Consider the following 144,179-nt stretch of genomic DNA (forward strand, 5'->3'; position numbering starts at 1 on the left):
TCTCTCAAAACCCAAGGAGCTCAGTATCCCGGTAGACCAGTGTAACGGTTTCCACTGTGTCCCATGATTCTCCCTCCACTCCAAAAGTGAGGGGATTCCACTCCACCCACATTGGATTTTTGCCATTCACCTAAATGGAGGAAATAAGCTGGGCCCATTAATCTAACTGTTTTATGTTCATAGTGGACTAAAAATCTAATCCATGAGGGGTGGTTTCCTGTAGCCCAAGGCGCAAAATGAAATACAGGAAATCTGGAATTGGAAGTGAAAGATTAGTTGCTTTTTTTTGTAAAATAATGTAAAAAATTTGGTGCCCCAAATGCTCTGTGTCCCAATTTCCTCATCTGTAAAGGGGAGTTGGAAATTTTAACATTTCCAGAAAAAATAGGAGAAAATGTCTTTTTAAAAATGTTTTGTTTTTTCAACCAGTTCTACTAATTAATGGGACTATTCATGTGCTTAAATTTAGGCACATGCTTAAGAACCTTATTGAATCTGGGCTTAAGAATGAGAAGTGCTCTTATGCTCAATATTAGTGTTATTCCTGAACTCAATTTCTGTTGGCTTATTTTAAAAACTTGTTTATTGGTTTGTAAATATCAGCGATATGTCAGCAAATGCTACTAATAGGTACTGTTTTTTCTTCTATGGGTTGAAAGTGGCTCTGAAGGGAATCAATTTCTAACTATTTGAAAACAAAATATACTCTGTACATATGGCAAGAGTCATGAAGCAAAGCTGAGGATATAATTGGCAATAGACTTGACAGCCAGCATAGTCTCCTTACAAGTTGACTTTATCTTAGATTCAGGGAGGAGAAAACCATAACTGCCCTTGTCACGGAGCTCAAAGACGAAGGAGTATTTGATGCCCTGATCATAAGCCCAGTCCACAGAGCTACCAGAAGTAGGGTCTGTAAAACATACAATATTAGCATAATTAGTTGGTACTACAGAAACATAGTGACAGGAGAAAAGGGGCAAGAAACCCTTTTAAATAGGAGGGTATGTGTGTCAGAGGGATGGGGAGGTCATTGAGATTATTGTTATAGTGTATATAGCACCAATAATGTGCTAGGTGCTTAGTAGTCAAGCATGAGGACAAGGTCCCTGCCCAGAAGAGCTTGCAGGAGTATGTATTAGACTAGTATGTAAAAGGACTGAACTATACTAGGGGAGGATCTGGCTCAGAGATTTTACTTCATTTCCTGTGTTGTTCTTTTAATCTAAAATAAAGGTACTTTTGACCAAAAGCATATGGCCATTCATTGAATATGGGAAGTGTAACAACAGGATGATATCTAAACAAAGACAAATTCATTCGGCGATAGTGAAGAAGTCCTTCTGGCTAAAAAGAATTTAAAACAAAAATGAAAAGGTATAGTGGCTACTTATGGGAAAGTGGGAGGCTACTCTTCTAATAATGACAAGAGGAAGAATTCGGGTCACAATTTTTATGGAAATACTATTGAAGATAGTGGCAGGAAAAGGTCCTATTTTTCTAACACTGGTGGAATGAGTGACAGCTGCCGTGTTTACTGTGTTGTTTTCTACTGGAACTGGGCAAGAAGAAGTACAAGGACTTAACAGATAGATGCTTAAAAAGCATCATGTATCAAAACAAGCTTTCTGTTTGAAAGATATAATCTCTAGAGCAAAATCATAAGTCACATAATTCAATGTACCAACCTTTTTGTTTTCATGCAAGACCATGTAATATTTTGATTCACCAGTCAGAATGAGGAGCCTATTAATAATGAGCCCTATTCCCAAAACCATGATGACACTCTTCATCACAAGTTTGCTAATGCTGATGACAAGAATAAACACTTAGCAAACTATGGTAGGTTGGTTTACATGCTGTAAGAAAACAAAATCAGCATTTGCCAAATAAAAAGGATAAAACTAATGTTGATTTCAAGTTTCCAAACTTTTTTACAAACAGTGGAAAGTTACATAAAAAAGAAAACCTATTTGGATACTTGACAGTGTCTCTCTAATATGATCCATGTTCTTCATGGTATCTGGGCTTGCAAAATGGACATTTTAATTCCAGTCATTACCACAGTAAATGTAAATAATAAAACAAGTAAACAGTCCACAGGAACTGTTGGTCTCTGCTGTTATAGCCTATAAGTTTTTTTAATTTTGTTTTTTTTTAAAAAAAAGCTTTTGCTCAGTGAATTTATTTGCCAAGGCTGTTTGGGTTCTCTTATTTACTATGCTTTAATTTGCAAACTTAAATGCTAGCATCATATAGTGAAATGTCTTTCCTGGACCAAATACATTTTGGATCCTGAATCTTGCTGTAAAATTATATTTGGCTACCTCACATCTTTGCATGACAATTGTGCACTAAACCTGCTCCTTTTTGGGTGATCAAAATATTGATGAGTTTGCATTCTTTATTATAATTTTTGATGTAATTTTCTACTCTTCTTCTCTGGTAGAGACAAACATGGCAAAACCTGGGCTTCATGCTGTATTTCTTCCATCAGATCCAATTATAGATCTCACAAACTCTGTGCACAATTGTGTATGAGAGAGCTGGACCAGAGGAACATACTGTCCTTTACATGGGTCTCTCCCATGTAGGAGAGAAGAAAATCTTTATCTTCCAGTGGGTGGGGCAGCAGGGTAAGGCAAATTAAGTGTGTGTGTGTGTGTGTGCGCGTGTGCGCGTGTGCATTGGCTCCTTTTGATCCCTTCTGCCTCCTTGGCTACCAGAGAGTTTACCTTGCTCCAGAAAATCTTCCTCTGGAGGGATTACTATGAAAGCAGGAAAGTTCATTTAATTAAAGTTAAACCTGATGGGGTTAATACTAATGTCCTACAGGTTTGATTGGACAGAGAGTAGCCACCCCACACTTCCTGACCATCCCCTCCCCAGCTACAGATTTAGTATCTCCCACGGGGTCAGGGAAGGGAGTGAGGAATGGTATGCAGAGGCAACACTCCTCACTGCCCTGTCCTTGCCAGCGCCCAGTTGGGGGTCTGCCAGGTTTCAGTCCTTCTCTCTTTGGAGGTGGAAGGGGCAGCAAGTCCCTGTATTACTAAATAACTGTGGTATGAGTGGTTTGAGTTTAAAAGAAAATGGATTCAGATACCTACAGATTAGAGTGGCCGATGCACCATATTCGTATTTTGTACCATACAGGCTGGATAAAGCTTCCACGGCTGCCTTTGCAACTTCGGTCTGGTTTTCAAAAGGAAGAATGAGAGAGAGTGAAAAGGAGAGCTAGTTGTTTGGAGATTTAAATACTTTGAGCAAATGCCATGAAAGCATATTTGTTTGTTGAACAAAGTCTGTCTTCTTAACAATTAGAACGTGCCTGCCTCTTTCTGCCTGTACTCTCGGAGAACATTACATCATAACTATGGAAAGATACATTGGCTCTTATGTGTAAAAGTTGTTATTGGTAACTAGGGGCTCAGTCCTGCACCTAGTGAAATCAACAAGAGTTTTGCTATTGATTTCAGCAGAGCGGGATTGAGTCTCGTCTCCACACATGGCATCTGGCAGGTGATAGTGTAAGAAAGGGGATAGATTACATTATTCTTAAATTACAAATTAAGTTCAAAGCAAAAGTGGCCAAGGAAATGGTCATCAAGGAATCTTATTATTATTCTTATTATTCTGTGGCCTCATTCAGTAGCTTTTGGAAGAAGGATTACAAAGATTGAGGGGCTCGGTAATTGGATGGGGATCCTTTTGAACCAGTTCACCATTGTATTACTCCAGTTCTGCACTGGTGTTACTCCTTTGGAGTTAACTTGGAATAAAACTGCAGTACTGCCCCAGACCTAAATCACTGGTCTGAATGTGGCACAAATTGGTAGGGTAGTGAATGATTAGACATTTGTTGTTGTTTAGTGGCCAGTTTTATTTTTCATTTGGTGGATTTAGGATATTTCCTATTGTGTCCAAACCACAAATGCCATTGTAGCAGTCTTACTTGAGTGGGTAAGGACTCAGCAAGCAGACCTCTATCCCTACAGATGGGCTTGCTCTAGATCAGCCAGTCACCTTTCTAAATTCACTTAAGGAACAATTACGATAAAATCTGATATTTAACAGGAGATGATCACCTGCAGCTGGCAAACAGAGAAATGGGGCAACAAGCAGCTAATAAAAAGGTCCAGCCAATCTAATAACCATGGCTTTGTTGTTGGATTGCCTAGCTAAGCAAGCAGCTGGAGGAGACACTTATATTGGAGGGTTTGGTATTGTGTCAAAGTTCCTCCTCTGCCTTGGTGGGTCCTGTGCTTATTGGCGGATTTGCTCGCCTCAGAGATTCACAGCAGCCCACAGTTTGGCCACTTTCGTGGCTCAAATCTGCCGTTCACTCAGTTAGCCTCATCACTGGCCAGCATGGGGAAAAGGAAGAAGAACAATTCCCCATAGTCTCTGCTGATCCACCTAGTGGATCGGGGAACAGGCCAGAGACCTTCCCCTCTGGTGGAACCCACAGTCCAGTTCAACTCCTCCGGTATCAAGTAGGGAGTTGGAGGAATGGAGGGTTCCAGGGTTCCAGCCCAGGGCCCTGTAGATTGCAGCTGTCTACAGTGGCTCCTGTAACAGATATGTGACAGCTACAACTCCCTGGGCCACTTCCCCATGGCCTCCTCCCAACACCTTCTTTATTCTCACCACAGGACCTTCCTTCTGATGTCTGATAATGCTTGTACTTCTCAGTCTTCCAGTAGTACGCCTTCTCACTCTCAGCTTCTTGCGCCTCTTGCTCCCAGCTCCTCACACGCACACCACAAATTGAAGTGAGCTCCTTTTTAAAACCCAGGTGCCCTGATTAGCCTGCCTGTCTTAATTGATTCTAGCAGCTTCTTGATTGGCTGCAGGTGTTCTAATCAGCCCGTCTGCCTTAATTGTTTCCAGAAAGTTCCTGATTGTTCTGGAACCTTCCCTGTTACCTTACCCAGGGAAAAGGGACCTACTTAACCTGGGGCTAATATATCTGCCTTCTATCACTTTCCTGTAGCCCCCTTTTGTGGCGTGAGGGAAACCCTGGAACACATATATTTGGAGTGTGCCAGGCTGCAGCCCCTATTCCGGCTCCTCACGAATATTTTAGTATGCTTTTGATTGCAGTTTTCCCCTCACCTTCTTATTTATACACTCCCTATCCGTGGCCCCACAAAGTCACGGGATCTCTTGGTTAACCTCCTCCTGGCCCTAGCTAAAATGGCCATCTATAAAACCAGAGTGAGGAGGTTGGCCGACGGAGTCTCCTGTGACTGTGGGGCCTACTTCCGATCCTCGGTCCATTCACGTATCCGGGCAGAGTTCCTCTGGGTGGCGTCCACTGACTCCCTTGATGCCTTTGAGGAGCAGTGGGCGCTGTCCGGGGTTCTCTGCTCGGTGTCCCCGTCCGGTTCCCTTTGTTTGACCCTTTGACCACACTCCTGTCCCTGTTATTTCATTAGTTGTCCCCCGTATTTATTTGGTGTCCAGGTCCTATGGATCCCCCTCTTAGGCTGATGGGGGGGGGATCCTTTAGCAGTGAGAGGGCTTTGCCCGACCACTTCCCGGATCCCAATAGGATCACTCTCCTGTAGCCATCTGGCCTGACCCTGTCACAGTATATATATATTTTTTCTTTATTGGGTGGACATTTAGAGAGAGTGCAGTTTGGAGCTTGTTAAATTTGACAGTGATCCGGTAAGAAAAGGTTGAGTTTGGCTGAAAATGTAGAGAGGGGTATGATCTCCTCCTCTGAGGTGCTAATGGATTTTTGTGTAGATAATGGGAGCAGAGCTGGATTGATAATGGGGAGGGGGGAAATCACAAATAACTTGAAGTCATGTTTATTCCATGTGTTTTGAAAAGAAATGTTTCTGATTATTTGAAATATTTCACAATATTTATTGAAAACAGAATATGGAAAAAACTAAGTATCTTATTTTCCCCATTTCTCCCTCTTTCCTCTTTCCACCTTCATTTCCTTCTACTATTTTGCCTCTAAAAAAGAAAAAATACTAAATTGAAAAGAAAATGAGAAAGAAAATCTGACTAAACGTTTCATTTTCCAGTTCCATAAAAAATATAAGCAACACAAAGTTGTGAAAATTTCACATTTTAAAAAAAACATTTTTTGATTTTTTAGAAAGTTTCGGTCGAAAAATTTTCACCAGCTCTAAATGGGAATTGAAGGTACACAAGAACCCATGTGAAGGTCTCAGTATCTCAGAGTACTGGATTCATAGTTTCCAAAAGTTTACATGAGTACGCTACCCAAGCTGATTCTGATTTCATTTTTCCTGGTGTAAATCATGAATAGCTCTGCTGAAGTCAGTGATGTGTGAGATCAAATTCAGCCCTTACAAACTCATCATGGGTCTATTTTTCTCTACATACCAGTTCATCGTGATTAGGTGCTTTATGGAAAGTATAGCCATAAGGGAACATCAACATCTGAGAATAAGCATGGATGGTCAGGTAAGCCTTGATGGAAGAGAGGTGGTTACGAATGAAGGTGGCAACAGCTTTAGTCTCATCCTCCGACTCTGGTGCAGATCCATAGTAGGTTTCATTGCATGGGTCATCTGAGATGTAACCAGTAGCTGCAAATAAGATTCGTATTCACAGTTTATCATTATTTGAATTACAGCCTAAATTCAGTTAAGTGTTAATTGGAATATTAAACTTCTTCATTTTCATTGACAGACCAATTTACCCACATCATCAACCAACTCCTGCTGATTAGTTTTAATATCTTCTTTATTTTAGTTAAATTACTTACTGCCCCACGCAGCAGCGAAGTTCCTGTTCAGGTCAGTGCCAATGCATTTGGTGCTGGAGTTTTTGGAACGGTTTTTTCTCCACATACGATCCTGCAAGACAAAATGATTGAAGTATTTAAACCTCATCTTCCTTATTTTCTCAGATTGGGCACATTGTGAAAGGTAAAAATTGATTCAGAACTTGTCTAAAATCCACATGGTTAACAGGAGGACTTTCATCTTTAAAATAAAAGACAATACCAGTCAAAGGAAAAGCAGTCCACAGGGAATGCACATCTAATGAATTTTTCCTGTGTCAGTCTGAGTCTCCAAAGCATGAACTGAACCTCAAGTCTACAATGTGTTAGCAAAGAACTGAACAATTAGAACAGGCATTTTTCTTCCCATTTGCTTGGATTTCAGTTCCCAGCTGGCTATATATGATGCTTTCAAGTAACTATAAACACAGGGCCTGATGTGACTGCAGATAAAGTACTGAGAACCGCAGAGAATACAAAGAGAAAGCGTCCTGTTCTGATCCTTAGAACAATCTATCATATTTGAGAAGCAATGGAGTAATTATTAATGGGTGAAATTCATATATACTCCCTGATCCATATAACCCATGTAATCAAGCTTTGTATAGGGGCAGGGGATAGAATCTACCCCTCACAGCCAGTCCATGGACTGCAACACAGCCCCTCCACCAATGTTCTCTGAATAAGGGGCACAGCTTTTGGTGTCCCCTATGCATGGGGTTGGGGCAATTGGATTGGTGTAAGTGTGGATCCACGTATCGTCATCCCATTCCAACTTAAATAGTCTTCTCTGCACCAGCCTGTTTAGGGCCAGTGTAGAGCCCCACTATGGTTAGCAGAAGATGCAAAAGACTGGCTGTGTAACCTCTTCATCCATTTCCCCATCTCCACAAAAGGTCAATGAGGGACTTATATGGTATCAAGGACTTTGATCAAGCCCTCCTATTTTACCTGGGTTAATTTTATCCTAAGATTTTGATAGTGACATGAACTAAAAATAAAAAACCTATGATCCTCTACATGGAAAATGATGTGATTCTCAGTCTTGAACAAGAACTTAGAAAAGCCATATTGGCTCAGAGCAATGATCCGTGTAGCCCTGTAGCCTGTCTTCTGACAGTGGCCAGTGCCAGATGCTTCAAAGGGAATGAACGGAACAGGACTATTTTGAATGATTCAGTTCCTTCGTCCAGGCCAAGTTTCTGGCAGTTGGAGGTTTAGGGACCTCCGGAGCATGGGGTTGCATCCCTGACCATTTTGGCTAGTAGCCATTGATGGACCTATCCACCATGAACTTACCTAATTCCTTTTTTGAACCCAGTTATACTTTTGGCCTTCACAATATCCCCTGGCAATTAGTTCCACAGATTGACTGTGCATTGTGTAGAAGTACTTCCTTTTGTTTGTTTTTAAAGCTGCTGCCTATTAATTTCATCAGGTGACTCCTAGTTCCTGTGTTATGTGAAGGGGTAAATAACACTTCCTTATTTAATTTCTCCACAGCATTCATAATTTTATAGACATCTATTATATCCCCCCTTAGTTGGTCTCTTTTCTAAGCTGAACAGCCCCAGTCTTTTTAATTGCTCCCCATATGGAAGCTGTTCCATCCCCCTACTCATTTTTGTTGCCCTTCTGTGTACTTTTTCCAATTTTAATATATCTTTTTTGAGATGGGTTGACCAGAACTGCACACTGTATTTAGGGTGTGTGTGTACCTTGGATTTATATAGTGGCATTATTATATTTTCAGTCTTATTATCTATCCCTTTCCTAATGGTTTCTAATATCCTAATAACAACTAGATCTTTCTTGGGTGGTAACAGTTAACTTAGACCCCATCATTTTGTATGTATAGTTGTGTTAATTTTTTCCAATGTGCATTACTTTGCACTAGAGGGAAGTAGTGGCAATCTGAGGGAATCCCTGGTCTATTAAATAGTTGGTTACAGTATTGTTCTAAGTTGTACTCTCAGGAATAATAACTTCAAGGTCATAGAGAGATGTTTTTATTTTAAGTGGGGATGTAAAATCTTAATGACTCTCAGACACTAAAATAGGTGAACGATAGAAAATAACTAAATGTGGATAGTACTTGAGTCCAGCTCCAGATATAGCCATCAATGTTGAACACCGGGAGAACATAGAAGTTCAAACTGTCCAATAGATGTGTCATGATCTTGTCCTTCTTATAGGTGCTGGCTGCCTGTAAGAGAGAGACATGTACACAGAAGTATGGTTTAGTTCAGTGGTTTTCAAACTGACGGTCACGACCCAGTACTAGGTCGTGGAATGTAAAGCACTGGGTTGTGGTGGTTCTGGTCAGCAATGCCGACCGGGCCGTTAAAAGTCCTGTCGGTGGTGCTAGGCTAAGGCAGGCTAGTTCCTACCTGTTCGGACACCACGCTGCGCCCCAGAAGCGGCCAGCAACAGGTCCGGTTCCTAGGTTGGGGAGCCACGGGACTCTGCATACTGCCCCTGCCTTGAGCACGGGCTCCGGACTCCCATTGGCCTGGAACCAGCCAATGGGAACTGGGGGAGGGGTTGATGCCTGCAGGCAAGAGCCGCATGGAGCTGCTTGTGCGTCTCCACCTAGGAGCCAGACCTGCTGCTGGCCGCTTCTGGGGTGCAGCGCAGTCTGCGGTGCCCGGATAGGCAGGAAGCCTGCCTTAGCATCCCCACTGCATCTCTGACTGGGAGCTGCCCGAGGTGAGCCCCCCCAAACCTGGAGCCCCTTCCTGCACCCCCAACTCCTTCAACCCTGACCCCACCCCAAGCCTGCACCCCCAGCCCAGAGCCCTGACCCCCTCCCACACCCCAACCCCCTCCCCTGCCCTGAGCCCCCCCAACCCAGAGCTCCCTCCTGCACCCCAAGCCCCTCATCCCAGTCCCACCCGAGAGCCTGCACCCCCAGCCCAGAGTCCTGACCCCCTCCTGCACCCCAACCCCCTGCCCTAGCCCAGAGCGCCCTCCCACACCCCAAACCCCTCATCCCCAGTTCCGTTGCATTGTGAGCATCACCAATTTTCTTCAACTGGGTCGCCAGAAAAGAAGTTTTAGAACCACTGGTTTAGTGCAGCTCTGTCCCAGCATTACATTGCTGAAGACTCCAATTATGTAATAAAAAATGACTTCACAAATACAGATGAGTTTCAGTAAACAAGTACTTTAACACAGAATATGCCAAGAGATCAAAAAGATCTTTTTCAGTATAAATTTGCCTTTTAATTTAGGCCAAAACCCCACCCAGAGGGGTCTTTTTCAGATCCTGCTTCCCTTACTCCACCCCCACAACAGCCACATCTGAGAAAAGGGGCAAGTCTCCAATTTGGCTTTCTTCCCCTCTCCTACAGAACAGTTATTACAGTCTATGAGGTATCTTTCACATTCCATTTAATTGCTGGGGAAAGGATATTTGGCTACTCTTGGTGGAGCGCCCACTATAGGATAGGAGTAGTACTCTGTGGTAACTGAGCATGGCTAGGCTACATAGCTCCATACAGCAAAGGAAGTAGGCCAGGATGTAACCCCTAGCAAAATTCTGGATGTGGAGTATCTGAATGAGATCATGTTTGCTCACCTGCTTCACAAACCACTGGCAGAATGCAGGTGAGATCCATTCTCGTGCATGGATCCCACAGTCCATGAAGATGGCCTTCTTCCTGCCGCTCTCCTTCCCAACCTGCTCAAAGACAAAGATGTTACTCTTCTTCGTTGTGGAGCTGTTCCTCTATTAACTGGGCCTTGTAGAGCCCACACTGACCCTTCTACAAGATAAAACATGCCCGTCTTAGCCTGTGGCCCTTTGAGAGAACTTTACAGGAAAAAAAAAGGATCCAGAGTAGTGAATGCTACACTTTATATGTAGAACATTCAGATCTGATATGAATAGTGATGTCATGAAACCTGCCCCTCTCTTCTGTATGGTAGAAGGAAAATGTCAGTGTAGTTACCTATGGTGCTTGCAGCTATATAACTACTATGATTTTGTTTTCTTTTATGGTTGCTTTAAATGTCACATAGGCTATTGTCTGAAGAAGCAGCTGCCATTTCGTGAGACACGAAACACGCTGCTGTCTCATGAAGACTTTACTATTTTTTGTTCTGATTGTTTTCTCTTAACCTACAGAAAGTCATTCACCCTGAAAGTATATAGTTTTTGTGTGCAGAAAACTTATCAAGTGTTAAAAATGCGGTCAGCAAACTCATTTATTTTGCCCCTAGTCTGAATGGGGTAACTGAGAGTCAAGAATACTGGGCTTTTAAACCGTGGGTATTTTGTGTATGGCTAGAACCCAGTTCACTTTTATACTGGCTGCAGCATTTTTTTATGCCTTTCTCCTCTGACACAGAATTGAAAAGTCTTGATGGGAAATGTTATTTCAAGCAGGATTAATTCCTTATTGGATATCTATGGCCTCAGTATGAGACAGTGTCACAGAAAGTGGCTGGGCCTCTCTTCCACCTCTCTTTCTGTCAGCCACAGAGTCCCTGTGCACGAGAGGAGTTTCTCCATGGTCCCAAAAGAGGAGGGAAATGCTATGAGAGCAGCACTCCATCCTCACCCCATGGGTGCGATCCATGAGATTTGAGTCCTTCTCACAGAAGTCTTGCCTAAGTAAGGCTTACAGGATTTGGCTCTAAATGAAGACCCGCTGATCTGTGTATTTTCATAGATCTTTTGTTAGGTATTCAGCATCTAGACCATATTTAAGGGACCATAGCTAATGTACTCAGTATTGGCTTATATCTGTCTGTCCGGGTCCTTTTACCACATACATCACTGCAGTATCCTATCTGTCTCTGCAAACCCTGTATCTCCATTGCTGTTTCCCAGCTGCAGTGTCAGTGTTAAATCTGGTCACTTTCTCAGGCAATATGTCATCTAAATGTATTTCTTCATATTAGCGTTGGAAATGTAATAGACTGGAGCAGTATTATTTATGTATGATGCTGTTTTCACCTCTACTTAATTAATTTGTAATATATTTGAATATCTGAACCACTCTTCATGTGCGTAATCTCACCGGAAAGAAATGCATACCTTAAGGAGGTACATAGGTCGCTTTTCAAAAGTACTTCCAATCTGGATGCGGGAGACCAGTTTTGGATAAATTTTAGTAATTCTAGCAGTCCAGGCAGCAATCTAGATTAACAAATCATGGGCAGTTACGGAACAAGTTTTGGATTAAATATGATTCAGAATCAAAGGGAGGCTGTCTCTGATTACAGTACTTATTGAGGAAAGCATCCTCATTCAGGGTAGCACGTAATCACATGCTTAAATTTAAGCCAGTAGGACTTAAGCACATGCTTTCTTGTTTTCTTGATTCAGGGCTCCATTTGTCTCAAAGCGTTAAATATCCTTTCCCCAACCTGAGTAATTTGATTGGCTGCTTGGGTTATATACAGGGGAGAATCGGAGCAATCTCATTTCCCCCTTCCCTCTTCCAGGCTTCAGGGGAGCTGCACAGATGCTCCTTGGTGGCTACTTGGAAGCTGGAATGGCCTCTCAGTAATTTCTCCCCCTCCTCCCACTCCCTTTGTGCAGAGGGCAGGACTAGAAGATTTGTATGGTGGCAGATTGTCTGATCCCACTTCTCCCCCACAATGTCCCGTTCCCAAACCCCATTGCTAACCCACAGGGATGGGGCCCCATGCTGTGCAAAAGGTGTACACTTTCTCTGTGGCCTTTTCAAATTCTGCTGGAGAGGCCTCTACAAATCCTGCCAAAGAGACCTCTGCAGCTGTGAAGGGGAGGCCAGGATTTGCCCGTAAATCCATAAGCTTTGTACCGTACCTTGTACCAGTCATTGTACTTTGTGTAACTGTGTCTGCTAGTAAAATTCCTTTTGCCATCAAACTGTTTTTCAATCTCTTCTTGCAGGTTATGCAATAAAATTCTACAATACAAAATAATATATATGCTGGCTGGTAAAGAAAATATTAATCACATTCAATAAGTCCGTCTAAGACAGCGGTTTTCAATCTTTTTTCATTTGTGGACCCCTAAAAATTTCAAGTGAAGGAGCAGACCCCTTTGGAAATCTTAGACATAGTCTGCGGGCCCCCAGGGGTCTGCGGACCACAGGTTGAAAACCACTGATCTAAGGTAATTATAGGGCCCATTGGCATAGCCTGTGAGCACCTCACAGACTTCAATCAGTTTATTCTTACAACACCTCTGTAAGATAGAGAAGAACTATCCCTATTTTATAGATGAGGATCTAAGGCACAGAAATACTTTTGCCTACTCTATACTAGAAAATTAGGTTAGTTTAACTACACTGATGAGGGGTATGAAAAATCCACGCCCCCATGCAGTGATGCTAATCCAACCTAAGTCCCTGTGTAGATAGCATTAGAAGAATTCTTCTGTCGACCTAGCTGCCACCTCTGTACCAAACAACATCCAAGAACCATACAACGTCCGTGCAGTCATTCCTTTCATGCAACCCCCACCAACACTGATTCTAACAACAGATGCCTCTCTAATAGGCTGGGAAGCCCACCTAAATGACCGCAAAATCCAGGGCAAGTGGTCTCTCATGGAATTGTTTCTCCATAACAACCTTTTGGAACTAAGAGTTGTCATAAATGCCTGCGCACACTTTCTCCTTCTCATCAGAGATACACAAAGGTTATGACAGACAATATAGAATGCATGTGTTACATATATTGCCAATAGAGTGCCACATAGCTCTGGGGATGATCTGCGTCCTGGAGAGGACGTAGGACTGGGTCAGATGCTGGTTTAAGAGTGCCCTCCATGAGGAGGAATTTCAGCTTTAGCTCCCAGTTCTTTCGGGACCTAGCTTTCAGCTGTTGGCAGAAGGTGCACTTCTGCAGGATTTTTTTTTAGAATTGAAGAACGGAAATTTTTAAGTACTACAAAAAAGAATGGAAACTCTAAGAAGAACTATAAACTAACACTATTAAATATAACGTAAGTAAGTAAACTGGACTGCTACTCATTCCGTCTCAGACCAAGGGTGGCTGAGAAGGAACTAAGGGCAGTTGGCCTGTGCAGCGCTAGATAGCCTTATGGCAGAGCATGAGGGAGGGAGGGCGCATGTGTGGGCCAAATGGACTCTGCTACCAAAATTCTCCGATTAGAGGCACAGGTGCACCTACAGTGGAGCACCAATACTAGATCTAAGGGCACTAAGCATACTGTAGAGTTTTAAGTGTAGACAAGCCCTAAGAGACTTGCCCAAGGTCACACACAAATTATGTGGCAGAGCAAGGAATTGAGCTTGTGGGTTTCCTGATTCTGAGGCTAGCACTCTAACTACTGGACCATCCTTCCTCTCTGATCAGGTATATTTAATAACATAGTATTATCAAGCCAAAGAAAAACGCCGTACAGACTAACTGTAGTAAAGTCCTTGTACTTGGTTCAGAAAGATAATAAACTTCCAGGACATTATTTTTAGTATAGTTGAGTTTACTTCAGACGATGGCTTAAAAGCGGTGACGAAAGTTTTAGGTCTCTAGGTACTCAATCATTCTCTCTCTGCTGAGCCCACTATATTAATAGCGTGTGCTATTTCTCTAGGGTCTTTTATCTGAGGATGTCAAAGCACTTGCAGACACTTACAAATTAAGTCTCGCTGTGATGTAATTATTATCCTCATTTTACAGATGGTGACAAGCAGGTTAACACCCAGATTTCCCTTTTTTGGGGGTATCCATCTGAGGACACATTGGGCTTGATTTTCAGCAGTACTGCACATCCACAATGCTCATCAAAGTCAGTGGGACTCCATGTATGTGTAAGGGTTGGCCCCATGCATCCTTTACAAGACTAGGGACCTTGGTTGTGTTGTTGGGATTCTGTAGCACTAAAACAAATCAGAGAAGTGGTTTAGGAAAAATGCAAAAATCTTAGCACTCGGAACCAAAGTAAAATCTAAATCCTTGGACATTTCACAACCCTAAACAATGGTATTCCTGTGTAAAGATTTTCTTGTTTGAGTGGAATGCAACAGATATGGGATTAATTGAAAGGCAGAGGGATGGGAGCTCCTTAGACACTTAGGTGTTTCTGAAAACCTCCTCACTGGTCTCCAGACAACTTCCTTCTGCAAATTCTGCATTGGGCTAGAATAATTAAGTAAAACTTACTCATATTGTATTTCATTCTGTTCCATGAGGGTCTGGACAGATCTAGACTGATGTGTACTGACATGGAAATCCACCTGCATCTGAGTGACTATATGAGGGGCTGAATCTGGGTGCCAGAAGTCAAGCTGCACAGGGAGAAATTCAAATTGTCTCATTTTAGTATGTAGTCAAGTCAAGCATGCACTTGTGAATGGTGAGTAGTTTAATGCTCAGGAGAATCATTATAGGTCAGTGTTTTGTTTTCTCTTTGAAATAAAGCCCTATTTCTATATATTTCTGAGAATGGAACCATCTCAGAAGTTCGAGTCTGCTATGAAGGACTGTTTTTCAACTGCTCTGGGATTGATCATTCAACAATAACTGTGCTAAATCATAACTGGTGTCATTTTAGATTATGATTTTAAAAGAATATTTTTTCCTAAAATACTCCCTTGAATGCAAACAGGAGAAAAGAACTGCAATCATTGCTCCAGTCGCACAAAACATGTTTCAGCATATCAACAAACCCAAAGAAACTGAAACTGGGGCCCCAATGAAAAGGTATTACATGTCTGCTCAAACTCCCATTGGTTTCAATTGGAGCTCGATCAGGAGGGCCCTTCATTTAAAACATGTAAGCATGAATCTAAAATTCATCCCATGCTTTTATGAAAAGGTGATGCTCCAGTTCTGCTGCTGTTTAGATGTTAGCAGAACTTCTTTTCATATTATAGTAGAAGTCACAATGCTTCTGTTATTGTAGCCAATGGCAAAATTCCCATTACAAAAAGAGAATGTTGACATTGACTTCAATGGGAGAAAGACCAGGCACTCAAGAGGATATTATGTAAATGCACAGCGTTTCATTTTCATCGGTATAGTTAATAATGTGTTAGGCATTCCAAGATCAACACCTCTTTTTGGAGATGTAGACTGCATACAATTTACATTGCATCATGCTGAAAATTATGGAAACTTTCAAACAATATGTTTTTTTATTCTCCTAAAATATGGTCCAATTTTGTTCAGTATTTTTAAGTGACTTTAGATGTTTTCTTGATGGGGGAGGAAAAATATGTTTAATTTGAAAAATTTTCGTAGCCCTTCAATGTTGTTTTGATTATAAACTAGTGCTTCTTTTTGCTTTTATTTATTTGGATTAATTATAGTAACATAGTTTTTGAAAAGTCCTTAGGCTACAGTGTGGAAAAGTCAGCTTGTCATGCTGCCACTGAAGTCATAACAGTTCCATTAAAATGTCAATGGAACCCCTGCATGGTTTTCAAAAACTGTTTTACAGTCTTGCTTTATAAACATCTTGAACATACATAAACCCAAAGGTTGATATGGAAAGGTAAGTGTGCTGAAAGCAGCTGAATTTGCCATATATCTATTTTAGTGCCCTCTTTTCTGAACAGAAACCTTTTTATGCTAAGGTTCACATGAGAGCAACATTTTGTGACTGATTTATAAACTTCTGATAGACCCCTAAGTAAAATAGACCTGGAGTTGCTGTAATATTGAAATGCTAGGTACAGTACTTTCTAAAAGGCTCTGTATGTAGAAAACCCTTATGTTAACATAAAGGCCACATAGCAGCTAGAAAATATTTTCCTCTGGTTCATTCCATCTGGGAAGAGAAATGGGTTTTCCTCAGAATTGGCATGGGTTTTTTTTCCCATTAAATCATTAGATCCCTCAAGATCTCTGCATCTTTGTCCAATCAGCAGAAACTTCCAGCTGGAAATCTGTCTAGTTTGCAAAGAGAAAGAGCTTTTGAATAGTCTAGGACTATGGGGAAGAATTCAGCAGAGCTGCAGCTCTGACCACCTCTGTGGGAGTAGGGGATTTTTGGGGTGCATTATTTTACCCTGTGTAGCACAGAGCAGAGGATAGAGTGTAGAGTCCTCTGTCTTCAGAAACTTGACTGCAACCTCCATTGAGTTCAATGGCAGCTGTGCATATATATGTTAGTACAGAATTTGTGATGTCTTAACTGCTTTATCTGTCTCTAAACTAGATTGGAAGCCCCTGAGGATAAGGGCTGTGTCTTGTTTAATGTCTGTACAGTCCCAAGCACGTTGTCAGAACTCAATAAAAATATGACATTGTCTTGTAATATAGTCAAGTATCAGAGGGGTAGCCATGTTAGTCTGGATCTTTAAAAGCGTCAAAGAGTCCTGTGGCATCTTATAGACTAACAGACTAACAGCTTATGCTCAATACGTCTGTTAGTCTATAAGGTGCCACAGGACACTTTGCAGTTGTAATATAGTGTTATTTAAAAATTTCCACACCACAACATACCAGGTATTGAATAACCAGAACCCAAATCCCCCATAAAATTTCTCACCTGTTTAATGCTGGCCAGGTACTTCAAGAAGTTCACTTGTTTTTCATTCTGAGGCTTCACACGGTATACCTTTGCACTTCAAAACATAGAGGAAAGAAGTGAGTAACAGATCTGAGCATCAAAAATGTTTCTATCCAGGTTCAGTTAAAGTGAGAAAGCTCTACCTGTCAAAACAGCGAGAAGAAGTAAGAGCAAAAGTAGCTACAATCAAGCCCAAAGGCACCATAGACTTCATGTTTCTTGTTTCTCTAGAGCAAATACTGTCTGTCAGCTCAGTTCTACTCTTCTTCTTATTGCTCTGTGAGCAACTGACTTCCTCTTGGGGTTTTATTGGACAGCATGAGGTGGTTTTGTGGGGTTTTGTGACTTAACCTACATGCATATTTAATGTAATTAAGATTCATATTAATTATTCCAGGCTAGATGGGAGAAGAACACTATGCCTACTTTGTGTGATCATCTACATTTAACATCTGAAAAAAAACCAACCCCACAAGTGAAGGTTGGCTTGTGAATAAAAGTCTCAGTGATTAGTAACGTACTCCACAGGAAGTCTCATTTGTTTCAGTTAGTTGTGTAAGCAAGGTACTCTTCATTGTGAGTAAGGTCAGTCTGGCTAAAAGGTACAATAAGAAACAGTTTCTTGAATGAAGATGTGATTTGTATAAATTAGAACCCAGCCAGCAACAGGCTACCCATGCCCTTTCACCTACAAATCTCCCATTGAAGTCAATGGGAGCTTATGTTTAAAAGGACTGTGGGAAATGGGCAAGTTAAATAAGACACACTTATTTAGATTTTTTTTCAGGGGATGTCTGTGGTTTCCCCTCCTTTTTTACTGCGCAGATGCATATGGGAGTGGAGTCACAGAGTTATCCCAGCTTGTGTCTAGATTAACTTGCTCATTTAAATAACTCATTTATTTCTGCTTGTGGCCTTTTCTAGACTTGAGTCAAATCCTGGCTAATTGAAGTCAAAGGGAGTTTTGCCATTGATTTCAACGGGAACAGGATTTGGCACTACGTCTTTAGATGGCTGACACTTTTTCTTTAGACAAGTGTTATGTATGTGTCAGCCACTCCTCAGAAATCTAAACTGCCATCAGAAAATGTCAAAAATGATGGTTAAGACCGGCTTGATTTTTATCCCCATGTCCTTTATCACATATACACATACTGTTTCTTATCTGGATCTAGTACTTTTTGTCAATAGTAGTCTTTCATATCCATTTCCTTTGTTACATGTGTACTATCTAACTCTTCTGCAAAAGTGCTTACCAATGCATTGACTTCCTCACGTTCTCTGCTATCAACTGTGAGCTAAATTCTGCTCTCGGTTACACCCCTGTAACTTTAGAGAAAGATTGTAAAGTCTTTGGAGCAGGGATTGTCTTTTCATTATTATATGTGTGCAGTGTCTAGCATAATGAGTCCCTGTCTCTTGCTGGGGACTCTAGGAGCTACTGCTACACAAATAATAAAATCAATATCTCACATTTACACAGGTATAGTTGAGAGAAATCTTTTCCCCATTTTTTCAAATTCAGCCCTTATATAAGCAGGTAGTGCTTAACGGATTTCAATGGAGTTTTGCCTGTTTACACCAGGGCTGAATTTGACCCACTTTCTCATTTTTACCTTTCATGTACTACAGATATGTTTGCTAAATGTATTGTTTGAATATTCTTTCCAGTTTGACCAGTTTGATGTTGTTTTAATGATCTATTTTAATACTTATTTTTATAGGTTTCAGAATCTTCCTCTCTACTAGATTTGTTATTTAAAAGTATTTACTTATCTATTCAAAAGTTTTATACCATGTAAATCTCATTTTTCCTTGTTCAACCATATCTCTGCTATTTTAATGTTTACCAGGGAAAAAGTATTCAGCAGTCATATGCATACAGTATTTCTAGATTCGGTATAAAAGAATTAACATTTCTGTAGCACTTTCCCTTCTTACCTCCCCTTTATTCACCCTTTCTCTATCCTTGGGCCTTGATCCTACAAATACTTATTGTGCTTAACTGTGAACAGTCCAACTCACTTCAGTGCGGTGACTCATGATAGTAAATTTAAGCACATGTGTAAGTATTTGGGGTCTTAATTAGGGATCCATGAACTTCCCTTTAAATTCTTCTTCCTGTCTCTCTTTCATTGATCTAAAATGCTAGCCAGATTACTTTCCATACTAGTAGTCAGACTTGTTTTGGTAAGGATGAAGTCCATTTCTCTGATAAAATGTTGCTTTTCAATTCAAAAGAATCCTGGGTTTTGCATTATTGTGTACATAATTCTCTCTGCTGATGGCTGAAAGAATTAAGTTCAGAGCAACATTGAGCCTTTGGCCACAAATACAATGTAGTTATAGCTATGTCTGATAATGCCATTAGCTCTTACTATTGCTCGGATTATCATCCTCCAAATGTAGAATCTGTGGACATTCTAGGAGGTGCATAAATAGATTGGGAACTGTGTTAATTGCCTTGCTTTCAGTATATCAGTCTCTTTTTAGTTCTCAGCTTCTGTTAGTGTTTTTCAGGCATTAGAGTTAAGTTCCAAGTCCCAGTCATTCAAATGTAGTTATACAGCCTATGAAAATGGGTAATATTTTGTCATTTATGGGTATAAACAGCTGCTGAGTTTATCTACTCTGACCTATTTCTTCCTAGCAGTTCCTCACATGAACTGTAGATGAAACAGTCTCTCTTCTCTCTCAGGAAGAAAGAACAGCATGAGAGGTACAGCACGGACTGTAGAGGAACCTTATGCTATGTTCTCTCTTATCTCCCCCCACCAAAAAAACTTGTTAAGCTCTTTTAAGTCTTTCTCATACAAAGGAATACTGAATCCCCATTTTTCTTTACATTTATAAACAGATGGAGGCTCCATAGCAACCAAAGAATATTTCTGATGAGCATCATGCAGTAGTATTCCATGCATATGATGCACACTTTTACATTCCTTACATTCAACTGCCTGAGGAATTCTCTCACCTGACATAACCAGGAGAAGACCTACTGTGAATTACACAAGATTTGCTAGTGTTTAGCAGCAGTTCTGGAAATAAATCTTCAAGACTCCAAGATTTCTTAGGGATGTTGGAGATGAGAAAGTGAACCAGACCTTGTAATAATTAATCCAGGCTCTGACAGTATTCTGAGGATTTGGCTGCAGCTAACACATTGGGGAAATTCTTTGGTGCGTGTGACATAGATCCCTGGCTCCTGAATTGTGTCCCATAGAGGTGAGGCAGGGAGGCTGAGGAAAATAAACTTAGGAAAAAGTAATTGAGGTTTTTTATTGGGAGGGAATCAATATCCCTCTGGGGGGAAATGTCAAAGATAAGCTGTTAGGAACAGTATAAGTCACAACAAAAAGTCACTAGGGCTGAATGTTGCTCAGTGAGGTTTTACTTTAGGAGAGGGCAGGCAGAATGAAGGAATATGCCTGCCCACTGCTAATCCAGACTCTGGATGAAAATGGTCATCAATGAGGACTTTCATAGAACATTACTGGAAGGGTCTTAACAATTCCTGGTAATAGTGGGTCTGAATCTGCTCTCACATCTCCACTGAAACAAAAGGTATAAAATTGGTGTGAGATCAGAATCAGCAACATTGTGTTTCTTCCTTATGAACGTGGATACGTATGAATTAGTCATTCTATTTTTCATCATCTGTGTGAATAGTGACATATCCTTTTTCCAGCTGCACTCGAAGCGACTTACACTTTGGAGCATTCTGTGTGAGAAGTACACATTTGACACTAAAACACACTGAGATTGACTGGTATCTGGTGTTAGAGACATGGCAATGGATACAGATAACTTGACTGTTAGTTTTAGTCTTTGTTTTTTAGAAGAAAGTCTGCCAGGGCTCCAGGATTTAAAAGTAAATAAATCATTTCCAGTACCCAGAGCCACTCGGAAGGGAGTGAAGGTGCCCCACATGAGTGGTGATAGCTGGAGGCTTTATGCATGGGGATGCCAGGAGCATATCAGGGCATCAGATATCATAGTAATTAACCACGTATAACTAAAAAGAAAAGGAGTACTTGTGGCACCTTAGAGACTAATCAATTTATTTGTTAGTCTCTAAGGCGCCACAAGTACTCCTTTTCTTTTTGCAAATACAGACTGACACGGCTGCTACTCTGAAACCTGTCACGTATAACTAGTGGACTTTGCTATATTTTTACAAAAAGTGTAGCTTGTGCATTTGCAGCCACTAGTCATCCCCTTCGGCAGCTGGAGGGGACAACAGTCACCTGTGTTGCATCCTCTAGGGTACTCATCAGTGCTAGCGATAGTAGAGGCCTCAGACTTCCATTCAGAGAATGCAGGTAGTTCTGTTGTGGCTGACTCCTGTGTACAAGTGCTAGGAGAAGGACTGGCTCCTGAGTGCTTTGCTCACTGCACACCCATACTGAGTCAGCTGTCACTTGGCCCATAATAATTTTTAAAAAGGCTTTGATTAGTACTTTGAGTCTGTTTAGTACAAATGACTGGAAAACTATTAAGAAAGTATCTGACCCAAAGAATTTGATATGTTGCACAGGTATATAGATAGAGCTCCACTGATTTACTCTAGACTAACGTCAGTGCGAGGGAGGTCAGAATCTAGCTCTTTAACTATTTAACTGTCTCAGTGTGAATTTTCTTTAATGTTTGACTTATTTGAAAGAAATGTGATGTAAGTTCACTTTGTGTGGACTTACAAAAAATTGGTAAGAAAAATTGAACATACTGATTATTTTAAAAGAAGTTTTTTATTGCAGAGTGTATTGTCACCACCACGATTGTCCATGACAGCACAACTTACAACTGGAAAGTGCGAAAGGAATAATGGTGACCAAAGCTAAACATAAAACATTTTTCTATCCAGTCTTCCTTTTAAACTACATAAAGCTACATTTCATTTATAAGGATTATATTGTAAATCTTCAAACATGATTGAGAGAAGCGCATTCAAAGAAGCAGAGCAAAGTATAAAACATCTTTGTCATTAGAAAGTCTAGCTCTATTAGAATTGGAAATGTTCTGTTTAGGATTTTTAAAGGCAACTTTCAGCTCCATGAACAGTATTTCCATTTTTAGGAGAATAAACATAAGAATAGCTGTTTGAAATCGGTATAAAATAGCACGGTTACTATTCAGACAATTTACGTAATCATTTAATGGTCACATTTTAAAAAATACTGAAGAATTGGCAGAAGCAGCATGAAAACAAAAAGGGAAAAGAAAATACAATTAAATGTTATAACTTATTACTATTTTTAATTTCCTCTGTTTCTAGTTTGGGTTTGGAGTGGGGTCTGCCTCCCACCTCAGTACACTAGGACAAATCAAGAGTAACTTTACAATGGGATTAAGCTGTTATAAAACTGATCAGAGAAGAGAAGCAGACCCAGAACGTATAGAAAAGCTGGTGTCGAGTGTTATGTACATGAATATTTTAAAAGAAAAAATGATAGCATAAATGCCTCAGATTTCTGATTTGAGATGTACTGGAACTGGAATATATGAAGCACTAAACTTTCAGCACTTGATATGCACTCTCTAGTTATCTCTTTCTGCTGGTATAAAATGTAAAAGAAGCCATAAAAATCAAGTAAAGGATACTGTTTTTTAACCTGCTATTGTATTTGAGATACAGTAGTTTCAGAAAGAAAGAAAATTTTAATGGCAAGAAAAGCAAATATCTTTAGTATATTTCATTAATTCATAATAATAGAAAGCTTTCATAAAACATAGCTAAGGATATAATTGGCAATATACTTGTCTGCCTGCATAGTTTCTTTACAGGTTGACTTTATTTGAGATTCAAGGATGAGAAAACCATATTTCCCCTTGCCATGGAACTCAAAGGCATAGGCATACTTAATGCTCTGATCATAAGACTAGTCTACAGATGAACCAGCAGCAGGATCCGTAAAATAGAGATAGCAAAGATTATGTGAAAGAGAAATATCACAAAGCAAATGATTAGAGAGGAAGTTCTGATGGTTAAGCCCAGGACTAGGAGTCAGGAAATCTGGGTTCTCTTTCCATCTGTTCCACAAATTCATTGTGTGACCTTGGGGAAGCCACTTAATCTTTTGTGTTTCGTTTCCACCATTTTAAAATGGGGGTAATAACATTCACCTACTTCACAGTGGTTTTCAGAGGATTATTTCATTAATGTTTGTAAAGTCTGAGATCGTCAGAAGTGCAGGTGTAATAGGTGTCTTGTGTACATACTGGGGAAAAAACTTTTGACAGAAAATGAAACTATAATAATTTACAAGGGACTTTGTGGGTAGAGCCACGAATTAGAGGAAGAATGTCTGGGCAAGGAGGCTGGGAGTTGGTGCAGCGATACTTTGACTGCAAATTGGGAGGGTAGACTGGGACTACTTGCAGGGAGGGATAGCTCAGTGGTTTGAGCATTGGCCTGCTAAACCCAGGGTTTTGAGTTCAGTCCTTGAGGGGACCATTTAGGGATCTGGGGCAAAAATTGAGAATTGGTCCTGCTTTGAGCAGGGGGTTGGACAAGATGATCTCCTGAGGTCCCTTCCAACTCTCATATTCTATGGTTCTATGATTCTATGACTGAGTCAAGGTTCCTAGAGAGCTGAGAGTAGGACTGGACTGGGAAGCCTAAGGTGTGGTGATTCGGACTGGCTAGGTGAGGAGAATGGGATGAGGATACAGGGGAGGGGAAAAGACAAGTCTATGACCAAGACAAGTTGGAGGAGATGAGGCAGATGGGGGTCAAACTTTAGAGTAATGGGCAGAAAGGTTCATGCCCACTAGAACACACTGCCTTCCAGAGACTGGAATGGACCTCAAGATTCCTGAGTTTCACCTTTGCTCTGCTGTTAGCAAATATCTGTGAAACTCACTGAGTCTCATTCGCTTCTAGTGATTAGTTCACATAAAAGAAGACAACCTGCAACTGCTATCAGTTACTCTATTAGCTCAAGAGGCAGAGATATGTGCTATGGATCTAAAGGTTTCAACCCGGCTGAGGATCTCGTGGTTTCCATAGGATGGCACATGATTGAATATCTGTTTGTTTGCTTTTTTAAAAACCTAGGAAATAACACATGAACTATATTAAAAATATTAATGAGGTTTCAAAGTCAAGCATTCAGAATTTAGGAGATGCAGAATTAGGTTGCACAGACAATTCCTATTTTTTGAGTGCTTGACTTTGCAACCTTCAGAATGCTCTTGAAGCTCATTAGTGACATCGACAGTTTTAAACTCTGTTGAACAAACCTTCAAACGCCTGTATAAATGGGTACATGCTACTGGGGCTGCATGTACAACTATCTGGTTTGTGTGTACAATAACCTAGAATTTGTGCAGCACACCATTGTTCAGGCCTCTGAAAACTGTATCTGGCATTTCTATTATAAGCACTCTGACATCACATGGACTATGAAATCTGGCATGTATAGGGTAAATTGTCTTAAAAAACATGTCGGCTCTTAATCCACACTGGGTTTTGGAGATCTGAAATGAATAACATTTCAGCATTTGACCACTTCTAGCTACACAATAGCTTAATGTTTTAAAGGTAACATATTTTTCACGAACTTTTCAGTTACAGGTATGAAATGCTCCTTGGTCATTACTTTTATTTAAAAAAACAGTGAAATTCAAGTATAAAAAGTTGAGATGTGCATCTAACTCTTCATTAGTATGGGTCAGGAGATATGGACATATATTTATTGGGGAATAAAATTCTAGCTACATGATGTCAAGAAGTAAATACTCAGGCAAAATTCCCAATATCTTCAGCTTTGCATGAGTAAGTGCCATGTCAGGGCTACAGGATTTAGCCCTCCACCTTGCCTTTATTTGGGGCCTCTAATACTTTATTCCACGAGTAGCATATTTCACACTGATTTCAATGGGACTGCTTGTGGAAGAAGGCACTATTCAACTAGAATAAGGGTGACCCTGATCCAGCAAACACTTAGTGGACACAGTTAACTTTATACATATAAGTTATTCCATTGATTTTAGTGGGATTGTTCACATGCACAGAGTTCTTCAAGTGTTAGCAGAATTAGGGCATTGGTTTGGAAGCTCTCAGGCTAGGGACTGTCATTTACTAGCTTGAGGGGGACCTCAGGATGTTGCCTTAATACAAATGAATGACAATAACATACAGTAAAGATTCATCTCACTATATTGTGAGATTTGCTGATGGATAAATTTATACTGTAAGTAGATATTTAGGGTGTAAGTTTGTTATTTGAAGTAAAATCTCAATTTAGTACTGTACAACTAAAGAAAAATAGAAAACAACATACAGATTATCTGGGCTATTTGTCCATATTTATATTTTGTGCCATAGAGACTTGATAAAGCATCCGCTGCTTCCTTTGCAACTTCATTCTGAGTTTAGAAAGAGAGAGAGGGAAAGATTCATTTTAGAAAAATTAAATGCTTTCACTTTGAGTCACTGAAAAGATCTGAGCTTTATTAAGCCAGCAAAATGTGCCTCCATAACTTTTGGAACAACTTCTTGTTTTCTTGATCTCATTAATCATATAAGCCCTAGTTTAGTTGAAAAGGGGAGAGCAGTGGTAAATGCCTCAGAGAAGATCCATCATTTGCAGGCTCTGTTTCACCCCTATGACAAAGAACAAATGGATTAATCATGTGTTTCAGGTCTAGCCTAATTTGACTGCCACTGGGTTAATGGAAGTTGGCCAATGACTTTCTTTTTCTTTTTTATATACAAATTATAGTGGGGTTTTGAATTGCACCTGTTCATCTCTTTTAAACATGAATTATGTGGCCAATTTCATCCCTGTGTCTTAAACCAGAGGTATACAGTATGTTTAATTGTTGCGTTTTGCTCATCATTGTTCTATCTGAGAGCATAAGGCCACATAAGAAAGTAGTTTTGTACTCAGGGCTCCATGCACTTGGAGTATTGGTTTGTGTGAGAAATAAAACCATAAGAGGTTTGATTTTTTTTTAAAGAAAGAAGTATCATTCTGTTTTACACTGAGTGGGAGCTGGGTGTGATGTACAAGGTACTTCAGAACATCAGTGTGTTCTCTGCTGGGAAGCTGAACAAATGTCTTAGGAGTCTTTCTTCAGACAGAGAAGATTAGATTTCATTTTGAAGTTGATTACAGGGACACAAATAGATGGCTGGAGCCTTGCTCCTTTGGGTCCTTCATTATTTCCATCTCTGTACTTCACAATATACGAGATACTGTAATGCACAAAATGTGGTTTCAGGTTAAAGAAAAATTAATGTTGAGGTATTGACTTTACACATATGGCCCCTATGTTTCCCTCCCTGGGGCAAAGGCAAAAGAGAGGAACATTTACTTCAAAACCTCTGCAAAGTTTGGAGAGCTAGATCTCCCTTGAATGCTGCTGACAGAAATGTGATGCAGGAAGGGATCATGGCCTGTCTTTATTGCATTGGCTGTTGATCCATGGGAAACACCCCTTGTAACATGGATTGTCAGGACATTGGGTGGAGGAAGTCTCACTTGAGTACCCCCAGGAATTGCAGGCTAGCCGGCCCAGTCTCTGTATTGCCTTTAGGCTCCGCTCCATTCCTCACAGCACCACTTTTGTCGCCCATCGCTGGAACCCTGAGGAGGGCCCCCTCCGGAGTTTGTCATCTGTCACTGGAACCTTGCAGGGCCCCCCCCCCCCTCACCTGTTGCTGCTGTGGCCTGTTGCTGGAACCCTGCCAGGGCCCCGCTGGCTGCCAGCTCCAGAGTCCAGTAGCCCCTGGGGCTGAAGCAGAGAATGTCAGGCAGGTCTCTGGAAGTCAGGGATTCCGTGACATCAACGTAGCCGTACTCATGGGTCTTAGTGCCACTCTCTCAAATTTGGCCTGGTTGGCCCTCCCTAAAGCCACAACACCTCAAATGGGTAGTTGAGCCCAGCCAATCCCGTGGGACAGGAGCCAGGAGGTAACAGTTGGCGTCATGTTCTTGGGTAAGTATCAAATGGCAGCCCAATATACCTCCCATCCCACAGCTGGGTGACATCCTGGTATCCATATCCTCTCATACCCCCACCCTGGCCTCCATCCGCTTCTGCCCCCAAACTCCATCTCCACCACTGCTTTATTCTCTGCCCCCCATGGGCCTGTGTGGGGGGCTATGTGTTTTCTGGGTTGTGTCTCAGCTCACTGCCCCTCTCCCTCAGTTGCCAGTTGGAGGTGGGGGGTTTCTCCAGTTGTTCACATCTGACCAGAGAGTCTGGACTTTTAGCTCCAAGCCCTCCCTGCATGGTGTGTTTGATGTGTATAAGTAAATGTTACACTCATTAAAATTTGAGAGAGGGGCCCACAATAAAAACCTGCACTGTGGCCCATCTTCCTGTTCTCGTGACACTGGCCCTGCTAACACACAATACTCTTTATGAGCAGTAAAGTAATTCCATGCACTCTGTGCTCTTTTATATTTACAGACTGTACAAAAACACTCCAATTAATTCATTTGAAACATGTTAATTTTTCTAAGAAGCCTCCTATAGATAGTAATGTTAGAACTTATAGTAAAGTATTTTTTGGTCCAACATGCAAATTCAGCTCCGTGAAAAGGCTATAACCACTCAATTCTAGGTATAGCTGTAAAATACTTTAAAGGAGGTTTTGGGTTCCAGGACCTGGTCAGATTTGTCCATTAACTTTGAAGGGGGGAAAGAGGGAAATGCTTCATGTTCCTGTCCCCGCCATTTTCTCTCAACTTCACTCCTTCACTGTCATATGTCCAAGCTATCATTCCTCCAGCTCAGAAATACTTTGGAGTAGCATGGCATCATCTAATGGTTGGTTGAGTGAAAAAAATTGGCTTTTATTTACCTTTTCATTCAGTTAGTGACATGTGTCTCAACACAAAAGCTATTATAAAAGTGTTTTAAATCAGACAAAGCCTCTATACCCTGAGAAGGTACATAGGGCGCTGTTCAAAAGCTGTTCCAACATGGATGCGAGAGGCCAGTTTAGGATGATGCTTAGCCATATTAGCAGTCTGTGCAGAAATTATCAGACACTGAAATGTATTTAAATAAAGGTAAAGAGCAGAGATAAGTTTTAATATTATCCCTGTGCAGTGAGGCAAATCCCCACCCCCGTCAAGGTGTTGCAGTGCTTCTCTGGCATAATCAGCCCCAGCCCAGTGCACCCGTGAGACCTGTCAAGCCTGGAGATGGGTGAGTCCTTAAAAGGGAGGATCCCTGCTCAGTCCAGTGTAGCACTCTGAAGGAATAGCAGTGTAACTCTTGGAGATTAGGGAACAGAATTTGTTTTGACAGAAAAAATATATTTGTTGGTTAAAGGAAACTGTCATATCTACCGCTTGTTTACAGAAACATGGCAACAGAGGGATATTGTGCCAGAGAAGAAAGTCAGAGAGCACATGCATGTCTCCATTCATCCCCCAAGTAGGTGAGTAGCTTTATAGGCATTATGTACATTCTGGCGCTCAGTTTTATTAATTTTGTATAACTAAGGCATGATGAATACTAAAACCGTGCTGTAGAACAGTACTAGCATGACCAGGATACATGCTACAGGAATTCATGTAAGGCTGGAGATGATGGAGAAATTAGTGTTTCTGTGATACACTGCCCAGATGTAATTTTACCTAATTATCCTCTATAGCAAATGACTTGTCTGTTTTGCAGGATTCCCATTGATATCAATAGGGGTACTTTGGATAGACTAACCTAATATGGCCCTTAGTGAGCAGAATCCAGCTAGGCAGAGAGGCACCACACGTTATCAGTCACAGAGGCCTAATTTTTCAAGAATGCATTCAAAGTGAACAGTGAACCGTAATGGAATGTGCACGGATCAGAGGAGCAAATTGAGCATCTCATGTAATTGGGAATAGGAATGTTTATACATTTGGTTAGGTGATGGGGGCCTTAAACCCAAGTCAATTGCAGGTGCATGTCAAATTTTTATAAAGATCATTGAGAAGTTTTGATAAGAGGTAGGGCTGCTCAAAAAATTTCTATTGAAATTGTTTTTCAGTGGAAAATTTGGTTTTCAATGATACGGTTTTTCACAAAAAGCGTCTGCTTTCCATGGAAAAATTTGACTTTTTGTCAAAACATTTGTTTTAACAAAATTGAAATGTTCATGGAAGTCCCCCATCATTTTCTGACAAGCTCTAGTGAGAGAGAGAGATGAGTGGGAAGTAAGGAAAGATTAAGAGAGAAGAGTGACATGAACCATGCTCTTGGAAGACAAGGTAGCAAAACTTGCACCTGCTATGCAAAATGGTCATTTCCCCCCCTCATTTCTTTTAAATTCTGAGATTTAAAATACAACTTGTCTGTGCCTCATTGATACTGTGCATATACCTCTAAAAAGCCTATGTCTTTCTGTCCTTTGGCACGTCAGGAACACCTTATATATTTCCTTAAACTGTGAGAGCATTTTTAATTTGAAATCTCTATGTTGGAATAATTTATTATGTGAGGAGTATGGGCAGGTGTACATTGGTGGGAGAGCAGATATCAAAAGGATAAAGGGAAAGGAGAAGGGGTGGGAAGAGAAAAATAAGAATGGAAAAGAGACAAGGGGGGAACAGAATAAAGGAAAGAAAATTGGGAAGTTGGGGATTTTGAGAATTCTGAGAAGAGAGAGATGTGAAAGGAGAATTAAGGGAACCAGGGGGAAGGGTGGAGGAAATAGAGATATTTAGAGGAAGGGGAGGGAAAGAGGTAGGGGGATGAGATAAGTTGAGAGGCTAAAAGGAGAAAAATAGACAGTTAAAAGGCTGAAATGATTTGAAGCTGCAAATAAGAGGAAGCAGATAACAGGAGATGGGCAGGGAGGAAGAAGTGATGGCCAATTTGAAGTTCAGACATTTTTATGCATCCCTGCCTCCCCTCCTCCCAAACCCCCTGCTGGTCTCTACCATCCCTTTTCATCCACCTACTGGAACACTTTGAATAATGTCATCCTAGTTTCAACACAAAACTAGGTGAAATTTGGTGGTTTCTACTAAGTTTTGTTTGAAGATTTGGGTTTTGTTCCAGCCTGGGACTCAGTGATCACTTAGAGCAAAACCTAAGCGACTATTCCCACAGACCCTTGCAAAATGGAGCTCCCTTTTCCTCAGAGCTTTGTTATTTACTCCTTCTAGAGACGGAGCCACACCTGACCACCTACATCGTGCAAGCACCACAGGGTGCCTCCTGATAGTAGTGTAATATCTCATCCAAGTGGTCCATCCTCCTACTGTCATACTGTCTATTTTCTGGTGTCAGTATTAGAAACTGCTCAACTAAAAATCTGTAGACAGTCACCAACACACTAACCTAATTGATTATTAGCTAAGAGATTTCTGTTGGAAGAGACCACAAAGCACATGGTCTCCCCTTACTCTTCAATACACATGAACTACTGGTATTTCATTCTGCTCCAGGAGAGTCTGGACATATCTGTATTGAGCCGGAAATCCACTTCCACATTAGCAACTTCATCATGAGCTGAATCCAGATGATGGAAATCGAGCTGCACACAGAAATGAGGAGTGTCTCATTTTAGTGCTTACATAGTGCAATTGGCCGGGTGAGTATGTACAGTTGTAATGGAAAACTGTTGGGACAGTGTTGCCACAACTCTAGACAATGCCTGATTTTATTTTTTGAATTGTGAACACACATTTATAAAGGTATTTACATCCTACTTTCAGAAAACCTCATTTATTTTCTCATTCTTCAGAAGCCTTAGGAAAGCATTTATTTAAATACAATATTGTTAGTACACTCAGATCTGCAAATGCTGTGTATCCTTTAGGGTCTATATTTGGCTCATAGGGACAAATTCATCTCTGATGTGAGTGGATGCAATTCCCTTGATGTTAATGGAGTTCTGCCCACTTTTATACCATGGGTGAATTTGGCTTATAGAGTCTTTCACATGTAGATTGTGGGTGAATTTGGCATATCTGGTCTTTCAAGTTAAGTCCATGTGAGTAGTGACCAAAATTGTTATATCTGGTTGTTCTGCTTGCTTGTGGGAAATAAATTTAATCACTTCAGTTCAATTTCTGGTGGACAAGTGCCCATATCACAGAAATCAGGTATTAATTGGCCCCCTTGTTGGCAGCCTCAGAAGAGAGAGAGAGGATTGAAAATACCTTCTCAGTACCTTTTGATGAGGCTTTTCTAGAACAGGACAGAGGCACATTGGCAAGGCATTGTCACTGCTGTACCTGTTGTAGGGATAAAAGCAGGACTCTTGTCTCTAGGGCTGTTGATCTGGCCACTTCCACAAACACTAAATGTGCTCACAAATTATTTTTTAGTTTTAAAGAAGTGCCGTCGTTAGTTTAGAAGTCTTGGACTTCCCCTGATTTGTACTGTGGTACTTTTCACATTACCCTAGGCTGACACAATCTTTATCAGCTTCTCTGATAATTCAACAAAATTGTCTTGTTTTTCTTTTTTTTTCAGTGATAAACATACTTTTTTCTGTCTCTAAACTGGGGTTACATATCTATATCACTCCAGTTACTGGATTACCTGACCATCTTTAATGTATTTATCCTCAGAACACCACTGTGGGGTATGGAGTAACTATTATCTCAATTTTACCAATGGAAACTGAGGCAAACTAAGACTCTGGGTGACTTTCCAAAGGTGACACAGGAAAGTAGAGCACAGAATTGAACTTGGGTCTCCCAAGTCTCTAGCTAATGCCCTAATCACTGAACTATCCTTCCTCTCTTAGTTTCTCTCACCACAAAGCTATCATGAATTGTGTTTATAGCTATATAGAATTCAATTCCTTTATTAATACATTGTTTGAAATGCTTCTCTTGAGTTAAGGATGTGTTAAATCTTTCTCAGGAAGATGGTTTGTGGCTTTCATTCCATTCAATATCTAGACGGATCAGAACATGAGCCAAGGATTATTACATTTTGGGGAAGTCATGAAATAATCTATTCTGGAGAATGTCCAATGTACTGCTAAGAAGCTTCTCTCACTATAGTGCAGTATTATGGAAATTAGTACAAATTATTTATGAGATGCTGAACATAGATTTTACAGTGCTAAAACTTAATATGCCTTTTTCAGGCTTTTCCGCATATATTGCTAATCCGGAGAATGAGCAGGAAAATGTTTGTGTTCATCTTACAACACCAATAAGATGTCAGATATGACAATGGCTCAAAATAATATTGACACCACCAAATAGTAATAAAAACAAAACATTTATGATACATAGATACTAAATGTAGCTTGTCAGCTCAGGAAACCAGAAAAAATAGACCACATATTCAACCATACTAAAAATTACAGCAGATCAATCCCTTCCTTTCCAACGTATCCTATACTTGCTCTGCCAGTGATATCCTTTATTGTTAGGGGTTGTTGTAAACCCTTTGTTATACAGAGACTGCACCATGGTACACAAGGCTCCATTGTAATCCCAAGATAACAGGTGTGTGTTACTCTATATTTTATAAAAATAATCAGCTACTGGATGTATACATGAGCATTAGCAGATTTTGTGGGCAAAACTGTTAGATGATGTCTAATGTAGCATAATCCATAGATTCCCTTAGACCTACTTACATCTGCTCTACCAATGCGTAAAGGAGTCTAAATTAGCATAACTTAAATGCCCAGGAGCTGGGAGAAAGTGTATATTAAGGTCTGGATGAGGATTCTTTAACACACACTTTCTTATACCTTCTTCCACCTGCTGCTTATATTCCTTTGTACTTCAGTGTAGGTGTAAGAGAGAATCTAGCAATGCCACTTTAGGTACCACTTCTGAATTTGGCCTCATATTATAATGAGGTATGTACAGTATATGGTGAGTTACACCTGCATATCTGAGATTTGAGACCATTGCAAGAAGCTAAAAAAAATTAAAGTGAAGAGTTAAATATATGGCACTCTGTGTAAAAATGTCTCAGCTGTACGATGCTGGCCAAGTCCTTCATGAAGTTCACTTGTTTGTCATTCTGAGGATTCCCATGAAACATTTTCTCACTTCAAAAGACATCAGTAACCAGTCACAGTCATAACTTTACATTGTACAGTCCTGTTCGGTTCCAGCCCCTTTCTTTGCCTATTAGTCCATTTGAAGTAGGGGTCCTCTCATTTGTCTGATACAGCTCTTCTGTGCTACAATGTGTACATAATATTAAACTAATGTGATCATTGATACAATTTCTGCCAATGATCCTCAGAGAGCTTTCTACCTGTCAAAGCGATGAATGTGAGGAACAACATGAGTTGCTGCAATCAAGGCTAAAAGCAACATAAACTTCATGTTTCTGCTTGTTCTCTGCATAGCAAATACTGTCCGTCACATTTTATATTCCCCCTTCTTATTGCTCAGCAAGCAACTGACTTTCTCTTAGAGCTTCATTGGAGATGGTTTTATTATTATTTGAACCTTCCTACTCTTCAAATAACTGAGATGCTAACAACACTAATGACACTAGCCTATACTAGTTGGGAAAACAGCACATCTATTCAGATGGACAGCTTCTGGGACTTAAAGGTCATGGCTCAGAAAGAGGGTTTAATTGCCTTTCTCAGTATACCAATCCATACACATTTTAAGTAGTTCCTCAAGTTCCACCAGACATCTGTCTTGCATGCAGAGAGAAACCATACAGAATTTGCTCCACTGGCATTTTGTTTGGTTTTGTTCATTTCTGCTGTTTAGCTATTAAAGTTTTGCTGGGAGTGCAGGTGTTCCTGCATGTCTGTGCATTTGGTTCTCAGTCACAAAATGAAGCTAGCAGCTCAGGATTTATGTTTGTGGTTTTGATTGTTTGATTCAAGGATTACATTCTATACATGCAGAAATATAAAGACGTGAGCATACCTACCTGATGGATCATATACAACATATGAAATTAGTTACTTATCAGACTGACTTCTTAACTACTGCCCATATTGCTTTAACTAATTTAAACCTGTTGGAACAAAGCCTGAGTAATCAATGGAGCCATTTTCTATATAAGTGTGTGTAGAATTTGTAATGATCAGTGAAGTTTATCAGTTCATTCCTATGTTATTATTTTTCATATTTTCTTTACTATATTTAATTTTCAGTTCAAATGCTAACCTGTTAAATTTAGTTTTCAGGACAGGACCCCTACCTCCATCCTCATTGTCTGATTTTTGATCTGTCTGCCTCTGATATAGGGATGGATTAGATATAGTCATTATTAGGTTTTCCCCCAACTCCATTATTGTTGGGCTCCCATTTGCCCTCACTCTTGTTTCACCTAGGAGCTAGCTGCTATTAAAGCTTCTGATTAATATTAGCCTAGTAAGAGAGGTCCAGCTTCTGCCCCTAGATCTATCACGCAGCTCCACTGAAGTCAATGCCCCATGATTGAATTTGGTTTAGTGATCATTAAAGGGCCTTTAAAAAACGTGTTAACTGGCTGAACAGTCAAAATAGACACTGGTGGCTTCTTCATCCATTCAATCCAGTCACTGGAGTAACAGATGTTCTATCAATATTCAAACAGTAGGTGAGTCATTGTCATTTTTATTTGTGATTAATAGAAAAATCCCGAGATATTTTCATTGGCTCTAGAGCTCAAGTGTAAAGGAGAACTAACAGCATCCTGTAAAGCAGAAATCATCAGCCATCAGGGAAAGAGAACAAAGGGGATAGTATATTTGAAACAAGCTTTCTTGAATAATTTTGCAGTACCATTTTAATATAAATGGTCAAGGACGTAATTGGCAATATATTTAACAGCTTTCAGAGTCTCTTCAGAGGTTGGCTTTATCTGAGATTCAGGGAGTGCAAATCCATATCTACCTTTATCACGGAGCTCAAAGGTGAAGGAGTACTTGATACCCTCATTATAAGCCCAGTCATCAGAGCCACCAGCAGCAGGATCTGCATTGGGAGAGAAGAAAACTTTACTAGAAAGGGACAAGTCACTGGTAATCAGTGGGATTTATTATAACTATAACTACCATACTACATAGCTAAAAATACAGGAAGGGCAGAGGAAAAAGCAGTGAGAGTCAATGAACCATTTGTTTGCATCCAGAATATGGAATAGAGCTTGCCCAGCACTTTAATAGCCTGGAAAATGGAAACCTGTAGCTGTAAAAAGAAGAATATAACCATGTCCCCCTTCTAAAAATATAGAAGAAACAATCCTGATCAGAATACAGAGTCTGAGTTATTTTGCAGTGTTGCTCCCCGCTCACTGTAGAGATCCCTCCTGAGAAGGGGTGGGAGGGGTATCTTTTGCCTGAGGAGAGGACTGGAAGCATGGTATCTGCAGGAGCAAGGATCTATCACATTGAATCTCCTGTCTCTGGAGTATCTCCCTGAGATCTACACAGATCTTTGGAGATCCACAAAGCTGGGGATATGAACTCTGCTTTTTCGTTGTTGAAATAAGCTTTGCTCCTTTCCCTCTCAACGAGAGAATTCTGAGTATACTCTCTGGGTTGTTCCTTGTAAGGAGAGAATGGGGTACTAATATTTTTTATCCTCAAAATTGAGGTGGTCCTCAAAATTGCTAGGAATCCCCAAAAGCATTTTTCTCAATAGTTCTTTTAAACACTGACAAACAATTGCAGCCATTATATTTAAGACAAAAAAAAAATTGGCTTCCAGATTGTTCAGTCCTACAATGCTGAATTTCAAGCAGGCGATAGCCTGAGGAATTAGGAGCCAAAACAGCTGAGCTATAAAACTCTGGAAAACTGGGTTTGGAGACACGAGGTCAGCTTTATAACGTCGCAAAGGACATAACACAACAGCTGGGTTTCAGGAGAGTGTTAGAGTGAGGCTGGAATTTATATATTTTTAAAATCACCACACAGTAACAGAAAGTAACAGTCTGCTGCCTAGAGCCGTGAAGGCAAATTCTGGTCAAAAAGTTTTCACATACTATTGTCGCCCCTTGTAGGCCCTGGACATCAAGAAACTCACAGGCTGAACGAGCCCAGTTGTCTCATGTTTTAATCTAATTTTAGCTGTTTGTTTTAGGAACTCCTAGTGTGCCCATCACCTTAGTATTTGGGCGCTACATAGTTATTGTGTGAATCTCATTCGTACCCCCAGGTGCATGTTTGCACATTTGCAGAACCAGATGTGTTGCATCCACACCTTCAGGACAGTGAGGTTAATGGGACTACTTGCGAAGAAAAGTACCACGCAACAAGAGTAAAGATATCACAGTCTACACCATTAGGAGGGAAGTAAGTAGGGTGTGTATGGGCAGGGCTCATCTTATGGGGGTTTTTTGGGTCATAATACATAATTTCCTCCCACTGTCTAGATAAATAATTTTTACTACAGTTACTTATGATATTTAGGTTAATACTTACAGATTGTTGAAGCAGATGCACCAAAGGTATATTTTGTGTCATACAATGAAGCCAGCTCTTCAACTGCAGCTTTAGAAATGGTATTCTATAAGGAAGGACAATTGCGGAATAATAAGTTATTCCAGACATTTAAAGCTTTCCTTAGAAATTTGAGTTAACTCATGAGGGCCTCATTTTAGAAGTTTTAAATTATTTGTAACTGTTGTTCCTCTTTTAGAATCAGTAACAGAGTTTATGCTGTCATCGTCTAACAATCTGCAAATGTCTACACTTTGTTCATGTAGCATATCAATAAGTAGTCTGTACTCAGAGCTCTAATTATGAAATGTATCTGGAGTCTGAAAACTAAGGGCACAACAGGATCCAGGGATTACTGTATTTAACAGAAATGTGTACTTGAATCTGTGAGAATAAACTAGAAATCTGAAATAAAATGATGGTGAGGTTTAGGCAACAGTGGATGTATATATGGAAATTATGAAGACAGCATTTTCTTCCCACTTACACAAGTATAAATCCAGAGCAACACAGTAAAAGTGGTATAAGTGAAATCAGAATTAGATCCTGTAAAATGCAGATTGCAAATGTCAACAATACTATAGCAGGAGGTGCATGAATTACCCTGGAGTCACATACAGCACTTCTGTGATTTCAGTTTGCATTTCCTGTGCAGATTGGGATCCATTCAAGTCCCTCTGACTTCAGTGGGGGTTGCATAAAGTCTGTCAACACTAAAATGCAGCTCTGAATGTTTGCATTATGAAAAGTTACAGACTTTCCTTTGGAATGCGTGGCTTTCCCATTTCTTCATAATATGGCATGTTGACAATAAAACTATGGAAAGTATTCCTAAGGGATGGTAAATATTTGTTTGTATATCGTTAGTTGAGAACAGATGTTCAGCACGCAGACAAACAATGGATTACCATATCTCCCTCTGTAGTTCAGAGTTGAACAGTGTGGTATTCCCAACAATTTCTTCAACTCTCTTGTTTCACTCTACATTACGCAATAAATTATTTTTCCCAAGGAGGAGAGATATTTTAAAACATCTTGACTTCCATTTAGTTCTTTCACATTTTTATGAATTTTCCAAAAGCTGCATTTGAAAACGTTTTGAAAAATAGATTGATAAAGTGACTATTTGTTTCTGTGAAAGTAGCAACAAGCCATATTAATGGTTAAAATGTCAGTTTTTTATATCATGGGATTGTAACTGCTCCCAGTGGGATAAAACAGGTTCAAGGTGCAAAATTCACATTGAGAACTGGGTTTTGTACACCCAAGAATTCTGGGAGTTTGTATGTAGGGCTTTGGTTTGTCGCATTTCATGGAGGCCTTTTACAAAAGCCAGATTTAGATCTGAGAGCAGGTTTCAAACACTCCCCAAAGACTGGGTGGGATTTAAAGGCAGGGTTTTTGTTCTGGCCTCTCTCTTCTCTATACATGTGCTGAAGAAGAGTGCTGTTGTGACATACAAAGAAACAATCTTGGAATTCTAATAATAATCAGAGTAGTTAAATCTTCCACTTCTGAAAATTGCCTTAATGAGATGATGCTTCTCCTATTAAAATCCATGGTAATTTTGCTATGGATGTCCATGGAACCTGTAGTGTTTGGACACGAGTATCTGCTATTAGTGATGTATCAAATTTTGTTCAGGCACCTTTTGTTTATATTGGCTTCAAATCAGTGTGCATGTGCTGAGATCTGCAGATAAAGGATTTCTTGTTCACCTCACAAAAGAGAGTTCTGTTGCAAATTTATAATTTGCCTCCTTTTATAATGAACATAGAGAGAAAACATACAACATGGCGATGTCTTGTACTGTGGATGGGACCTGGTGTTAATATAGTGTCTGTGGGAGTGTGTCATTTCCTCAGTGGCAAGAAACTAAGGAAAATAAAATAGGAATATTTCCTATAGGGAGGAGAGGCATTAAGTATCAGCCAGCTGCCAAATGGCAAATTTAAAACATCAGATACTTGTATCTGCCAAATTTAGGAGACTAGCGATCAGAAAAATATGCTGGGAAAGGTTCCTATGAAAAGGATGACCCTACTATGGATCAGAATTACCATAATGATCAGGCAGCTGTAAAGAAAGGTGCTTGTAGAGCAGTGGTGGGCAACCTGCAGCCCTCGGGCCACACACGGCCCGTCAGGGTAATCCGCTGGTGACCGCCAGACCGTTTGTTTACATTTTCGCAGCTGCCCACAGCTTCCAGTGGCATGGGCTTGGCTGCCGCTTCCCGCAGCTCCCTTTGGCTGGGAACAGTGAACTGTGGCCACTGGGAGCTGCGGGCGGCCGTGCAAATGTAAACAAACGGTCTGGCGGCCTGCCAGCAGATTACCTTGATGGGCCACGTGTGGCAGGTTGCCCACCACTGTTGTAGAGGAAGGACTGAAATTCTCAGCTGTTGAAAGACATCCTCAGGTTTTCCAGGTTGGAGCATGGTGTTGGAAATAAATGGCCTATTTTATAATTCGGTAAATTGAGTGTGCCTGTGTGATTTCACCACAAAATGAGTCAGTAGCAGAGCTAGGAAGAGAACCGAGGAGTCCTGATATCTGATCTCTTCTTGTAATCATCAGGCAACACTCTTTCCCAATTGCTCGGTTAATGTATGAAAAGGGCTGAAAAAACAAAACATCAGCACCAAAATGAAAGTGCCATTTTATAGCAACCAAAGCAAGAACATTTAAGTAAAAAAAAGAAAAGGACAGGAAAGGAGAAAGGAATAGCGGTTGCAAACAATTATCCTTCTTAAAACAACAGGGAAAGTGGATGAGGTTTCACTCTGTGCCTCATCTTGTCTGTATGTCTATTACTTTCAAAAGGGGAAACAGTATCTCACTTTTGTGAGATGAGACCCAGGCCTACAGTCTTTATGTTCTTTGTGTTGCTGATAAAAGAGGAGGCAGTGCTGTGGCTTTTCCCCCCTTAACTTTGAAAAACTCTTAGCTCTCTACAGACTCTACAGGTTCTCAAGATTCATTTGAACATCTGGTTTGTTACAGGATTCTCTTTCTGCCTTCTTGGTTTGGGCTCTGTAAAAGGGGAACACTCACAACCAGTACTGCCTAGTGGTCAGGCAGGGGTGCAGCAGGTGGTCACCCCTTTTCAGTTATAGTCCTGGCCTTCAGCTCCCCCTAGGGCTTCAGGGTTTTCATGTTAGTATGCGGATTTTGGGGCCAAGGTCTTCCCCAGCGGGTCTCTCCACCAAGGTAAAGGCTTTCTTCTTGTGCCATCTTTTGGAAGTCGGAAGGGGAGCCTGGGCCCACAGGCGCCAATCCACGGCCTGATGATGGGCAGGTATGTTCTACATCTTGCAGTGCCACGCAATTGCCCCATGGATCACTTCCTATCCAAGTCTCCCTTTTCCACTCAGAGTAAATTACAGAACCACAAACAAAGTCTCTGACCTTCACAGTCAGTCACCTGTCTCTCTCCTCTGTAGGTTTTATTAGGTCAGTTTTCAGGCAACAAGAACTCCTGGGCAGTAGTTCCTACCCTCTCCCCTCATCTGAGCGGCTCTGCCTACAGCTTGTGCAGGCTTTGCAGGTGCAGCTGGGCAGGGCTGAACCCCTTGCTCTCCAGTGTGGGGTTTGTAAGACCCATCACTGGCTCCTGCACTGTCAAGAAACCTTCACTCATAGGGGCAAATTCTGGTGCTAGTTACACTAGTGAAAACCAAGTAGTGTCACTGAAGTGAAAGGACTTACTCCAGATTTATACTGTGTAACTGGGTGCAGAAATAATCTTCCATTCTCTGTCTTGTTGCTGAACTTCCAGAAACTGCCTGTTCCAGGAGAATCTAACATTCTCTGTTCTGATCTCTCAGCTTTGTTTCCATTGCAGTTCCTAGTGATTTGATGTTTTGCTTAATCTTGTGCAGCATGTCAGCTAGTCAGTGTAACAAAAGGATCGTGTTCCCTGATCTCATTATCTCATTTAACTGAAGTTCAGTTACTATCAGTTCAGTTACTAGCTTTTAAAGAGAGGCATGTGATGCTGGCTCCCTCCTAACTGCTTGTCTACACTGGCAATTAACAGCGCTGCAACTTTCTCGCTCAGGGGTGTGAAAAAACACCCCCCTGCATGCAGCAAGTTGCAGCCCTGTAAAGCGCTAGAGTAAACAGTGCCCCAGTGCTGGGAGCACTCTCCCAGCACTGGGAGCTACGCCCCTTGTTGAGGTGGGTTTTTTAGAGCGCTTGGAGACCTCTCTCCCAGCGCTGCGCTTCGACCACACAAGGCACGTTAAAGCACGCCTGCAGCAGCGCTTTAGCCTTGCCAGTGTAGACTACCAGGATAATATGGCTGACTAATCACCTTTATCTGTTAATAGATTATCTTTTGGGAGCAGCTTCCCCATTTTTGCTCTCATATTCTCAACTCAGATTTGTCTCTGCAAATTGCTGCTGGTTAAAAACACTCCAGGGGCCTTGATTACGCAGTTGCTGCACACAGGCAACTCCCATTGACATCAGTGGGATATTTGATGGGATTATTGACATAATAGGACTCTAGGATCTTGAAAAATCTGTGATGGATAGCAATGCTTGCTGTAAAATTGGGCTCTATGGATCTGCTTGTCATTCTACCCCTATTGTCTTCTTTATTGCCTCTAAGCTCTGCCCTTCTCAAGTCAGCTTTCTGCAAAGAGCTCTAAACTGCACTCTCCTCATTGTAACGCTCTCACACATTATCCAGGATCCCTTGATTTCCCTTTGAAATGGTAGCACTAAAAGTTCAAAGTGAGTTCATCCAATGCAAGAACTTTAATATCACAGTATATAACACTGCCCTTCTTATACCCATCTTTGTGACTACTACATGGACATTCCAAGAAATATGTGCATGTTGCTAGTGTTTTTATCCAGTAGCATCAAGCTCAGGCAAATCTGCCCTGAGGCTATTTGAGATTGCTACATGAGCCAAGATGAAGAAGTCGTTACTAAAGATAGCTCAATTTGATAACAGAACACACCATTGTATGAGGTAATGTGAGAGGCAGGAATATATAAACCCACTTTCCTCTTCTTTACTCCAGTAGCCACTTCTAAAAATAATGTGCACCTGTCCATCTTCCATAGGACAGAAGAATCCCAGGCACTGCTACAGACTAGGGACTGAGTGGCTAGGCAGTAGTTCTGCAGAAAAGGACCTATGGGTTACAGTGGACGAGAAGCTGGATATGAGTCAACAGTGTGCCCTTGTTGCCAAGAAGGCTAATGGCATTTTGGGCTGTGTAAGTAGGAACACTGCCAGCAGACTGAGGGATGTGATAATTCCCCTCTATTCGGTGTTGGTGGGGCCTCATCTGGAGTACTGTGTCCAGTTTTGTGGCCCACACTACAAGAACAATGTGGAAAAATTGGAAAGAGTCCAGCAGAGGGCAACCAAATTGATTAGGGGGCTGGAGCACATGATTTATGAGGAGAGGCTGAGGGGACTGGGATTATTTATCTGCAGAAGAGAAGAATGAGGGAGGATTTGACAGCTGCTTTCAACTACCTGAAAGGGGGTTCCAAAGAGGATGGATCTAGACTGTTCTCAGTGGTAGCAGATGACAGAACAAGGAGTAATGGTCTCAAGTTGCAGTGGGGGAGGTTTAGGTTGGATGTTAGGAAAAACTTTTTCACTAGGAGGGTGGTGAAGAACTGGAATGGGTTACCTAGGGAGGTGGTGGAATCTCCTTCCTTAGAGGTTTTTAAGGTCAGGCTTGACAAAGCCCTGTCTGGGATGATTTAGTTGGTGATTGGTCCTGCTTTAAGCAGGGAGTTGGACTAGATGACCTCCTGAGGTCTCTTCCAACCCTGATATTCTATTCCATATTCTAATCTTGGGTCCTGGATCCTTAAGAGTTCCTTAAGATGACTTTGTTCACAAATAACTTCAAAACGAGCACTAGTAAAATCCAGAACTAGTTTACTGGACCTGGTTTTGAGCCAAGAGGTGAACAGTCATCACATAAATATTCATCACCTAATGCAGTATAGCAGAAATTCACACCTTTGCACATTTTAAGGGCTCAAGTAGGGCTTAAGTGGTCCATAAGCTTGTGCAGAAGGGTTAATTTCCCCTTATACAAACAGTAACCAATATATGAATAGTAAGGTAGCCAATATATGTTCAGGTAACCTGCCTCCTGCTACACATATCATCAAAGCCTGATCTCTGTTGATATAGGATTTCTGTTGCTTGTACACGTCTGGATTTGTCTAGCTTCAACTTCCAGCCATTGGATCCTGTTTATACATTCTCTACTAGACTGAAGAGCCTATTATTAAATATTTGCTCCTTATGTAGGTACAAATTCAAAAAGTATGGTAACCCCGTCCAACACCGGCCAAAATGTGAGAAAATTCAATTTACAGCCTAAAATGTTTCTGAAAAAAGTGACTAAATATACACAGAGTTTTACTGAGAGAGCAGCTAAGTGTAAATATTGAAAGAATGCTGAAGGGAAGCTTGGCTGTAGAGTAGATGAACAATTGGTCGTATCCAACCATTTTTTTTTCAGTTATGGAAGGCTGGGGGAAGCTTTTGTTCTTTAAATGGAAGATACAATTTTTTCTGGTTGATCCAAGTACATATTCTTTTTGTGCTGTGCAACGTCTGGGGATATGGTAGAGAGTGAGTTGAGGGGAGTTGTGCAATACACAGAATGTATTCTTTTTGGAGGACAGTTATATTTTTTCCCCAAGAAAACATCATAGGAATATTGTTACTTGTGTGAAATTCCTGAGCTGACCCAGTTTTTCCTATCTTGGGTGGCATTATCTTGGTTGTTCAAGCATTAGGCTCAAGTCAGTTCTAGAGTCAGCATTTTCACTGTTGTTCAAGCATTGCTTGAAAATGCTGACCCTAGAACTGACTTGTGTCTAATACAGGGCTGTTTCCCTTCCCATGGGGAAAAAAAACCCCATGAATGGGAAAATCCTGTGTGTGTACCTTGTGCTCCAGGGAGAACGTACATGGCTTCAACCACTTTCCTCCACCCTGATACTGGAAGCAGTGAAGGGCTACTTTCGTCCCCAATTTAAGTTAGAGTAGCATCAAGGCTGCTGTAACTTGTAATGGCCTTCTAGGCCTGAGATCACTGGAATTCCCAGAATGTCTCGAGAATGCCCTGTCATGCCTTGGAAACCAAGAACTGTGGCACCATTTTACACACTTAGGGATTGCCTTACACAAGAGAAGGTTCCATCTTGCTCTTTAAGTTAGCTGTTTGTTCTCCTTGTGCTGCCAGGACAGTGCAAAGGGAACAAAATAGGGCCAAGGCTCTGGCCCTTGGAGTTACAGGTACATTCTCCTTTCAAGGCTTTATGGAAGTGGCAGGGGGCGTGGCCTGGAAACCATCCAGAAGACATGGGGGCAATCATCTCCACCACTGTTGACCTTGGGTTCTGCTTTCTGTAGCCCCAATCCCATCTGGAAGCACAACTCAATGAAGAGTGCTGTGTCAGTTGCTAATTTCCTGTTCTCTACACTCCTCTTACAGAGGCAGTAAAGGTGTGTAGTGGCATTAATGCTAATTAACATCCTTGTGAATATTTTCTATATATCTGGTTCTAAGAGAAGAAGGCTGTGTCGAGTGGCTGCTTTCCAGCATCACCCACCTACCCTGATGTGCCTCCTGAATACCTGCAGAGTCCCACTGCAGACTGTGTCCAAAGGAAGGTTCAGTGGGCTTGGAAGAAAGCTATGTTGACTCCTCTATTCTCCTCATCTGCAGGCTTAGGGTGATTTCAATCCAATTTTACTTGATTTTGCTCCCTTCCTTCATGCCTCACTTTGGAATGGAGCATTACCCCACAGTATTAAACTAACTTCTGAATTAAACAGTGTGGAGCAATATGTTAATAATGATAAGCAGGCATGTGAAGTTTTGTTGTTTAACTACATATCTCATCCCACACTGAAAAAGATAAGAAATAGCAACTCTACTTCCTTTAATTTATTAGATCTGTCAGCGTAAAAATAAACATCTAAGATAAGATAATAGTTCTAAATTTTACTTCATTTAGAGCATGATTTATGGTCCCTTTATTTGCCAGAACAATTTATATAAGGCTGAAGAACTGGCATCTAAAGCTTTTCTCTGAAGTCTGTATCTAGGCAGAACTTTGCTGATATAACACACACATTAGATGGTGTATAGTATAATGCCCTTTTATTTTTTCCTCCTTTTTTTCCTGTCTCATTTTTTAACCAAGGAGGAATTGCTAAGAGAAAACCTAATTTCTTTGTGACAGTTCATGTGAACATGTTTAGTTGTTTGAAGTAATCCAGAAAGCTACACCATTAGGACCTGACCCAAAGCCCATTGAAGTCAGTGGGAGTCTTTCCATTGATTTTAATGGGCTTTGGATCAGGCCCTTTATATTTAGCTATCCCAGCTACAGACAGTGCTGATTGGTTGATACTATGATCTCATTCTCAAAAGCCAAGATTTTTGGCTAAAAGTATCCTCCTTTTGTAAAATCAAATATTAGTACAAGTTGAGCGTCTCTGGGACCCTGCTGTTTTTTTGTTGGGAGCTCCAATTGAGGAAATATATTCCTTAATTAGGACATGAGGACAGTTGATCAGATTATCGCCTTTTAGTGGTGACAGGATGGCTCCTTTGTAGCGGAAAATAATAGAACTCCCCCTGGGATCATTGTGGCTGATTTAAAATATGGGATAAAATTACCATGGAAAGACTAACTCATATTAAGTGAGATCAGATGGATGGCTGTTGACATATATATCTTGCACTCCTGAATTACTTTTTTTTATATTGAAGAATGGAAGACTCAATCTCTAAATCAAACGGAAAAAAAAAAGATCGGGCTTTTTATTATTCATAAAATTGCAAACCCTTGGCATGGATGACTGTCGCCAATCATCAAGATTTTATATATTCTTCTAGTCTAGAATGCTGTAGAATAGGCAAGTTAATATGAAAATTGTTCATCCAGGATTTTTTTTTAAAGGAAAACTAGAAAGACATATTGATCCTGTCTTAGTGTTAATGTTTTGTCTGTTTTTTTTAAAGTTCAGTTTTACTGTATTTTTTGTGTCTTGAGTGTCAATAAAACCTTTCCCCATCTGAATGTAATGGTGTTAGAAACATGCTGTACTTGGAGCAATGTTTCATCACACTTGATCTTGACTCAGCAAGATGGGCAGAAGACCATGCAAACTTCTAGCATATGGGAAAAATTGTGAGCTTGACAAAGAAGCAGTTCAGGAGTTTATATTATTTATTTAGACTGAGCTCTAATGGGTGAAATTTGAAATATTCAGTAAAAATCAAAAACAAGCAAAAAAGATGTAAGAAATGACTGGAATATTCACAGTTAAAACTCTCCCGCATGTAAAGTAATACAACAAACAAAACAAACCTCCACATCTTAATGCTCTCCTTTCCATTTAAGCTGCCAGAATGGCAAGGCAAAACTATTAAGTTGGCCACACTCTTCCTTTCTGCTTCAGAATTATGATAGATCCATGTGGGAGCTCTCGTAAATCTGTCATAGTTCTGCAGCAGTAAAGCCAACTTAATGCTATTGCCTTAGACTTCTGGCAGCTTAAAGAGAAGAGAGAGGATCAAGATGGGTTGTTGTTTTTTTTTGTTTGCTGTGTTGCTTTTCATGCCAACAACTTTTAATTGCTAATATTCCAGAGAATTGAAGTCATTTTATTATTTATAATTATTTTAATCTTTTTTTAAAGGATAAATAATTCACATACTAAATTGCCTTTATCAGACTTAAAAAGCTGCAGGGCTTGGGTGTGGCCCTAAACTTCATTAAATAATGATGTTTCGGGGCCAATCCCCGGCTGGTTTAAATCACTCTAACTCTACTGAAGCTATGGAGCTACACCAACTTACACAAGCTGTGGATCTGGCCAACAGAGCATGATTTTTGTATGTAACGTATTGCAGTCGTTACATACAAAAATGGGTTAGACTGTAACCCATTGAATAAAGTGGAAGCAGTGCTGTATAATTTACATCTCTCAATATGACATTATTTGCAGACAAACACAGCCTTGCAGACAAATCCAACCTTTGTATGATGGAGATGAATCAGGGATCCTTGAGTTTATCTCATGCCTAAACCCTCTTCAAGGTCTCTTGCTATAAAAGACTAATGTACTTTCAAAAGCTTATTGTCCAGATTTTCTCCAGATGTATAAGAAAACGTCTGAAATTAACCTGATCTAAATATCAAGTGATGAAATTTGCATATTCTCCCCAGTACACCAAAATTACAAAGAGACACAATATTTTTGTTCTACTTACCAGCTCTGCATAGTTCTCTGGAAGGGAGTAAGTATAAGCATAAGGAAACAACAGCATCTGGGAATAGGAGTGAATAGTCAAGTATGCCTTGATAGTGGAGAGATTTTTACGAATAAAGTCAGCCAGAGCCTTGGTCTCCTTTTCAGACTCAGGGGCGCTGCCACAATAAGTCTCATCGCATGGTTTTTTTGAAGCACCAATACCTGCAGGGAAGGGCGAATGCTTGTATATAATGGAACAGAATTATGTTAATGAACCATAAAGATGGTGATCTACTGTCACCAAAGTTATAGTTAAGACTCTTTAGGCAACCTTAAGTTAGTCCCCTGGAGCATATACTATACATGGAGACAGAATATTTATTATGTGATCACACACTTCTAGGCAATGTGGTGTAGTATTCTGCAAATATTTTTTTTCACAGCTACTATATTTGGAGGAATAAAACCATTTCATACATTACTGAAGTAAGTCATCATATTATGTAAGTGAATTAATGTATGAGAAGTGAACAATTCTGTTGACCTGCAGTGCTTTATTAGGGACTTTTACTTGAATGTCTGCTGCATAACACAGGGCACTCCCAAGAATTAGAATGGAAGTCTAGTGACTGTCACTTTTCTTGTACAATGCTTTCCCCCGGTATGAATTCAGAGCCCACAGAAATTTCCAGACTGACAGCCCTGGTGACAGAAGTCTTCTGTTCATCCTAAGGAACAGGTGTAGCATGCACAACAACGGCGTAAGCCTCCCTAAAGTACATTGATGATGATCCTTGCTCCAGGCCTGGAAGGACCAACTTTAGGAATGAAGGAAGCATCTTTGTGGAAGCATCCTTTTGATATGTTACATGCTGCACCTTTCAGTGTTAACTTTAATCAAATATTAGAAAATACTTACTGCACCACCCAGCATTAAAATTCCTGTTGGGGTCGGTACCAATGCAACTGCTGCCAGAGTTTGTGGAACGTGTCTTCCTCCACATGCGGTACTGAAATGGAAAGTGCATGTAAATACTAAAGGATAGTTAACTAAAGGTATTTGACCCACTCAGTGAGATTCTTGTTCAGAAAGAAGAGTGTACATACATTGGTCCAGGTGTAGACATAGCCGTCAATATTAAGGACAGGCAGGACGTAGAAATCCAAGTTGTTGAGAAGTCGTGTCATAAGGGTATCACTTCCATAGGTACTAACAGCCTAGATATAGATCAAAGAGAAAGCTGTTGTTTTCATGGAATCAGGAATTGCTGGTGGTTCTGAAATGTATTTTTAAAAACACAAGGGTGTGTTATCTTTTGCAATTGATGCATAACCTTTTAACCTGATATGTTTAATATGGGAATTTTTTTAAAAGACTCTTTCCGCAAACCAGTCCACCAATGTAAATCCAAAAGTACAAGTACGTTCTTCTGAGGTAGCCTGCTTCATTAAGGGCCTGATCCAAAAGCCACTGAAGTCAATGGGAGTCTTTCCACTGACTTTCGTGGGCTTTGGCTCTGGCCCAAGCATCCTAGAATTAATGATAATAGTTTAGCACTGCAAAGTGATTCCGTACATTCCATATCCTGACATGTGCGACAGGCCAAAGCTCTGAGATATTTTTAAGTACTGGAAAGAACAAGGAATAAATCCCAGGTTATATCAGTTAGAACCACACTGCTGTTTTAAAGCAGCATTATTCATCTAACTTAACATTGCATAGATGAACAAGCACTGATCATGAGCAATGCACTAAATCAGCATGCCAGTGGGCAGACTCAGCGCTCTCCACAGAACAACTTCCTATTTAGAGGGATTCAGTGCTCCTGGCCACATATGCTGTAAGGTTTCAGAGTAACAGCTGTGTTAGTCTGTATTCGCAAAAAGAAAAGGAGTACTTGTGGCACCTTAGAGACTAACCAATTTATTTGAGCATGAGCTTTCCGATGAAGTGAGCTGTAGCTCACGAAAGCTCATGCTCAAATAAATTGGTTAGTCTCTAAGGTGCCACAAGTACTCCTTTTCTATATGCTGTAAGGGCTCTTGTGTCCCTGTAGTCTATCGTCTTATTTGTATGCAAGAAAATATTTCTCAGTCCCACAAAATTATACAGAGAGGATCCTCCTGAGACATTCAGTACAATAGATACACTTCTGACTTTGGCAAGCTCTCATCACAAACAGTCTCAAAAGCATAGATAATGGAACATTACATGCTCTTCCCCACTCCTTCCCTTAGCACACAGAGGCATCATCAAAACTCCTGCACTAAAGCTATAGGGCCTGATTCTCCACTGCCTTGTGCTTTGTGTGATCATTACAGATTTACACCTATATAAAGTAAGTGTAAATGGGGCATAGAAAAGCTGCCATTCTGACCGGGTAGTGTATTGCACTCATGTTTCCCTTACTTTGCACATGTGTGAATGACTACACAGGGTGCAAAGCAGTTGAGAATCAGGCCTGTAGTTTGTTGACTGATTAACAGTGTTCAAAAGCAGATTATGGTTACTGGGAGAACTGGTGCTTCTTCCTGCCTTTTGCATATTCTCTAACTCAGCTCATGCCTTTCCTTTTTGTCTTTGGACATTTGTGTCCAGTAGCACTTTTAAATAAACAACAGAGGATCTTAATGTTAAAGTACTTCCTCTTTCCCCAAAACCACTAAAGAAAGTCATCACCTTCAGTCAAGTACATTCATATATTGACTCTTGACTTTCAGCTACAAAAAACCCAATGATTGTAGTAAAAATAATTGCTAAAAGAAAAATGGTAACAGGTACTATTTTCAGTTTTATTGGGAGATAAAGAGATCATTTCCCCATCTACTTGTCACTTTCAATTTCCATTGTTCCATATGCAAAGCTACATGGATGTCTCTCGGAGGACAGGAAGATTAGCCATGTCACCACTGTGTCTATGCTAGCATGAGCCAATCAAATGCTTTGGTTTTCCTTTATTTGGATTTTAACTACCTCAGGGGTGGCCAACCTGTGGCTCTGGAGCCACATGTGGCTCTTCAGAAGTTAATATGCGGCTCCTTGTATAGGCACCGACTCCCGGGCTGGAGCTACAGGTGCCAACTTTCCAATGTGCCAGGGGATGCTCACTGCTCAACCCCTGGCTCTACCACAAACCCTGCCCCCACTCCACCCCTTCCCACCCCCTCCCCTGAGCCTGCCATGCACTCGTTCCTCCCCCCTATCCCCCAGAGCCTCCTGCACTCCACGAAACAGCTGATCAGGAGGTGCAGGGAGGGAGGGGGAGGCGCTGATCGGTGCAGCTGCCGGTGGCTGGGAGGTGCTGCGAGCAGGGGTGGGGAGCTGATGGGGGGCTGCTGACATATTACTGTGGCTCTTTGGCAATGTACATTGGTAAATTCTGGCTCCTTCTCAGGCTCAGGTTGGCCACCCCTGAACTACCTTCTGCTGCTTCTGTTTTAAAACCTTTAAATGTAGGAATTTTTATAAAATTTGAGAATTAAGCAGCACGGAGTTGCTTTTTAAAGATTATTCTATGGAAGAGGAGTGTATCTTTTTCCCTTTAGAGGAGGCTGTGTGTACAATGTTCACCAGCACTCCCTACCTATGCAGTGTTAGGAGATATGAGAGAGAGAGAGAGAATAGAAACTTATATTTCTTTTAAGAATTCATAAAGCCAGCATGGAGTGAACCTCACTTCACGTGTGAGTCTCATGTACTAGAAGGTGATGCTTTCTAGTTACAGAAAAATGTTATTTGTTATTATATGTAACAAATTACATTTTAACAGTAAGAAGTGGTAACTCTGTTTGAGGCAAATAATACCAACATTATTATTTTCCTCCCCCTGAATACAACATTTAGGGAGCTGTCTTCCCAGCCTTTGATTACATTTCCATAATCTTCTTGTTCTGTTTAGGTGAAGAAAAGCTTCTACCCTTTCTCTTTCTTTTCTTGGAGGAAAAGAATGATTCTAAGAAACCTGGGAATATGAAGCATTAGGAAGACAGGTGTCCATCCTACTTCTATAATGCACACTCAGATGCCTCCTTCAATTTACCTTGACTTCTCCATTCTTTAAAATCACAAAAAGGGCTTAATTCTGAACCATTGAATTCAATGTCAAAACTTCTACATCACAAATTGAGCCAGGAGCATGACTGGATTCGTAGTGTTACTATAGTGTTATAATAATACAGACATGAAGCAGATTCATTGGTTTGTCCGTCTGTCACCTCTCTTTCTATACATATATGCTGTGACAAAGCTCTGTCCTTGCCTCCGTGGGTCCCGTGTTTCCTGGCAGATTTCGCTAGCCTCAGAGGCTCACTGAGACCCTCCATGTAACCCTTCTCTCTCTAGAGACAAGGGTCAGTCTACTGAGCCATTTTCATCATAAGCCAGCGAGGGAGGTGAGGAGAAGTTATCCTTCCTTGCACGGTCTCTGTTGTCTCCCAGTCTCAGTGATTAATCAGGGGGCAAAGGTGGGGGCAGGGGAGAGCCCAGGCCCACCCTCTACTCTAGGCTCCAGCCCAGGGACCCTAATAGTATCAGCTGTGGTAGCTGACCTTGTAGAAACATAACATGTACAATTCCTTGGGCTACTTCCTCCACAGCAGCCCTCACTTCCTCAAGCTCCACTTCACCCTTACCTCAGGGCCTCCTTCCTTGTGCCTGATGTGGTGTGTACTACTCAGCCTCTCCACCAGCACAACTTCCTCCCACAGCTCCTGACATGCACACCCACCTGACTAACTGGGAGGCTTTTAACTAGTTTCAGCCAGCCCCTGATTGGCTTCAGGTGTCCCAGTCAACCTAGCCCTCTCCCTGCCTTCTGGAAAGTTCTTAATTGGCCCCAGGTGTCTTAATTGACCTGGAGCAGCTGCCATTTCACTTATCCTGGTACTAGGGATTTGTTTAGCCTGGAGCTAATATATCTATCTCCCACTACTTTTCCATAGCCATCTGGCCTTGCCCCGTCACAATGCACAGGGGATTCTATTCATACCTACCACAGTGAGAATGGGTAGCTCATTTCTTTTAAATAATTTTAATGGAAATTAAAGGGCAATACTTAAAACCTCAAAGCAAACTTGAGTGGTTGCCTTGGGATTCCCCTGGCAGACAGGCAGAATAGTCTGCACTATGCCTCTGCCTCCCAGCTTTGTCCTTCGTGTAGTGGATGTGGCCAGTGACAAGAGGCAGCCCAGACTGCAGCAATCCCTGGATGTTGGAAGGGCCCCTTTGGGGGTCATCACATCCCTGAGGCGTCCTGATGCTCTTTGTTTCCACAAGCTGCTCAGGTGTCGAATGGCCAGTCCTGAGGATCCAGCCGACAGTGTGTATACACTTCATATCAAGGGGAGAATGGAGCCCAAGTTGTATTATTCCAACCCAAATCCAAAATCAGAGAATAAAATTAGAAAGCACTGGATTAGAAACTGCCAAGGACTGAACTGCAGGATATCGTATTATTGTATTTGTTTCACGTTTGTTACAGTCTGTGTCAGGTTCCTCTAAAGTTGATTTATTTTGTGAAAACTCTTTTTTGTTACTGAATTTACCAACCTCTTTCACAAACCACTGGCAGAATGCAGGGGAGATCCACTCTCTTGCATGGAAACCACAATCCATAAAGATGGCCTTTTTGTTTGAACCACTTTTCCCCACCTATAGTAAATAAAATGTCATGAAAAAACAACCTATTTGGTGTACACATTATTAATATTCTGTTTCCAGACTGGTGACTCTAAAGGTGAAACTTGACAGCAGTATGAGCTATATTCCTTGATTAAATTGGAAACCTAATACTATCAGAATATATTCTTGCCCCTCTGGACAATCAAGTTGTTTAAGTTAAAATAGTACAATCCTATTTGCTTTGTTTTTTTATTAATGCAGACAAGCTCATATTTTCGCAGAATATTTCATTACTACACAGTGTTGGTAGATTTCATACGATAGTATTATTAATTGAAAAGACCAAGTTGGTTATATACATTCTAGTGAATGCTGGTGCCGTTTTGGGTAAGTGATTTTGTCTGTTTCTCACTCCCCTCCGCTCTCTCCCCTCCCCCCCCCCCGTTTATTTCTTGGTATCTTATTTATTCATAAGAGTTACGTGACAGAAAATGACATCTGAAGAAGACAGAGAAATTTGTTTGTTTCCTGTTGCCAGCTAGACTGACATTTATAGATCCTTTTATAGTAAGTGTGTTTACAAACAACAGATGGCGTGAACACTTACATAAAGGTAGATTATCATTTACATTGCTCACAGGAATGTGGTTAAATTTATAGGTCTGAACTTCCAAAATATTTATTATGGGTTTCACTCTATAAACCCTTTACCTTAAATCAAAAGGATAAAAATTCACAATAAAAGTAGCTCTCAAAATCTGTTTTGATTTCCTAGAGGATTTATAATACGTGTTAGAGTTAGTGAGGCCTTAATAAATATTGTAATTTTACTTAAGTTACGAGAACAGACCATACTGGTAAAAAGAAACTAAAAACAATCACCTTGAGGAGGTATAGGGGCCGTCCCTGAAATGTAGTCCCGATCTGAGTGCGAGAGACAAGGTTTGCGTTCTGAGCAGCAATGTCAGCAGTCCAAGCAGCAATCTGTTTAATACAACCATTAAGTTAAATGGCATCTCTAACCCCAGTTCAAAAGCAATTAATGAATGAAGAGTGTAGCATATTTATAGACTACCGTTTCCCAGTTGTTGTATTTTTCATAATTGTGTCCAGTAGCACGAACATTGCTGTCAAACTGAGCATCAAGTACCGTCTGCAGGTTGTCGATCAGAATTCTGCAATAAACCCACAGTGATATCAAATCTAGAAAGAAGACTTGTCAGTGGGGTGAAATTGTCCAGCAAATTTGTCTTTCCCTGATGGAGAAAGCATTGGACAGATGTCATTGATCTACCATTTGGAACTACAGTGATTCTGAAATGAAGTGTTTGGGTTGGACTATATTCCAGTACGGTGAATTCACAGCTAACCTATTTTTGCCTTATGTTCTGCTCCAATGATGGGCTCTTCTTGGCCAGCGGCTGTCCACCAGGCCAGCTCTTTGCTCCCAACCCTCTACAGTGCAAGCTCTTTTGGGTCAGCTGCAGGAAAGTTAACAACCTTCTTTTCCCCATGCTCTAAGGATAAGCTCATGGAGCAAGTGCTCTTCCTCGGTGAGCAGCCCACTCCCCTTCACCTCAGTGTGAGCTTATGCAGCCATCATTTTCTTGCTTGTGGACATGGGCTTCTAGGGAACAGGGCCTTTGTTGAGTTGATAGCACAGAATGACATTTGCTCCATAATGTCACAAGGTGATGATGTAACATCCCAATGCATTGAAAAAGCACCACCAAGCAAACATCTGTAAAATGGTAACCCCCTGTCTGTCAAACCAAACTCAGAGTATTCAGCTGTGGTATGGCAGCCTCATAGTGCCAATGGACTGAACAGTGTTCCCAGCTCTACTGTATTTGTTGTATGCCAGCTGCAGCAAGGTGAATGCAGTCGTCCAACAAACAAACATCACACAGGCACTGAAGTCCTGTCTGCCTCTGGCTGGATCTCTGCCACTCACCTTTCCCATGGACTGAGACTAATGGATAAGACTTATCATCAGGCAGTATCTTGGGACAGTTTGCTTTTATTCCAGCTACTCTAACTTTTGTTTTCCCAGCGCTTGTCTTACCCTGAATGGCTAGAGGGTCAAAGATTGCAAAAACAATATGTTCTTGATCAAAGTGATCTGGATAGAAGAGCGAGAGGTCAATTTGCTGTGCAACACCAGCCTTCATAAGAAACACTTGAACTGGTTGCATTGACATAATTTCAGGGCACTGCAGCTGCAGATCAAAGAATTGTATTTACTTTGGCTGTCACAAGGACATTCTGTTGAAGTTTGTCAGGGACATCCTGCCACCCTCATGGCCTCGCAATCAGAAGACAGGTGCATGAACTTGTGCAAATTCATGAAGGAAATTCTAGCACATACCAGTGTAACTCCCTTGCCAAACAGAAAATCCTACTTTCAATGGATTCTTATGCTATAAGGGAGCAGTAAGAGCACTGAAAATAATCTTCTTAAGAACTATAATTATATGTTTATTGCCAAAATATATGGGTCTTTCCTTCATAGGGCTACTCTGAATATGTCAGAAATACAATTATCGCGGCAAGTGCAGCATTAATAACACTGCTGTGGTTTTCTTAAGACTTGAAAAAGAAACTGTTTGGTCTTTTAATGTCTTTTAATGAAATAATGTTACTACCACTGATAACTATTGAGTTCTCTGCTTTCATATTAGTGGTAATTTTTTTGTAAATGTCCCATTTGCATTAGTTATTTTGCATACATTTGTCCTATGATATGTTAAGGGGCCCCAGTAAATGTCTCCAGGGATGGATTCTTAACGGATTGGAAACAGAGATCTAGTAGATTAAAAGGAGTAATTTAATGAGAGCTGCATGAGCTAGTAGGAAGGAGTTTGATCTATTGAACTGAGCATGGGGTTGTGAGCCAAAAGCTTGTCTACCCTAATCCAGCTCTGCCACTTGACTTGGTGTTTGTTTCTGTATATTGGTAAAATGAGATAATAATACTCACTTACCCACTCTACAATTAATGGTCCATATATATCCATATGCTCCAGCTGTTTTGTACTACTATGGTGGCACAAGTCAGCCATAAATCTTATTAGAGAGAAAAGGTGGTTGAGGTAATATATTTTATTGGACCAACTTTTGTTGGTAAGGGAAACAAGCTTTTGAGCTTACACAGAGCTCTTCTTCAGAAAACTTGTGTCTCTCACCAACAGAAGTTGGACCAATAAAAGATATTACCTCACCACCTTGGGTCTCTCATATACTGGCACCAACTTGGCTAAAACTACACTCCATAAATCTTATTGGTAGCTGTCTAGAGTGGCACAAAGGAGCCAGAACATATTGCTGATCCTGGCTCAGTGTTTGCATAGTGATTTGAAAATATAAATTAGAGGTGGGGTTTTCAAAGGCGCCAAAGTGATTTAGCAGCACAAGTCCTTCACTGAGTGGGCATGAGGACTATCAGAATTCTTCCATCCTGCTCGAGTGTTGCTAGGAGTGATAACTCCTAGGAGCTTCTGGGACTGAATAGTACTGCACCAGATATATTGGAAGACTTTGTAAGAAGTTATATATGTGGTCCCCTGACAACTTCATGATGATAACTGGATCCAGGACCTATTTGGAGGGATTGATTATATACTCTTCTCCTTAGAGCATTGTTTAAGTGTGGGATTTCCTTGAGATCAATAGGGGACTTGTATATAATACTGCAACTGTTCCACCTAAGGCCTGATCTGACTTGTATTCAAGTCAGTGGAAAGACTCTCAGTTACTACAGGAGGAGGAAGCATTAACAGAAGGCACTGCTAACCAAGAGATCTTTTCCTGGATTAAATAAGAATAAGATGACTAATTTGCTGAATTTCTAACCATCAAAGACACTGTTTAATGCAGAGACAAGGTGGATGAGATAATATCTTTTATTGGACAACTTCTTCTGGTGAAAGAGACAAGCTTTTAAGCCACACAAAGCTCAGTAACCATTCAATAATAAATAGATGAGTTGATTCAATATCCTTTGTTGTAACTAAATCATGTTGCTCAAGGTGTTGTATTGGACAGATAGTTTCAGAAAGCACTATGGAATTATTGTGTAAACAAATGTGTCTGTGAAATCTAGGTTTCTAACTCCTGGATACTAGTTTTATGATGATACTTAAAAATGAATGAAAACATTGTTTGCATGAGGAAACCTCTTCCAGTCTCACTGAACTGCTGTTTGGCCTTTGGCAATTCACTTCAATTTGCTGGGCCTCTGTCTTTTCCTGCCTTTTGTCTATTTTAACTTTTTATACCGTAAATTCTTCAAATCTCTTACTATATGTTTTTACAGTGTCTATCTATCATGGGCAGCAGGTGAGCGCCTGGCTCGGGGAGGCCGAACTGCCCCTTCTGCCCGAGGCCCTGCCACTGCTGCTGGAACCCAGAGCCCCTTCCCCTGTGCCGTGGCCACCTGAGCGCCTCCAGCTGCAGAGCACTGGGAGGGCAGGGGGTGTAGGACCCCTCAGCCCTGAAGTGCCAGGCGGGCAGCATGCCCCCCATTCCCAGAGTGCCAGGTGGGTGGGCATCAAAGCCACCAGCATCCCCAGCCCCAGAGTGCCAGGCAGGCGGGTGGCATGGCCCCCAGCCCCGGAGCGCCAGGTGGAATTTCTGGCTGCAGGCCAGCCCCCATAAGTCCCAGCCCAGAGACCCGGCCACAGGGGAAGAGCCGCCCATAGCAGAGTGCTGGGAAGCAGGAGGAGGTCTGGTGGCAGACAGTGAGTGGGGCTATGCAGGGCTGTGTTTGGGGAGGCTCAGCCTCCCCCAGCCTTTGATACCCACTGCCCATGACCCTAAACCTAATTGCAGTCTCTAGGGGCTACAATAATAATAATTAGTAATTAATTAATAAATATCTTGACTAACAATTATGGCCTTTCTGTTGTCAGAGGTTTGTTATGGGAAGGCCCTTCTGTTATGGGAGGGTTGGCTGGGTAAATTTTCTCAGTATTTACCCTTCTTATATTCAAAATACTAAATAAGAAAAAAAACATACTCATATTCCACTCCACTCTGCTCCAGGAGACTCTGAACATCAAAGGACTTGTCCGCTTCAACCCGGAAGTCAACTCTCATTTCTGGTTTTACTTGTGTGATGGTCTCTGGATTCCAGAAATCAATCTGAAAAGTGGAACAGATGAAATTGCGATTGTTAGGTTGGTATCTATGTTGTGGTAACACAGATGTGGCTTGATATGATAATAAGGCAAACTCCATTAACTCAAGACAGCACCAGGGCTATATTCCATTGATCTACCTAAGTTTTCTAAAATTAAACATAAAATCACATGGAAAATTAACTATGATTGTATTAGGTCATGTAGTTCACACATTGTGAGATGTAGATTTGCTCAGATGGCAGTGACCACTTTCCAAGATTTCAATTCAGCAAAGTACTTAAGCATATGTTTAAGAGCTTTTAATGGACTGGGGCCTAAGGCAGGAGATGAGCATTCAGGTTCAAAGACAACTTCTGGACAAATGTGTATGTCCGTCTGAGGAGTGAGTAAATTAGAAATATAATCTTTCATATATTTTTAGGAACAAAAGAGACCATTATGATCATCAAGTGAGACCTCCTGCATAACACAGGCCATGGACTCTTTTCCAGTAAGTTCTCCAGCAAGACCATAAGTCCTGTTTGAGTTATAGCGCATCTTTTAGGCCTGGTCTACACTATGGGGGGGCGGGGCGGATCGATCTAAGATACGCAACTTCAGCTACGAGAATAGAATAGCTGAAGTCGACGTATCTTAGATCGAGTTAGAATCACTTACTTTGCACCCTCGTGGTACGGGATCGACGGCCACCGCTCCCCCATCTACTCCGCTTCCGCCTCTCACCCTGGTGGAGTTCCGGAGTCAACAGCAGAGCGATCGGGGATTGATTTATTACGTCTACACTAGACACAATAAATCGATCCCTGATAGATCGATCACTATCCGCCAATCCGGTGGGTAGCGGAGACGTGGCCTTAGAAAGATATCCAGTCTTGATTTCAAGATGTCAAGTATAGAAAATCCACCATGTCTCTAAGTAAGTTGTTCCAATAATTAATTAATAATTATTAAGATGGAAAATGACTGCCTAGGAAGGAGTACTGTGGAAAGGGACCTGATGGTCATAGTGGATCACAAGCTAAATATGTGTCAACAGTGCAGGGGTGAAAGGGAGCTGGTAGGGGCCGGTACTGCGTACCGGTAAGAACTCGCACAGGCCCATATCCAGCCCACATTAAAGCGTTGCTGTGGCAGCGCTTTACTGTCCCTGCCCCTTTTGCCTCCCCTGTCGGGGGCCCTGCTGGTAGGGTCCGTACCAGCAGGGCCACCGATGGAGGGGGGACAAGGGGCAGCAATGCTAAAGCGCTGCCGCGGCAAAGGACCGTCCTTAAAGTGCTGCCGCAGCAGTGATTTGATTTCACTGCCCCTTCCCCCTGTCGGTGGCCCTGCCGGTACGGACCCTACCAGCAGGGCCGCCGACAGGGGAGGCAAAAGGGGCAGGGACATTAAATTTAAGGGGCAGGGACATTTAAGGAGCGTCCTTTGCCGCCGCGGCGCTTTAATGTTGCTGCGCCCCCCCCCCTCAGCGTCCACGGGGCCGTGGCAAAGGACCCTGCAGCGCTTTAACGTTACTGCCCTTTTTGGCCCCCCCAGTCACCGACGGGCGGGGGGGGGGGGGCAAAGGGAGCAGCTGCCCTGGGGCCGGCGATTTAAAAGGGCCCGGAGCTCCGGATACCGTTGCCGCTATGGCAGCAGCAGTGTCCGGAGCCCCGGGCCCTTTAAATCAACACGGGAGCCCTGGGCAGCGCGGGCCAGCCGGACTGGAAGGACTGACCCCCCCCAGCCCCGCCCCTTCCACCTGAGACCCCGCCCCTTCCGGGGAACGGAGCCACCCCACCCCGTACCAGTAAGTGGCCTCAGTTACTTTCACCCCTCCAACAATGTAACACTATTGCAAGAAAAGCAAACTTCATTCTGGGATGTATTAGCAGAAGTGTTGTAAGCAAGACACAAGAAGTAATTCTTCCACTCTACCCTGCGCTGATTAGGCCTCAACTGGATTACTGTGTCCAGTTCTGGGTGCCACATTTCAGGAAAGATGTGGACAAATTGGAGAAAGTCCAGAGAAGAGCAACAAAAATGATTAAAGGTCTAGAAAACATGACCTATGAGGGAAGATAGAAAAAATTGTGTTTGTTTAGTCTGGCAAAGAGAAGACTGAGCAGGGAGCTTTCAAGTACATAAAAGGTTGTTACAAGGAGGAGGAGGGAGAAAAATTGTTCTCCTTAACCTCTGAGGCTAGGATAAGAAGCAATGGGCTTAAATTGCAGCAAGGATGGTTTAGGTTGGACATTAGAAAAAACTTATTGTCAGGGTAGTTAAGCACTGGAATAAATTGCCTAGGGAGGTTGTGGAATCTCCGTCATTGGAGATTTTTAAGAGCAGGTTAGACAAACACCTGTCAGGAATGGTCTAGATAATACTTAGTCCTGCCTTGAGTACAGAGGACTGGACTAGAAGATGTCCCAAGGTCCCTTCCAGTCCTAAAATTCTATGATTCTATCTTAACTGTTAAAACTTTCTGCCTTTTTAATAGTCTGAATGTATCTATTTTCAGCTTCTGAGCATTATAGCTTATTAAGTCTTCCTCTACAAGTTTAAAGAGCAGTCTATTAACTGAAATCTCTTTCCCGGGATCGTTGCCCCTTAACCTTATCTTAGATAAACTAAATATATTGGGGTTTATGTCTCTCACTATAAAGGCAAGTTTTCTAGACCTTGGATCATTCTTTTAGCTCTTTTCCAACCCCTTTACAATTTTTCATCATTCTTTTTGAAGAGTGAACACTGGAACTGTCCACAGTATTACAGTAATGGTCTCACTAATGCCAACTATGATCCCCTTGCAGCCAAAACTCTTGATTTCAGTGAGAATTTTGTCTATATGAGGACTGTAGGATTGGGCACTTAGACCCTGATCCTGCAATAAACTTGTGGGTAGAACCCTATTAACGTCAGTGGGGCTCTGCATGGGCTCAGTGGTCTGACTTTGGATACCTGCTTGCAGGCTTAGGTCCGTAGGGCAGTGGTCCCCAAACTGTGTGGTGTGCCCCCCTAGGGGGCCATGGAGGAACATTTGGGGGGCATGTGGTGGGGCTGGAGCCAGTCCCCACAGGGGGCAGGGCGGGAGCGCAATGTTTCCAGCCCCACTCCGCCCCCAGCCCAGCTCTGCCACCAGCCTCACTCCTCCCCAAACTCTGTTCAGCCCCCAGTTCTGCTCCGCCTCCAGGCCCAGCTCTGATCTCACTCCTTCTCTGCCCCCAGACCAGCTCCACCTCCTAGCTGCAGCTCCGCTCCGCCCCTGCTCCACTCCCAAGTGGCCTCTGCTCTCCTTCCCTCTCTGGCCCCAGGTACAGCTCCACTCTGCCCCTGTTGCACCCCCAGCCCGGCTCTGCCCTCATTCTCTCTCCACCCCCAGGCCAGTTCTGTCTGTCCGTAGCCCCAGCGCCTCCCCCATCCCCAGCTCTGCCTTTAGCCCAAGTTCCTCTGCCGAGGGAGCCTTGCCTGTGCAGAAATGTAGGGGGGGCATGGACTGATTTCGCTATGGGGGGAAGGGGGGGACTGAAAAAGTTTGAGCAATCGGGGCTATATTTGTATTTATACCTTCAGGAATATACATTTTGCCTGGGACTAAATAGGCATACTTGCATGAGTAAAGGCTACTGATGTGAGTAAAGACATCTTTTTCCTTGGAATCTAAGCAGTGAACAAAATATTATTACCTTGGGGATTAAAATAATGTAAACAGGGAGTGCTGTCATCTTAATATACAATGATAAATGTGTGTTCACTATTTAAGATTTATAACTTTCTCTTCCTAACAATAATAAAAAAAAATCACATCTTTTGTTGTTTCTGTTGTTGCTCTATTTATTATTTATTTCTTTATTTTTATCTTACTTGCACTTTTGTCATACCATTCCTTATGTGAATATTCCTTACTATGCAATTTCCTCACAGTCTGTAATTTCAAGCATAGTTCAAAGTTTTTTTTCTTTTTTTAAAGGATTTCAGGGGGGAAGTTTTGGCAAGCATAAATGTTTTAAAGTACAGGCAACTCTGATTCCAATAACAACAAATATTTTCAAGTATATTTCACTTGGAATAGTAATTTTTGATTCAAAGATGATTATAGTTTTCTTGGTCCTTTTGTAGTCTATATTGTCACTTCCTGATGATCAAGTCTGCAGTTATATGGGCACCAGCATGTTTTCCCCATTATTACTGTATACAGCATAAATATTAAATTTATTAATTATGTGCATGAATTATAACTACCTTTTACAACAGATAAGACCAGCTTCTGCATTCCTTACACACCTATTCAGATCAATGCGAATTCTGGGTTCAAAGTATCTGCAGAATTGGGCCCACAGAGTATCTCTAGTCCACAGGAGCACTGTACACACACTGTACATAAATCTATGAGATGGAGATCACTGTGTGTATAAATAATTTGGGGCCTGATTCACTAAATTTGGTACAAGGTACAAATTGTAACTGTTCCCTTTCCCCAGATGGGGGAGTTCATCCCAGAGAGGCCTGGTGGTGGTACTGCCAAAGACTTCCTTTGGGTTTAGTCAGCTTTCAATCTCACTAGTGGCTTCATTAAAGTCCTATTAGTAGAGAGTGCTGTGCAAGGAGCCAATTCACCATCTGTCCTGGCTATGCCCCCTCTCTGGCCATCACCTCCCAAAGTATAAAGGAGGTTGTGGCTGGTGTGTCCATCCATGAATGCTGTATTTGTGTGTGAGCTAGCTGTTATCCCAAAACTGGTTACTAGTCCTGATTGTCAACTATTTTGGCCATAATTTTGCATAGATTTTTGATTTTCATTTTTTAGGAAAAAGAAAAACCAGCCCTCTAATTTAATTCCTTTATAAGGCACACTTGAAAGAAAGTATGACATGTTAATTTCTATAATGAGGGTGAGAAGGCAGTGGCACACCAATAGCCTTGCCTTCTCACATGATATCACCTTATCGCTGGTGAGAGTGCCTCCACTTCTGCACATCATTAAAAATGTCATGTTTTCATCTCACTGATGATGGTGGTTTTTCTTTCCACAGCTATTTTACAACATCAAAGCTGAAAGGAAGTATTGAAAACACATTTGCTGTCCTTATTATTTTTACGTCATCGTCATGTCATCATATATCTACATCAAGGTCAGTAAAAAAACAGGCAGCTTGATTGGGCAGGGTAGGAAGCTTTAAAGAAAATCCAAGGAAGAAAATATATCGCATGAGAGGCTAAAGGAAAGTTGAAGTTGGATGCAAGCCTAGTTTTTTAGGTTATTTCTAAGTGTAATTATTAAGGTAAAAACCACTGGAAACTGGAATTTTCATGTGGTGTTTAGCATAACATGTATTCAAAAGTATTGTACCATACCAAATTTTTCTCTTGTTTTTAACATGCAGCTTGGATTATTCAGCTAGATTTTCTAGAAATGTGTTTATTTAGCTCCTGCCTTGTAACTTAGTCCGGCTCCCTCAACAGGAAAATTCACATTGACTTGAATGGACTCAGGATCAGGCCTCTAATTCAGCAGTATGACATACAGTATTTCTTAGATCAATATTGGTAAAACAAAAGAGCTTTAAGTTACAGTCTATTCCCCCACCCAACTCCATCTTAATTACCTGCACGTTGCTGGCCAAGGTGTTGAGGAATTCTACCTGCTCTTCATTGTGTGGTGTTACACGAAACACCTTCTCTCTTGGTGGTGGAGGAGGCGGGAGAAAAAGGTACGATTAAAACAGGCAGGTCAGCTAAGAGAGTTCTGTTTAGCAAAAAAGTGCTGGTTTAACCTTAATTTGAATTCTTACCCATCAAAGTGGTGACTGTGAAGTGGAGCTGAAGCAGCTGCGGCACCTACAAGAACCAATACAGCCCACATTTTTTTTAGAAGTAAAGGGCATGTGATTATTCTCGGCTGCTTTTATAATCCAGTTTACCCTGCTCTTTACTAAGCACTCAGCAAAGTAGCCTTTCATTAGCTGATTGATTATTCTCCTGTCCTTGTTTTATCTGTACATTGTTTATAAACTGTGTATTTTGTCGCACACCTGTGGAAACAGAGCTGAGAGTCTCACAGCTGGCTCAGGGTGCCCACCACTACAACTGGATGACCTATTCATAGCGGAGAATTTATATGACGAATCTTGCACTTTTTTTTTATTTGTGAATTACTGGTGAACAATTTTCATGAATTTTTATTCAAAGTAATTCAATGAATGTACTTGAAAACAAATTGGGTGCACAAGCTGTATGCTAACTGGGCCTACAGTTCTCTGTAGTCCACAGGGGCGCTGTACATGTCCTGTACATCATTCAGCAAGGTGGGGATCATTGCTTGTGATTGTCTAGGTGATGATTCATTGCATCTTTAATCTAAATGTCTAGGAGGAATTTGCCCCTAACCCTTCGTATATTCTGAATGCTCACATAATACTCTACTTGAGGTACCGCATATGGACAAAGAAAATCAAATGAAATGTAGTCATATAAATAAAGGGCCATTTTTTCAGCTGTTCCCTCCATTTCACACCTGCAAAAATGCACACAGGTGGTTGCAAAGGAAAAATAGTACTTGCCCCTATTTTGCTCATAACAACACATGTAACTCAGATAGTTAGATGTAATACTACTCAATTCACCAAGCAATAGATTAATTTTCATTGTGTTCACTGGTACTAACTTAAACTTTGTATTTTAGTCTTTCAAGTGCTTTTGATGAGCTATCCCCAAATGTACAAAAAATGGAGTGTAAGGGCTAAATTCTGTCCTCAGTTATGTCTGAGTGGTCCTATAGATTCTAAGGCTTCAGCCATACATTTTACTAAGGGCAGAACTGGACTTTATGGCTGCAGTTTTGTATTTTGATTTTAACTAATGGATCAACATATTTATATTCCCAGTTTAGAAACTATAGAGTCAATTTGGAAATGCAGGAGATTGAAATAACTAGTATGTTTCTTAGATATTCCTCAGCACAGCAGAATTCTACTTAGAAATAGCTCCATGAGGCTTTCAACAGAGGTGAGCAAATATTTAGGGTTGTGTGTTGAGTATGAGGATGAACATTGTCAATCAAATTTGGAGGCCCGTATACAATCAAAATGAATACTGAATTCAAATGTAATCAATACAGTGAGCCTTTTGCTCAAATAAGGACCACAGATTTTGACCCTACATTATATAATATATCCTTTTTTGTATAAATCCTTTTATGTATAATGATGAAACACTAGTTCCGTGCACTAATCAGACAAAACTTTCTCCTTTATAGAAATATTGCTGCCACAAGTTTTATGATGGACTTTATTTATGCAATATATAAGTTCCATTTAGTCTGTTCCACTCCCAATGCTATTGTGGTTGCACATGATGTAATTTAGGCTCTTTGATCCAGAGATGGCTGTTTGAATTTGGCCCAAATTGTTGATACCTCTTTTAAGAATGAACATGATTCCACACGTGAATATCCTATTATACTCTTGGGAGAAAATTTTGCAAAACTACACTGAACAGCCTGAAAATACGTTAAGACTGGAACATCCAACATATGCAGCCATTTGCACCTAACAGTCTGATCCCTGATGAATTTGTTGTTTAAATAAGATTCCCAAATTGCACGTATCTTAATAACCTGAGAATTATATTTGCCAAAATATAAGGATTGAATTTAATTTACAACTAATGACCTAATTTTGTGACACTGCACATTGCCACAAACAATAATCTTACTCAGAGTCAAGTCCGCTAAGCAGGATGACAGCAGGAGTTATTCTGACAGACTGCCAAAACAATAATGCAAGGACTTCAAAAGTTTTAATTTTAAGATGAGATCTACCATATTTGATAAAATGGTATGGTCTCACGAACGTTGCTAAGACAATAAAGCAGAATGATCAAGCCCAGAACTTGCAATGAATAAATGATCACAAGAAGTAATCAAACAAATCGCAGATGTCATCATTCCCTGTTGAGCTCTAGGAAGCATCTCAGAAATAGAAGACTGTCAGATTGCAGTGTTTGAATTCACTTTTAAGAAATTCTTTGTGCCTTTTCATGCAGTTTCCAACACAGTCCCTAACCCAGCTTTACTGCTAGTACTACTGAACTGCCAAGCTATGTAGAATATTATAACTTCTGATGACAGTCTTTGCTGTGTCCATTACAGATTAGGTCAGAGAAAACTAGTGACATGGAATCTTATTGAAGTGGTTCATTTTGCATCCCAGGATTGATGATTATGTGTCAAATTATCTCATAAGCTAGCTCTAAACATGGTCTTGTTTTTCTAACTGCATTAGATAAATGTTCAATATCGGTATGATAAAGTGGCAGCTCAGGGAGAAATCAAATAGCAAATTAAATTTGGATAGACCAGCTGCTCCCTTCATTTTATGACTACAAGACCATAGCACATCAGCTGGACATGGATGAATAAACCATTGCCATATATATTTGGAACTGACAGAAAAGGTTAGCTAGTGGCAATGCCTGATAGGCCATCTCTAATGGGGTACAGGAAGAAGACCCCAAGTTTTCCCCTATGCTCCAGTTTCCTTATAAAACAGGCTATGCCTACTGGAGTGGGGGTGGATGTGACTAGGGACCCAGAAGAATATTTCTCAAGGTGTAGGACAGGAAGCAGGAGCAGCTGGGCCCAGTCATTAGTGAGCAGCTATAGAGAGGCAATAAGGCAGAAGGAGCTTGTTGTTATAGGGAGAGACATCTCATTCCCTTCCTGACTGGGAAGATATCAAACTGCATATACTGCTGGCCCGGTACCCACTGAAAGCTCTCTTCAAACAAAGAACCTCAGCCTTTTGGGATGCTTGCTCAAAAAAGATATGGCTGATGCCTCAGCTTCCTGTGACATATTGGGTCTTAGGTTTCCCTGGCTCTATCAGATGAAAGCTGTTTTATGAAGAATCTGGGATGTAGGCAAACCACAGCAGTGGAGGAACATACTGTACATCATACATCCTCATGGACTTTTCTTCTCCTTACTTGCCTCCTGTGAGATATAATGGGTATCACTAAGTGTGTCAGTGTTGCCCACTAGTGGCTGAACCACCGAAAGCATAAAGGATCTACTAGTACAAACAGTTACAGAAGCTGGCCTTTAGCTCAAGTGGTAGAGAACTCTGGCTACAGAAGCTGGGTTCTAGTCCCAAATTCCCCGCGTGTGTGATTTGTAACCAGATGTCTGTTGTTTCCAGCACATTGATTTATTACAATGGCCTGAAAGAGTTGCTTCTTCAACTGGTAATTCATACAATTAATGGTAAAATAAACAGGCTCTCTGTCTCCTGTCATCCAGTATGACATCAGATTTTCTGATTCAACTGTACAACAGAAGCACTATGTTCTACAGTAGGGAGTGTGTCTAGGAATTAGAGCAAAAGAGTAGGTGTCAGGAATCTGGGGTCTGTTCCCACTTTCATTATTGATTTGTTAGGTGAAAAGTCTCTATGCCAGGTTACCTGCACCAGTAATCACTAGTATCAGTGGATACTTACTGATCTGTCTCAAGTGAAAATGGATAACAGTGAGCAAGGTCAGGAGGGAATAAGATTTCCTACCTGCATTCCTATGTATTTCATCTTCATTACATCACCAAGTTGATAAATGGGTAGAATAATATCTAGCTTTTATATGGAGTATTTAACATTTGGAAGGCATTTTGAGATCATCAGCTGGAAAGCACTGTATAAATTCAAAATGTTATCATTCCACTTTTATCACTCACTTACAAAAGAGGCTGTTAGATATGTTTGTGCAATAATCTAATCTAGCAACAAAAGGGATTTGTTAATTATAAAATGTGTAGATGGTCTAGACTGGTGTCTGTATGTCGTCTGTGTTCCTGTTGGATAAAAGAGCCTGGGAATAGTCAAAGATCAAAATATTGTACTCTGAACCTGCAAAATTGAATTGTGTGGATGCAGCTGCGGAGCAATAACAGAGCTGCTAAACAAGAAACTGGCTTCTCAGTGGTTTGCTCTTCCTAGAGGTCCTAGGAAAGTTTAGTTTGTGCTTTATAAAGTTAAGCGTATGTTAAGAAAACTCAAACAACTGATGCACTAAGCTTCAATACAAAACAATTTCAATTTCTGTCTTCCCAGGTACTCTGCAGAAAATCTGGAGTTACCTGAAAATTAAAATGGAAGCCCCTTTGTGAGTATGAGAAATGCAGCTAAAACGCTGTTAAAATGCACTTAGCATCTGGCACAATTTACTGCCACTCCAAGTAACTACCTCAAGTGTTCCTGTCTGGAATAAAAATGACATTCAAATTATATTTACAACTCTGCTAATACTACCCAGAGTCTTGCATTTGTCACTTCCAGCCTGTCTAATTCACGAATGCATTGCAGTCACATCCTTCTGAAAAGTTGTTCTCAAGTGCTGCAATCTGACTGTAGCCCTCTTTGGGTGGAGGATGATTCATGTCTGAAGACTGACATGTTCATTCTTGACAAGATTAAACAGAAAAAAGCAAATCAATGTACTAGCAATGAAGGGTCCTACCACCCCAGAGACTAGGGCATAGAGAGGGGAAGTAACTTGCCACAGCATTACTCAGTAGGTGAGTGGCAGAACCAGGAATAGACCCCAAGTCTCCTGACTTTCAATTCATTATCCTATCTCAGGACATAGGAACTGTCATATCGATTCAGACCAGCAGTCCATCTAGTCCAGTATCCTGTCTTCAACAGTGGCCAGAACCAGAGGCTTCAGTCGAAGGCATAGACCTCTGCATTAAGTAGGGGATACTCTGCCCTCCCCCCCCCACAAAGGTCTCATCCTGATTTCTGATCATTAGAGACTAGTTTAAGCACTAAAGCACACTGCGTCTCTCAACACTCTCTTAGTCCCTGTCCTGGGCTCTGCATGGACTGAGGGATAAATCAGGCACTAGTGGTACAATCATCCATCTGCCTCCTTAGCATAAGGATTTGGGCAGACCGTTGAAACTCCATCTTGCCCAGTTAAGTGAGCTCAGCAACACTGTCCTGGAGCCAGCCTAGCAAATGCCTGGATCACTATGAATGGTAGAAAAGACAAACTGTACCTAAGCTGAGAGTTCAGTATGCATTGTAAAACATCACAAAAATGTGTTGTGTAAGGTCAGGAACAGAGTAGACAGAGAATTGCTGCTTTGATTCTAATGTGGACTGTAGTGGAAATTTTTTAGGATTGCTGGGTAATTTAGTGTTCTGTTTTGCTTTTGGTGTGTATTGGCCTTCATGGATGATGTAAATCATGAAAGTTCTTTTCTTTTGCATCTGGTGTTTGTGATGCCTAGACGTGATAAAGTTTAAAGCTCAGTGTTTGGATGGTTACCTTCAACTCTGAATGATTTTGAAATCTGGTGGCCTATGCTTAGATGAGAAGCAGGCTGGATGAACTACTGTTAGGCTGGTGTGAAGGGATGAAGGTTAGGGAGTTCCCATTTACTAAAACCCAACACATTTTAGAGCTAAGAGAACTTTCTCAATTGTATTTATTGAAGGAAATAAGCCAAATTTACCACTGGCATAAGGAGGAACAACTCCATTGAAATAGGCTCCTGGACACTACAGTAATGCAAAAAAATAATAATAAAATAATTAATAAAATAATTAATTAAGGTGTGAAATTCCAGCCGCGGATGAATTTGGGTCAATGCTTTTCCTGTCTACTAATAAAAGATAGAAATTATTTGAAGCACACTAGTATTACTTTCCGCTCTTTCTTTGTAATGCAGAAGTTATGGGTCTGTAATTTGATATATCACATTGTAAATTGTGAAAATCAATAAACAAAATGTGAGAAATCCCCAAACAATCCAAAACTGATAAATTTTGATAAATCAGGTACTCCAGACATAAATTTATTAATCTAACCACAACATGTTCTATTTCAAACAGTCCCCTTCATTAAGCAAACGTATTCATAAAACACTTCCCATAGTAATTCATTAGTCTAATAAAATAATATATGAACACCCCAAGCAACGCAGTTATTGAACAGCTATGCATTTGTTAAAAGCTCATAGCTGCAGTTTGCTTGTTATCAGAGTAAGGAAGAAGAGCAGATTAGTCAGACAGAATTGAACCGGGCACTTCTTGTTCCTCTATGCATTTACAAGTAAACAGTGCTAAAATATACAAGGGAACCCCTTTAAACAATCATAGTAGCCATTTGTGATACAGGGCTACAATACCAAAGACCAAATTTAGTTTATTGAAGTGAATGGGACTAAATCTGGCCCAAGTAACTTGCTCATTGAAACTCCCTTTATTCACCAAAACAATTCAGTAAATAAGGGTAACAGCAGATTTCTCAGCCAAAGGATAATTCATTATGATTCTTCAGTAGGCAACAGAATGTTGTACTTTACCAGGGCACACAGGGAAACCATAGAAAAATTTATTCTGTGCTTAAATGAAAAAGATAGAGTCATGGGTTCTGATTCTGAACCCACTTATACCAATAAAAACAACAAGGAGTCTGGTGGCACCTTAAAGACTAACAGATTTATTTGGGCATAAGCTTTTGTGGATAAAACACAACTTCTTCAGATGCATGGAGTGAAAATTACAGATGGAGGCATTATATAATGACACATGAAGGGAAGGGAGTTACCTCACAAGTGGAGAACCCGTGTTGACAGGGCTAATTCAATCAGGGTGGATGTAGTCCACTCCCAATAATAGATGAGGAGTTGACAATTCCAGGAGAGGCAAAGCTGCTTTTGTAATGAGCCAGCCACTCCCAGTCCCTATTCAAGCCCCCATTAATGGTGTTAAATTTGCAAATGAATTTTAGTTCTGCTGTTTCTCTTTGAAGTCTGTTTCTGAAGTTTTTCTGTTCAAGTATAGCTACTTTTAAATCTGTTATAGAATGTCCAGGAAGATTGAAGTGTTCTCCTACTGGCTTTTGTATGTTACCATTCCTGATGTCTGATTTGTGTCCATTTATTCTTTTACGTAGGGACTGTCCGGTTTGGCCAACGTACACGGCAGAGTGGCATGGCTGGCACATGATGGCATATATAACATTAGTAGACGTGCAGGTGAATGAGCCTCTGATGGTGTGGCTGATGTGGTTGGGTCCTCTGATGGTGTCGCTAGAGTAGATATGGGGAAGGAGAAGGCAACGAGGTTTGCTACAGGGATTGGTTCCTGGGTTAGTGTTTCTGTTGTGTGGTGTGTAGTTGCTGGTGAGTATTTGCTTCAGGTTGCGGGGCTGTCTGTAAGCAAGGACTGGCCTGCCTCCCAAGGTCTGGGAGAGTGAGGGATCGTTTTCCAGGATAGGTTGTAGATCGTTGATAATGTGCTGGAGAGGTTTTAGCTGGGGGCTGTGTGTGATGGCCAGTGGTGTTCTGTTATTTTCCTTGTTGGGCCTGTCCTGTAGTAGGTGATTTCTGGGTACCCGTCTCGCTCTGTCAATCTATTTCCTCACTTCCCCAGGTGGGTATTGTAGTTTTAAGAATGCTCGATAAAGATCTTGTAGGTGTTTGTCTCTGTCTGAGGGATTGGAGCAAATTCAGTTGTATCTTAGGGCTTGGCTGTAGACAATGGATCATGTGATGTGTCCTGGATGGAAGCTGGAGGCATCCAGGTAAGTGTAGCGATCAGTAGGTTTCTAGTATAGGGTGGTGTCTATGTGACCATCACTTATTTGCACTGTAGTGTCCAGGAAGTGGCTCTCTTGTGTGGACAGGCTGAGGTTGATGGTGAGGTGGAAATTGTTGAAATCCAGCTGGAATTCTTCAATGGCCTCCTTCCCATGGGTCCGTGAGTCAACACCGGTTCTCCACTGGTGAGTGAGTCATGATGCGCTGAAGTGATTTGGTGTAAATTATGTAAGAAAAGTGCACTGCAATTTTTGTGTATAACAGACATGAAAATCAGCCTCAAGGGGCTTATAAAATTCCAGAATAAGGCTTTAAAATCATGTTAAATGTGGCATGTAAGAGTTTGATTTATGCTTGGAGGTGCAGTTTGATTTGTCAAAAAAAGTACAGCAGGCACTTAAAAAATAACACATGCATAAGGAATCAAAAGGCCCTCACTGTGTGGCTTTGGAGAAGTTGGTTAACCACTCTGGGTTAAAGTTTCCCATCACTAAAAATGGGGATAATCTAGCTGAAAGTAGTGCTCTGAGGATTTATTCTTAATGTTTCTAAAGAACTTTCAAGAAAAAGGACGAAATCCAGCCCTGGTAAAAGCAGCTGGAACTCCACTGAAGTCCAGGGAGTGGTGCCCCCTTATGCCAAGGTTCCATTTGCCTTGTATGTTATTAATTGTCATACCCCTATCCTGGCTCCCTCAACCCCATATGGGTATAGCTGACTGCAGAATTTAACCCACTCAGATGACATTGTGTAACTCCTCCAACTGAATCCATAAGAGAGGGTTTTAAAGGGTTGGACTGAGTTTAGGAGCCAAGGAGTATGGTTCTTGTGTTTTACACACTCTCCTTGATCTGTCCATGCAGCCTTGCACATCCTGGCATGAGTGAAATGTGTGTGTAGCTGTGTGAGCATTCCCAGACTGGTCAGAATGTGATGATTAATTGTACTTTTGTAGAATTATTTTGCACATATTTGGGAAGCAACACTGAAAAGGGCATTTTGATTTGCAGCATACACAGAAGGCCATAGTGCTGTACAGAAGAACACTAAGAATTCTGAGACACCTTAAAAATTTTAAAACCTCAATGTGAAACTAATAATAAGGATATAATTTTAATTTTCTGATTAAAAAAGCAGTATCATGCCAATCCTTTCCCACCGCTCTCATTATTGCTAGAGGAAAATGTATTTGATACAGTGGATGAGCATTACTCTACGGAACTAATGCTAAATAAACATCCTGAAGGTAATAGGAGTGACTTTGGAATACTATAGGAAAATGAACAGTGGCAGAAGGAAGATTAGGGAAGGAAGGATACATTTAATTAAAAAACTTAACATGCAGGGGATTCATCAGAGCAGTGGCGTGCCATGACGTTATTAGTCAGGTATGCAAATCTACAGTTGCATGCAAAATGGCATCCTTCATGTGGCATGACTTTGCTCTTACCATGTGTGTGAGGTCATGCTGTGTGGAAGACACTGTGTTGTTCTACAGAATGGCATCCTCTGTGCGCGTTTGAGGCCGGACGGAATTGACCCGTGGTCACAGCCGTTCCTGGGGAATGTAATGCCTGCCTTGCATGGGAGACTCCAGCTCTGTTCTTTAGTCCCAAGCAGTGAGTGAGCTCACTCCTAGTAGGAGGAAGCAAAGGTCTTTCTGGTCTCCAAAGGTCTTTGGAGGAAGAGTTGTAACAGTGCCTAATCTCAAGGATGGGGGAGTAAAAACTAGAAGCTCTGTCCTGGTCTGGAGGGGGTGGGGGAGAAGAAGTGGATGGTATCCTTGGAGGAGTAAGATGTGAAAAAGTCTAGAGTTTAAGTTCCTGTGCTGTGCAGACTGATCAACATTGTACTCCTTTCTGGAGATGACCCTCAAAGGAAACAGCATGAAATCTAGAATATGTAACCTAAGTGTCAGACTTTCCTCCATGACAATCGCAGATTGTTCTATTTCCAATGTGTTCTTATTTTATTTTCAGTTGTGGGGAAAATGTCCAGAAAAGTATTGTATTCCATTAAAAACCATAGCAAATCAAGTATTGTATTCCATTAAAAACCATAGCAAATCAAGCACTCAGAAGCTAGGAAATGTCAGTGTTATGCTTGTCCATGTAACTTTCATCCTACCTCCTTCGCATGTGCATTATGATACATTTTTAATTTACATGAGCACATACTATTTTTTCCCCACAAGGCTCACCCCTGTGCTAAACATGATATGGTACCTGTGGGAACCATAAGTTTGAGTTTCTTCTTTAAAATTGAAATTATCAATTGAAAATGGAACGCAGGGCTTTGTGGGGGTTGTGATTTTTTATTTGTATTGAATAGTTTTGTAATTTGCTGTTTAGAAAGACTTTGGATGGGAGAATCAGCCCAGCCCAGCTGTACTATAGGAGTAACAACATGTTTTTCCACTTCATAGTGGTGACAGTTCTGGCTAAACATTTGTAAATGGCGATACTGAAGGTTTCCTTATTGTATATAAGAACATTGTATATAAGAATAGTCATACTGGATCAGATCAATGGTGTACTTATCTAATGCTTTTTTGAACCCTGTATCCTGGGATGCCCTGCAAGGATGTGACTGTACACATCTATTCACTGTGGGCTTGATTGTCATTTAAACTAAGGCCCTTTTACTCTGCTCTGGCAGAGGAAAACATAACTTACAGAGAACATAACTTACAGAGAACTGTAAAGCAGCATTCTGGGCCAAGGTATGTATCCAAACCAGGGAAACTGAAATAATAGCAGGGTTGATGATGCCTCTGATTGCATTATTATAGCCCTGCAGAAGCATGTGATTATTTCAGTTTGTGATCAGTCTTGTATTTTAGTCTTTTTTTCTTAACCAGTTGAATCTCACGTTGCATGCATGTTTATTTCAATGTGCAATCACTTATTTTTTTTCTTTTCATTTTAAAATAACCCAAACAAATAAATTTCAGTGCAAATACTATGTTAATGCTTGAGAATTTAAATGCAGAAAAGCCAGGGCATTCAAAATTATGGTTTCCAAGCAACAGAAACTGAGCCACAGGACTTTTCAATCCCATGCCTCCTTAATGGCATATACAATAATAAAAACATATTCCTTTTGTGCAAAGGCATCAAGATACAGGACTTGCAGAGAAAATGACTTTGAATTGTTTTCCCTTTTGCACTCAAATTCTCAACCTAGAAGTTGCATGAAACACAGTTGGGTGACTCGGTTTGTTTGTAGTGAATGTTTTATGTAGTTTGCTGTTTGGAAAACTGCTGGGTTGGGAAATCAGTGTCCACAAAGGCCAGCAGGTCATCCTAGCAATATCGTAACAGCAGTGTGACGGGGTTTATAAACGCCACACTAAGGCAGAGACAGGGGAAGGGGTAGAGCAGTGGGCCAGAAAGGCCCCACTCCTCAGGCATTGCCTCAGCAATAGGAGAGGAAACTTCTACCGAGGCCATCTGGCTGTTGTTGGGATTTTTCTTCGAGACCTTTCCACCCAGTTCCCAGGAAATTAGCTTGAATCTGGGCTCGTCACAGGCTGTTGTTTTTTAAATTGTCGTACCAGAACACTGTGTTGAGGTGATCCAGCTCTAGCGTAATGGGGTGAGTACAGGGACCTACCACAGCTCTGAAGCACCTAATAATAAATCAGATTATATACATATTCTAAAACAGACTAATGCATGCACATTACATTTTACATTCATACTTTCCATACTAATTTTTGTAACCATCCCCTGTACAAATCTTCAACTGTCCACAAGCTGTAAAATATGCTAGTAAGCAAAACTGCAGCTGCAAGCTTATCACACACTACTCTTCTTACTATTTCCTTATCTGTTGACTACCTGTTATTTACGAGGCCACTCATGAATTCATGCTTTGTCCATTGTTAACCTCTGTTTCCTTACTTCTGTTTTCTCTCCTTGTTCATGCAAGGGTTACAGCTGTGAGACTCTTCTGCCATCCTAGACACTCCCCAAGAGGAAGGGAGAACTGTTGGGAAGGGCTCGAGAAGGCTGCATGCATTGGCCCTAGACTGTGTCGGTTTGAAAGTAAAGACCCTAAGTCCGCTGTGACCATGCCCTAAACTAAAATGCAATGGTGGGAGGAAGCAGTGTAGGGGAAGGTGAGCAAGTGGGTTGGCTGAACTTAGGGCAGTGCATGCTGCTCCACTTTCAGGGTCCTGGACCAGAACCTTGCGGAGAGGTCCCCCTAATTACCCTGGAGCTATGTCCCTGGCCCCAAGAAAGGCAGGGCTAGAGGTTATCATCGAAGAGGCCAGTTCAGCTAAGACCTCATCCAGGGGGCAGGGACACCTTGAACTAATAGAAAGACTGGAATTGGAGGCCCAGACCAATAGGCCTGCTGGCCGACCAAACCGTCCTGCAACAAACTGATAGAAAGAGTTGAGGCGGAGGCTTGGACCATTAGGCCTGTTGACTGAACAAACCACTCTACTACAAGCAGTAACAACATGCTCTTTTCATTCATTAGCAGAGGTAGGTATGGCTCAAGTTGATAGAACATTTTTTTTATTAGAATGAGAGCTGGGAGAGGAAAACATCTCCACCCACTTCTCCATAGGATTACTATAAAATGCCACCACTCTATGCAGAGGTATTAAAACAATGATGTTTCCTACTGCAATGTTTCACTGAATTCTGATTGAATTGGCAGAAAGTTATCCCGAGAAAAATATTTGCTTTTGAACCATACAGTAGTCCTAACATTTTCTAGCCTTGACTTAGTCTCTTCCTACCATTGATGGAGGGGAACTGTCTGCTTGACTACGCCTCTCACTTTCCTACTAGATAATCAATTAATTTTTTCAGCATGCCCTGCATCAGACAGAGAGGAATGTGAAGTGAAGATGTTGAATTACGCCTGGTCTAAACATAAAACATAGGTCAATCTAGGTATGCCCCCCAGGGATGTGAAATATTCACACCTCTAAGGGATATAGTTAGGAAGACCTAAGCAGACTCAGCTAGGTTGACGGAAGAATACTTACGTCGACTTAGCTACCGCCTCTCGGGGGGTTGACTTTCTTCAGTGATGGAAAACCACCTTCCATTGCTTCAGTAAGGGTCTACACTACAGGGCTACAGCAGCTGTGCCATTGTAGCACTTATAGTGTAGACATATCCTTACATGTTCTGTGGCCATTTTATTCCCAATTCTTCTCTAGAGACCAAAAAAACACAGAAAAGGCTGAGAAGATGGATTGGAAGCCAGACACGTCTGAAATGCCACTAAGAGCAGCACAATAAAAACTGGAGACCTTGAATGATAACAAAAATAACTGAGTTGATAAAAACCGGATTGGTAGGAACCTCATGTAGGACATATTGTGTTTCTAATGTTACAGGTCATTTCTTTTGCCTTTCTTTCGAAACATGTTTTTCCAGTTGGTTTCAAGTTGATCCAGCTGTTTCAAATTCAATATACTGAGAACATATTAATATGACAGATAACTAGCAGCTATTGCTGGAAAACTAACAAAGCAAGAGTTGGATGCTGCCTCTAAGAATGAAATAGTCCTATAGAACTGAACTTGTTCTTGAATGTTTTGCTCTTCTTTTGAGTTTTTTTGTGATGAAAGCTGGATTGATGACACTGAGGGGATACATCCTTTCTTGGTTTAGTTCTAGTAAATGTATTTTAAGAAACACATTCAGGTGTGGACTCCTTGTTCACTCTTCAAGGAACTGAACAGAAAGAAGTGTTATATATATAGTTCTCTGCATATGTTTACACTGTTAAAGATGATGCCATTGTCAAAGGTTAATTACACCTCTTGATTTATTTTATTCGTATCAATTACTGAGAGTAAAAGGTAAGAACATAAGAATGGCCATACTGGGTCAGACCAACTGTCCATCCAGCCCAGTATCCTGTCTACTAACAGTGGCCAGTGCCAGGTGCCCCAGAGGGAGTGAACCTAACAGGTAATGATCAAGTGATCTCTCTCCTGCCATCCATCTCCACCCTCTGACAAACAGAGGCTAGGGACACCATTCCTTACCCATCCTGGTTAATACCCATTAATGGACTTAACCTCCATGAATTTATCCAGTTCTCTTTTAAATTCTGTTATAGTCCTAGCCTTCACAACCTCCTCAGGCAAGGAGTTCCACAGGTTGACTGTGCGCTGAGTGAAGAAGAACTTCCTTTTATTTGTTTTAAACTTGCTATCCATTAATTTCATTTGGTAGCCTCTAATTCTTATATTATGAGAACAAGTAAATAACTTTTCCTTTATTCACTTTCTCCACACCACTCATGATTTTATATACCTCTATCATATCCCCCCTTAGTCTCCTCTTTTCCAAGCTGAAAAGTCCGAGCCTCTTTAATCTCTCCTCATATGGGACCCGTTCCAAACCCCTAATAATTTTAGTTGCCCTTTTCTGAACCTTTGCCAGTGTATCTTTTTTGAGATCATAGAATCATAGAATAGAATCATAGAATCATAGAATATCAGGGTTGGAAGTGTATCTGCCAATGCCAGTATATCTTTTTTGAGATCATAGAATCATAGAATAGAATCATAGAATCATAGAATATCAGGGTTGGAAGGGACCTCAGGAGGTCATCTAGTCCAACCCCCTGCTCAAAGCAGGACCAGTCCCCAACTAAATCATCCCAGCCAGGACTTTGTCAAGCCTGACCTTAAAAATATCTAAGGAAGGAGATTCCACCACCTCCCTAGGTAACGCATTCCAGTGTTTCACCACCCTCCTAGTGAAAAAGTTTTTCCTAATATCCAACCTAAACCTTCCCCACTGCAACTTGAGACCATTACTCCTTGTTCTGTCATCTGCTACCACTGAGAACAGTCTAGATCCATCCTCTTTGGAACCCCCTTTCAGGCAGTTGAAAGCAGCTATCAAATCCCCCCTCTTTCTTCTCTTCCGCAGACTAAACAATCCCGGTTCCCTCAGCCTCTCCTCATAAGTCATGTGTTCCAGTCCCCTAATCATTTTTGTTGCCCTCCGCTGGACGTTTTCCAATTTTTCCACATCCTTCTTGTAGTGTGGGGCCCAAAACTGGACATGAGGGGACCACATCTGTACGCAGTATTCAAGATGTGGGGCATACCATGGATTTATATAAGGGCAATAAGATATTCTCCATCTTATTTTCTATCCCTTTTTTAACGATTCCTAACATCCCATTTGCTTTTTTGACTGCCATTGCACACTGCGTGGACGTCTTCAGAGAACTATCCACGATGACTCCAAGATCTTTCTCCTCATTAGTTGTAGCTAAATTAGCCCCCATCATATTGTATGTATAGTTGGGGTTATTTTTTCCCCAATGTGCATTACTTTACACTTATCCACATTAAATTTCATTTGCCATTTTGTTGCCCAATCACTAGTTTTGTGAGATCTTTTTGAAGTTCTTCACAGTCTGCTTTGGTCTTAACTATCTTGAGCACTTTAGTATCATCTGCAAACTTTGCCACCTCACTGTTTACCCCTTTCTCCAGATCATTTATGAATAAGTTGAATAGGATTGACTCTTGGGGAACGCCACTAGTTACCCCTCTCCATTCTGAAAATTTACCATTTATTCCTACCCTTTGTTCCCAGTCTTTTAACCAGTTCTCAATCCATGAAAGAATCTTCCCTCTTATCCAACAACAACTTAATTTAAGTAAGAGCTTTTGGTGAGGGACCTTGTCAAAGGCTTTCTGGAAATCTAAGTACACTATATCCACTGGGTCCCCCTTGTTACATGTTTGTTGACTCCCTCAAAGAACTCTAATAGATTAGTAAGATATGATCTCCCTTTACAGAAACCATGTTGACTTTTGCGCAACAATTTATGTTCTTCTATGTGTCTGACAATTTTATTTTTTACTATTGTTTCAACTAATTTGCCCAGTACTGACGTTAGACTTACCGGTCTGTAATTGCCAGGATCACCTCTAGAGCCCTTCTTAAATATTGGCGTTACATTAGCTATCTTCCAGTCACTGGGTACAGTAGCTGATTTAAAGGACAGGTTACAAACCATAGTTAATAGTTCCGCAAATTCACATTTGAGTTCTTTCAGAACTCTTGGGTGAATGCCATCTGGCCCCGGTGACTTGTTACTGTTAAGTTTCTCAATTAATTCCAAAACCTCCTCTAGTGACATTTCAATCTGTGACAATTCCTCAGATTTGTCACCTACAAAAGACGGCTCAGGTTTGGGAATCTCCCTAACATCCTCAGCCGTGAAGACTGACGCAAAGAATTCATTTAGTTTCTTTGTGATGACTTCATCATCTTTAAGTGCTCCTTTTGAATCTCGATCGTCTAGGGACCGCACTGGTTGTTTAGCAGGCTTCCTGCTTCTGATGTACTTAAAAAACATTTTGTTATTACCTTTTGAGTTTTTGGCTAACTGTTCTTCAAACTCCTTTTTGGCTTTTCTTATTACATTTTTACATTTAATTTGGCAGTGTTTATGCTTCTTTCTATTTACCTCACTAGGATTTGACTTCCACTTTTTAAAAGATGCCTTTTTATCTCTCACTGCTTCTTTCATATGGTTGTTAAGCCACGGTGGCTCTTTTTTAGTTCTTTTACTGTGTTTTTTTTTAATTTGGGGTATACAGTTAAGTAGAGCCTCTATTATGGTGTCTTTGAAAAGTGTCCATGCAGCTTGCAGGGATTTCACTCTAGTCACTGTACCTTTTAATTTCTGTTTAACTAACCTCCTCATTTTTGCATAGTTCCTCTTTCTGACATTAAATGCCACAGTGTTGGGCTGTTGAGGTGTTCTTCCCACCACAGGAATGTTAAATGTTATTATATTATGGTCACTATTTCCAAGCGGTCCTGTTATAGTTACCTCTTGGACCAGATCCTGCGCTTCACTCACGACTAGATCGAGAGTTGCCTCTCCCTTTGTGGGTTCCTGTACCAGCTGCTCCAAGAAGCAGTCGTTTAAAGTATCAAGAACTTTTGTCTCTGCATTTCGTCCTGAGGTGACATGTACCCAGTCAATATGGGGATAATTGAAATCCCCCACTATTACTGAGTTTTTTATTTTGACAGCCTCTCTAATCTCCCTTAGCATTTCATCGTCACTATCACTGACCTGGTCAGGTGGTCGATAATAGATCCCTACTGTTATATTCTTATTAGAGCATGGAATTACTATCCATAGAGATTCTATGGAACATGTGGATTAATTTAAGATTTTTATTTCATTTGATTCTACAATTTCTTTCACATATAGTGCCACTCCCCCACCCCCACACAACCTATTCTGTCCTTCCAACATATTTTGTTCCCCGGAAGGATTGTGTCCCATTGATTGTCCTCACTCCACCAGGTTTCTGTGATGCCTATTGTATCAATATCCTCCTTTAACACGAGGCACTCTAGTTCACCCATCTTATTATTTAGACTTCTAGCATTTGTGTACAAGCACTTTAAAAATTTGTCACTGTTTATTTGTCTGCCCTTTTCTGATGTGTCAGATTCTTGTGACTGTTTCTCATCTGATCTGGCCCATACTTTATCCTGTTCCATCCTCTCCTCCTGACTAAAACCTAGAGAATCTCTATCAATAGCCTCTCCTCTAAGAGAAGTCTCTGTCCGATCCACGTGTGCCTCTGCAGCTTCTCCCCATCTCTTAGTTTAAAAACTGCTCTGCAACCTTTTTAATGTGAAGTGCCAGCAGTCTGGATCCTCTTTAGTTTAGGTGGAGCCCATCCTTCCTGTATAGGCTCCCCCTATCTTCAAAGTTTCCCCAGTTCCTAATAAATCTAAACCGCTCCTCTCTACACCATCGTCTCATCCACGCATTGAAACTCTGAAGCTCTGCCTGCCTACCTGGCCCTGCATGTGGAACTGGAAGCATTTCTGAGAATGCCACCATAGAGGTCCTGATTCAGTCTCTTTCCTAGCAGCCTAAATTTGGCCTCCAAGACGTCCCTCCTACCCTTCCCTATGTCATTGGTACCTACATGTACCACGACCACCGGCTCCTCCCGAGCACTACACATAAGTCTATCTAGATGCCTCAAGAGATCTGCAACCTTTGCACCGGGCAGGCAAGTCACCAAATGGTTCTCCCAGTCATCACAAACCCAGCTGTCTATGTTTCTAATGATCGAATCTCCCATTACTAACATCTGTCTTTTCCTAATGACTGGAGTTCCCTCCCCCAGAGAGGTAACCTCAGTGTGAGAGGATACCCCAACATCATCTGGAAGGAAGGTCCCAACTATGGGAAGGTTTCCCTCTGTTCCCATTGACTGCTCTCCTTCTCTGGGCCTTTCATCCTCTTTAACAGCGCAGGGGCTGTCTGACCGGAGGTGGGACAAATCTACAGTGTCCCGGAAAGCCTCATCAACATACCTCTCTGCCTCCCTTAGCTCCTCTAGTTCCACCACCCTGGCCTCTAAAGCCCATACACTGTCTCTGAGGGCCAGGAGCTCCTTGCACCGAATGCACACATATGCCACTCGCCCACAGGGCAGGTAATCATACATGCTACACTGAGTGCAATAAACAAGATAGCCCCCACTCTGCTGCTGGGCTTCTGCCTGCATTCTCTCCTACAGCTAGCTAGGTTAATGATAGGCTGTTTGTTTAAATCAAGAAGTTTTGATTATGGTTTAGTTTAAAGGTTTTAAAGAATGGCAAGTGTACCTCGCCCCCTTTCCAAACTCCCTCTTGAAACTCCCTGTTAGCGGTCCCTGTTCGCAAAGCAAAGGTAGATATTTAGTGTATAAGATGATACCATGTATGGCAATTTAAAATATTATGTGGATTTGTGGTGGAATGTCTGGACTCCAGTGATAATCTAATAACCCATGTGACTCTTTCTCATCTCATCTCATCGTTCTTTGAATTCAAGCTTTGTCTTAAATACAGCATTTGCAATTTAAGCACTGCGTCATTCATGCTGCCTTTGCTGTTTGCAACTTAAAGTTACACTAGAATGATACTGTATTCTTTGACTGAAGGAAATAACATCTTCGCTTCTTTCTAATAATACTTTTTATTGTTTGTTTTCCAAAACACTTCATACTTTACCTTAAAAGGGAAGAAAAACAGCACAATTTTTTAAACTGGCAATAAAAAGTTACATTCTTATTTTGCATTTAAACCTATAGGGAATACAGCTTGCTTTAAGTTTATTACCATTCTGATCCTCCAGGTCTCATACAATTCAGGCTGACGCTGGCTGCTACAGTACAGCATGTCTCAATAACAGAAAATAGATGTAAGTGTACTTTGACCTACTTCACTCTTTTTATCTCAAAGTTTAAAAAGTACTCATAGCTTTTCAGGGGATTTCAGAAAAAATAGGTCAATAGAAGAACCATCATAAAAGTAAGATTTTCCCATTGAAGGTACCTTTTTTGTAATTGAGTGTAAGGAGATAAGATCATTACAGATCTTGATCTGGGGTTTTTTTTGCAGTACAATTCTGCATGGGCTTTTGATTTATACTATTTACCTTGTATAATTCAATCTGCCTTGAACAATTACAATCAAGCAATAGGATAATAAATTGGAGGAACATGAACAGTCTATATAAATGTCTCTATAAATAATCTGAGAAAGCACATAAGCATGTTTTTAAAAAAATCTGTTTAAAATAAATCTACACCAGAGGTTCTTATTCAGAGTGTGGACCACATTGTTGGCAAGAGACTGTCTTGTGTACCACCTCCCCTCCCATTCACAAACTGTGCTGACCTCAGCTGCTTTCATTCATAATCACATAACATCCTTGCAGCAATTGGTTTACATGAAAAAAGAGTTTAATGTACTTTTGAGCTTGTTTTACTCTACAATAATGTGGAAACAAGGAGGAACCAGCACCATGCCACCAGCCACTCCCCATAGACCACATTTTGATAACTGCTGACTTAGTCCTCAATCCTGTGTGGCCACAGAGGTTCACCTGCATATAGCTCATCATAGACTGGGGGCCTTAGAATATTAAGTAAAGGAATATTTTAAAATCAAACTTTTCACTACTTATGTTGTTTATTTCAGTTTTCTGTTTTTTCTCAGTTTGAACAATAATAAAATAATTGGGTTTAGAGGATAGACAATTTCTAATCAAACTTCATATTTTTGTTGCTATAAACTAGCCCAGTGCTGTTTGGGATGAGATCACTGCAAGGGTACATTTGTTTAAAAAAAGAAAAAAAGTCCTTTAAATATTTCATGTTAACTATTCTCCTGTTTGTCTTAGCTCTCTTAGCTTGTTTTAACATTTTTGGGAACCAAATGTTTTCTTTTAAAGTGTTGTTTCAACTATCTGGCAGACTTTAGTATCTTCATGACTCCATAATTGCATTTTTACTAAGTTTAGAAGCTGTTTGGACAGTCCAATGGAATCTGCAAACTGCATGAGCTTTTAATTTTGGGGCTTCAGGCTTACAAACTCTGACCTATGCTAGGAACCTTCAGGAGCCAGTCTTCTCAGACTCATGGTTCATTTTATATTCAGCATTGGCAAGCAGGCAGGTTTTGTAATCTCCATGGGTCTTTCATTTTGGAGTTCACAAAGTTCACAAAGAACTTGAGAATTCTACAATCTTTGCAAATGTTGTATGCATGCACCATAATCTCTTCACCACCAAGAGTCACCATACAGCCCCTGAAATCTAACCACTAGATAGTGATCAAATCAGCAGACAAAGGGGACACCAATGTAGTCCTCAACTGTGATGAGTACGATAATGAGGCCAACTGACAATTGTCTGACACCACCTACTATAAAGAACTCAGAGAAGACACCACACCACAATTTACCCAGGAACTTAAGGATATCATCAAATCCTTCCCCAAACAACTCAAAGAGAAACTCTACAAACTCATGCCCCAGAAACTCACCCCTGAGACCTTGTACACAGGGGTGCTGCAACAATATTTATAGTGGGGGTGCTGAGAATCATTGAACCAAACTTAGTCCAGCACCTATGCTTCTACATGCTTCTCAAGATACACAGACAAGAGAACCCAGGCAGACCCATCATATCTGGCCACGGCACTCTTATTGAAGGATTATTAGGACTCCTAGAAACCATCCTCAAACCACTGACCACATAAAGGACTCCAGGACACAACTGACTTCCTCCACAAACTCCACAACATTGACAACCCCCCCCCCCCAGAACACCATCCTTGCCACCATGGATGTCACTTCCCTATACACCACCATCCCTCACAATTACGGCATAGCTGCCTGCCTCAAATATTTATTTACAAATGGACAACCCTCATATAGCTACCTCAGACAATCACTATACTCGCAAATGAACTGACACAGGAAAATGATAAAAGACAAAAACACCCTATCACCTGTGGGTGAACACTTTTCACAAAGCAATCACTCGATATCTGATCTAACTGTCCTCATCCTCAAAGGAAACCTGCACAACACTTTCAGAAGACAAGCCTGGGAACTTAAATCCATAACTCCGCTAGACACTAAAAATCGTGGACTGAATAGAGACACTGGATTTGTGGCTTATTACAACAATCTGTAACCCGCTATCTCCCTCTTTTTGTCCTATGACTGCAGAGGTGTTAATGGGCCAGTCTTCTTTGAATGGTCCCTTTAGAACAACGTTTCTCAAATGCCACCACCAGGGGGTTTCCCTGCAGCCATGACAACCTCCTGGGCAGTGATGGGAGAAAGGGGAAGCATCGGTCCTGCCCCCTCCTTCCCTGTTGTGCCTGGATGCGCCACCCTGCGCTGCCTCTGGAGACAGGTGAGGTAAAATGCTGAAGGAGCAAGGTGAGTTCTCTTCGGGGAGGCTTAGTGGGGCTCGGGCTTCAGCCCTGAGGTGGTTGGGCATCAGGGACTCAGGGAGCCTAGCTGTGGACCAAAGCTCCAGCCATGGGGCTTCGGACGTCAACACCCAGCTCTGGCCCTGGGTGCTGACTCCCTGCTCTGGCCACGTGGCCCTGGCCTTCAGCCATGGGGCTTCAGGCTCCAACCCCTGGTCGCGCAGTGGTGGGCTCCAATCCCTGGCTCTGGCTGTGTGGCGCTGACCCCTGGCCCTGGGAGCCAATCCCCCAGGCCTGGCCATGCAGCAGTGGGCACCGACCCCAGGCTCCAGTGGGTGCTGGCTCAGGGCGCTGACCTCCAGCCCCAGGTGCCAACTCTTAGCTCCGACCACGCGGCTGCAGCGCGGCCCCGCATATCCATCACTCCTGTTCTCTGCTCCCTTCCCCAGCCCCACATTTATCCTCCCTGGCCCCCACTGCCTCATCTCCCACCCCTCCATCCAACTCTTAATTTCCCAGGACTTGCTGCGAAAAGTGATATTAACAAAGATACAAATATCACCTTCCACAGCATTATTTTTATTATTGAGTCCACAAAAAAAACCCCCACCTCTACATAAATAAATTACAATGATCTGGATGCGTATACATGCATATTTATTTGTTTTTCCTAAAGTTAATTGTTTTAGAAAAAAGTTGGTGGCTGCACTCTGAGGCCACCAAAAAATTTGTTGTGAGAACCCCGCTTTAGAATATGTGCTAACTATTTCTGCTAAATGATCTGTTCAACCATGCATTTAGTTGTCATGCTCGAAGTAGCTTTCCCAGACCTAAAGAAGAGCTCTGTGTGGCTTAAAAGCTTTTCTCTCACCAACAGAAGTTGGTCCAATAGATGATATTACCTCACTCACCTTGTCTCTCTAATAATCTTTGCAAGTCTCTTATTTCAATGCTTTCAGGACTTTACAAGTCCTACCCGGAAGCTGATGAACCTTGTAACTCACAAGTGTTTGATATATAAGGGATTCATAATAAATACAAGTCACCATGATTCATGGCTCTTGTAAGATCTGACAAGTGGGTGATAGGAGCTCACATGAGTTACAGTCTCCACTGGATTCTTTGCAAGGCTGGCAGAAATTGTAAAATCTGCCATCGGGACCTATAAAGCGTTGGTTGCAGGGGCTTGCAAACTCTACAAGCCGTTAAACAAAGGGTTCATGGGGTATTACAATGCATATGTAGCAGGCTCAGAGTTTATCAGCAACACAAGATGTCTGTCGGAGACTAAAAATTGCGTGAAGTGAGGTTATGCGCAGATGCTCTCTCTTGACTATTTTTGTAAGCTTACACGTATTAGGGTATTCACAATATCCCAAGGTCCAAGCAGTCTAGTAACTGCACTGAATTATACTGTGGCAGTTACAAGCTCTGGCAGCTCTGCCACTGAAGCTTCTAACTGCTGCAAACCACAATTCTTTCACATATGGCACTTATGACCTCTCTCAGCTGTGCAAACGGAGCTTATCAGTGTCATGAATTGCAGCTGTAGTAGCAAACCAGCACAGTTTCTAAGTTCCATGAACTGTAATTATTCCTCTCCTAGAATGTACAAACCATGGCAGCTCTGTAAGTACTTTTAGCCATTTATATTTCTCTCTCAGCTTTTGAGATGCACTGTGAAATGTAAAGTGGAAAGTAATGGTCTGATCCCAGCTCCCATTAGTATTTATGGAAAAACTCTCATTGACTTTTGTGGGTGCTGGATTACGCTGTAAGTGTTATGATCATAGATATTTCTCTCATAGGATACACAAGTAAATTCCTTTGTAACCCTAGCAAGCCGTAGCTCTTTGTATCATTGAGTTTACAACCTCTGCAGATCATTATTGTTGCTCCTAATGTCTGCAGGACATTTCATAGAAATTATACTATCCTGTGAAACTCCCACATAATGAAAGTTCTATATTTGACCTCTAATAATGTAATTATTCCATCATTTTACACTTAACTTCAGTAAAAATAGCCCCACATATTAGTTGTAATTGAGAACTACCATAAAAGGAAATTAGAAGATTTTAGAACAAGCTTTTAAATTACCAATGGACAAAAGTCATTAGACTTTTCAAAAGGTGAAAAATGACTATTTTATTGTCCCTTATTTCAAAAGCTCCTTGTCCAATTAAACTCAAACTTGCCACTAAATAAAAAAGGCTGCTTTTCAATAGGATTTAAGGGAATTAGGTGCCAAAATCCTATTGAAATTCTTGTGGAAATCCCAGCCTAAATACACCGTTATCCTTTGTTTAGAGACAGGTGAGGCACATAACTTTCTGATGGAAAGGTATAAATGTATAATGGAGTGTGGAAGATGAGCTTATGATAGAAATAGTCATATCCTCAACTGTGGCGCCACTATCATGGCTCAGTAATAGTATTTTATATTACGGTAGCACCTATAGGCCTAGGGCCCCATTGTACTAGATGTGTACAAATATGTAACACAGAGTCTCTGCCCTGAGGAGCTGACTAGTGTTACTATATATTTATATGAGGGCCTGTCCTTTGAGAGAGTGCAATCAATGGTTTATGTTAGTAATGATTTTTTTTTTCATGTCAAGTTACATTTCTACATATTGCTTCACTATCTTGGCTGCTAGTGTGTTTATATAGGTTTTGTTGTTACTTATTAATGGTGACTTCTTCTATATGCTAGGCATTTTCCAAAAACTTTAGAGGATAATTCCTGCTTCAAGGTGCCCCTGGTATTTTTATGGTCCTCTCTGATTTAAGAGGAGTTGTTCTTGGTTGATGTTAATTGCAAGTATATCAAATTCCAATTGTTTCTGGGGGAAAAAGAAATGAAAAAACCAACAGAAAATTCCACTTCCACATTATCCCTTGATCTGCAAAGGAAACTCATGTATAGGTAAAGTGCTCAAGGTAAACAGAGCACCCATCTCTATTGCAGAACTCAGTACACTGTAAAAGACCAAATTTAACCCAAAATTTAATGTCCAGAGGAATAGATCATTGTAACAGATAAAAATGGTTAGCAGTATTATATGTATTACAGCAACTCCTAGAGGTACCAATGAAGATTAAGGACACATTGTGAAAGATGCTTGCCACAAAGGATTAATGTCCCTTTCAGGACAGGCCTGAGTCTGTATGTCTCTGCTTCAAGTTTGCATAAAGACAGGTCTTCTGTGAGTTGTAATCTGCAGAGGCTCATGAGATTGTAAAGTAAGCCTTCTGAGAAATGGGTGCAGCACTATATAAACCAAGCTTTGTGCCCTCCAGAGTGGTCTGCTGCCTATAGGCTGCATTCCGCCTACTAGAACTATTGCTGGTTCCCTGTCAGCCTCAGGATGTGTCTCTGCTCAGCTCTTAGTTTTCTGGTGCTAACTCCTGGGCTGCCTCAAAGGAAGATAGGCAGTGTATGAAGCTGGCCTGGGAGAAGGCAAGCCAGTCCTTTGTGGTTAGGGTTCCAGGACTGGAACCTGTAATACATAGTTCTCACTTAGAGAGATGGTATGCACCGCTCTGTAGCCCAGGGCTGAAGAACTGTGTGTGTTCTGCACTGAGAAGCCAAGCAAGAATGAACTGTTTGGCTTGGGGTGGCCAAGAAATTGTCTAGCCCAGTGAGCCCTCCACTGAGGGGGGTGAAGTCTGTGGCCTGGGGAGGGCCAAAGCTGTATTGTGTGTGCTTTGGACTTTGTTTACTCTGGGAGGGGATGGCTTGTTTACTTTAGCTGGAAGGCCAAAGCAGTAAAACCACTGAATCACTGAAGAACCCAGCTATCTGAGAGCAAGGGAAACCAAGGCACAGATTACCTAACACCAGGTGAGGTAAACTGACACTATTGTAGTGCTGTACATACTCATACTGGCAATGTTTTGAATGTGGCAGTGGTGTTGCAAAAGTTTGCTTCTTAACTAAGACTATCTTGTTTTGAGAAGCGACATGCCTGAAGAGTGTGACTGGTACTTTCCAGGTTATTTTATCTGTAAAAGTTCTGCTGAAAGTCCTGCCATGGTGTTTGTAGCCCTGGGGTAAGCAGTGTCAACTCTGCTATAGTAAATGTCATTACACCTGGGCTGAGTTTGGCCTTGTAGCTGTAAGATGATCTATTGCTAAGATTCTGGCTGGTTAGGTTGGGAAAGAAAATATCTGGCCAGATTCTGATCTCAGTTGCGCATGTGCAACTCCCAAAGATGTAGTGCTACACCCTGGCCTAGGAAGTATAATCATGAGGTCTTCCATTATTGCAGATAATATAGATGTTACACTGGAGACTGTCTGAACAATTGTGCCCGTCTTTGCTGTGCGCTAAAAACTTGCATATTGCAACATCTGATTTGCTTCATCCATTTAAAACCAACCATCCAACAATCCAACAAACAAAAAAAACATTTAATTGCTAGAGAGTTGATAATAAAAACATATATGTTCTAAAAGTTATAGTAAACAAAATTGTTCCTCTGGTGTATAGCATTTGTTTTTTTGGATTAGGAGAGTGGCTCCTTTTTTATTTTTTTTTGTTCAAAGCACAGAAAACCTTAGAGGGAGAGGTTTTTGTTTGCATATTTTGTTACTTAGTGTACCCAGCTCTAACAGTATCTTTCAAGGAATATTTTTGATGGATTTGTGCTTTGAAAATTCAAGAAAGCAGGAGTGATTTTACAAAAAATTGCAAATTTTTCTGGCTCTCCAGATAGTTTGCCACTATGGTGGTGATAGTGACATAGTAATCAAGGTTGATGTTTGCAAAATTTCAAAATAACTTTTTTTGCTCAAAAAGTGACATTTGTTTCAATCTTGAAACATCTGCCAAAGGAACAGGAGAAAGTGCTAGTGTGCTCTAAAAGCACAGACAGGAACCAGAAATGGAATGAGTTTTATTTTTGCCCCTATCCCTTATTGGCCTTAATATTTTGCATTTCTACAGCATTTTACTCTCCTGACAACCTTGCCCATGGTTAATATGCTAGACCACAGTACTCATTAGACAAGTAATTTTAACTTGTGTTTTTTTTATCTGGTGAGACAGTGTAATATTGACATAAAGAATATAGAACATAAGAAAGGGTATTTAAATTGTACTATAGCATGGTTTACATCAACAAAAATATTTCAAAATATATTGACTTATATCACTAGTTATAAAATTCAAATGCTATTTTAACAATGAATCCTCACTTCTCACTTACTTTTTAAATTGTAGATCAGTGGTCTCCTAAGCATTGGATTTTGGTGAAACAGGGCAGAATTTTCAATGATCAGACTGGTTCCTGGGTTTTTTGACCATATGCGTGAACCTACTAATAGCATTATGAAATAATATTATTTATCCAGCATCTTAAATGCACCCAGCAGTTTACAGAACAAATATATTAAAAAGCATCTCTTCCCCAAGAATTTTCAATCTTAAATTTAAGCACAACGTGAACGATAACAGTAAGTGGGGGAGGGAAGGGGAGTCTGAAGGTAGGTTAAGGGAGGACAAAAACACAGATAAGATAATGCAGTTGCTTGAGTTTCTTGGAACCAAAATGTGTGTGTATGTAAGAATGTTTATTTTTTAAAGATATAGTTGTTGATTGTCATGTGTGCAGATATGGAGTGGCAATTGGTAAAAGAGTTGGAAGGGTACATGAAAGGGTTGAAATACAGAGGGGAGGAGAAGTGGGATGAAGTTTCAGGAGAGTGGATAGGCAGGGCAAGGGCAAGCAAAGTGTGGAAGAGAAAAGGTGCAGGTGGCATGCTCGAACTTTACTAACAATGGGGAGTTAGTGAATTGAACAAAGTGGAACTGCAGAGGCAATGGCAATACAGAATATAGTATAATTCATATGCATCTATATTATAATTTTGAAACATGATTAAAATCCATAAGGAACACCTGCTTGATTTTTTTTAAATATTCTGTATATCTATTGTCCCTAACTATAAAGAAGGGGATTTTTAAAATAATTACAGTGTTGAAGATAATCATACATATGTATAAAATTCATTCCATGTAGATTTACCTCATGTTAATATTTTAGTGTCATGATGTGAATATGAAAGGAAAAAATAGAGAGGGCAGAGTATCTTGTGCTCCAATCCCAAATTTCTGCCCCGTCTACTGCATCTGTTCCCCCTGCAAGATGGATGGGACAAAGCCAGGGGCTGAGTGTACAGTACCTTCTTTGCCAATGCAAGACATCACACCAGGGTCATGATACTAGGCCTTGTAACAGTGTAGAATACTAGGGCTCTACATAATGGTGCAGGTGAACTCCTTTGTTTTAGGCATCCTGTCAGGTATTTGAAGCCTTCATGAAAATGCAGTGGAATTACTGCTGAGTTTCTTATATGAATTCAACTAACTTTAATCAGGCTATAAAAGCTTCTCTCCAACACAGAATGAACTACAGCCTGGGACAGGAGGTTGAGCAGGCAAAACACTTGGAACAGCCAACTGTCTAGAAAGCTTAGGCTAAGATTTGTGTGTATTTGTTGTTATTTGTGTCACCAGTTAAACCCAAACCCCAGGTAGGGAGTAAATTTGAGAATATTCAATGTATGTATAACCTATTGTGGCAAGAGCAGGGTGGGATTGACACCAGTTTACAGGCCTAACTACCAATTTTTTGTCAGTCTTAGCAAGGTGGTGCTATTTTTCCTCTTATTTTCATGCAGTCATATTTTTGAGACTGTTTTATGATTGGTGTACAGAATCTGTTTATACTGTATACCTAGGTGTTTGAGGATAGCTGTTATATCAAGTTTATAGGGATTATTTTATGTTCATGAGAAAGCAGCTAATTGTTCCTGCAAAAGTCAGTATTATGTCATTTAAAGCTGTGCAGAGTTTCTTGTAACTTGTGATGGATTTTTTTTGGCCTTCATTCTCTCCAAGAAGCAATGATGTGTAAATTGCTTATTTTGGGCTATTTCATCCTCCTTTGTCTTGATCCATGCTCCTGTCTGGAATGTTCATGATCTTTCTGTGTATATTTAAAATAACAGAAGATGCAAGTGTCAAGCTAAACAGAATGTTGATGTTACACATCACTTTTCTGTGTGTGTGTTATGTATTGCATAAGTGATGTCAAAATAAAACCCTTCATGTTTTGTAATGGGAAGCTAAGGATATACCATTAATGAATTACCCCTCAGCAAGAAATGCTTATCCTTATTATCCAGGATATTTCACTCTTCTATGCAGCTGGGATACATCTGTTCCTACTTGGTTGTTTCTACAATTATATGAAAGTATCAGATGTTAATATGTCTCTCTCATTCAGGGTAGAGGAAAAAGAAGCAAATTATGGATTTGTTTTTCTTTGAGCTTTTCATTCAAGTCATTCTCTTGGGTTTCTGGCATTTGATCCTTAGCAATGGCATATCCATTCACAGCTGTGTGTTTATGCTCGGGGATCGCAACCTATCATCATGGAATTCAAATTACAGTATTAAAATCTATCTATTTTTGTGCCTTGCATCAGATACCATCTTGCACCAAGTTGTGTTAACCCAAAGTAAGTTGTCCTTGAATAGGCTGCATGTTTTAATTTGTGATGTTGGTTTTCATCTTGTAGCATGTGAATTGCTTGCTTGTGGTCAGTAGAGAGTTGGCATCTGACTAAGTCATCTGACTTAGGTTTCTGCTAGACCTTGTTTTCAGCTACACGGGCTCTTCCTGAGAATCCCAGGCAATATGTGCAAGTGGAGAGTGAGTTTAAGAAAATCCAGGGCAGGGCCCTGACAGGCCCTTTATCTCTGCCCCAATAGCCCCACGTCTGCACTGTGGCCCCACCCCCACACTTGGAGCAGTGCTGGGCAGCCCCCCGCCCTTCCTCACCCAGAGAAGTAGTGGCATGAGGCAATATCAGCAGAGGAGCAAGGGCACCCTTTCCCTCTGGAGAAGCAGAGCGACCCTCAATACTTACCCAACAGCCAGAGTATATCTGCTTGTCTGGGTGGGTTGCACCAGCTGCACTCAGACCTCTGCTTGGGCAGTGTTGGTGGGGCCTCCTGGCACTGGTGCTTGGAGTTAAGACCCTATTCAGATGAATTGAACACTTCTTAGAACTGTTGTTTCATGCTGTCTGAAGAATCAGGCAAACATCATTGCATAGGTTAACTGTGATTCATGTTTTCAAGCTTTCCTTCACAACCATGAGGAACGTAAGAATGCCCATGCTGGGTCAGACCAATAGTCCATCTAGCCCAGCTTCTTGTCTTTAGACAGTGGTCAGTGCCAGATACTTCAAAGGGAATTAACAGAACAGTTATTGAGTGATCCATCCCCTGTGGTCCAGTCCTAGCTTCTAACAGTAAGGGGTAAACATCTACATTTTTAAAATGAAAGCTGAGATTCTGATATAATCACATGTCTTCAAAGAGGCAGGGCCTAAGGGCCCAGAGCCACAAAGGTATTTAGGGTAAATCCCTTTATTGATCTGGGTCATAGTGTCTGTGCCTTAACGTGGTCCTGTCAAGTGAAATGAGGAGAAGGTGACCTACAGCAGTGGTTCTTAACCAAGGGTACACAGAGGTCTTCTGGGGGTACATCAACTCATCTAGATATTTGCCTAGTTTTACAACAGGCTACACAAAAAGCACTAGTGAAGTCAGTACAAACTAAAATATCATACAGACAAAATGAGAAAGTCAGCAATTTTTCAGTAATAATGTGCTGTGACACTTCGTATTTTTATGTCTGATTTTGTTAGCAAATAGTTTTTAAGTGAGGTGAAACTTGGGGGTACACAAAACTTGTGTGAAACAAATCCGAATTCTGAAATGGGTACAGTAGTTCCTTTCAGTTACGTAGGGGGTCTGCTGGCAGAGAAGCATGTACAGGAGCATGGGCAGGAACAAATGGAAGAGGCAGCTGATACAAAGAGCAGAAGAGACCGTGAGAGCAATCCTTTTTCAAAGAGGAGTAAATACATGTTGTATTAAAAGCAGATAAAAATACAAAATGTCTTTCCCAATACTGCTTTTCTATATAAACAAATGCTGTAGTTGCCACAAGGATGTTGGATGATTTTGAATAGGTGATGGTCTTTCTGAAGTGTGGTCCACATTTATGAACACTATTAAGAATCCCCTGATCTTTGGAAGCATTGTTATGTTACTGTAAGTTAACAAGAAAAGTAACGTGTGTTACTGCTAGATGGTAGAAGTAATTCTTAGCTACAAATAAAATTATTGTATATCTTTGTTCAGGTAGCGGTAGAAATTTTAGTGAAATAGCTGAAAGAGCTCATGTAAAATAGACCTTGTTACAACATTGACTTTTCTCTTTCTAACATTTCTCTTTCTGTCATTTTGGCTGTACTTAATAAAATTGTTTCATAACTGCTGTTCCCCTTATAATTCCTTTACTGTAATTGGGTTATATTATGTTGTACAAAGGTGGAAAACATAGAAGTGCTCGGTACAAAGGGCATGTTATTACTTCAAAAACTCTGCTTGGGTGACAAGAATTAATTAGAATTCTAAATTATTATATAAGCCTTCTGTTCTACGGTGGGAGCTTTAGTGAAATGCTGACACTGGATAATTAACAGGCACTATTCTGTCTCTTCATTTTGGATTGTCCATAAAAGATTTGACGCTTCCTTTCCTGAAACAAACAAAAACAGCTTCTGAACTGTCAGAAAATAACAGCAGTTCTTGAAGGCTAATCATTACCAGCCTTTGTCATGGGGTTGTAATTGTTTCATGAATTCTGCTTCAATCAGGGAAAAATATGTTTAAGTGCCAATAAATTTTTTATGCTGCTATGATTTTTTTCTCCAATTTATGGCTTTATTCTACCGTTTGTGTCTAAGCAACACTGAACATGTTAATGCAAATTATTCCAAACTCTCAGACAGTGAGGCAGAATCTAGTGCCAATAGCATTGGGTTAATTTTCTGATTAATATATGGCAAAAAGAAATGCTGCTGCACTGGAAAAGGCAGAAAAAAAGACTAGGAAGCTGGGTTGAAGGTCGAAAGGAATAAAAGATTTAATATTAATTTGAGTGACTGTAGCAGTTCCACATTTAATAGCTGTCCATCCTTCTCGAACCAGATGCCCCAAAACTTCGCTGCCCAAGGTTCTATCACTTTGACTGGCATTGCGTTTAGTTAAGCAGCTCAGTGGTTTGCACCGTGTACATCCCATTGTGACACAAGTGCTGGCGTTGTGATTGTATGTCACTTTCCTATGTATAGTAGAAGAGAGAACATGATTATACATCTGATATTTTACTTTTATTCTGCTCGATTTTCGGTATTGGTGAGTTATCATTGAAGTCAATAGGAAAACCACCATCAATAGGAGTAGAGCTAAATCAACACTAAGAGCTTCCGATAATCCCACCCATGCTATGCAACCTCTTAAATATTGTTCATTGCAAGAGATTCGAAGTTCTATTTTCTGAACATACAGTACTCAAGATAGTCTCATTTAACAGGCTAGAAATACAGTTTGTTCCTGAAAGTAATTCTTTAGGTAGAAAGAACTAAGGCAGACCCATCTCAGAATGGTACGAGAGAATGCTAGAAGCCACATTGAAGGGTCATGTTTGCTCACAGGAGCATCTTATTTCAGAATTGCTTTTAAGGCTTGGTTATACCCGCACTGAAGTTAATGGCAAAACTCTTAGCATCAGGCCCTTAAAATGTTGCTGAAATAAATTGGTGAAATATAGAATCTTCTAACAGTTTAAGTTCTGGGTGTAAAACTTCATGTACCTGCATGTATTTTTACATTTTTGATTGCTATAGTGTGTGAAGATGTAGATCTTTAAAACAAATTAAAATGGGATTCAGCCTTGATTGGCCCAAACAATGTTGCCCCCCCCTTTTTTTTTAAATAAAGAGCTGAAAAGGGACATTGAAACAGATTAGATTTCAAGTTGCCTAAGTATTAATAGTAACATAGCGAAAAATAGCTTCAGATACTACTCCTGCCAATAAGTCCCCTCCCATTTTGTGTGGTTTTATTACTTGTTTTCCATTTAAAAAAAAAGTTTTCTGTCCTGCTGTGAAAGATCCACACAAATGGAAGGAGAAACTGACTAAGCAAAGGAAACAGTGAATCTTACTGCACAGGGAGTGGAGTTAACTGTACAAAGTGAAATTTAGAAAGAGAGAAATCGGTTTTAGTCCTTAGATCTTACTTACAATAAAAGATAAACATTTTCACACAGAAACCTGACTTTTTCTAAGCTGATGATGTCCTTTTAAAGTAATTGCACATAATCTGAGGTAATAGACAAAAAAGTCCACAAATAAAAGAGCCTCATCCTTTCTCCTTGTGTTTTATAGAAGTGTATTGGATTTAAAAACTAGAACCATAAGATGATAAAATTATGGATTGCATCCTTGATATTGTCCCATGTGTTTTCCTCTGTAGTTTACAGCCACTTTAACAGCTGTGGATCAAGTATTATCTGAAGGTTAAGAAAAGAACATGTATTGCAAGAATTAAGCATAAACTTTGATACAGTTAATCAAATTTAGCACCTGCCAGATCCTAAAAACAAGCCAAACCTGTACTTCATTAGCATTTGCAGTGTGTGAGAATGTGGCTACAACACAAATATGGCATGTGTTTGCTAGTTGGTATATGCAGTAATTTATAAAGGAAAATTAACAATTCAGGCATGGACATGGCTGATTTACTGTAGAATTAAAAAAAAAAACCAAAAAAAACCCCAACAGCCTATGCAATTCATTGGGCCAGATTCATCAACCTTGCTCACTTTAAGTAGGCTCTTACTCCTCAAAACACTACTCAGCATGTCTATAGCTGGAATTTATGGAGTCCTAGATTTGACAAAATACTGCTAGCCTCTTCTGTTGCACAGACACGTTATCAACAAAATGGTAACACAGAAGAGAGCTGCTCTTCTCCTTTACCGTTACCACTTATTTTACAGAAATGCAATGGGCCAGATTCTTTGATAAATTAACTTAACCATTGACTTAAAGTTACACTATCAGAGAATTTGACCCTAAACCAGCCCCAAGATAAGCAGTAAAATGCAGGGTGAAAAATGTGTCCCTTGACTGTAACTTATTTAAAGTTTGCAGCGTTCCACGGGAGAGTGGGTCAAAATTGAAGAACACAACTTAAGATTTTTTTAAATGTACTATATTCTTTTTGTAACATTATGACAATACCATAGTTCACTGGTTCACATAAAGGCAAAAGGTAATGTACTGATCACAAACCTGAATTTTAAGGTTTCTTTTTGGCCCTGATCCTGCAAACTCTTAGGCACATTCTTAACTTTATGCACCTGAGTAGTCTCACTGAGTTTAATAAGCATTTATAGTCTATCATGTAAACTAATTTACAAACCAAAATCATCGGCAATGTAAAAATCACATTATTGGTTCCTAACCTTTAGGAGTATATATTGTAGAGTAGACAATTTGCATTTCCAATTGTAACCCAGCATTCTTTTGTTTTGTTTTGTTACATATACTGGGACTTATTTAAACTGATTCTCTGTAGCACTGTTCAACCAAAGATATCACACTGGTATTGAGAGGCTTCATATTTTTAAAGCAGTATGATTTTTTTTTTGGATGGGTAAACAAGTCACAGAGAGGTAAAGAGACTCTCCCAAGGTCACATAAGGTATGTCTACCCCACAGTCGGGACAACACGCTTAAGCATACCAGAGCTGGCTGACTGAGCTAGCTTGCTAAAAGTAGTGTAGTGTAGCTGTGGCATCATGTTAGCTGCCCATTTGTTTGCCTAGGATCTCAGGTGGGATTGTACTCAAATAGCTAGCCTGAGTTGCAGTTCATGCTGCCATGGCTACCTTGCTATTTTTAGTGAGCTATCTCAATCAAAGCTAGCTCAGATATGCCTACCTGTGCAGTGATCATGCTTACCTGTGCAGTGAGCCCTACCAGAGTCAGCGGCTGAGCCATTCAGAGCCCAAGTGTCTTGTCTCCTAGTTTGTACTGTCAAATAGTAGCCTCAGTAGGTTCACAAATACCCTGCTGAAGCTGAACACCTGCATTAGACATCATAGGCAAACAAAACTCGAACAAACCACCACTGGTTATGAACTGAAGATTAACTTGAACTAATGCTTAGTTTAAGTGCGGCTGAGGTTGTTTTAATGTTTCTGACAGCTTAAACTTGATGGGAAAACCTTTTGTGAAAAACCATTACTATTTCTGAGAATAGTAGTATAATTGCTACTGGATTCCTCTCAAAATATTGATAGTCATGTATTACTAATTTGAAAAAAATCTATCAAAATATCTAATATCTATTTAATGATTATGCAATAAACACATCCGCTGTTCAACTCTCATGTAAAGATTAAAAGAATGAAACATCAGGGATAAAAGATAAAATAGGTAATAATCAAAGTTAGTGTAAATACCCCAAGGTCAGGCTTGACAAAGCCCTGGCTGGGATGATTTAGTTGGGCATTGGTCCTGCTTTGAACAGGGGGTTGGACTAGATGACCTCCTGAGGTCCCTTCCAACCCTGATATTCCATGATTCTATGAAACTACTCCATTTATAAATATCAGATATATATCATTTCCATATGGAAAGCACAGAGATGCTTTGTAATATCATACGGAACTGTGTATAATATGGGAAAATACACACTATCTTTTCTGTATTTTTCTCGACATTCATACTAAAGTAATCACCTGAGCCAGCTTCTTTAAAAAGTTTCAAAATTAATATATTTTATTGTCTAAAATGTACACATAATAAAATTTGTTTATACCATATCACTGAAGGGTACACTGCAGGTCGTTTACATTCTTTCTTGGTGGTCATACAGTGTACACAGTGAGGGGATGGGGGTGTGTTTAAACATTGTTGGCTTACCTGATTATTTTTCACAGTGAAAAATTACATTCAAAGTTACAAAAATAAATATATAGACTCATCTTCGGCTTTGATTTGTTTTTTCTATGTATATATTTTATATATAGTAGGTGTATATCTTTTGTGTAATGAACTAAGGAATATGTGATCTCAGGTTATTTACGCATAGCTAATACACATTGCAGTATATTATAGCTTTTCGTGGCTATAGAATGATCTCCTGCAGTGGTTTTCAACCTTTTTTTTCATTTGTGGAGCCCTGAACAATTTCTGAAAACTGACAGAACAGAATTAAACGATAAATGTTGCACATGCTCAGTACAGCATTGGATGCAGCATGAGAAAGAAGCCCACAGTTTTGTACCCTATGGTAATGACAACACTTCCGGGTTTTGACCTGTGGATGGGGATATTCACATGCTTTTGATTGATTGGAAAAACAGAATGCCTTTTCTGGGCTCTGAAATTTTTTATTTTCATAGTCCCCCTTTTATGGACCCTTAGATGTAGTCTGGGGACCCCCATTAGGGTCCCCAGACCACAGGTTGAAAACCACTGCTCTATTGGATTCTTAAGGGAAAAAAGGCAACTTCTTTTTATGAAAGAGCTGCCAAGCAGTGGCAACTAGCCACTAATAGATCCATCCCAAATGTTCTGGCCCAAAGATTTTTTTAGTTTATTTATTGTGTGAGAGTTTTTATATTAAAAAGTCTGTTTTTATGAAAATTTTGGGGAAACTTTTTGTGTGCATGGGAAACATTGTCCCCCCCACCCCAAGAAAGCACCAAATTAAAACCTTTACAGTATTCTGTTTTTCCCCTTTTTCAGTGGCAAAGGGAGAAAAAGGGGCAGAAGGACCAATCTGAAATATTTTGTTACAATTTTTGGATTTAAAATGTAGAATAAATGGAAAAATTGCTCTTTTTTAAAACTTGTGGGATGAAAATGATTTTGAAATTTTTGCACTTTTGTCAGAAATAAATAATCTTTATTCAGTTGGTTTCTAGCTATTGCCAGTATTCTCCGCCAGTTAGACTGTAAGCTCCTATAGGCAGGGATTTTGTCTTCTCATGTGTTTGTATGCCTCCTATTAAAATGGGCCCTGATCCTGACGGGCCTCTGGGCATTACCACAATACAAATAATAATAGGGATAATGAAAGTACATGGAGACTAAGCAAGTTAAATAAAAATGTACAGGCCCAGATCTACTATAATCCTCCTCCTGTTTTATACAGTGTGGAAAGCTCTACAAGGCTATGCCTACAGGGTGAGCACAGCTAAGGATTTGCATGGTTTTTAGAGTTCAAAACATGGATGGGAGTTGTGCCATTTGATTTCAGCCTAGAAGTTCTGAGCACTGTCTTTGGGCCCAATCCTGCATTCTTTCTGCAAATAAACACTCCATGGAGTCTGGTGCCTGATCCAATTTACAGTGAAGTCACACGGAGTCTTTGCATTTATTTCAAAGGGAATTGGATCAGACCCTCCCTGGAGCACAAATGAACGCAGTATAGTATTAATTATGAGAACTTTGGTATGACTGGTAGTGATTGAGGACCAGAGCTAACATTTCATTCAAACTGCCATTATATTTGCCACTTTCTCTAGTTTTCAGCTTTTCATCATAACTCTAATACTTCTTGAGCATTTGTAATAAAATGGAAACATTTTAACTGTCACTCCCAACTGGCCAACATAACAGGAAAGCTGCCCCTATGAAAAACATTATCTATTAAATGATGACCCAGGCATTAATGTTCATAATAAAGACAACAGAAGTAACTCATCCCATACAAGAGTAATATAGTTACACAAGAAGGCTCATGAAGTTTAAAATTATTTCTAATAAAGCAACAAACAGTTAACATTCACCATTTTACAAATTATCTCCGCAAAAACACTGCAGAAAACATTCTACATTTAAATCTTGTTGCTTAGTTTTTTTAAACATATATTTAAAGTTATAGGACACCATACTAGCCACTACAGTTATCATTACTCACTGCTACACTGCTTTTAATTCATGTTATCCCCCCCAAAATGATCGGAATGAGTGTATACACATGGCTTGGACCTAAGGCGTCAGTCAATGGCAATGAGCCTGACAACTCTTGCCATTGGGATTAGCAATGTGCTAGTTCAGCCTTGGTAGCAAGGCTGCTGGGGAAACAGACTTGATGATTGATAACACAGCCTCGTCAGCTTGCACCCTCAGGTGTCACGGGGTTTTTGCCAAGCCCTTCAGCATGATGTAGAGGAACAGCGTTGAGGAGACCTTGGCCTTGCAGTGGGATAACAATGGCTTGATGAGGATAGATAGATATTGTATAGCTGGATCCGGTTATGCTGTTTTCAAAGATATGCCTTTCAAAACTTTTTCTAGCTATTACTAACACAACGAACAGATTTTATGTTTAGTGTTATAACATCACATACTAAAAACAACTTTCTACAAACTCAAATGATGAAAATTTTCAATATAAGAAACCTCCCACTTTGTAGGGTTTTTTTTTTTCAGTGTTTCTGACATTTGGCCCTCTTTCCTTTGCAAAACTTATCTTGGGGAACATCAGCATGTACAATTGTAATATACAGTATATTTCGACAGGAAGTCACATTAGATGAGAGACGAATCATTACTGGAGCTACACAAGGAAAAGAGAAAAACCTGGGAGTCACATACACAGCCACTGATGCTGCCAGAATTTCAAGTACATGATGAGAATCTTAACAAAATGATAATTCTGGAAAATCAGAAAAGCCTTTTGGCATAATCACTCTGCAGTATCTTGATGAACACTGTAAAACAGAAATCATTAAGATAATGCGCCAGATTCATCCCTGATATAACTCTATTGTCTTCATGGGAATTTAGCCCAGTAAGTGTGCACGTATATGATGAAGCATCAGAACAAAAAGTACAAGCTAGGAGGATGTTCAGTATGAAACATGAGTTGTATAAAGTACTATTACACAATAAATAGAAATAAATATAATGCACATCTCAGGTATACCATTGCTTAAACATGATTCTGCCAGCAGAAAGGAAATACAAAATATTCATTCAAACATGGCAACAGCATATATGTGTGAAGTGACAGGAGTGGGTGAAGCAATTCCTGTATTTAGGGCTGTACACTGTCCTTGATTCACAGCTAGAGACCCCATTAACATCTGCAGGAGTTGCCCATACTAACAGAGGAAAGTATAGAGACAGATTCATAGTTGGTAAAGTGCTTTGGCCCGTCTCAGGATGAAAGGTGATCTATAAATGCATCTATTTTAAAATAGTCACATTATAATGACCTCCTCACACATTAAGCTGTGGGCACCTTTGGCTGGCTTGTTGGAAAAGATGTGTGCCCCTGTAAGGGCTAGAGAGCCAGGGAATGACTTTGCTGCAGCTGATGACCAGGTCAGCATGGGGATGTTGATCCATCCCCCCCAGGTTTACCAGAAAACAGGGGGGACTCTAAAGGTCCATGCTGGTGCAGGAAAAGCCCTCTTTTACCTGAACCAGACAGAGCAGCACCTATCTGTGGAAGTAGTGAAATCTCAGATTTTGTCAGGCTTTGCTGTGGGTATTGTGTTATTTGCTCCTTTCTTGGGGTGCTGGGAAGAAATTTTTCCTTCACCGCCAGATTGGCCAAGGTGAAGTGGGGTTTTTCCACCTTCCCCACAGCGGGTTTGAGGGGGCTTAGTTGGGGCAAACATGAAATGGGAGTTAGGCTATAATATCACACATCCTTACATGATTGGGTGGATGTCCATTGCCAGTACTCCTTAGGGAATGGATACAGGGATCAGATAAAGTGGATTGGTAAAGGATTTAAGAGAGCAGAAACAGGAAGTGTTTGGAGCCCCTCCTTTATAGCCACCCCCTAGCCCTCATTTTGGTGAGGTCCCAGCAGCCAGCTGGCTGGGGACCAGGATGGGTAAGGGGGTGGGCTGATGGAAGCCCCCTGGGTACATAGTGAAATGATTATGGAATTACCTACACTGTACACTTTTATCTGCTGGGTACTCCCAGACATTTAAGAATAAAGTTGTGGCCTAATTACACCACATCTAGTGTCTCCTGTCTTTCTTCCAGTGCATATGGACAAGGTGTACAGTATATTTATTAAACCCTGTATTTATTAAGCCCTTAGGAGTTTGTTCTCCTTAGGCCTATATAACTAGTATTTATATTGAGGGCAAATTATGTGCCTGATTAAAGGCCCATTGAAGTGAATGGGAGTCATCCGAAGTGTCTAAGGAGCCAAATCTTACTCCTTCCTTCTGACCATAGGAAAGAGCTGAACTGTGGCAGTAAACTGTCTCTCTTCCCCCCCTCTTGGCTCTCCCCCTTACACATAGCCGGTTCAGGCAGACTGTGTGCAAGAGACCAAGACTTGGCCGGTGGAGAGCATTCCAGGGCAGGTTAGGAGGTCTGAGGCACAGAAGCAAGAACACTTCTGTGCTGCTGCAACAGCCCATAGCACTAGCACCAGGGATGAGCCTGCCCTTAAATGTCAATTTGGTGGCTTTGCGGAGGGCCTGGGAACTGCACATATTGTCCTTCCCACTCGTCTGACTGTGTTTTAAAAGAGTTAGCAGTGCTGCCTCCACCTAGGGTCCCTGGAGGCTGCACACTTGGAAGCTTGGTCTTCCTTTTTTTTTTTTTTAAAGATTTCTTAATTTTAATCTGTAGTATTTGGGTTTCTTATCCACCATCTGTTAATTTGTTTTTGCAAAAATGCTAGACTAGGAACCACACACATTTAGCACCTATTCTCTTCCTCTCCTCCAATAAAAGCCATGACTAAAGAATTATTTAGCAAAAGATTAATCCCCCATTCCCTCTAATTACCAATATGGGGTTGGCTGTTCTTTAAAAACACACCACGTGCACCCCTTCTCTACCTCTCCCCTAGTCACACACCAAGTACACATCTCTCTTATTTCCTCCAGGATTTGTACAGGCTTAGAACCCCGAGCAGTAGTTTTCCTGCACTTGTTACTAAGCCACAAGCTTCCCTGAGGCCAGAATGATCAAAACCACTGACCAGTGCACCTCCCTGTTCATTTTCTGCTGTTAGACAATTGTTTTTTCCTCCAGATAATTTAAAAAATAAAACTCGCGAGCCTGTGAGGTGGTTACTCCTATGGAACTCATACCCCAGATGGGAAGATGAATTGGCTTTCAGATGCATGAGAAGACAGGGAGATCCTCTCTCATCTTAAGCTGATATATGAGTATCCAACATACATAAAAGGCCTGGTCCACCAGATAGCATTCACAGCCAGCCAACCTGCAAATGGGAAAGATGGATGCTCTCTGGTAGATGAGGCCCTAAATATCAATGCATATATATATATATAAAATACTCCTGGTTCAACTTATTTTGTATTTAATGCAATGCAACTACTTTGGATACTATTCAAAGTATAATGAACCAAATTTTGCCTTCAGGTACATATCTCGCATTGGTTTTAACTGAATATCATGTACATATCTGAGAGCAGATTTAGCCTAAATGTAAGGTATTAAATACATAAGTAGAAAGTTTATTTAGGTAATTATCATTTACATATATTTCATTGTCTAATTCTGAGCTATACTTTTAATATTAAAATCAATATAATAACGATAATGGTGCCTTTCATTTTCCACAGTGAAAATAAATCCTGGAATAATATTTCTCTGTGTATAATATCTATCTATATTCAGAAGTTAGGGATAATCCTAACTTCTGAATAACTCACAATCAGACTCAAAAACTAGTTAAATGTGTCATCTCTAATTTGTGAAAATACTACATTTAGGATAATAATCTCACTGTTATGTATTTCTTTATACCATTCATCTGAAATTATCAGGAACTTTTTCTGAAATTTTTATCTTTCTCTGCCAGACTATTTTATAAACGGATGATTTGCTTTTGGAGAGATTAGACAATTTTGAATTAGAATTGAACAAAGTTTTCTGGAAAGTTATTAGGTGAATTAAAAAGGAGGTAAGAAAATACGATTATATCATTAGTTTAGGTTTCCTCAAAGAGGTGTCACTGTTCTCATTTAGAATTCTAGAATCTTAGAAATGTAGGGCTGGAAGAGACCTCCAGAGGACATTTAATCCATCTCCCTCACTGAGACAGGATTAAGTATACCTAGACTATCCCTGACAACGGTTTATCTAACCTGTTCTTAAAAATCTTCAGTGACTGGCATTCTGTAATCTCTTTAGGTAACCTTTTCCAGTGCTTAAATATCTTTTATAGTGAGAAAATTATTTTAAAAGTTAGAGGTTTATTGGCAAGAATTTGACTGCAAATATTTTTTTTTATTGGGCCAGATTTTGCTCTCAGTTATTCAGGTGTAAATAGGGGAATAATTCCATATCCTTCAGGATATCCTTCATGATCAAATTCTGCTCATAATTACTTTTGGTTAAATATAGAAGTTGAGAGCAAAGTTTAGTCATACATTTTCATTTCTATGATTGAGAGCAGAATTTGACCCAATAAGTATTATTACATTTTTGCTTTGTGGAGTTTTGAGTGTCCAGAAATACTGAAGAAAATGGAACATTTTTAGGAGTTTGGAAGTTCTGAGTGGATTGAATTAATGTGTTTTATTTTTCATTTAGTGCTGTAATTATTCTATGAAAATAATTTTGGCTGATCCTTTGTAGCTTGCTAACGATCTCTATCACAGGATGTCCATATTTTGCTAATATGGGGCAGATTCTGATTCTCTTACTCATATAAAGTAAAATTTTATTCCGTGAGTAATCCCACTGAAGTCAATAGGGGATATGCATGGTCAAGTGAAAGTAAGACTGGTTAATATATAAACTATGGCCATAAAAATACCCACCCTACATTTAACATAGTGATAAAAATGTGTATGTACAAAGTAATGTTTCCTTGTATGGAATATAACTAATAGAAACATAGATTTATAAAAAAATATATATTTAATAAATAAAACTGCATTTTATTTCATATATAAACTTTTGCCATGTTTAAAATGAATAATAGCAAAAAGATATGTGAACACAGTCTTGAAGTCCTTAAATCTCAATCTGAGATGGGAATGAGACCTGCATATATCTATTTTCACCATATTATAAATGTAATGAGACGTGATATTTGTATCAAGGAAAAATGGATATTTTTCATATTTCAGACATAACTCTGTTCTCCACCATCCCCACCAAATATAATGTGAAAGAAAACAAACATTCTGTTTGACTCTGGTAACACTTTGTATAACAATTTCAAATGGTTAGTTTAGAATTGCTTATGTATGTTGAAAGCAAATTCTGCAGAGTTCATATAATTCATAAATGATCATGCCTTAACCTAAGTTCTGAGATCTTTCCAGGAGCATCATGTACGCTTCTTCCAAAGTTCTGAGCTCTGAGGCAGGATGCTAAAAGACTCCCAACTGCCACCTTCTTGGGTTGCTTCAAATAAAAATAACAAACAGTCCTCTTGACAACATAAAAGGCCACTGCTAAATCTTCCAAAGATGATATCTAGTAGATCATTTAAGTAATGTGCAATAAGCTGTGATGGTCAGGACTATGGGTGAACTTTGACACTCTTGCTATTTCATATACAAGGTTGTTCTACAAGCATATAGCACGAAAGACATCACTCAATGTCAAAAGACCCAATAGTCTTTTTCATGGATAAACTTAAGTTTTCTGATGGTCGATAGGAAAGGGAGCTCATTTTTGTTGTTAGCCTTGGATGTGCTCTGACATTTGGTGGAATGTATTTTAGTAGCTGCAGGAAATATTTTTTAAACTTTTTTCCAAAAAAACCATAAAGAAAGGGATTCAAGCAGTTGTTGAAGTAAGCTATGCAGATGGTGAAGGGCATAGCGGTATCCACAACATCAACAATTTGGCAATCTGTTATGATACGTAGCTGGATTAATACATCCAGAAAGGTAAACACTTGATGAGGAATCCAGGAAAAGAAGAAGAAAAGTACTATTGCCACAATCATCTTAAAAATCTCATCATTTCTGGTCTTGTTTTTCTGAATTTGGTAAGCCTTCTTCAGCGTCTTCCAGATTAAGGTGTAGCTTGTTAAAATTATCAAAAAGGGAATTAAAAAACCCAACATGTTCTTAGATAAACCTAGTCCAACAGGCAGTGTTGTATTATGGGTCTTGTACCGAAAAGCACAAATTGTCATATTCATATTCTCAACAAAAAATACATCACGGTGAATTAAGACAGGCAAACTAGCCAGTCCTGCTAGCAGCCAGATGCCGATGCAAGTTATTTTGGCAACAAGCATGGTGCGCCGAAGTCGGGACTTCATTGGATGTACTATAGCCAGGTAACGGTCAATGCTAAGACATGTGAGTAGAAACACACTGGCATACAGGTTGAAACTTACCACAGCTGATGCTATTTTACATAAACAGTTGCCAAAAGGCCAGTGGTATTCCATGGCTGTGTAGGCTGCCCACAGTGGCAAAGTCATTAGGAAACACAAGTCAGCCAGGGCTAAATTCAACAGAAAGATGCTAGCCACAGTCTTTAATTTCATGTAGAAGCAAATGACAATGACCACCAAGCTGTTCCCAAATATGCCTACAATAAAGATGATGCTGTAAACAGTTGGAACCATAATGTATATATAGCCATGCCTTCCTGAAACGGGGCAGTCAACATGGATTCTTTTAACAGTCTCTTCAGTAGATGAATTAAGGCTCATCTTGATCTTTTCTGCTGCAGGTTGGTTTCAGGCACAATATGAACTTTATCTGGGTGAAAAAGAAAAAAAATCACGAGTGAGGATTTTTTTGGGGTTTTTTGCAATTAAATTTCAAGATTGTACCTTATGTAGCAATGATGAATCCAGTTCACTGAAGGAAATTTTAACTACACTTCTAAGGAAATGAGGATGTGAGAAATTAATCTACTTTTCATTAACTGAACATCTTCATTTGATTCAGTTGAAGTCTGGGTTACAGGCCAAATCCTTAACGAGCTCTTGTTCAGGCAAAATTCCTATTGCAAACTGATGGGGAAACATTTTCCAGTTCTTTACATTTCTCTCAATGTGTGCTGTCTTCTCTTTGTATTAATGTACCCCGGGCTATACATGCTTTTTTTATGTATTTAACACTACCAAAATCCTTAATTCTTTTTAACCTCTTATCATTGTATTTATTCTATTTCATTTTACACTCCCCTGGCCATATCTTGCCATCATTCTTTATGAAATCAGAATTTCAGCGCACAAATGGATGTCGGGATAGGACCTTTGGTTTGTTTCAGGTGGAAGCAAACATTCAGTGGTGCGTTCTAGGAGTACAGACTCACAGGTCTATTTTCCCCAGAGCCTTTGCACAAAACTCCCATTGATATTAACTGCCTCAATCCTGTAGTTGTTTCTTGCCTGGAACTCTTATTGACTTCAGTGGGAAATTCCCACAGAGAATTTCTATGTAATTGGACCTAGGTGGAAATGATGTGCCTGGAACAGGTAGAATATAGCTGTTGCTGCATAGGACCAAATATGGAGTATGATACAAGTTGTGTATGATATTTAAATTCCCTGCCCACGTTTGCTCTCTCATTGAGCCAATGACGTATCTCACCCAGCCCTGTTCTCTGATTTGGGATGAGATCTAAAGCCAGGTAATGAATTAAGGGCCTGATCAACTCTCATTGAAATCCACAGGAATCTTTCCATGGACTTCAGTGGGACTGGATTGAGCCTCTGCAATGCACTGCCCAATACCAAAGCCGTAACAAAAGAACAAACCCAGCTAAGGGAATCCTCAACACTGGCCCACAAACAGTATGAGGCAAAACTCAAACAAGGAACAAACACAATGCCCAAAATGTGATACATAATGTCAGTGCTGTTCTGGAAGGTAAAAACCACTCCACTCTACTGTATCCAATTAGATACAGGAAATTTTTTTCTTCCCATCCCCAGAACTGGAAGTCAGCTGCTTCTCTAAGCAAACCAGCAGGTATGGTTTATATACCACAGTCTTTAGTGGAGAATAGCAGGCTGAAACTGACAACACTCAAATGGAAAAGTATTACTTATAAGTTGCCTTATTGCATACAAAAGAAATGGGGAAAAGAAAGAGGATGTGTAGAGGCATTCCACATTTTTATGTGGTTCTGTAAATAAAAAGGAAAGTTTTCATTTAGCATAAATGATTCTTTTATTTCTATGACACTATCTTTCTAATGTCACTGTAGTAAATACTAAAGATAGTAAATTTCCATGGTTCCAAATGTCCTTGCTTTCTGTTCCAGTTCAGTCATGGGGAAAAAATCGAATTTTAACCACCTAAATAAACAACTTTGAAATGCAGTGAGAATTTTATATCTGTCCCAACATATGTTTAGCTGCTCTCTGGAAGCCATGGCAAACTATATGAATTGTGTTGAAGAGATTTGCTTTGCAGCCTTCAGCGGTTTACCAGCATTTCTAACTCTCCGAACATGCACAAAACCCAGAAGACCAGAGCCTCAGCTGCTATAAATTGTGATGGCTCCATGGATTTCAATGGAACTATGCCTGCTTACACCTTCTGATGGTTCAGCCCACAAAGTGTTCTTACAAATTCTAAAATGATATTTTTCATAACATTTTAATTGTAAATGTAAAATTCTGAAGTGCTTACTCAGGTAATACTATTAAGAAGGACAATAGATCTTTGCCAACTGAACTGAACATGCGTAAGGACTTTAGGATTTGGTTCAATATTGATAGCTTCTTTTTAAGGCAAGCTAAAACTCAGATTCAGTATAATTTCCAATGAGGCTGCAACTTAAAGCAGAAACAGCTAATGACTATATGCAAAAAAGCCTCCCTGTGATAATAGGCAGAGAATAAAAAAAAAAACGCAGGTAATTACATTTTAGAAGAATCTTCTGTCTATCCAGGCTACTTTTTCAATAATCATAACGATGATGTGCCAAATGGACCAACTTACTTGGATGTCTTTTAGATTCTATACTTAGATGTCATGTTTGCCAGTTCATACAGTAAATATGATACATGTGCCATAGGCTAGAGTTTTATCTAAAGCTGTGAATTCAGGCTAGATACTTATTTTGTTCTATGGTATCTGTCCTCTAATGTTCTTTTGACATAGTAGTTTAGCCTAATTTCTTAGGACTATTTAGAGGTTACATAGGCAGAACTGAGTGGGTCTTACAACTTAGTGGTCTGTTGCATTCACCAGGACTGTAAACACATAAACCACTTACAAATTACACATCCTAGTAATTTAGATTGAAAAATATGATGTTTAATTGACAATGGAAAACAAATCTGTAAAAATCCAGGGCCAGATTGTTTTTGTTCCACACTGAAACCTTGAGAAAGGTTTCAGGGGAAGGAATCACAGCTCCCGTTACCTCTACAGTTAGTACCTAAATATGGATCTAAGTGCCTAAATTTAGGGGCCCAAGTGTGAAAAATGTTGGCATAAATCTACTAAAAATATGTCCAAGTTGCGTAAACATGTGCAAATTGTGTGAAGTCTATTTTATGGGGCACCTTTGGCTTTGCTAGGGTTTCTGTGGTGTGCAAGAACAGGCAATGGAAAACTTCAGGGACTAATACTGATACTTTGTTGTTGCTCATTATTTGTACTACAGTAGTACCAGAGGTTCCAATTAAGATCATGCTAAAAGTTTTACATAGACACAGTGGGAGACACTTCCTGTCTCAGAGAGCTTAAAACCTAAATACACAAGACAGACAATGGGAGTATTATTTTCCCTTTTTTAAAAAATGGGAAACTGAGGCACAGAGAAATTAAAGCTCAGATTTTTAAAGGTATTTAGGTGTTCTGCTCAGTGTTGCAGCATCTACCTGACTTAGAAGTCTACGGGCTTGTCTACTGAACTAAAAGGTACCTAGTTTGTACCAATGTCGTCCTGTTAGAAGAGGACTAAGTTAACGCGAACTATGTATCATGCTGGCAGTGCCCGCATGGGGGAGTTACAGCACAACACTTTGGTGCTCATGGCAGTTCACACTCCTGTAGTCCGCACTGCAGCGCAGCATAGAAATAGCCTCGGAGTATGTCTACTGCAGTTGAAGGTATGATTGCAGTTTGGGTAGGCATACCCATGCTAGCTTTAATTTCGCTAGCATGCCTGAAAACAGCAGTGAAGACACAGTGGCTCCTTACCCAGGATTCAAGGGAGGCTTGTAAAGCATACACAAGCTGCCATCACACCTCCGACTGCAGTGTCAACATAGCCTAAGTCTCACTGAAAGTTAATGGGACTTAGGTGCCTAGGTGCCCAAGTCACTTTGGCCTTCCAGTATTTAGCTGAGGAATGCCTAAAAACCTTTACAAATCTGGGCCTAAGTGACTTGCCCAAGATCACACAGGAAATCAGGCAGAGTCAGAAATTGAATTAGATCTCCTGAAGCTCAAGCCAGTGCCTTAGCCACCAGACCATCCTTTTACTTTAATAGGTTGTTCTTTTCTAAAAATGGAGTGAGCCTCAAATATGTTTTTTTCATGAGTAATGATCTGTTAATGCCTCATTTATCCTTCTGATACACTTCCTTGTTCTAGGAATAATGCTGGATTTACTAAGCTGATTAATTTAAAAAAAGCTAAAAGGACAATTTCAAGATTTCAAGCTTCTTAGGAATTACATGAAGACTGGAATATCTAATTAAATGTAGCTTTAAATACAAAACTTTTATCAAGAACTACAATTAATTCCTCCCAATCTCAGCAACTCCTTCTGTAAATTACAATCTAGGTACCTTGTTTGTTACAAATGTCTCAAAAAAACAAAACCAAACCTAAAAACCTCCTAACCAACCCTCAGTTATTTTTACCATTTTTTTTCAAGTAAAAAAGTAACGCTAAACCCGCTGGCACAACAAATACCTTATATTCTGATTATCAGTGGCATGCTAACTTATTAACCCCTCAGGGCTCAAATTCATGGCTGTCTTTGCCTCACAAAATCTGGAATGTCACAGGTTTTAGCTTTATGGCCAGTCACACTATCCAGAGCCTATAAGGAAAATAGCAAATACTCCCCTGAAGCACGTTGTGGAGCCACCCAACATGATGTGAACTCGTGTGAATGCATATTTTTGTAACTTGTGCTCTGCAACAACATGGTCCATCTTTTCATAGCTTGCCTCAGCTTCAGGCTGGGACTGTACAGTCTATTAGTCATTATAGCCCTTCTTCATTCATATAGAATCATAGAAGTATTTGTCCAGAAGGGACCTCCATTGATCATCTAGTCCAGTCCCCTGCACTCAAGGAAGGACTAAGGGCAGATTTACCCTACAACCTAAGTCGATATAACTTGCATTGCTTGGGGATGTAAGTTTCATGCTGTCCACATCGACGCTATGTTGGCGAGAGATGCTCTCCCACTGACATAACTTCCACTTCTTGACGAGGTGGAGTAATTATGCCCATGGGAAAGCACTCTCTCATCAGCATAGCATGTCTTCACCCAACGCGCTGCAGCACCGCAGCTGCATGGATGCAGCTGTGCTGATGTAGCACTGTAGCGTAGACTTGCCCTAGTAATAACTAGCCCATTCCTGACCGGTGTGTGTCTAACCTGTTCTTAAAAACCTCTAGTGATGGAGGTTCCACAACCTCCCTAGGTGATTTGTTCCAGTGCTTAATCACCCTGACAGGAAGTTTTTCCTAATGTCCAACCTAAACCTCCCTTGCTTCAATTTAAGCCCATTTCTTCTTGTCCTATCCTCAGAGGTTAAGGAGAACAATTTTTCTCCCTCCTTCTTGTTACAACCTTTTATGTACTTGAAAACTGTTATCATGTCCTCCCTCAGTCTTCTCTTCTCCAGACTAAACAAACCCAATTTTTTCAATCTTCCCTCGTAGGTCATGTTTTCTAGACCCATTTCTCCACATCCTTCCTGAACTGGACACAATACTCCAGTTAAGGCCTTATCAGCATGAAGAAGAGTGGAAGAATTACTTCTTACAACACTCCTGCTGATACATCCCAGATTGCTGTTCAATTTTTTTTGCAACAGTGTTACATTGTTGACTCATATTTAGCTTGTGATCCACTATGACTCCCAGATCCCTTTCCGCAGTACTCCTTCCGAGGCAGTCATTTCCCATTTTGTGTGTGCAACTGATTGTTGGAGTCCTTTAATTTGTCCGTAATGAATTTCATCCTATTTACTTCAGACCATGTCTCTATTTTGTCCAGATCATTTTGAATTTTAATCCTCTCCTCCAAAGAACTTGCAACCCCTCCCAGTTTGGTATTCTCCACAAACTTTACAAATGTACTCCTTGTGCCATTGTCTAAATCATTTATGAAGATATTGAACAGAACCAGACCCAGGAATGATCTCTGCAGGACCCCCTATTATATGTCTTTCCAGCTTGACTGTGAACTACTAATAACTACTCTATGGGAATGGTTTTCCAACCAGTTATGCACCCATCTTATAGTAGCTCCATTTAGGCTATATTTCCCTAGTTTGTTTATGAGGAGGTCATGTGGGACAGTATCAAAAGCCTTACTAAAGTCAAGATATACCACATCTACCACTTCCTCTCATCCACAAGACTTGTTAGCATGTCAAAGAAAGCTATTAGGTTGGTTTGACATGATTTGTTCTTGACAAATCCATGGTGACTGTTAGTTATCACCTTATTATCTTCTAGGTGTTTGCAAATTGATTCCTTAAAAATTTGCTCCATTATCTTTCCAGGTACTGAAATTGCAGACCAGTCAGCTTAATTCCCCAGGTTGTCCTTATTCCCCTCTTTATAGATTGGATTTATTTGCCCTCTTCCAGTCCTCTAGAATCTTTCTTGTCTTCCATGAGTTTTCAAAGATAATCACTAATGGCTCAGATATCTCCTCTGTCAGTTCTAGGATATATTTCATCAGGCCCTGCTGATTTGAAGACATCTAACTTGTCTAAGCAATTTTTAACTTTGTTCTTTTCCTACTTTATTTTCACTGGCATTCACTATGTCAGACGTCCAGTTGCTACTAACCTTTCTGGTGAAAACTGAAACAAAAAAGACATTTAACACGTTTATTATTTCCAGATTTTCTGTGATTGTCTTTCCCCCATCATTGAGTAATTGGCCTGCCCTGTCCTTGGTCTTTCTCTTGCTTCTAATGTATTTGAAAAATGTTTTCTTGTTCCCCTTGATGTCTCTAGCTAATTTAATCTCATTTTTTGCCTTGGCCTTTCTAATTTTGTCCCTACATGCTTTATATTCATCCTTTGTAATTTGACTTATTTTCTACTTTTTGTAGGACTCTCTTTTGCGTTTCAGATCATTGAAGATCTCCTAGTTAAGCCAGGGGGATCTCTTGGCATAGTTCCTATCTTTCCTACACAGTGGGATTGTTTGATCTTGTGCCCTTAATAATATCTCTTTGAAAAACTGCCAGCTGTCTCAAACTGTTTTTCCCCTTTGGCTTGCTTCTCATGGGATCTTATCTACCTACTCCCTGAGTTTGCTAAAGTCTACCTTCTTGAAATCCATTGTCTTTATTCTGCTGTTTTCCCTCCCATTATTCCTTGGAATCATGAACTCTATCATTCCAGGATCACTTTTACCAAAAGACAATTATAGATTTGAAGGCTGGAAAGAACTATTATCAATCATTATATCATCTAGTCTTACCTCCTGTATGCTAGCTAAGAACCTGATTCTACAAGTGTTGTGCTGAGCAGGACCTTACTGCATGAGCAGATCCATTGATTCCAAGTAGTAAGGTCCTACTCTATGTGTGTAAGGTTGGTGGAATTGTGACATAAGATATGTGCTGAATACAACTGTGGATTTCATAGCAAATAGTCAACAGTGTCATGTCTAATGCAACATTTGGTAGATGTCCCTCTGCAGAGGGGTTAAGTATTTTCCTCTCAAAACAGGCTGCAGCTTTTTATGGTTGTGCAGTCTACAAATCTTGAAGCACTTCTAATAACCAGCAGGAATACTGGGCTTTCTCAGTAGATTGGCCCCACCTTTAGAATTTATTCCCTTTGGCAATGCACCATGTAGCTAAAGTCTAGTGTGCTTTGGGGTATGCATCAGTATTTAGGTTTTGACTTCCCCCTCCTGCTCACATGGTGGCTAATGTTTCTGGTGACAGTGGTGACCTTGATTAATGCTAATTATTCTTGTCTGTGTTTTAAATGTTTGTAAACAAGCACCTACCTTATATGTTCTAAAATTCATTACAATCAGCAATAAAATCAAGTTTGGTAATTTGAGCCTGACCCTGTAAGTTTGTGAGCACTTTCTGTGAGGTACTGAATGGCCTCAACTCCCTTTGAAGTGAGGGGGGAAATAAGGAAGTTCAGCATTTTATAAATAGAATCAGGGTGTTGGCCAGGAAAGAGTTTTGAAATGCTGTACATGAATACTAAATTAACACAGCCATTTCAAAGTTAACAGGCCAAGCTCATTTCTGGTGTAACACCACTGATTTCAGTAGAGTTACACCAGGGATGAATTTGGCACGTTATCTCCTTCAAAGTATATCAAGCAATTGCAAATATTTTATTAATTATTCAAATGCACATGTACAAAAAAAGAAAATATGCTAATTCTAATTACAAAATGAGAAATACCAAAATTATAATTAAAAATACTACAGAGCTGAGAAAATGGAGAGTGGAGAAAGAGGTGATTATTAAGAAGGAATAAGGTAAAGATACTTAATTTTGTTGCATTTTCCTTATAAGAGATTTTGATGCATCAGAAAGAAAAGAATGTTTTTGTGGATATATTTGAAGTGTTAGAAAAACACAGAGTAGCTCTGTAAAGTGTTTGCATGCAATAGGAATATGGAAGGACATTTCCTTTGAGTGCAAATAAAGGGTGTGGACCATGTCTTCCTAGGAGATGTGTAAATTTCCCTTCATTGACTAACAGTGACACACACTTGTAACCTTATCACCTGGCTGTATAACCTTACCATCTATGTTGTGCTCTATGTATTTGAGAACACAAATGACTTTATATCACTGTGTGACTGAATTTCTGAATGGCCTGACATCTTAAGTTCCAGTAAGGAAAGCATTGCTAATGCTCAAATGGGACTTTTACTGTCCAAGGAACTCTTAACGTTTCAAAAGAAGACACAGTTGGTTTTGCTTCTCAGGAGATGCACATACCCCTCACTCCTCTGGAAACTTTAAAGCAATAAAAAAAGCTTCACACCTGAAATGGAAACTCATTCCTTCTGAAGAACTACTCAAGATGGCAGCTCTAGAAGGTGTGATGGAACATCACTGTTGATATTAATTCCTTGCAGTGAACTGTGCTCTTTTTTTGCTAGACGTCATTGGGTTTAGTTACATTAAAGCTATACAGAATAGAATACTTTAGTGTAGAGACACTTCACCTACTGCAATCTGTATCATTACTTCATTAATAACTGCCAAAGCATCAAAATAGTCTGAATGGTGCATAAAAGACAAACACAGAGGCTGCAGACAGACAGATTTTATTCTAGCCAGTGCCTGGGAACTTTAAGGGTGACACGGCAGTAGCGTTTGCTGAAAAGATTGATTTCAAGTGACTGAGAATGGGTGTGTGTGTGTGGGGAGAGGGGGGCTGCTTGAGAGTCAATCTGTAAGCAGGTTTCAGAGTAGCAGCCGTGTTAGTCTGTATTCACAAAAAGAACAGGAGTACTTGTGGCACCTTAGAGACGAACAAATTTATTAGAGCATAAGCTTTCGTGGGCTACAGCCCACTTCATCGGATGCATAGAATGGAACATAGAGTAAGAAGATAGATATAAGCAAAGTGTCTGGGGAGCTGCTAATCCTTGTTGTACGTTACTGTCCTGTTTGACCTTTTATTTTTTTAATTACAATGATTATAATAAGTCACTGGTAATGCAGGGTTTCAGACTGTTCTACCAGCTATTATTTACCACTCTATTCATTTCCTGTGTTGGATGAGCATGCATCCTAATTAAACTGCCTGTGGTAACAAGGCAGGATGCTGGGCCCAGGCAAGGTAAATAGTGCTTTGCCAACTGAAACATATGATGAGATACCACTGACTCCAGCTTCCTGTGAAAACTTCATTAGCTATAAATGGGTAACCAGATGTCACAAGTCAGGTTTGAAACAAACAAACAAAAATGCTTTCAAAATTTGTGCTTTGGCACTGACTCTACTGATATAGGCAGACCCAGCCTTAAGCATTTAGCTGTATTACAGTAGGTAATACACCCTTTTTCTTCTCCTGATGCTGTCTGGATTATTTGTTCCCCCTATAAATGAGAAATAAGACTTTTCTGTGTTTATAAGGATGAAACCTTCTTTTCATGTAAGACGGCTGTGGATTTAAATGCTGACATAACTCAGAGTAAACTTCCCGAGACAGGCTGGAAAATGTTTTGGAATAATATGTTCTATACTAAAAAGTGTTTGCTTATTGTTCCTTTTTAAAAAAAACTCGATCCCAGGTATTTAGTCTTCCTTTCATTCCTTCCCTAGGTCTGTTGTTACTGGTTGCTGCAAAACTGTTAAGGTTTTACAAGCTTTTTATGTCATTGTTCTTTTCCTATAGAGCCGTATAAACAACATGTTCATCCCCACAGCCATAAGTGACTGTAATTTCTTCCACCTCATATGATCACAAGTTCATCCTCCTTTCCTGCTTATCTACCAGGACCTCGCTTCTCATGGCAATGAGACAGACTGCATCCTGTAAACACTCTGCCACCAACTAGAGCCAAAGCCTACCCACAGAAAAAGCAGGCGGTGGTAGAATTAGTGTTTAACAAACACAGATACCAAAGATAAAGTAGCAGATATACCTAATGACATTCCTCTCTGCCTCTACATGACAAGATACTTGTTTGGCAGAAAAAATACAAGTGCTTAAATAGGATAGTTAATGCAGGGTGGTCCTAATTCTAAAGAGCCCTGTGATCGACGGATTGCTCCTGTGCCCATACTTATGGTACAGTGGGAAGACTTGATGGTGAACCCTGATGAGCACTGCCAGAGAGGCTGCTTCCTCTAGGTTGCTGGTTCAATCCAGTACAAGTCAATAGAAACAATAAGTGTTTACAATACGATGGCTACTCAGTGGCCTGTATAGAACAAGCTGCTGTTTCCAGTCTGTTCCCTAGTGGGCAGCTTTCCATGTAACAGCTGTAACTTGCAGTTCCAGATGGAAACATGTTCAGATTTAAAGATAAGTTTATTTACATTTTTTTTATAGTGTATACATAGTAGGCTGATGGGCACTATACACCAGGCTTTCCAAACTGTGCAGCCTGACCCCACTTTAGTTCCAATCCTAAATAAGAATATGCAAATAGCTGCAGGGGATTTTCTTTCATATTTTCTGTGTGCCTGTCCAGCTCCAGCTAAAACCTATCACACACCCAGCAGGGCTTGAGCGGAGCCACAGGGTTTTCCCTGCAGTTACAATTCCTGGACTTCAAGAGCTCCTGTGGTGCTGCCACTGAAGGCAGGGAGACTGGCTCTTCTCTGCTCTCAGTGCTCACCCTAGTGGCATCCAGCTGGCATGGAACAACCAGGTGGGAGAACAGGCAGCAGCAGCCTCAGGGCCTTGCTGGCAGGGAGGCAGAGATCGGAATGGAGGGTGCCAGGGCTTCAAATGGGATCAGAATGCTGCTTGGATCAGAACTAACAGCCAGAGACTTTCCCCGGGGTGTTTCTTATAGGTTTTTAGGGAGCTATGACATGTGCCCTGGTCTGGCAAGACATGAACGCCTCAGACCTGCCAAGCTCAAACTGCTGTTCAGCCACAACCTGCCCTTCTGCTGGGTCAGGGCTTTCTAACCAGTCCAGAGTTACTGCTGAGGAACTCACATGGAGGCTGAGGAGACTGTAAGAAATGTGTTCCCGCCTTTAAATTACACCACATATTTTATAAGTATTGGAGTCTTCCTATTTGCATGGGCTTTACATTCACGTGACAACCTCCCCACATGTTCCATGATGCTTAGTGCCTAAGGCTTTAACCTTTTAAAAATGTAATCATGAAGAATAGAATTAGAGAAATACAATTCAGAATTGGAAGCCTTTCTCCAGATATACTCATTTGTATCATACCAGCAAACAGAAAAGAAACCTACAAAAACAGCTTTAATAATAATTGTTGAATTTGTTGCTGCTTGGGCAAATTTTGGAATAATTAGATAAAACACCAGAAATTCCAGGAACTATATGTCTTCCTGTCCATTTCTAATGTATGTGGACTCTTTCACTAAGCAATTACCATAATCACATGAGAACTCACTATCAGTATTATTTGTTAAGTGCTTTCTTTCTGCTACAATCTTTTGAATTGGATTAAGCTACTTTTTGGTTTTATATTTCACAAGTATTAGTGAATGTATGTCCTTGTATTGATTGTTAAAATGTATGGTGTAAAAGTGCTATTGTTTGAAAAACAATGCCTATTTGTAAGATCTGCAATGATATGCTTTTGGCTGACCCTGTGCTACTCCCATGTAGGTTCAAGTCCATTTATACAAGTATATAATCCCAGTGAGCTCAGCAGGACTACTCCTGTGTGTTCAAGTGTTTGCAGGATTGGGGCCCTAACTTGCAGTAATTATTTTGGTTGCTTTCTTTCATTGTGTTTCTATTTAGGCTTTGTCAGAATGACACAATTAGGCTAATTACTTGTGTACTCTACGTACTTGGTTAATATTTTCAGCTGAAGTCATGCATGAGTAGAGAGAGTGAGTTATTGCTTGCCCTGGACAGTTAGATGATCTAAATACCATTTTTTTAGAACAAAATACTTTTAATTTTAAATATCTTAACATTTTCAGTTTGTGACAAGAGTTTTCAAATACTTGACAACAGTTTTTAAGCTGCCATGGTAAAAGCTAGGCTGCTTTATGGTATCATAAACCATAGTTCATAGTCAGCAAATAGACTGCAAGGGTGAGGCCTGACATCTTAGGAGGATGTGAATTTCTCCATTAGAGCGAAACACTAACTTTCCTTGTCAAATTAGATGTCATGTTATTGGCTCTGGAGTAGCAGAGGCCCAGCTTTGTTAGCCTGTAAACTGGTACTATTTATGCACTGTGATGCTGAGAACTCTCCTCTATATTTATCTCCTTCTGCATACTTCAATACTTAGAAGAATCAAATTATTTTCATTTTTGCTTTTCTTCCTTACTTCCAGTTGGTTTTCATACTTTCTTCCCCCCACCCCCATCTGCTTTCCTGACCTTGATTAATTTTTTCATTTCGTTCTCAAACCTCCTTCAACTTTGCTCAGTTTTACTAGTGCAAGTTTCTGTTAGGGAAAAGTGCAGATTAATGTGAATTCTCTGTGGGAAATCATCTGCTTTCAGAAGGAGTAACCAGGATTGAAATTATGGGGAATGTATTTTGAAGGATGTTTCTTTGTTTTTTGGAATGGAAAAGCAATGGAAAGAAGATAATAGCAATAATCATAGTGATGCTGTTTAATTTGCTCCAAAATCTACTTCACAATATGTATGACATTCTGACCACTAGAGGTCTGTATTTCCTATTTTAAAAAATACAAAAACCGTTTTTTTATTCTCAAGTGTCATTCAGTGTCAACCCCAGAATGTTGTTTACGTGAAGAATTGCTTCAAAGACACAAACACATTTAAGCACCAAAGAATATACCAGAAGGAACAATTTTAGGATGGATTATAGGACATAATAGTTTTCTCTCTCCAATTGCTATTAATCTAGGATATTCCTGGTTTTGCTGACATCTAACCTAGTATCCTGCTCTAGTAATTCATGGAGCAAGATCCTGACACTTGTTTTTCCAAGGACACATGGAGTTTGATCTCCCTAAATTTCCTGAGGCAAATTTTAAAAAAATGTATCTGCAGTCTGGGAAAAAATTATAGTGTCCTATAAAATTTAAATGATAATACTTGCCAACTAAATATTATTCTGTAAGATTTTTAGCTCTGTGTTATTAATTATACAGCATTTTTTTCAAATACCAGCCAGAGAATAATACTGAAAGTAATTTTAGCTAATTCTAGGTCTACTTGACTTAAACATTCATTTTCCTATTTAGTGGGCAGTGTTTTTGTTGTTGAAGTTGTATGAAGATTCCACTTCAGATCTACTTTGATTGTTATTAAAAGAGCACCATTTTTTTTAATTGGAATTTTGGAAAAGTACATGGCAATGTGATTCTATATTGATTTTTAGTGCCCAAAACTGTCAATTTTAGCCGTAAAGGTCTTGACATATTTAATTTCCTGTAAAATCAGTTCCAGGTTTTAAAATAGTAGTTGTCTGGTGTCCCCCCCCCCCGCGCTTCTATTTACACACCTAACTCTCACATTAACCCTTGGGACCCTTGTGAGACATGATGGTGTTTATATAATTGTTATACTAAAATAATTATCTGTTGAGCTAGGCAGTCCTCCAGTCCCCATAAAAGTAAACATCATTATAGCACTTTCCTCCATATGAGACTTCTAAATCTATGGAGAGGTGAACCTCTGTAGTAGTTGATTGCTACAATGGTATTTATTTATATGAGGACTGGAAGACTATCATGTCAATAGAGGAACAACAGGGAGCCACAAGTGAGTTATATTACTTCATGCCAGACAAACAGAAATAAATTGTGTATTCTACTTTTCACTACCATGTCTCATGTTTGTGTCAAATAAGGTAGTTACGTTCTGTCTGATGGTGAATCCTTACAGAATTAAGGAATGACGGGTTGTATCATCTCAGAGCCAGCAAAAACAGCAATATTTTTGAGAGAACACAAAGGGATCTGAGAAAATGAGAGGTGACAGGGGGAAGAAGGGTTGGACATCTGTGGTGGCTGTAAAACCCAAAGTGAATGGATGTCACCAGCGCCACCAATATTCTAGGCTGGGTTTAAAAGACAGAATAAAGAAAAAAAGGCTTTCACCTGCACAGACCCAAATTCAGCACTTTGCATGAGAGTGGACTATATCAGCAGGAACAAAAGGCCTAACCTAAATATTGGGGTATGGGACACATCTGCCCTTTTGCAGAGGAACACTCCATGAGGCTCTCCTTGGGAATTTCCCCCAAAGTAATGTCATTGGAGGAGGACTGGATTTGCCCCTTACCCCTACCAACACACAAAATGAGTTCTTCTGCCCCCAGAAGCCAGCAGATCCTTCAAGATTCAGAAGAAACAAAGAGCATCTGCATAGAGGGCCTGTGCTTTGAGGTTCCAATACCCTTTTCACTCCAATGTCCTATTTGTGCAGCCCCAATAGGACTACATTGCCAAGGCCTCTCTTGGCCAGGATTTCCCTGGCACTCCAACTCAAACAGGGGTTCCACAAGGTTCAGCCTGAAGCAGCATTCTTTCTTTCTAGTAATCTGTATGGGGTTGGTGAGGAGAATACAGCAATTACAGCCTTATTTCCAGCCCACTTATCACAGAATCACAGGACTGAAAGGGACCTCAAGAGGTCATCTAGTCCAGTCCCCTGCACTCAAGGCAGGACCAAATATTCTCTAGACCATCCCTGACAGGTGTTTGTCCAACCTGCTCTTAAAAATCCCCAATGATGGAGATTCCACAACCTCCCTAGGCAATTTATTCCAGTGCTTAACCCCACCCTATTGACCAACCTAAACTACCCTCGCTGCAATTTAAGCCTATTGCTTCTTGTCCTATCCTCAGAGCTTAAGGAGAACAATTTTTCTCCCTCCTTCTTGTAATAGCCTTTTATGTACTTGAAAACTGTTATGTCCCCCAGTCTTCTCTTCTCCAGACTGAACAAACCCAATTTTTTCAATCTTCCTTCATAGGTCATGTTTTTTAGACCTGTAATAATTTTTGTTGCTCTTCTCTGGACTTTCTCCAATTTGTCCACATTTTTCCTGAAATATGGCGCCCAGAACTGGACACAATACTCCAGTTAAGGCCTTATCAGCATGAAGTAGAGTGGAAAAATTACTTGTTGTGTCTTGCTTACAACACTCCTGCTGATGCATCTCCGATTGCTGTTCAATTTTTTTGCAACAGTATTACGCTGTTGACTCATATTTAGCTTGTGATCCACTCTGACCCCCAGATCCCTTTCCGCAGTACTCCTTCCTAGGCAGTCATTTCCCATTTTGTGTGTGCAACGTATTGTTTCTTCCTAAGTGGAGTCCTATAATTAGTTTGTAATGAATTTCATCCTATTTACTTCAGACTATGTCTCCAGTTTGTCCAGATCATTTTGAATTTTAATCCTATCCTCCAACCCTCCGAACTTGGTATTGTCTGCAAATGTAATACGTGTATTCTCTGTGCCATTATCTAAATCATTGATGACGATATTGAACAGAACCCTAGGTGTGCTCCATCACTGCTCTTTGTCTGCATGGACCTGCCCATTCTGAAAGCCAAGAAATTGGAATAGGATGAGTGACCCACTTGCCGTGTATGGGGCAGAAGAGAGCTGCATGGGCATCTTGGGACAAAGTCATACCTCCAGCACAGGGGTGGGCAAACTTTTTGGCCTGAGGGCCACATCAGGGAATAGAAATTGTATGGCGGGCCATGAATGCTCACAAAATTGGGGTTGGGTGTGGGCGCGGGTGAGGGCTCTGGCTGGGGATGTGGGGTTGGGGATGAGGAACTTGGGGTGTAGGAAGGTGCTCTGGGCTGGGACCGAGGGGTTCAGAGGGCGGGAGGGGAATCAGTGCTTGGGCAGGGGGTTGGGGCGTGGGGAGAGGCTCAGTGCTGCAGGATCTGAGCGGCGCTTGCCTCAAGTGGCTTCCAGAAGCAGTGGCATGTCCCTTCTCCAGCTCCTACATGGAGGCATGGCCAGATGCTTCTGCACGCTGCCCCATCTGCAGGCACTGCCCCTGCAGCTCCCATTGGAGCACGGGAGGGGGCCATTGGAGCATGTAGGAGCCGGAGCGGGGCCATGCCATGACTTCTGGGAGCCGCGTGGAGTGGCCCCTGACCCTGGTCCCCGGATGGAGCACCGGAGCGGGACCGAGCTGTATGGTGGGGTCCCCAACCCAGAGCCCTGGCTGGAGCGCTGGAGCAGGACAAGCCCTAGATTCTGCTCCCCAGCGGGAGCTCGCAGGCTGGCTTAAAATGGCCTGCGGGCCGTAGTTTGCCCACCCCTACTCCAGCATGTCAAAATCATAGGGCCTGACTCCCGTTGACATCAGTGGGCTTTTGATCTGGCCCTTAAGGCAGGACTAGCCAAGTACTAACAACAACTTTTATTCAGAAAAATTTTTGCTTTAGTAAAACATCTTGTTACTATTAAAAGGAAGAAATAATGTTTAATAATACTACAGTGTATCAATAAAAAAGTGTGCCAAATTGTCTACACATTTGTTGTGAGTAGGGCTGTCAAGTGATTAAAAAAAATTAATCGTGAATAATCGAGCGATTAAAAAAATTAATCGCGAATAATCACGCAAATAATCACGCTGTTAAACAATAATAGAATACGATTTATTTAAATATTTTTGGATGTTTTTCTACATTTTCAAATATATTGATTTCAATTACAATACAAAATGCGAAGTGTACAGTGCTCACTTTATATTATTTTTATTACAAATATTTGCACTATAAAAAACAAAAGAAATAGTATATGTCAATTCACCTAATACAAGTACTGTAGTGCAATCTCTTTATCATGAAAGTTGAACTTACAACTGTAGAATTATGTAAAAAAAAAAACTGCATTCAAAAATAAAACAATGTAAAACTTTAGAGCCTACAAGTCCACTCAGTCCTACTTCAGCCAATTGCTCAGACAAACAAGTTTGGTTACAATTTGCAGGAGATAATGCAGCCCACTTCTTGTTTACAATGTCACCTGAAAGTGAGAACAGGCATTCGTATGGCACTGTTGTAGCCGATGTTGCAAGATATTTATGTGCCAGATGCGCTAAAGATTCATATGTCCCTTCATGCTTCAACCACCATTCCAGAGGACGTGTGTCCATGCTGATGACCGGTTCTGCTCGATAATGATCCAAAGCAGTGTGGACCGATGCATGTTAATTTTCATCATCTGAGTCAGATGCCACCAGCAGAAGGTTGATTTTTTGGTGGTTCACGTTCTGTAGTTTCCGCATCGGAGTATTGCTCTTTTAAGACTTCTGAAAGCATGCTCCACACCTCATCCCTCTCAGATTTGATGGCACTTCAAATTCTTAAACCTTGGGTCGAGTGCTGTAGCTATTTTTAGAAATCTCACATTAGTACCTTGTTTGCGTTTTGTCAAATCTGCTGTGAAAGTGTTCTTAAAACGAACATGTGCTGGGTCATCATCCAAGACTGCTATAACATGAAATATATGGCAGAATGTGGGTAAAACAGAACAGGAGACATACAATTCTCCCTCAAGGAGTTCAGTCACAAATTTAATTAACGCATTTTTTTTAACGAGTGTCATCAGCATGGAAGCATGTCCTCTGGAATGGTGGAGAATATTTAGCATATCTGGCATGTAAATACCTTACATCGGTGGCCACAAAAGTGCCATGTGAACGCCTGTGCTCACTTTCAGGTGACTCTGTAAATAAGAAGCAGTCAGCATTATCTCCTGTAAATGTAAACAAACTTGTTTGTCTTAGTGATTGGCTGAACAAGAAGTAGGACTGAGTGGACTTGTAGGCTCTAAAGTTTTACATTGTTTTGTTTCTGAGTGAAGTTATGTAACAAAAAAAATCTACATTTTGTAAGTTACACTTTCACCATAAAGAGATTGCACTACAGTACTTGTATGAGGTGAATTGAAAAATACAGTTTCTTTTGTTTATCATTTTTACAATGCAAATATTTGTAATAAAATAATATAAAGTGAGCACTGTACACTTTGTATTCTGTGTTGTAACTGAAATCAATATATTTGAAAATGTAGAAAAACATCCAAAAATATTTAATAAATTTCAGTTGGTATTCTATTGTTTAACAATGGGATTAATCGTGATTAATTTTTTTAATCGTGTGAGTTAACTGCGATTAATTGACAGCCCTAGTTGCGAGTAACCTACAGAGTGGTAATTCCACATGTAGGAACTACATCAGTTGTAACAATGATGAAACTTTTGGTTACAATTTTGCGTTTGCACTAATATATATAATGTTCCTGGACATTGTAAGTATTTCTTTACATTTAGTAGCAAATAGTTCATTCTACATAGACCTAGGAGCTGTAATTTCCCATCTCTCATTTGTGCTCTGCTGCCAGAAGTTGGGAAATCCTGATGTACAATTTCTATTCATACATGATAGATTGCACTACCCTAGGACTGTGCAACTTTACTGGTATTCAGACATTAACACTAAACTGGCTTTTTGTTTTAAAATACTTTATATATACCAAAATTTGTTGTATGCTGTTTGCTGCTTTGCAGCACATTTGTGGAAGGTTTAGCTGAAACAGTGTTATTTTCCAATTTGCCATACAGTTTTAGCAAAGTACTTCACTTTGTAAGTTTCATTTTTCAGATCAGTTGGATTTGGTTCAAAAGGTGACCTTTGATTTCCATATGCTCCTCTTCCTTATAAAGGGCCTGACTCTGCTGTGACTGCAGTTAACGGAAAAACTTTCTCTGACTTAGGACTGAACTCAAAAATGCTGCAGAATCACTGCATTCCAAAACATTACAGATTGACTGGATGTTCATCACAACTTCAAAAGCCATTGGTTAGGTGATGCAGAGTGGGCAAAATATGATGCCAACGGAGGCCACCTCTCTCCACTGAAAAACAGCCTATAATCAGCAATCCCCATGTCATGGTGTACTCCTTGCTCTCTCACAGACTTCTGCAACCTTGTGATACAGGAATTGCCCAGAATCCACATGTTGGCAACCCTGGCTGTATACATATTTATTTTCCCTCAGCAGTCAAGGTACCTGCATTGTTACTTCCAAACCTTGACCCTATGTCTCTTTGCAAATGCCACATTAATTTGTCCTGAGGTCAGGAAGAAGCCACTTGCCCTTCCCTCCCTCCCCAGGTCTAGTAAAATACAGATTTTTTTCATCGAACAACCACTTCAAGGTTTACTTACTACCCACTGCCCACCTTCTCTGCAGCTGCAACCCCTTTTCCTGTCCCTCATCCTCATCCCCCTATGTCTCTAGTTCCTCCCCCACTGATATAACAAACATTTGGATTAGACCAAGTGGTGACTATTCTGCTGTGTTCACTGTAAATCTTCCCATAAAATAAAAACATATTCTATTATAACAGAGACAACTTGTGGCAAGCAACATGAGTTATTAAATCTTTATTGCACAGGTGTACAAAGATTTGGACTGGACACATCAGTGTCAAGGTGTTCATCAGAGTAATGGCATTGACATATTCCTTCCTACTGCCTAGGAAAACAAAGTGGCTGCATAGAAACCTTCTCATGGTTTCAGGCCCAGTGAGAGAAATTTGAGGCCCTGGTACATCATATTCAGTGGGGTCCCACTCCCTCCCATTTCACTTTATACAGATGTTACAGATGTTTTGGGACCTACTGAGTTTGGGGTTCAGTACAATTGACACTCATTCACCCCCAGTTCGCCCTGCGTGTTTTTTTCTTTATTGGTGCATGCATATTATAATCCTTCCGGACTATACATCTTCACAAGCGAAGAAGTGAACTTGTTCTTAAATACAATGGTCAATTTGAGTCCCCAAAGATTTAGTGGGGGCTGTGCACTTCCTTAGCAGAGTGAGTTTGACCTGCATGAAATCAATAGTTTGAGCTGTAGCTCTGTGCAAAACTACGCCCGTAGAAACTTTTTGAAAAATGGGCTATTTTTTTTTCAGGGTTATATCTCTGGAACCCCTATCTCGAATGACTCTCTCCCTCCCACACTTTGGGTCAGTAACCCTACCCTGAACTCCCCGAACACAAAATTTCAAAGGCATCTGACTAAACATGTTGATTTTAGAAGCCTTAAAAAGGTCGACCTTTACACAGAAATTGTGACACAACCATAACTGCTGCACCACAGTAATAACAGAGACAGTCCCTAACCCAAAGAGCTCACAACCTAAGTGAATTTGTGGATGTGGCCAGGAGTTTGAGCACGAGTTGGCGGGCACTGGCAGAGTTGTAGGATGTAGGGGGATTGGGCTGCACTGGCAGAATTGCCACCCATGACTCACAAATTGTAGCAACCTCCAGTCATTCAGTCCAAAACTCCTTTTGTTTAAGGTGGGGGCTTGTCATTCACTTATCCTTCATTACACGAATTGAAGGGTGAGTTCACAGCCATCAACCTCAACAAGGTCTGTGACATCCAGGCTTGATTATTATAACTTGTATCTAGAACCACAGGTGCTGGCGTCCTCTGGGCCCCAGGGGTGCTCACCCCATGCACTGCCCCAGGTCCCGCCTCCACCCGACCTCTTCCCCCCAAGTCCCCACCCCGCCCCATCTCTTCCTGTCCCCGCTCCACTGCTGTCCTGCCTCTTCCCACCCAGTTCCACCCCCCCGCACCCCATCCCTGCTCCTCCTCCTTTCCCCCAGTGCCTCCTACACACTGCAGAACAGCTGTTCATGGCAGGCTGGAAGTGCTGGGAGGGAGGGGGAGGAGTTGATTAATGGGGCTGCTGGTGGACAGGAGGTGCTGGGGGGCATATGGGGGAGCTGGCTGCCAGAGGGTGCTAAGCACCCACTAATTCTTTTCCGTGGGTGCTCCAGGGCTGGAGCACCCACAACGGTGCCTATGTCTAGAAATGAAGCCATTGCCTTGATAGAGCTGAAGATGCTACTAAAAAACAGTGCATCGTCAACACAGGTCACAGTGAATGCATCTCTGCATTGGCTGTCCCTTCAATAGAGAGAGTCCAAATGAAAATCTCTGACCTGATATTCAAAGCCCTCCACAGGATTGGGCCTCACTACCTGAGAGATATTCCTCCCCCCATGGCTGTGACAGCTACGTTCCATTGGAACAATGAAAGTGTTGATCATCGAGGAAAGGATGTTGAGTGTGAAAGTCAGAACGTTCACAGGGCTGAATGTACACTATGGAATTCACTTCTGCAAGAAATAAGGATGATCTTGGAAGTAACTACATTCAGAACGATATACATAACCTATTCCTGTGATTTAGCTTTCCTTCAATAAGTTACACACAAACACTAAATTACTCAAGCTATTTCTCCTACAGGCAGGAGAGCTAGAGAGATTATTATTGTTATTTCTATTTTTATATACTTGGGAGGCACCCAGATGCTATGGTGAAGAGGACCATATAAGTACCTAAAAGAGAGAGCTGAAAGGGTAGATTAAAGTGGATATAGAATTTACATGCCAAGTTTAACACTCAGCAAGCCAGGAGCCATTTTTAAAATGGTCAGAAAGGAAAATTGATCAATATTCCTGTCACAGGTTGCTCTACTTACCGCTGGATGGCACTGCCTCTTGGTGGTTCTGGGGATTAGCTTGGTCAGGCCAACGCTCCTTCCAGTGGTTACACCCCATCAGTTTCTCCTCTGTAGCCCCACTCGCACGAGCTTCAACTGTCCTCTTCAATGGCTATCCTCCGTGAATTTATCTAACTATTTTATGAAGCCAGTTGTACTTATGGCCTTCACAACATTCCCTGGCAACAAGTTCCACAGTTTGATCATGTGTTATATGAAGAAATACTTCCATATATTTGTTTTAAACCTGCTGCCTATTAATTTCATTGGGTGACCCTTGGTTCTTGCATTATGTGAAAAGGTAAATAACACTTCCTTATTCACTTTCTTCACACCAATCCTGATTTTATAGACCTCTGTCCTATCCCTCCCAGTCATGCCTTTTCTGAACAGTCCCAGTCTTTTTAATCTCTTCTGATACGGAAGCTGTTCCATACCCCTCATCATTTTTATTGTCCTCCCTGTACCTTTTCCAATTCTAATACATCTTTTTTGAGATGGGGCAACCAGAACCGCAAGCAGTATTTAAGGGTTGGGAGTACCATGGATTTATATACTGGCATTATGACATTTTCTATTTTATTATCTATCCCTAGCCTAATGCTTCCTAACAGTCTGTTAGCTTTAACTGCTGCTGCCCCTGGAGCAGATGTTTTCAGAGAACTGTCCATTATGACATCTTGGTTCTTCACTGACTTCTGACCCAAAGAGACTCCTGGAAACACCTGAGGAACAAAGACTGAACTGGGGGGAAGTGTTGGACCCAGGCTAAAGGGATTTTTAGCCTGTGAATGGAACACCTGGTGATTCCAAGCTGTTAGCAAGTGCAGCTTGCCCCTTAAGAATCTGCAGCCTGCTTGTATGATCAAGATACAAGATCTCTTTCTTGAGTGGTAACAGCTAATTTAGAGCCCATCATTTTGTATGTATAGTTGGGATTATGTTTTCCAATGTGCATTACTTTGCAATTATCAACTGAATTTAATCTGCCCTTTTGCTGCCCAATCATTCAGTTTTGTGAAATTTGTTGCCCAATCACTCAGTTTTGTGAGATCCCTTTGTAATTCTTCCCAGTGAGCTTTGGACTTAAGTATTTTAGTAATCTTATATTATCTGTAAACTTGGCCACCTGACTTTTACTGCTTTTTCCAAATCATGTAAGAATATGTTGAACAGCACAAGTCCCAGTACAGATCCTTGGGGGAGCCTGCCATTTACCTCTCTCCAGTACGAAAACTGGTGATGACTTTTTGGAGTCTGACTCATAACTTTTGAATGCTTGTGGCTGGCAATACTAAGTATACAAAGGGGACAAAGGGCAGGGAGCAGGCACAGTCCTAGTTAGTATGGTTGGCAAAGGGACGGTGTCCTAGGAGAAATATGTCTGAGGCACAAGAACCCAAAAACTGTAATGGCTGTAGAGAATCCTCTTGTGTAACAGCCTTTTTATTTGTCAAAGACGACAATGGAAAGATGAAGACATCAGGTAGAAGTTTCAAACATATGTTGAGAATTTAGTTTGTGTGATATTGGTGGAAGTTATTTTTATACAGGACTAAGGACTGTTCCAAGATTAATAATCTCAAAAGTACTCCTTAACTCTCTCTTTTGTGAGTTTGAAATCTTTCATCCTTTGATTTTTTCCCCTATATACACTTTTGGTTTTAATTTATTGAAGATCATAGTTGTGACACAAGGAATCCCATGGGGCTCAATTCACCAAATAATTTTTCAGATATTTAGTCTTTATCCACATTGAAATTCAAGGGACTTCTTGCATGAGTAAGGACTCTTCACATAAATTAGGGATTGCAAAATTGAGCCTGTGATACTGCACCCCATATTCTTCATAGTGATATTATTATGATATGATTATGGCATAATTATGATGTATTTTAGGCAAGATAGGTCATGTGAGATATTATTGAAAAGGTTATGATTTACTGAATATGATTATCCTACGTGTATGCATGTATACTTTTTGTATCTGAAGTTAGGAATATTGACTATGTATCTTTATTTCAAATGTGTTTATATCTGGGGAATGCCCACTAGACAAGATGCTTTAATTCTGAAAAGCTGTGTGGGAAAGGGCGATTAGAGAAAACAACAGGCCTTAGAAGAAGCTTATCTCCCACCTGGGGGCCTTCCTGAGGATGCTGCAGACAGCCTCCAAGTCATGGCTGCTGTGACACTACAGGGACATGTGACCAGGTCACCTGGTGCTGGACTCCATCATGGGATATCAGTATTTTTCCACTGGCTGGCATGGGAACCAAGCTTTGAAACAAAGGGTTCCCGCCATATGCAAAAGCTATATAAGGCAGGGGAATGACATCATCTTGGTTCTTCACTGACTCCCGACCCAAAGAGACTCCTGGAAACACCTGAGGAACAAAGACTGAACTGGGGGAAGTGCTGGACCCAGGCTAAAGGGATTTTTAGCCTGTGAATGGAATACCTGATTCCAAGCTGTAAGCAAGTGCAGCTTGCCCCTTAAGAATCTGCAGCCTGATTGTATCATCAATTAGGGTGAGAATTTGCTATTCGTATTGGATCTATGTTGTATATTAAACTTAGTTTGTTTCATTTATTTGCTAGGTAATCTGCTTTGATCTGTTTGCTATCCCTTATAATCACTTAAAATCTATCTTTTGTAGTTAATACATTTGTTTTTACTTTGTCTAAACCAGTGTGTGGGAGTCATAACTCGGGGCAGAAAGCTATTGTGTATTCCTCTCCACACTGAGGAGGGAGCGAATTTCATGAGCTTGCGCTGCATAGTTCCCTATGCAGAGCAAGACGGTATAATTTTGGGTTTACACTCCAGAAGGGGGTATGTGGCTGAGTAGCTGGCAAGTTCCCTAGCTGGAGCCTTCCCATGCACGGCTGATCACAGCATCTGCATGTAACTGCAGCTGGGTGTGTCCCTTCCTGTATGTGTGCTGGTGAAAGTGTAGGCTGGTCACATCAGTACAGTGTAAAGGGAGTCCAGGCTGGTGGGTCAGGGCTCTGTGGTACTCGAGTTCCAGGTGGCACCCCAGGGGGAACCCGTCACAGAGCCCCTGGGTATTAGAGTCTCTTGGGCTTTCTTTGCTCATGGAAATAAATAATTCTGATTCTCCAGGATGTAAGAGACTACAAATATACATAAAGGGCTTCCTACCAGTTCACAGAGTGTGCAAATATTTTAAATTTTTGTTTTTATTAACTTCAATTCAGAAAGTTAAATCTCGTTTAACAGCTCTTTCTGCCTGAGTCATTCCTATAAGAGTAAGAGATTCCTATTCCATAGAAAAGTGGTGCTACTCTAGTAGAATGTCTGCAGGGAAATGATTTGTAATTGTCTTAATAAAGTTCACTTTTCTTCTAGACTCTCCTGTCCCTTGCACTGGGGAGGTTTACCACCCTCAACATTTGTTAGCTATGGATGAGTCAATGATTAAGGAAAATATCAGATAGCTCTTTCTGAATCATGAAGCGTATCAAGGCTATTAAGTTTGGATTGAAGTTTTATGCATTTCAATCTGGGCCCATGCTCCTTCTCAGCCTGGAGAGAGAAGGAAAAACTGACAAAACAGATTTATCATTCATATTCTCTTGCATTTGCAAAAGCCATAAAAAGGCCTGTCACATCAGAGAAGGGGAGAGTATGGTATGCTGGGAAGGTATAGGAGAGGATTCAGGACACCTGGCTTGGGAAAGTCACTTAATCTCTCTGTGCCTCAATTTGTCATCTGTATAATGGGGATAATACTTCTCTACCTCCCAGGGCTGTTGTAAGGATAAATTCGTTGATGTCTCTGAAGTGCTCAGTTACTATGGTGAGGAATGCCGTAGAAAAGCCTGTAAGTAAATCTCTATCCACACTTGGCACCCATTTTTGATTTACAGTAATTCCAAGCAAGAACATACGTAGTTTATTTGGGGTGCCTGACAATTAACCAAAAAATAGGGTTTTGGAAATCTAAAATTGGGGGATTAGAATATTCCAAAGCATTTTCATATGGAGGTAATATGCACAAGGCAAGAGACCAACATCATTAGCATCCTTATTACTATGGACAGAGATAACACATCATTACAGAAAGAGAGACCGAAGATATAATCACCTTCTGGGCCAAGTCATTCACTCACACAGAAAAACTTGTGGGAGAGGAAGAGTCCTGTTGTAACTCCAAGCATTAAACTCTTGGGCCTGACTCTGATCTCATGTATACCATTATGAATTAAAAGTAACTCCAGTGAAATCAATGGAGTTACACCCTTATGAAAATGGTGTAAGTGATGTTCTAAGCAGGTCCTCAAATTTTCTGCGCCAATCTTGCTTCAATAGGGAAGACTTTTTTCTGCATGAAGAAAGAATGGGACATGGCTGGCAAACCCTGAAGAGCTCAAGAAACTGTGGGCAAAGACTGCAGGGACTTCCTCTACTTGCTGTCAAATTTTGCTTTTTGCCTTTCCATCCCTCTCCTCTCTAGTAGCTTGGCTTATTCAGGAATCATACTGCCATTGGCCTTCTCCCTCACAGCTGCACATTTCTCTCCCTCTGCAAAGGCAGAAGGTGGTTTTTCCCAGCCAGCTCTCAGGTCATCTGCATATGACAATATGTCTTGTAAGGAACAGGGGCTACCACAAGCACATTACACCTGTCCTCTGCTCTTTATGCTGGCTTCCCATGGAATATAAAATCAAGTTCAAGGTCTTGGTCCTTACCTTTGAGACACTCTCTAGGCCCAGAACACCTACAAATTTGATTAAAACTCTGGGATTAGGAATGTGGCTGATAATTTCATCCCTTAGGCACAATGCAGCTATTCACAGGCAGGGTAAAGCTTGTCTATGCAGGAGACAGAGCCCTTGGGGGCTAGTCCCAGACAGGAATAAACTCCCACAGGAACTCAGGCTCTCAATCCTCTCCACCTTCCATTCACAGCACAAGGTGTGCAACTTTGACTTTGCTGATATAAGACACACAACATAGTGTACATATAATTAAATAACAAGCACTGTACTGCACACATACTCTTACCCCTGGGAAGAGGATGAGAAAGAAATGAACCATACATGACAGATGTTAATGCACTATTCGAATGTGCTTATGTACTCCAGTGATGAGGGTGGTGTAAGAACCTGGATAGAATAAAATAGCCCCTTCTGCACTGCACGGTAAATGGGGAACTGTTTGGCCCCTCTAGATGGTGTGCCCTTGGCACACCAACATTTGACAGCATTGTGGCTACACAGTAGGCTTTAGTTCCTTCCAGGTAACAGGAGCAACAGTGCTTATATTTGGTGTGCAGAGCCCCATGGTTTAGGGAGAGATTTTCAAAGACACAGTGCTTGACTGACATACGTGCCTTTGAGAATCTCCATCTAAATTCTACCCTTATTGCTCATTCCTGATGTTCAGGTGTGGTATTTCCACCAAGTTAGTCCTTGGCAAGACCACCTTTCCACGTAACTTTCTCAAAGTCACCAGATGTGAGCATTATTTCAACAATACACTGCTAGAGCCCTGTTGCCTTAAAAAACAACCTGTCCTGCAGGAAGAGAGGGAGAGTCTTTTATTCTTGGAACTAAGGTGTTAGTAAGATTCACCTGCTGGACAAGTATAATTTCATGGCTCCAGGATAATAGATTTGCCACTGAAACCTTTCAGATAACCACATTATAGCACATCATGCATCTTCATCTGCAACTAGGAGTAACCTCACCAAAATAAAACCAAACTAACTCATCTCCACACACAAACTGGGAAGAGAAACCAAGTAACTTCATGTTGGCATACTGCACTCAGGCATCATCCCCCTGAAAATTAAAATCTCCCCACTCTTTAGCCAATGTAAAGAGCCTATATGACCAATTAATCAGCTGTAAAAAGTATTTGATATTACACTTTATACTTATGAAGAGAGGGTTTCTCCCATCTACTAAATATAAGATTTACTGACTATGATTTGGTATAGTACATAAGAATATTCCCATTTGGTACCAATGAGGTTAAAGTTACTGACAGAAGCTTTTACTTTAAGAATGTATGCCAGCACTAGCTTATAAAAATATTTACTTATGCTAACACTATTCTCACACGCACGCATACAAGTGTGCCTGCATTATGTCCCCAGATAACAGGCATGCTTAGAAATCCAACTAACACACAAATTATGGCATTATGATCTTCACATTATAGTAAAAGAGCTGTCAGGAATTCTATTATAATCCAAGGTTTTGGGGAGAAAAAAATCCTTTGTGCTGAAATGTTTTAAGGCTTCAAACTGAAAAAGTAATGTTTGTCCTACTGATTAAGTCTGAAAATAAAAACACAGTTTCAGTTCAGATGCACAAAAATAGCTGTTTATGCTCCCCCCAAACCAAAACAACTTGTGCTTTTATAACTCAGAGATACATGTTTTCAATGTGTTGTTTTGATTTAGTCTTCAGTAACAGGATGCAAGTGTGACTGAGCCACTGGGTTACTCTGACCCTTGTGTAATTAAGTTTGACATCCTCCCAGCAGGGGCAACATCCTAAGACACTATGCTTCAAGAAAAGAGACTTTAAAGAAGGGGAGGATGTTAGAAACAGCCTGAAGGAAAAAAGTTAAAAGATTAAAAGCCACAGAATCAGCATTAGTCATAGTCATTATAGTCTATAGACTATAGTCATTATAGTCTCAGAAGGAAACCAAAGGTGAGAAGGTAAAACAGTATGGTTAAATGGCAAGGCACAATAATTTACTTAGACAAAAAACCAAAAACAAACAAAAAACCCACCCCACCACGGTAATGCAGCCCAGCCCAAGTGAGCCTAGTAGGAACTTAAGCATGAGCAAGTATGATGCGGAAAATATAGAGGGCCCAATCCTGCAGTCCCTACTAACACAAAACTTCTATCTAATTTTGAATGCAGGGTTGGGTCCTAAGAAGGCTAGAAGGACATTTGATGAACAAATAGCCAAAGATATAGACAAACGATAAGTCTTTAAATACGTCGGTAATTTTGGGCAAGTCAATGAGACCACTACAGTGCTAAGTGGACAATCAAAGAGGATGAAGAACCAAATTCTGCCACGTTTATCCATGTATAAATGGGGATTCTCACATAGTAAATTAGTACTCCCTCTGAATAAAAGTGGTAGAATCTGGCCCCAAATTGTTTGTAGCAGACTTCATTGCGGAGACTGATGGCAAAATACTTATGCTGCCAGAATTGTACAACTCAGTACAGGTTTAATAGTGTTTGTCTGCAAGGAAACAATGTAACTTTTAGCAATCTGAGTGAGAAATTAATTTAATTAGTTTATTATTAGGTTTACAAATATCAAGTTCTTATTTCTGTGTATTTCAAAGATGTATGTTACCGGTAATAAAGATGAAGCCCAATCAGAGAGAAAGTTACCAAAAATAGAGATGATGGAACAAGTTGAGAAATTAAATAGATTGCCATTGTCCTTTATGTTGTGTGGGGCCTCAAGCACCTTCTACTTTAAAAATTAAATATTCTTCAATTGTAATGAATCACCAGGACCAGCTGGTATCCTACAAAGGAGATCTGAAAGTAGTGAAGAATGGAGCAGCTGCACTACTAACAAATACTTGTAGCCTGCCATTGTAATACAATATATCTTATATCATTCAACATTTATGGGTCAGAACCTGCTTCACCTGATAAGGGAGGCAGAATCTGGCTTTAACATATAATAGATCATTAAAACATCTACAGCGAAGGTTGGAAGCTGACAATAATACTTAGCATTTAGGTAGCACTTTATATACGGTATTCAAAGCACATAAAAATGGCCACACTCAGTCAGACTAGTGGTCCATCTAGCTCAGTATCCTATCTTCTGACAGTGATCGATGCCAGATGCTTCAGAGGGAATGAACAGAAGAGGGCAATTTATGGAGTGATCCATCTTCTGTCAGATAGTTCAAGCTTCTGGCAGTCATGATCACTTTCACCCAAATTGTCTTCCACCTTCAGATTCCTAATGACATTGGCCTGGAATGGCTAATAGCCACTGATGGACCTATCCTCCATGAATTCATCTAATTCTTTTTTTGAACCCAGTTATACTTTTGGCCTTCACAACATCCCCTGGCGACAAGCTCCACAGGTTGACTGTGTGAAGAAGTACTTCCTTGTATTTGTTTTAAACCTGCTGCCTATTCATTTCATTGGGTGATTACTGGGTCTTCTATTATGTGACAGGTAAATAACCCTTCCTTTTTCACTTTAACCAGACCATTCAAGAATCTGTAGACCTCTCTCATATTACCCCTCAGTCATCTGTTTTCTAAGCTGACCAGTCAAAGCCTTTTTAATCTTTCCTCATATGGCAGCCGTTCTATACCCCTAATAATTTTTGTTGCCCTTCTCTGTAGCTTTTCTAATCTAATCTATCTTTTTTCAGATGGCGCTACCAGAACTGCACACACTATTCAAGGTGTGGGCTTACCATGAATTTAGATAGTGGCGTTATGACGATTTCTGTCTTATTATCTATCTCCTTTCTAATGGTTCCTAACATTCTGTTAACTCTCTGAACTGCGGCTGCACATTGAGCAGATGTTTTCAGAGAACTATCCAGGGTGACTAAGCACAGTACAGACATTAACAAATGTCATTAGGAATCTGAAGGTGGAAGACAATTTGGGTGAAAGTGATCATGAAATGATGGATTTCATGATCCTAAAGGAAAGGAAGGAGTAAAAGCAGCAGACTAAGGACAACAGATTTCAAAAAAAGCAGACGTTTACAAACTCAGAGACCTGGTAAATAAGGTCCCATTGGAAGAAGTACCTTTAAAGATAGTACCTATCTTTAAAACGGGGAAAAAAGAGGACCCAGGGAATTATAGACCAGTCAGCCTAACCAGTGATACCTGGAAAGACAACAGAACAAATTATTAAACAATCAATTTGTAAGCACATGGAAGATAATGAGCAATAGTCAGGTTGGTTTGACATGATTTGTTCTTGAGAAATCAATGCTATTTTCCATCTGTGACAGGTTTACTGGCTGAGTGGATGGGGGGAAGCAGTAGTTGTGATATGCCTTGATTATAGTTAGGCTTTTGATACAGTTGTGCATTGCATTCTCATAAGCAAACAAGAGTGCATGCACAACTGGTTGAAAGACCATACTCAAAGAGTCGTTATCAGTGGCTCACTGTGAAACTGGGAGGGCATATTTAGTGGGGCCCCACAAGAGTCAGTCCTGGGTCCAGTACTTTTCAATATTTTCATAAATGACTTGTGTAATGGAGCAGAGAGTATGCTTATAAAAAATTGCAGATAACACCAAACTGGCCAACTGGGAGGTTTTGTAATAACTTTGAAGGACAGAATTAGAATTCAAACTTCCTTAACAAATTGGAGAACAGGTCTAATTCAACAAATTGAAATTCAATAAAGACAAATGCAAAGTGGTTCATTTAGGAAGGAAAACTCAAATTCACAACTACAAAATGGGGAATAATTGGCTCAGTAGTAGTACTGCTGAAAAGGATCTAGGGGTTTGGGTAGATTACAAAATGAATATGAGGCAGTAATGTGATGCAATTGCAAAAAAGGCTAACGTAAGAATATAAGAATGGCCATACTGGGTCAGACCAAAGGTCCATCTAGTCCAGTATCCTGTCTTCTGACAGTGGCCAATGCCAGGTGCCCCAGAGGGAATGAACAGAACAGGTAATCATCTAGTGATCTATCCCTGGTCGCCCATTCCCAACTTCTGGCAAACAGAGACTAGGAACACCATCTCTGCTCATCCTGGCTAATAGCCATTGATGGACCTATCCTCCATGACCTTATCTAGTTCTTTTTTGAACCCTGTTCTTGTCTTGGCTTTACAACATCCTCTGGCAAAGACTGATTGTATGTTGTGTGAAAAAAATGGTTCCTTTCGTTTGTTTTAAACCTGCTGCCTATTAATTTCATTTGGTGACCTCTAATTCTTGTGTTATGAGAAGGAGTAAATAACACTTCCTTATTTATTTTCTCCACACCTGTCATGATTTTCTAGACCTCAATCATATCCCCCCTTAGTCATCTCTTTTCCAAGCTGAAAAGTCCCAGTCTTATTAATCGCTCCTCCTACGGAAGCCATTCCATGCCCCTAACAATTTTTGTTGCCCTTTTATGAACCTTTTCCAATTCCGATAGATCTTTGAGATGGGGAGACCACATCTGCACACAGTATTCAAGATGTGGGCATGACAGAGGCGAAATGATTTTTCTGTCTTATTATCTATTCCTTTCTTAATGATTCACAATATTCTGTTCGCTTTTTTGACTGCCATTGCACATTGAGTTAATGTTTTCAGAGTACTATCCACAATGATTCCAAGATCTCTTTCTTGAGTGGTAACAGCTAATTTAGACTCCATCATTTTATATGTATAGTTGGGATTATGTTTTCCAATGTGCATCACTTTGCATTTATCAACATTGAATTTCATCTGCCATTTTGTTGCCCCATCACCCAATGATGAGAGATCTTTTTGTAGCTCTTTGCAGTCTGCCTTGGACTAAATATCTTGAGTAGTTTTGTATCATCTGCAAACTTTGCCACCTCACTGTATACCCCTTTTTCCAGATCATTTATGAATATGTTGAATAGGACTCGTCTCAGTACAGATCCCTGGGGGACACCTCTATTTACCTCTCTCCATTCTGAAAACTGACCATTTATTCCTACCCTTTATTTCCTATCTTTTAACCAATTACCAATCCATGAGAGGACCTTCCCTTTTATCTCATGACAGCTTACTTTGCTTAAGAGCCTTTGGTGAGGGACCTTGTCAAAGGCTTTCTGAAAATCTTAAGTACACTATATCCACTGGATCCTCCTTGTCCACATGCTCGTTGACCCCCCTCAAAGAATTCTAGTAGATTGGTGAGGCATGATTTCCCTTTACAAAAACCATGTTGACTCTTCCCCAACAAATTATGTTCATCTATGTGTCTGACATTTTGTTCTTTACTATAGTTTTGACCAATTTGCTGGAGTACTGAAGTCAGGCTACCAGCCTGTAATTGCCGGGATCACCTCTGGAGCCCTTTTTAAAAATTGACGTCACATTAGCTATCCTGTAGTCATTTGGTACAGAAGCAGATTTAAATGACAGACTACAGTTAGTAATTCTTCAATTTCACAATTGAGGTCCTTCAGAACTCTTGGGTGAATACCATCTTGTCCTAGTGACTTACTGCTGTTTAGTTTATCAATTTTGTTCCAAAACGTCCTCTAATGACACCTCAATCTGGGACAGTTCCTCAGATTTGTCACCTGAAAAGAATGGCTCAAGTTTGGGAATCTCCCTCACATCTTCAGCTGTGAAGACCGATGCAAAGAATTCATCTAGTTTCTCCACAATGGCCTTATCATCCTTGAGTGCTCCTTTAGCATCTCGATCATCCAGTGGCCCCAATGGTTACTTAGCAGGCTTCTGCTTCTGATCTACTTAAAATGTTTTTTTGCTATTACCTTTTGAGTCTTTGGCTAGCTGTTCTTCAAATTCTTTTTTGGCCTTCCTAATTATATTTTTACACTTCATTTGCCAGAGTTTATGCTCCTTTATATTTTCCTCACTAGGATTTAACTTCCACTTTTTAAAGGGTGCCTTTTTGCCTCTCACTGCTTCTTTTATTTTGTGCCTCTCGCTGCTTATCATTCTGGGGTGTATTAACAGGAATGGTGCATGTAAGACATGGGAGCTAATTGTCCTTCTCTACTCAGCACTGATGAGGCCTCAGGTGGAGTATTGTGTCCAGTTCTGGGTGCCACACTTTAGGACATATGTGGACATATTGGAGAGAGTCCAGAGGAAAGCAACAAACATGAGAAAAGGTTTAGAAATCCTGGCCTGTGAGGGAAGGTTAAAAAAACTGGGCATGTTTAGTTTTTTCTCAAGGAGCATAAGTTCTGGCAAATGAAGTGTCAAAATATAATTAGGAAGGCCAAAAAATAATTTGAAGAACAGCTAGCCAAAGACTCAAAAAGTAATAGCAAAAAACATTTTAAGTAGATCAGAAGCAAGAAGCCTGCTAAGCAACTGATGGGGGGGACCTCATAAGTCTTCAAAGATGTTAAGGGCTATTATAACAAGGATGGTGATCAATTGTTCTCCCTTTCCATTGAAGGTAGCACAAGAAGCAATGGGCTTAATCTGCAGCAAGGGAGGTTTAGATTAGATATTAGGAAAAATTTTCTAAGGAGGTCGTGGAATCCGCATCATTGGAGGTTTTTAAGAACAGGTTGGACAAACACCTGTTGGTGATGGTCTAGGTTGACTTGGTCCTGCCACCTTCTCAAGGTCCCTTCAAGCCCTACATTTCTATGATTCTATGAAATTACTCATCACAACATCCCTGTAAGACTGGTGGATAAGTGTTGTTATTCCCATTTTACAGAAGTTGAAGAAACTTGCCTCGGATCATAGAGAGAGTAAGTAGTGACAGAGCCAGGATTAGAATTCAAGCTTTCCTGACTCCCTGTCCTGTGCTCATTTCTCCAGCCCTCACAGAGGTCCAGGGCAGTCCCCACCAGAAAGTTCTAAGAGCAATCCCAGCAATTATGTTCCAGAGAGCTTTACTTTGGTACCACGGAAATAGTAGAGAAAATTGATACTAATAAAATTACCTTCTGTGTGAAGCTAGCCTAACTGTATGATAGGAACATTATCCACTATTTTGTTAAAGGAGAGTAGGAAGATGTAATTTAGTTAGACTTTTTTAAAAAAGTTCTCTTATAAGATGCTTTTAAGAAAATTTGGTAACTGGGTTAGAGATTAATCTTGTTGTGAATCTACACCCCATATTCTTCATAGAAATATTGTTATGATATGAATATGGCATAACTAAGATGTATTTTATGCAAGATGGGTCATATAAGGTATCATTGGAAAGGTTATGTTTTACTGAATATGATTATCCTATTTGTATACATGTATCACTTCTGTATCTGAAGTTAGGAATATTGACTATGTAACAATTACAACTGTGGTTACACCTGGGAAATGCCCACCAGACAGTATGCAGTTGGTCTGGATGAGCCATTAGGAAAGACACGGCGTCTTTGAAGATGTTGCTCTCTCATCTTCCTGGAGTTCCTTCCGGTGGACGTTACAAATAAACCTTGTCTGATGGTGGCTTTAACATTGCAAGGTCATGTGATAATGTCACCTGGTACGGAGTACCACCTTGGACACTGCTGGTATTTTTCCACTGGAAACAAAGGATTCCCGCCTTATGTAAATCCTATTTAAGGGCTGGGAAGTGAGTCAACCAGGGCTCTTCTCCCTTGCCTCCCCGCCCAAGAAGGACGACTGTTGAAAGCACCTGAAGACAAAGGAACTAAGCTGGGGAAAGGCAAGGGCTGAGTCCAGATTGAGACGGGCTCTAGCCTGTGAAGAGAAACAACTGGAACTCTGAGCTGCAGAAACTCTGCAACCTGCCTAAAATAACATTTAAGGTGAGAAATTACTATTTGTAACCTGTTTCTTTAGTGTATTATGGTTGTTTGTGTGTGTTGTTTTATTTGCTCTGTAATCTGCTTTGTTCTGTTTGCTGTGCCTTATAATCACTTACAATTTACCTTTTGTAATTAATAAACTTTATACCAAAACTCAGTTTGTGCAATTCATAACTGGAGGGGGGGGGGCGGCAAAGAGCTGTGCATATCTCCCTCCACCTTGAGGGGGTGGGTGATTTTTAGGTGCTTACGCTATATAGATCTCTACACAGCACAAGACGATATAATTTTGGGTTTACGTTCCAGAGGGTGTGTGCACAGGAGAGCAGGGCATTCCCCTAGCTGAGCCTTCCCACAGAGAGTTCATCTCAGACTCTGTGTGATTCTACAGCTAGGTGTGTCCCTGTGTGTGTGTGTGCTGGAAAGGGACTTGACAGCCTATCACAGCAGCACAGAGTAAGGGTGGTAGGACAGGTGGGCTCAGTGGGACCCCAGCACATCCGGCGGCACCCTGAAAAGGGGGTCCAACCTGTCACACTTGTCATGGGTTAAAAACTGATTAAGACAAAGAAAGCAAAGAATAGGAGTAAATGACATGGAAAGATGTTAATAGTGGGGAGGTGTACCTCTGTGCAGGGCAAGAATAGCACTTCTAAAACACCCGTTGATACCCACTCAGTGCATGCAGCTAAATGGAGCAGAAGCATGGGTATAGAAAATGCAGTGTATTCAGTAGGGGAGAGGAACCAGGGGCTGTTGGAGGTTGCTGCTGCTAGGGAGAGGTGGGTAGCAGAGTCTCTCTCTCTCTTTCTCTCTCTCCATTCCAGGACCTCGAAGAGGCACTTGCCCCTCTGTTTCCAGCTCCTCTCATGCTTACATTAAACAACATTGAGAGAGAACATTGAACAGAGACAGCTGACCTACCCTCAACCCTTCGGGTACCTGGAGCATAGGTGGGGGGATAGTGGGGCAGAGGGAAAGGAAGCCTCCCAGGAGAAAAATGATAGGGAGAAAAGGAGGAGACAGAAGTGGAAGAGTAATGGGGAGATAAATTCAAGGACAGAGTGAAAGAGAAAGGGGAACTTCAGCGGTGTGTGGAGAAAAGCTTGTTACCCCTATGAAGGTAGATTGCATGGTATGTATGTTATTTAGGCAACAATGTTCAGGGTGATTGCTCACCTTTTGTGCCAGGTACTTCAAGCAGACAAGCTTGCTAGGAGAGAGCAATACTAGAAAGAGGGCCAGCCGGAGGATATTGCCAAGAGAAAGAACATTTTCTATTGAAGTCAGACAAAATGTTTCTTTTCCTTGCACAAGCCTGCCAAGATGAAAGGAAAGTTGTTGTGCAGAAGTTTCCAGGAATGTTTCCCCAGCTTTACATAGTCTGTCTGAGGTAGAAATGCTGTGGCACAATACTCCATTCAGTATACACCTGTATGTTTTGGGCAAGGTTAGAGCAGAGTGAGAAATCTTTTCTATTTGGGGTCTTCT

The 144,179-nt window shown here is 40.6% G+C and overlaps 3 protein-coding genes across 7 annotated transcripts in view; all 3 read right to left on the bottom strand.

Annotated features, from left to right (window-relative positions):
* Positions 1-565: 565 nt before the first annotated feature.
* LOC102929605 (mast cell carboxypeptidase A) lies at positions 566-17,653 on the bottom strand. Its single transcript, XM_007057391.4, has 11 exons — positions 17,399-17,653; positions 17,235-17,310; positions 14,903-15,027; positions 12,576-12,678; positions 11,820-11,921; positions 10,356-10,457; positions 8,871-8,981; positions 6,758-6,848; positions 6,373-6,578; positions 3,111-3,195; positions 566-913 (listed from the first exon to the last, which is right to left on the bottom strand). Exons 1-11 carry the CDS (start codon positions 17,467-17,469, stop codon positions 726-728), a joined length of 1,260 nt encoding a protein of 419 aa, XP_007057453.2. The 5' UTR covers positions 17,470-17,653; the 3' UTR covers positions 566-725.
* A 17,272-nt stretch (positions 17,654-34,925) lies between these two features.
* LOC102929825 (carboxypeptidase B) lies at positions 34,926-63,445 on the bottom strand. Of its 2 annotated transcripts, none has more exons than XM_007057392.2 (11): positions 63,375-63,445; positions 63,189-63,264; positions 57,483-57,607; positions 53,541-53,640; positions 53,348-53,449; positions 52,394-52,495; positions 47,953-48,063; positions 47,765-47,855; positions 46,865-47,067; positions 36,565-36,649; positions 34,926-35,113 (listed from the first exon to the last, which is right to left on the bottom strand). In XM_007057392.2, the coding sequence occupies exons 1-11, from the start codon at positions 63,443-63,445 to the stop codon at positions 34,926-34,928; spliced, it is 1,254 nt and encodes a 417-aa protein (XP_007057454.1). The 2 variants fall into 2 exon arrangements, with proteins under 2 accessions (XP_007057454.1, XP_043378298.1); XM_043522363.1 differs by having other exon boundaries at positions 46,865-47,070.
* Positions 63,446-98,640: 35,195 nt separating this feature from the next.
* The window catches only part of AGTR1 (angiotensin II receptor type 1), a 51,867-nt gene continuing 6,328 nt past the window's right edge, over positions 98,641-144,179 (bottom strand). For 3 of the 4 annotated variants that reach the window (XM_043522716.1, XM_043522714.1, XM_043522715.1), the window contains exon 2: positions 98,641-107,585. In XM_043522716.1, coding sequence (XP_043378651.1) covers positions 106,457-107,536 — 1,080 coding nt within the window. In that variant the 5' untranslated portion in view covers positions 107,537-107,585 and the 3' untranslated portion in view covers positions 98,641-106,456. The remainder of the gene's footprint in view (positions 107,586-144,179) is intronic. The other variant, XR_006283877.1, reaches the window with a different exon arrangement.

This window comes from Chelonia mydas, chromosome 9 (genome assembly GCF_015237465.2).
Source record: "Chelonia mydas isolate rCheMyd1 chromosome 9, rCheMyd1.pri.v2, whole genome shotgun sequence".
In the NCBI taxonomy this organism is placed as follows: domain Eukaryota; kingdom Metazoa; phylum Chordata; order Testudines; family Cheloniidae; genus Chelonia; species Chelonia mydas.

Coding starts and splice junctions, on each gene's coding strand:
- LOC102929605 (XM_007057391.4), bottom strand. CDS start 17,469: ATGAAGTCTATGGTGCCTTTGGGCTTGATTGTAGCTACTTTTGCTCTT. Junction 11,922..12,575: donor AGTACAATGACTGGTACAAG/GTACGGTACAAA, acceptor TTGTTAATCTAG/ATTGCTGCCTGGACTGCTAG. Junction 914..3,110: donor TGCATCGGCCACTCTAATCT/GTAGGTATCTGA, acceptor TATGTTTTACAG/ACCCTACTTCTGGTAGCTCT.
- LOC102929825 (XM_043522363.1), bottom strand. CDS start 63,445: ATGTGGGCTGTATTGGTTCTTGTAGGTGCCGCAGCTGCTTCAGCTCCA. Junction 53,450..53,540: donor AATACAACAACTGGGAAACG/GTAGTCTATAAA, acceptor TGTATTAAACAG/ATTGCTGCTTGGACTGCTGA. Junction 36,650..46,864: donor CAGAGAACTATGCAGAGCTG/GTAAGTAGAACA, acceptor CCTTCCTTATAG/AATACCATTTCTAAAGCTGC.